General features: G+C 46.4%; 1 protein-coding gene across 1 annotated transcript; it reads left to right on the top strand.

Annotated features, from left to right (window-relative positions):
* Positions 1 to 40,897: 40,897 nt before the first annotated feature.
* Positions 40,898 to 97,231, top strand: PGM1 (phosphoglucomutase 1; the record flags this gene model as incomplete). The annotated part of the gene is given in 12 exon segments (NM_001082316.1): positions 40,898 to 41,563; positions 47,657 to 47,819; positions 48,167 to 48,313; positions 50,553 to 50,678; positions 52,714 to 52,904; positions 54,961 to 55,115; positions 56,499 to 56,614; positions 67,615 to 67,750; positions 70,446 to 70,629; positions 73,583 to 73,717; positions 77,427 to 78,040; positions 97,210 to 97,231. Coding segments are annotated over 11 exon segments (1,701 nt in total). The 3' UTR covers positions 77,517 to 78,040; positions 97,210 to 97,231.
* Positions 97,232 to 102,546: the final 5,315 nt, after the last annotated feature.

Raw genomic sequence — 102,546 nt, 5'->3', positions numbered from 1 at the left:
TCATGTAGTCAGCAGAACCTCAGTTACTTGAGCCACCACTGCTGCCGCCCTGGGTCTGCACTCGCTGGAAGCTGGGGTCAGAGGCTGGATCTGGAAAAAAAAAAAATCCCAACATTCCAGTGTGGCACACCGATGTTCTAACCACTAGGCTAAATGTCCACTCGACTTATCTTTTAATTCCATTTTGCATGAACTTTTTTAAAGAATAAATTAATTTATTTGATAGGCAGAGTTACAGAAAAAGAAGGAGTGACAGAGAAAGAGAGATTCCATCCACTGGTTCACCCCCCCAAAATGGCCACAGTGGCCAGGGATGGGCCAGGCTGAAGCCAGGAGGCAGGAGCTTCATCCAAGTCTCCCATGTGGGTGTAGGGACCCAAGCACTTGGCCCATCTTCTGTTGCTTTATCAGGTACATTAGCAGGGAGCTGGATCGGAAATGGAGCAAACAGGATCGAACCGGTGCCCATGTGGGATGCTGGCATTGTGGGTGGCAGCTTGACCCGTTATGCCCTGTATGAAGTGTCTCACAATTCACCAGTTTCTACCTGCCAACACAGTTTCACTTCAACCACATTATTTCCTTGTATTCATTCACACAGGATCCAGAATGATCTCTTTACATTGCTGTTATGATCACAACATTCCTCTGCTTTAAACACCTTTTGGCATACAGCAACAAGGATGAGTCTTCAAGACATTATGCTAATTGAAATGAGCCAGACACCAAAATGCTTACACAGATCTTATATGGTTCCACTTACACAGGGAACAGATAGGGAAATTCATAGACAGAAAATTACATAGTGGTCTCCAGGGGCAGTGGGGCAGGGAGGAATAGGGAGTTACTGTTCAATGGCTACAGAGTTTCAGTTTGGGGTGATAAAAAAATTCTAGAGATGGATAGTGGTAATGGTTAAAAGTGCTTTAATTGGGAGTGAATGTACTTAATGCCACTGCACACTTATAATGGTCAAGTTTATGCATATTTTACCACAATTCTAGAAAATCCCTTTGGTTGCTCATTATTGCTATGATAAAGATCCCAATACTTACATCAGCTAGAAGGCCTAGTATGGGCAAGCCCATAAATCAACCTCTCAGTTTCTATGTTCCACTTGGCTGGCTGTCGTTTGAGTTCTGCTAACAGATTTCTTGTAATTTCAAGTCTTCCTTCTGAACATGTCCTCTCCTAGAATAGAGTGCCTTCCCTCTCTTTTCACCTGGCCACCTACTACTTACCCTTCCTGCCCTCAGCTCAAAGACCCCTTCCTCCAGGCTGTTGTCCCTGACTCCCTCCAATGACAGCTTCTCCTACTTACACTCTAATAGCACCCATGCTTCTTTGGAGCACCTGCCACAATTATGATTTATTACTTAGTATCTATCTCCAACATCTTGCAAGTTTGGTAAGACCAGGAACCATTTGCCTAATACCTTTTTTTAAAATTTTTTTAAAGATTTATTTATTTGAAAGTCAGAGAGCTGGATCAGAAGTGGAGCAGTTGGGTCTTGAACTGGCGCCCATATGGGATGCTGGCACTTCAGGCCAGGGCATTAACCCTCTGCACCACAGCACCAGCCTGCCTAACACCTTTTTAAAGAGCTCATGCTAATCTTCGCTGTGAGTATAGATGGCAGAAAGTTATTATTGTCCATTTACATACGGAAAAATCGAGGCACAGAAAGGTTAATACACGCACAGTTAAATGAGCCCGGGGTTGGGGGGTGCTGTGGCGCAGTGGGTTAACGCCCTGGCCTGAAGCACCGGCATCCCATATGGGCGCTGGTTCTAGTCTCTGCTGCTCCACTTCCCATCCAGCTCTCTGCTATAATCTGGGATAGCAGTGGAAGATGGTCCAAGTCCTTGGGCCCCTGCACCCAGGTGGGAGACCTGGAAGAAGCTCCTGGTTCCTGGCTTCGGATTGGCGCAGTTCTAGCCATTGCGGCCAATTGGGAGTGAACCATCGGATGGAAGACCTCTCTGCCTCTCCTCTCTCTGTGTAACACCAACTCTCAAGTAAAAAAAAAAAAAAAAAAAAAAAAAAAGAGCTCATGCTTAGTAGAAATTCAGAACAGAGATCTCGATCCTGCAGTTCTAAGAAAATGGAACAAACTTAATGAGCTGTGTCAAAAATAGTCAATTTTTTAAAAAGATTTATTTAGTTTATTTGAAAGGCAGAGTTAGAGAGAGAGAGAGAGAGAATTTTCCATCCACTGGTTTACTCCCCACATGGCTGCAATGACTGGAGTTGGACCCATCCACAGCCAGAAGCCAGGAGCTTCTTTGAGGTCTCTCACTTGTGTGGCAGGGCCCCAAGCACTTGGGACATCATCTGCTTCCTTCCCAGGCACATAAGTGGGAGCTGGATCAGAAGTGGAGCAGCTGGAACTCAAACCTGCACCCATATGGGATGCCAGTGTCACAAGTGGTGACTTTACTCGCTATGCCACACCAACCCCAAAGTCAAATTTTTAAGTTGATTGTGCATACAAAGAACAGTTCACAAAATGGGAGACTTTTGAACAAAAGTGTTAAGATGCCCAGCTCCCAGCAGTTACAGTGCATTTTATAAAGCATAAAGGAGGAAGTATTTTGACCTTCGTAATTAGCTGTTGTTATACATTAACATTCTTTTTAAGGCAAGCAGAGCTGTTTAAGTGATGTGCCTATAGCTGACTGGTTTAATTTTACTGAATCATGCTGACAAGGACATCTTGTGTTTTGTTTATGACTAAAGCTAGTGTTTCAGGACAATCCAGGTGACTTATGTCGACTACGTGGCTACACGTGGTTGGATCTGGGGTATCCAAACTGTGGCCTCCATTTTTATTTATCTTCAACTTTGGGAGCAGATTCTTCCCAGAGCCTCAAGATAAGAGCCTAGCCTGGCCAACATCTTGATTTCAGTCTTGTTAAATACCCTGAACATTGAACCCAGCCAAACCCGCCCAGACTTCTGACCTATAGAAGTATGAAATTATAAATGGGTGTTGTTTCCAGCCAGTGCGTTTGTAGAGCTTTGTTTCATAGTAGTAGAAAAGTACTGCAAGGGGAATAAATAAAGGCATGGTTTCCAAAAGACAAGGGGCAGGGGACTACTTTAGCCTGCCTGCCCCAGGAGCCCAGCCAAAATCAGCAGAATCATCCAGTTAACTCATAAAATCATGAGAAGTAATATTAAGCAGTTGTGTCTTAAGCCACTAAGATAAGGCTGTTTTGTCATGCTGTTCAACCTAGTTATTACAACTTCTGAAGTGAAAAATGTACAAGTCAATTCCTTGTAACTAAAAAGCCCCATCCCACTTTCAAAGATAGTGAAGGCTAGAGAAAGTCTGGGATTTGAGTTGGAGCCCATCACTTCATGAGTTAACATTTACTGATACCTATTTTGAGGTTGATATTTCTAAGATAGTGACTCTAAGCTATATTTTCATTTCGTAGAGTTAGGTAACCTTGATTACATTCACTGTTCTATCCTCAGTTCTCTCATCTATAAAGTGGACTTGACTCTGCCGTTTAAGATTATACTACTCTGTAAACTGTGAACTCTTATGTAAGTATTATAAATCATTACAGAAGCCCAGGATTCAGTTTTCAAATATTTACTACTGAAACTCATTTAATGTGACAGTATCACCACACATTATGTCAGCACAACACATGCAAAATCAACATGTTTGGGGGCCGGCGCTGTGGAGCAGTGGGTTAATCCTCCGCCTGTGGTGCCAGCATTCCATATGGGTTCTGGTTCTAGTCCTGCCTGCTCCTCTTTCAATGCAGCTCTCTGCTATGGCCTGGGAAAGCAGTGGAAGATGCCCAAGTGCTTGGGCCCCTGCACCTTCGTGGGAGACCTGGAAGAAGCTCCTGGCTTTGGATCAGTCCAGCTCTGGCTATTGCAGCCATTTAGGGAATGAACTAGAGGATGGAAGACCTTTCTCTCTGTCTCACCCTCTCACTGTCTGTAACTCTACCTCTCAAATAAATAAATAAATAAAATCTTTTAAAAAAATCAATATGTTTGGTTTCTGAGAGTCAGCGGTCAGCCCTGCTTGATGAAGATACACCAATTAACCACTAAAAGAATCATGATTAAAATCGAATTCAAAGGCTAACCATAAGCTCTGGCTTTGGAATTGGGGAAAGAGAGCTAGTATTATTGAGGCACCAAGCTAGGTGATTTAATTACACCAGTTGATGATGATTTAATTTGGACTGGGGTTGGAACATGGGCCATTTCAAAAAGTATCTCAAGTAATTCTGGGTGTCCGTGACTTAGAACCACAGACACGGAAAATCCTATTAATTCTTGCAGAGATCCTCTAAGGTAGTTTTTTTTTTTTTAATATTTAGTTATTCAAAAGGCAGAGAGGGAGATCAATCTTTCATCTACTGGTTCACTCCTGAAATGGCCACCACAGCCCAGACTGGGGCTGAACCCAGGAACCTAGAGCTCCATCTGGGTCTCCCACATGGACAGCAGGGGACCAAGAAACCTGAGCCATCCTCTGCTGCCTTCCCAGGAACACTGGCAGGGAGCTGGATGTGAAGTGCAGCAGCTGAGACTTAAACCAGCACTGATTATGGGATGCCAGCATTGCAGGTAGCAGCTTAGCTTACTATGCCACAATGCCGGCGCCTAAGTTAGGTTCTATGTGCATTTTATAGCAAAGAAATGGATACACACAGTTGCTAACTTTTCCAAGGTCACACAACTTAGGAAGCCAAGTTGTTTTCCATGTCACCAAAATGACACATTCCTCCTAAAGGAAAAGCTGAAGATCCCATTTACTGCCCTGTTATTCTCCAGGAACCATTTCAGGGCACCTAAGTTCTCGGCAATCTGTTTACTGAATTTCTATCGCCTGGATAATTGGCTTATTTTGATGGTAACCATTCTCAGCCTTTTGCATCGTTCCTACATTTGCATGGCCTAAGTTGTGGGACACTTGTTAAACCTGGTGAAACGGCGGCGATATAGCCGTGAGAGCCTGGTTTTGGAGCCAGACCCACCCGGGTCGGCCTCCTGCACCTTCCTGGCTGAATGGCATCACAAGGCATTTTATTCTTCGAATCTCCGTGTTGTAAGGATCAAACAGGGAAAAGTTAAACCCATACCTTAGTAAGATTGCGAAACATTACATTCAATAAGTCACAGCTACTTACACACCCACCCTCACCAGTGGAAGTCAAGTGTGTGGCTCTTCGCGGACAGCAGTAAGTCCAACTCAACCTTTAGAACGGATTCCCTTTCCCCACTCAAATGTCCTTCCATTTGGGGAGAGAAGGGAAAGAAGGAACCATGAAATGTCTCTGAGGCTACGCTTCTGACTTTCAGAACCAGTTTTCAGAAAGTTATTGCCACACGTTACGCTGGGCAAACCACAGAAAATCATAACCGTCTACTCTTCTTTCCCCCCACCCTGCCTCCCGTCCTCGCTCTAGGAGCAGGTCCCTAGCCCAACCTCTGCCCTTCCATCTAGGGGAGGCGTGGCGGGTTTCTTTTTATAGAGGATTGGCTCACCAAGGGGAGGGTAAACCGGCAGGCTCCACCCACTTCCCCGGGAGGTCTGGAGATGGGCGCACCCCCTTCCCCTCCTGGCTGGACCTGCAGGTAGGTGGGCTGGCGGTGGAGGGAAGGCCCTGTCCCCTGTCTCTTTAAGGGGGAGGGCCGAGCACGGCCGAGAGAGCCGGCGTAGCCCCCACCCGCCTGCACCCTCACCCCAGAGCAGCTGCAGCCCCCGCCGCGGCCGCCCCTCAGTCAGCAGTGTCCGCTCCGGCCCCCGGCAGCCCGTCGCCACCATGGTGAAGATCGTGACCGTGAAGACCAAGGCGTACCCGGACCAGAAGCCGGGCACGAGCGGGCTGCGGAAGCGGGTGAAGGTGTTCCAGAGCAGCACCAACTATGCGGAGAACTTCATCCAGAGTATCATCTCCACCGTGGAGCCGGCGCAGCGGCAGGAGGCCACCCTGGTGGTGGGCGGGGACGGCAGGTTCTACATGAAGGAGGCCATCCAGCTCATCGTGCGCATCGCCGCCGCCAACGGGGTAAGGACGACCGGCCCTGGGCTGCGTGCGCCCAGGGGCGCGTGCGCGACGTGCGCCCGAGGCCGCGCCGCTTCGCCGGCCACCGGCCACTTCCGTGCGCCGCCGCCCAGTCTCCGCCCTAGCGCCTGTGCGCTCGCTCTTCTGCCTCGGGGGGACCCGGCCGAGGTCGCCGGGTCGGGGGAAACGCGGCCACGGGGCCCAGCCGGGCTGCTCGCCTGCCTGCCGGGGGGCGGGGAGAGCCGGGCACCGGGAGCTGTGGTTGACCTTGCGAGGCCCGACCCACCGCGTCTTGCCCCTCCCTCCCTGACAGTCCCCGTGCCCCCTCCTGCTCCTCAGGCTTCTGACATTTCCTTTAACCTTTGCTGCCTCGGAATATGCAGTTACAGCGCCCAGTGCTGTCACCTTAACGGGAAAGGTTAGGCCGTCGCCGGCGTGCCTGAACTGCGCTGCCCGCTGGGTTGCCTGCTATTCTCGGCTGGGACTGGCGCTTCCTTCTGGCTCGGAGCCCGGCGTTCTGGGGGCAAGGGAGAGGGAGCACCCACCCCTGGGGCGTCAGCCCGCAGGTCCTGCCGGGCGAGTGCCAAGCCGCCCTCTCCACCCTCTCGTTGGCGATGGGACCAGGCTCCTGCCCTTGGGTAGGCTGCTTGCCGGGGCGCAGGCTTTTGAAAAATCTGGTGGTTGCCGGGCAGCGCTTTGGATCTGCTCCACTCAGGGGTCTGGAGCTGAATTTTCATGAAAAACAACTTGATACACCAAGGACGTTCTTACGCAAGCAGCCCTGTCAGGTCAGGAAATTAATGCAACACCTTGGTCCCGCCCCCTGGCCCTGGGGCATTAAGCGACTTCACTGGGCAGGCCTATTCAGAGAGGTCAAACTTTAGCATCGATTTTTCAGTAAATTTGGTACACGAAAATACGGATTTGTAAAAGTGGTAAATTGGGGCTGATTATTGATTCCCGTGGTACAATTTCTAAGGAGTTTTAAGGTTTTGTGTTTTTTTTTTTTTGACTTCTGCCCAACTCTTCTGGAACTCAGAGCCTTGAGTAAAATTTTTATTCGTTTTAGTTGTACTTTATCCTATTTTACTAGATAGGACTCTTTTGCCAGGCCCTATGAAGAGCACTTCATTTGGGGTACTCATATCTCTGTAGCGGTGCTGTAAGGTAGATGCAGCTACCATGGGCATTTTCAAGTTGCCAGGAAAAACCTGAGCTCAGACAGGTGGAATAATTTACAATCCTACGGTGGCAGCCCTGAAAATACAATACAAACCCGCCAATCCCAGGAACTTGAGTTCCTTCTGAGAATGAAGGGACCCTTGAATCTACAGTTCTGTTTTCTGGGCTCCACCATCCAAACCGAGCCCTCTCCGTCTGTCCCTGCCTCCGTGCGCTTGATTTTCCAGACAGCCACACGTGCCATGGAGGCAGAACAAACAGTAGCCTTGTCCCAGTAAGTCCCTTCTGCTCCCTGCCACCACCTGTGCTGAGTTTGCATTTCATCCACGCAGAAGTTAGTGAGCCTATACCAGGAACAGAGAATGCGAGAAATAAAAGGATGACTGACAAAATACAGTGGGAGTTTTAGGGTTCCAAATGGAAATTTGTCCCTTCGGGAGTAGGTGTGGGGTTGGAAGGGAAAAGTTAAGACTTAAAAAAGTATTCCTAAAACTTCACGTGTTAGCTATGCCCTGCCGCTCTTTCCTCCTTTTAGTCAATGTTAAGATTCTGTGCATTCTGCATTTCTGATTGTCACCTCTTATCACTCACCACCTCTCTGCAGTCTGTCCCCTGCCTTCTCCGGGTCTCTATTGTAAGTGCTGTTGCCAGAGTTCTTAGTGACTTTCTGGTCGCTAAGGCCAGGGAACACCTTAGGGCTTGTGTTGGCCTTTCTGCTGCCTTTGGCACTGCTGCTTTTGCACGAGTTCGGGAGCTCTTACCCCCCTGCCTCCATCACTCTTCTGATTCTGCTCGCAGTTTTCGAGAGTTCCTTTGTGGATGTTTGCCCTTCCTTCCTACCCCCTGGCTACTGTTTGCTGCTCTTGATTTTATTCCCTCTCTCAACTTGCCTGGTATTTAAATAAGCTGCTCTTCTCCTTTGGGGTGATTCAGTTCCGAGGGCATCTACAGAAGGCTTTCCCAGACAACCTCTGTCCACTGCTCTGCTCTGCCTTTTCATCTCGAATACGTTAATTCCATTCCAGTGAAATTACCTGTTTATGTCATAGTTTCCCCACTAGAGAGTAAGCTGCTCTAAGATCGCGTTTGCATTTCACCTGTGCAGTCTTCCCTTGGTCCATCAGAGATTGGTTCCAGGACCCCATGGATACCAGAATCTAAGGATGTTCCAATCCTGTATATAAAATAGCATAGTATTTACACAGAACCTACATACATACTTTAAATGTGTATATACCTTAAATTATCCTAATTCCCCCATACTGTAAATCATCTCTGGATTACTTATAAAACCTAATATGATGCAAATGTTATATGGATAGTTTTTAGTTTGTTTGTGATTTTATTTTTTCCGAATATTTTCTGTGGTTGGTTGAATCCATGGATGCAGAACCTACAGACACGGAAGGCTGACTGTACCTACAGGACATTGCAGGACCATGTGACATTCCCTGAATGTTTGTCCCAGTGCTGTGGATTGTGAGTCACCTTTGTTTTCCAGGATTTAACTTACAGCTAGTTTATGCGTAGTTACCAGTAAGTTTAGTCTCATCAAACATTTATTATGTGCTTGCTTTGTATCAGATGTTGCATGTGGGATCCAGAATATTCCCACCCACTGAAAAGACATGGCTTATAAGGGATGTAGACAGCATAGTACATGTCAGGCTTTGCAGGGGCAAGAATACTGAGGGCTCAGGGTGGGAGGGGAAGATGAAGAGAGAGGAGGGCTTCCCACAGAGGTGGTAGCTGAGCTGAGTTCAAGGATCCGTTGGAGTTCCCAAGGTAGATTTGTCGGGCAAGGAGAATTCTAGGCAGAAGAAAAAAAATCGTGGGAAATGGGGATTGTTCTCTTGGGCAAGTCATTTAATTTCTGACCCTCCCCCCCCATCTGTAACAGCTGAGAATGAGGATGCCTATCAGAGAGGCTGTTGTGAGGATTAGGGGAACGGACGCTTTGGCGTGACACTTGTGCTGTCTGTTGTCTGCTGGTGTTGGAGCACAGTGAATCCAGCTGGGGCAGATGTTAGCCTCCCAGGGAGTATCAGCACTGTCTCCACCTTCCCCTGGCCCTCAACAGCCAAGAACCCAATGCGATGCAAGTGACAAAACCTAACACAGACTGGTCCGAGCGAAAGAAGAATTTATTGGCCTGTGTTACTGAAAAGTCCAGGAGATGTCCTGCTGACTTGTTAGTTCAAGCTGTTTCTGGGCTCTAAGAGTCATGGTGGCCCCACTGGCCTGTAAGTGGCCAGTGTTAGAAATTGAGGCAGGTTCACACTCATGAGTAAATCAAGGTGTGGATATTTGGAAGGATCATGTATGACCACCCTAAGCAAAATAAAATAAGCACTTTCAGGGGAATTTGTGCATCAGCAGATTTTTCATCAATTCAGAGGGGTTCTTTTGTCGTGGTCCGCTTTGCTATTGCTTTGTAAACCTACAGACCCCTCAATACTTTTAAGTGAATAAAATATAAGCAGACAACTGCAAAGGAAACCATCTATTTTATTAAAATATAATTATGAAAACACTAAAAGACCAAATTTGTGATATAATAAGATACATGCTCTATTGAAAATAACAAGACCTAGTAGAGGGTCTACCCTACTACACTACCATACTTAAGAATTATGAGTATATATAAATGACATTTTGAAATATCCACAATCTCAATATTTTGAGCTAAATGTGATATGAAAATTTCTATGACTTCTAATAATGATAAAGTCTTAGGTAGCAGCAATAAGTAATAGTAATAATTCTAATAATGCTGTTTGTAATAGACAGAAATGCTAAACGCCTGTTAGAGATTAGTGAAATAAAGATTTTGTGTGTTTCGCCGTTCACGTTCAAGGACCCATCTACACGTGGACCTCTTGCAGTGGAGGAGTGTGACATATGCATCCTGTGCTAAACAAGTGATCACTTTTTGTGTCACCTGCAGGACCCAACTAGTGGGGCCTTGAGAATTTGGTCTTTTTTTTTTTTTTTTTTTTTTTTTTGACAGGCAGAGTGGACAGTGAGAGAGAGAGACAGACAGAAAGGTCTTCCATTGTCGTTGGTTCACCCTCCAATGGCCGCCGCGGCCGGTACGCTGTGGCCGGCGCACCGCGCTGATCCGAAGGCAGGAGCCAGGTGCTTCTCCTGGTCTCCCATGGGGTACAGGGCCCAAGCCCTTGGGCCATCCCCACTGTACTCCCCGGCCACAGCAGAGAGCTGGCCTGGAAGAGGAGCAACTGGGACAGAACCCGGTGCCCCGACCGGGACTAGAACCTGGTGTGCTGGCGCCACAAGGCGGAGGGTTAGCCTAGTGAGCCGCGGCGCCGGCCCAAGAACTTGGTCTTACAGCTGAGACACTCCACTATCTCCCGTTTGGAATGAATAACTCTTTCCTGCACTCTGGTTAGGCACCACTGCAGACGCTGGGGAGGGCCATGTTTGTGACCAGTGTACAGCTTTTACTGAAAAGGAAGTGAAGGAGCACCGAGCAGGAGGGCGAGTTCTCAGCGCTGGTAGAGAGTTGGTGTTAGAGGAGATGCTGCTACTCCTCATATGCTTGGGACAGGGATGACTTGGCAGAGAGGCATCCTGGGGTTCTTTTTAATAAGCTGTAACTCCCATGTGTGGAAAACAAAAACAAAAACTTGTTCGTTAATTGTGGTGGGCTTTGGAATGTGCACTCTCCTGTTGCATTAAACCAGCAAGATGAATAAGATATTGTTCACCTTTCATCCACGCAGTTTTTGCGGGGAGAGAAGACACAAGAGATATGTACCTGCACAGAGAACAGAACTAGAGAAAGTGCTGAGTTCAGAGAAGGGAGAGAACATTCTGGATTGTGGAAAGAAGAGGTGGACTGTGTCTTAAAGCGTGGATAGTGTGGGAACAAAAAAGATGAGCCCTCCTCCCCCCTTCCAGAGAGAGGGCAGCAGAGAGAGCCAAGGGAGAAGGAATGGGCAAGACTGGCTTTGAGACCCGGGCACTTGATTGCTAAACATTTAATCTGTTGCACAAAAATTTCAATCAATTTAGGAGTTCTCTTTCTTCTTCTTTTTTTAAGATTTATTTATTCGAAAGTCATAGTTACACAAAGAGAGAAGGAGAGGCAGAGAGAGAGAGAGGTCCTCTAGCCACTGGTTCACTCCCCAGTTGGCCGCAACAGCCGGAGTTGTGCCAATCCGAAGCCAGGAGCCAGGAGCTTCTTCAGGGTTTTCCACGTGGGTGCAGGGGCCCAAGGATTTGGGCCATCTTCTACTGCTTTCCCAGGCTATAGCAGAGAGCTGGATTGAAAGTAGAGCAGCCGAGACTTGAACTGGTGCCCATGTGGGATGCTGGCACTGCAGGTGGCAGCTTTACCAGCTATGCCACAGCACCAGCCCCACTTCTCTTTCTTGGTTTCATTAGTGTTCTTGCTAAAAAAAAAAACAAAAACAAAAAAACAATGCCTTTTTTTTCCTGTTTCTTGACCAAATCTAATGCTCAAGGAACACGAAAGACTAAAAAGAAAAGCATTCTACCCTTTGAAAATAAGGCTTTTTGTAGTAAGCCAAATTAGATAGGTAAGAGCAATACAATGCCTTGGGAAGAGGGATTCAGTGGATAAATTCTTGTGAGCACCTACTATGGCTGTTGCACATATTAGGGATGTAGCAATGAACAGAAAAAAAAGTTTCCACCCTGACAGAGCTGTGGAGAGCTATATGAAGGAGGTAAACTGTGTATGTCATATGAAGAGAAATGCTCTGAAGAAAAACAGAACCCGGTAAAGAGAGAGGGCAGTGGAGGGTGGGCTGCTGTTTTTAGTCCAGTGTTTGGGAAAACCTCTGCTGAACCACGCGAGGAGAGAGACCTGCGTGAAATGAAAGGAGTGAGCCGCACAGACAGAGTTCAGTGTCAACAATAAACACATTCCATCAGTTAACCTAAAATTTTGCTCCAAATAAACAAATGTAGCATACATTTTCATTGTATGAAAGGTCTCAGTCTGCTGTGAAGTTTTTACATATAGTGTATTACAAGTATTATAAGTTTATCTGGCATGATAGAAGTATGATCAGAACTGATCAACCAACAATATTTTTTTTTTTTCTGTCTTGGCCTTGTAGGCTAGGACAAGCTTTTCATCTACTGCTTAAGTTATTTACTTAGGGGCCTGCAAATTAAACTGTAAAAGGTAGATTAGCAAGAAAAAAGCATCTTTATTCCTATATGTGAGAATTCACAGTGTGGGGAGCAATCCGGACTAGACTGAGTTACTGGAATTAAGACTTATTCTATGCATCTGCTCTCCCACAATATGGCGCTGGGAGAGAAGTAAACAGCTTCTGCACAGCTGCCTCCAGTTCAACCAATAAACTGTAGGACTTGCTCCTGATTGGAGGAGAGCAGCGTACTCGGTGTGTGGGCAGCCGAGTTGGGATTGGCAGAGGAGGACTATAAAGGAGGAGAGAGACGGCATGCACCAGGAACATCTAAGGGGAACATCTAAGGGGAACACCTGTGCAGCCCCCGAGAGAGCCGGCCGGCGGTGTGCCGCTCCCCTGCGGAAGTGGGGAATGTGGCCAGGGGGAACTGCCCTTCCACGGAGGTGGAAGGGATAGTAGCCAACCCGGGAAGAACCAGCAGCAAACCCGGGGAGGGCCGAGCAGACGAAAAAACAGCGCAGGGTCCAGTGTCGTTCCTCCACGAAGAGGGGGAGCGACATCACAGAAAAAAAAAATGTGACTGGAGGCAATTAGAATTAGGGCTTATAAACTGCTTCCTAGAGAAAAGGGGAGAGAGAGAAGGGCACTTGCTGGAACACATGACTTTTAGGAGAGAGAAATGGACCCTATGAGAACAGATTGTAGAGATAGGATGGTTTCCATGGCAGTCATCAAGAAGGTATGGTACCAAAAAGCCGTTTTCCTGGGCTGTGAAACTCCTGGGGAGGGAATGTATGACAATTGAGCTCTTTGGAGATGCTCTGCTTCTTTTTTTTTTTTTTTTTTTTTTTTTTTAGATTTGTTTATTTGAAAGTCAGTTACACAGAGAGAGAAGGAGAGGCAGGGGGGCGGGAGCAGGGAGTCTTCCATCCGATGGTTCACTCCCCAGTTGGCTACAATGGCTGGAGCTGCGCCTGTCTGAAGCCAGGAGCCAGGAGCTTCTTCCAGGTCTCCCACATGGGTGCAGGAGCCCAAGGACTTGGGCCATCATCTACTGCCTTCCTAGGCCAGAGCAGAGAGCTGGATCAGAAGTGGAGCAGCTGAGACTCAAACCAGCGCCCATATGGGATGCTGACACTACAGGCTTTACCTGCTACACCACAGTGCCGGCCCCAATGCTCTGCTTTTAAAGTAGGCGAGGGAGTTTGGTAAAATACCTATTCTCAAGTGTCTTCAGTTTAGAATAAGGTTGATGCAACAGTGTTGTAGTTTGCACTCCTTCAGGCCTTAGAAGAGCTTAAGTGAGCTACACTTCTATAAAAAAATGAACAGGAACCTTTGAACTGATCCATTCATTCTCCTCTCAATTCCCTGCAAGCCCAACCCAATACATCCAGTCCTTCTGTTGGCTTGGAAGCTCGCAGTGGAGTCCCAGCTTTAAGAATGGTTCCTGGGCGAGTTCAGTCAGTAATTGAGACCTTATGAAGGCTTCCAGCTGAGAGGATGGCAAAGGCTTTTCTCACCTGGCGTCCCCATAGAGGCGTAGAATCACGAAGGGATGATCCCATGGGCTTGTATGGAAAGGGCGAGAAGGGTGTGCAGATGGATACAAGCGGGGTTTTGTTGGCTATTTTGAACATCTGCTGTTGGAAATCCTCCTTCTCATTGCTTCTCCCAGTCACCGCTGAGCTGAGTTCCTGTGACATGAAAACAGCCCTTGAGTAAACAATGAACTCTGCCAATTAAGTCATGCAGTAGAGATTTAATCATGAATCAAACACTTTGAATATTATTGTTCATATTGAAAACATTTTCTTCCATTTTTCCTCTTCATGAGTTCCTCTAAGATTCTAAAAAGATGAAATATGATGGACAGGTGGTAGTACTAAAATATTTGATTGACTTGTCTAACCTGCTTGTGGAGTTGAAACTAAGACTTGAGTCTTCTGATATTTCATCCTGTTGATCTTTTCCACAAATAAATATATCCCAAAAGCAAGTAGTTCTGGGGTTATAATACCCTGGTTAAAAGTTTAGGTAAACTGAATTGGGCAGTGTTAAATAGGACTGTCAGCATGTTCAGTATACAAGGAGTCCTATAAGGACCCAAACAGAACGATTGGGGGAAATACCAATCTACAATGTGCTGGATCCATATGACCACCCACACCTTACAGAAATCTTTACAGAGTTTTCTTTTTATTTTATTTCTCTTCTCTTTCATGTGTTGTGAACGGCATGCAGGGAAGCTGAGAGCCCGTTTTCCTATAGCATATACCACATGGCTTATTTCAGCAACTAACACAAGAATTTGAATTTGACTGTTTTATGACTGATTTAGCCCCTGGAGCATTTCCCCCCACCCCCTGGCCACTACGTGGTAGGGTTATGTAGTAAGTGGCCAAAAACCTTATAACCAAATATGATTTTCCTGTACTGTACTGCAGTATACTCAAAAGCACTTCTCCCCCCACCACGCAAAGAAACCTTTTATTTAAGGAGTATAGATTTCATAAGTACACCTTTAGGAATGCAATGATTCTTCCCTCCATACCTGCCCTTCCACCCCCTCCCATCTCACCTCCTCCTCCTCTCTCTCCCATTCCCAGTTCCATTCTCTGTTAAGATTCATTTTCAATGAATACACAGAAGACCAATGCTATACTAAGTAAAGATTTCAACAGTTTGCACACACACACACACACACACACACACATACAAACTGTTTGAGAACAAGTTTTACAGTTAATTCTCATAATACAATTCATTACAGACAGAGGTCCTGTATGGGAAGTTAGTGTACAGTGACTCCTGTTGTTAATTTAACAATTAACACTCTTATGTGTGACATCAATGATCACCTGAGGCTCTTGACATGAACTGCCAAGGCTATGGAAACCGTTTGAATCCACAATCTCCATTAGTATTTAGACAAGACCATAAGCAAATTGGAAGTTCTCTCCTCCCTTCAGAGAAAAGTACATCCTTCTTTTATGGCCACTTCTTTCCAGTGGGGTCTCACTCACAGAAATCCTTCATGTAGGACATTATTTTTTGCCACAGTGTTTAGGCTTTTCATGCCTGAAATGCTCTCATGGGAAAAGCACCTCTTTTGCTCAGGGGTGAATTGAAGTGGCTACTACCGTGGCTGGGTCCAGTGAACTTGGTGTAGGAACCATTTGGGGGCCAAATCAACCAGTGTGAGGATCATAAACACTGGCAGGAAGCTCAAAATGAGATCCTCAGCTAAACTATATTGCCTCCTGGGACACACAGGGAAGAAGGAGGTGTGATGGGTTACAGACAAGCAAACCAGCAACTGCTGCAAGGTGCAGACGTCACTATGGGGTGAGGGCTGGGCGGAACAAGGCTGGCTGTAAGAGCAGAAAAGATTCTGATTCTGGCAGAGGGAGTGGGAGAATGATCACTAAACTCAGAGCTGAAGGTGAAGACGAGAGAAGACCGTTCCAGGAGGAACTAGGGGTGAGAGAGGTTGGCATGTTGAAGAGGTAGGTTGGAGATTCCTCTATCCGACCCCCCTTGCTCCCTAAGCTCCATAGTTTTTTTCATACTTTATAGAAGCAATGGCATTAAAATTACACATCATATTTTCTGTTTTCCAAGATACTCTCACATGCATCGCTCCATTTCCTTTCTACAGAAAGCCCTCTGGGTGTCCAGGTTACAAAGTCAGGAGAAGATTGGGAGCTGCCCCATTGAAAACAAAGACCTCTGGGGCTGTTCTCCAAATGCCAGGTTGCCCCTAGGAGTGGCTGAGGACACTGCCAACCTAGATGAAGTTTTACACAGGAAATTTTTGCAATGGGGACATACACAGACCTTGCAACTCTGTATTTGATTGAAATAAAGCCCCCTTACAGAATGACCATGTGACAGAAGAGGCAAATCCCTATCAGAAGCAACTGTTTTCTTTCCTTTAATGATCTATATGAAAATGAAAACTGAGCCAGTAGGATATATAAGGTGTCTTCAAAAAAGTTCATGGAGGGGCCGGTGCTGTGGCATAGCGGGTAAAGCCACCGCCTGCAGTGCTGGCATCCCTTTTGGGCACCAGTTTGAGTCCCGGCTGCTCCATTTCTGATCCAGCTCTTTGCTGTGGCCTAGGAAAGCAGTAGAGGATGGCCTGAGTCCTCGGCCCCCTGCACCCACGTGGGAGACCTAGAAGAAGCTCCTGGCTCCTGGTTTCAGATCAGTACAGCTCCAGCCATTGTGGCCATCTGGGGAGTGATGGAAGACCTTTCTCTCTCTGCCTCTGCCTCTCTGTAACTCTTTCTAATAAAATAAGTAAATCTTTAAAAAAATTCATGGAAAATGTACAGAAAATGTACACTATGGGAAAACTATGCATGGATGTCAAGATTGTTTTTGCCCCAAAGTAAACTTATTTATTAATTTCATTTCCCACAAGCTTTTTGCTGTCCCCTAGGACCAGCTAGTCTTCCTGGGGCTGGCGGGGTGGGGGAAGGTGGGGAGAGGGGAGTAAGTCATTGTTGCTGACTTTACAGGGAGCTCACATTGTGCTGTGGCGTGAGTTCAAGAATTAGAGTTGAAGATGACACTTTAATGTAGTCAAAATCATTTTACACAAAATCCCTTATACAAGTACCACGCCGGAGAACTCTATGTGTAATACAATATGTATGCCTGGGAATACCAGAACAGCACTGGGCACAGCAAGACGCTCATGCTTTAAGAGGCAGGTGGGGAAGAAGTCTGAGCGAGAGCACGTAGTCCTTGAGTGAGATGGTGGCAGAATTGTCCCGGCTACTTAAGTTTCCTCTTCTCCTCTTCGTTTCCCTGTCTGTTATGTGTAAGAATAATTAGATTTATGCAAGCTAAATATTTGTAGGCAGTGACTACCCTGCAAATTCAGCTGCCACTCCGTTAGCCCGTGTGAGAGACTTCTCGTAATTCTGCACGTGCAACTTGGAACCTTAAGCCCTTGTGACTGTCTGTGTGGTTTATATTTGAAAGCTCTGTTAAATTTCCCATTAAGGCTTTATCCTTCTATTGTATCTCAGTTTTGGCTGCTCTGGCAAATGCCACTGTAAGAGACCTCCCAAAGGGAATTCAGTGCATATCATGTAACATATTTTAAGCCAAATATTTCTACAATGATGCTTTTTAAAAAAGATTTATTTATTTATTTGAAAGAGTTACACAGAGAGAGGAGAGGCAGAGAGAGAGGTCTTCCATCTGCTGATTCACTCCCCAGTTGGCCGCAACTGTGCCAATCCAAAGCCAGGAGCCAGGAGCTTCTCCAGGTCTCCCACATGGGTGCAGGGGCCCAAGGACTTGGGCCATCTTTTACTGCTTTCTCTGGCCATAGCAGAGAGCTGGATTGGAAGCGGAGCAGCCAGGTCTGGAACCAGCGTCCATATGGGATGCAGGTGCTTCAGGCCAGGGCGTTAACCTGCTGCGCCACAGTGTCGGCCCCAGTGATGCTGTTTTAATGGGAACTCCAAGCAAGAGTGGGTGAAACCAGAGGACATTTTTCTCCTCTTGTGGCACAGTCTGAGGTAAGCATGTTGGGATTAGTACAACAGGACCATGGGGTGGGGACCCAGATCCTTCAATCTTGTCAATATGCCATCTTAAAGGTATTACACTTGCTCGCCTGGCTGCAAGTAGCTCCCCACCACCACATCCTTGTTTCAGCAGTGGGCATAGGACAAAGATGGGCAGGGTGCTTTCTTCCTTTAAAATCTGGAAGGTGCACACTTGACTCCAATTCACAGTCCACCAGTTAGATCTATCATGCAGGCCACATTTATCTACACATAGGCCTGAACAAAGGTAGACTTCATATTTCGAGGCATGTGGTCAGCTACAAATGGCTGGTTCCATTATGTTAATATAGGGAAGGAAAAGTAGAGAAATCTCTGCTGCTGTCACCCCTTTGACCATGCAAATAACAATGCTTACTGATCTTCCCATCCACGGAATGCATCACTCATTCCCAGGGGTCACATTCCTACAAGTAACCTAGTCTGTGTCCGTGAGCTCTGGGCAGTGCACCCCCTCTCCATCAGACCCATGTGTGGTTCATTGTGGTTCAACACCCAATAAATGTAGAGACAAATTTCAGTCCCCTCTCTCAATTAACTATATATGTACCTACATAAGTATATATATAAAATTGTATACATAACTATATTTAACTATATAATAAGTATTACACACACACACACACACACACACACACGTATGTATAAAGAGCAGCTACCAGCCACAATGGCATTCACATTGTGCTTTGCTGGCAGTGGAGCAGGTGCATAGGAAGTGGTGGCTCCACCCTCCAAGAACTCTCATTCTCTATCTAATGGACATTGGAGAGCAGCCCCAAAAAGCCCTTTTCAGAGCTGCGTAATTTTTGCAATCTGCTGATGAAGGTTAGGAGTAGGGGTCGGGGTTAGAAGGGTGGGGTTTGCTGTTGCTGGCTGGACCTGTTTCTTTCGATCTGTGGTTTCCTCAGAAACTTCTTAGGCTCCTATCCTCTTCTGATCAGTTCCCTGTGTTGGTGAGCAGAGTGAAAGTTCTCATATTGATAGTTTTGAAGCCTGAAAACTTTGACTGCGGTTACTTGGCCTCTGTACTCTGCCCATCTGATTTCACCACTACTGATGGCCAGCTTAGATAGTAGGAAATCCATGCATCTGAGGGGCCCTCAGAAAGTTCATAGAAAATGTGTTTTTATTAAAAACTATGCTGAATTTCAAATCATTTTGCACCAAAACAAATGTGTCCTTTTTAAAAAAGGTCTATCTATCTATTTATTTATTTGAAAGGCAAAGTTACAGAGAGGCAGAAGCAGAGAGAGGGAAGTCTTCCATCTTCTGGTTTACTCTCCAATCCCTGCAATGGTCGCAGCTGGGCCAGTCTGGAGCCAAGAGCTTCTACTGGGTCTCCCATGTGGGTGCAGGAGCCCAAGCACTTGGGCCATCTTCCACTGCTTTCCCAGGCCATTGCAGAGAGCTGGATCGGAAGTGGAGCAGCCAGGACTCTCACTGGTGCCCATATGGGGGTACTGGCACTGCAGGCAGACTTAGCCCACTACACCATAATGCTAGCCCCACAAATGTATCTTAATTCATTTTCTATTTATTTTCATTTTGCTTGAAACAGAGAGAGAGATCGACAGATGGAGAGAGATCTTGCATCCTTCTATCTGATTCACTCCTCAGATGGCTGGGCCAGTCTGAAGCCAGGAGCCTGGACCTCAATCCAGGTCTCCCACGTGGGCAGCAGGGGATAATGAGTACTTGAGTCATTGCTTGCTGCCTCCCAGGATGCACGTTAGCAGGAAACTGGATTGGAAGCAGAATAGCTGGAGGTCAGACCAGGCAATCCCAAGTCACTCCACAATAAGTCATCCCAAATCACAACTTATGCACTGTGCCAAATGCCCACCCTGAAGTTTATCTTTTAAATTCATTTTTTTCTACAGACATTTTGAAGTCCCCTTTTGTTTGGGTATAGAGATAGTCATGATCACAGCTCTGCAAGTCTACAAATAACTGGACTTGGATAACATCATTTGTAGGCTATAGTTAAAGAAAACTTCCTTTAGCAGAGCCATAACCAGCCCTTGCCTGAGCTTCTCTCTAAATCACAGCAACAAGTAGCCAGCCCCACTCATGTTTTAAATTTGGCCACCATTTGCCTAGAGCTGTAGGTTTTGGGTTGGCCAGTTGTCTGTCTTCCAAGCTAGCAGAGGTAAGAATTTTGCCCTTGCAAGGAAAGCATGCCAGGGCCACATGTTCTAGATCCTGTTTTGGTACACAGAGTACTAGCTTTTCTTATTAGTTAAAAATGTAGATTTCGCTGCTGCAATACAGTTTCAAAAAAGATACTGAAAGTAAAAGTGTATAGTGTTCGAACCCTTTTTGTCGTTGACTAGCCCAAGGCTGGTGTGGGACTCCGTTGTGTGAACAGACTCCTGATTCCTTTCTTTCGTTGCTCAGCTTCCTTGAGAGTGTTGACTGTCTCTGTTTTTGGCCAAGATGGCTGACCACTGTCATCCCCTCGTGCCAGCCAACAGGAAGGAGAGGAGGAAAAAGAAAGGTACAAGAGTACACATGTCTATTTCACTCCTGTTCTGATGGCCAAAGCTTAGCTAAGGCCACCTGCTTCTTTTCAGGATGTCTTTTTATTTATTTGTTTATTTTTTTTTGAAAAGAAAGCAGGTCTACCTTTCTTTATTTCAGATTTATTTTTTTTTTAAGCTGCACTTTGAAATTTATATTCATTATTTATTTATTTTAAAGGCAGAGTTACAGAGAAGCAGAAGCGAGGGAGAGAAAGTGGGGGGGAGAGAAATAGAGAGAGAGACCGGGTTGGGGGAGGGGAGGGGTCTTCCATCTGCTGCTTCACTCCCCAAATGGCCACAATGGCCGGAACTGGACCAATCCAAAGCCAGAAGCCAGAAGCTTCGTCGGGTCTCCCATATGAGTACAGGGACCCAAGTACTTTGGCCATCTTCCAGTGTTTTCCCAGGTGTGTTAACAGGGAGCTGGATCAGAAGTGGAGCAGCTGGGACTTGAACCGGCGCCCATATGGGATGCTGGCACTGCAGGCGGTAGCTTTACCCATGTCTTGTGTGAAACTAAACACCGGGGGGTTGTCAAGCTAAATGAAGAGGAGAGTTGATGTTGGGAAACAGTCAACAGTTTCCACTATCCTAAGCATTCCTTCTAAATTTGATGAAAGTCACTCATATGTTTTCACATGGTAGAATTACAGAAAAGAGATAGAACTTAATTCTATACAGGTAACTAAATATGAGAGCTTAGCTGTCATTTATTCCAACCACCACCTTAGGAAGGAGCCAAGGCACAAACATTCCCCTTATGAAATAAACTACTTTATCAAGATAGAATTCGCATGCCATCCAGTTCACCTATTTAAAGTGTATGTACAATTCAGTATTAGTGTATTCACAGAGTGGTACAGCCCTCACTACAGTTGAATGCTACTTCCATAATCCTAAGAGGAGCTCCCTATATTAGCAGTCAATCTCCCTTGCTCCCCTACCGCTTAAGCCGTAAGCAACCAGTCGTCTCCTTTCTGCCTACCTATGAATGGCCCGCTGAGGTTTCCAGTCCAGGGAAGTTCCATTTAGCAACTGGAGCCGCAGAAGCAGGAGAAGCAAAGGGGACGGGTTGGTGACAGGCCGGTGTCTGTGCGCAGTGCCCTGAGCACTGGAGTCGCAGAGCTGAGGCTGCCATCATTCTCAAGGAGCCTCTGGTTGAAAGGGGAAGATGGCCATGTAATAAGCAGCCAGCCGCTCCGAGGTGCAGCAGGAGTCGACCTGTAAGGGAAGCGGTGCCTGTGGGAGCCGCAGGCCAGCCTGGGGTGCAGGTTTGCTGCAGGAGAGGAGTCTGTTTCTCAGCGGACTCCATATGCAAAGCAGAGCTGGCTGCCAAAAAGAGAGAGAGAGTGAACTTTCTCCACAAGAACAGCTTCTTCATTTCCATGAGTAAGCAATCAGATTTCTTTTTTTTACAAACACATTTGAACTTATATATCCAAATTCAGATGGAGCCCTGCCAAATCGCTGCTCTGGGAGCCGCACACACACTCAGCCATGCGTCCAGTGCTCGGAGCGTGGGCAGCCGCCTCCCCGGGAATGGCTTTTCAGCTGGTCGGTTTATGGGTCACCCAGGAAAACCAGTCACATCATTTTAGAGTCATGCCTCATTTTTCACCTAAAATGATGTAACAAGATTTGATCACCCACTTTATTCATTAGACATGGCTCCAGCCAATTTTTGTCTCTTTCCAAAGTTCAAATCTATTCTCAGAGGAAGACGTTTGTTATGACCGAAGACTTTTCAAAGAAAGTGCAGCAGACAGGAACGCAGTCTCTGTCAAGGAATCAGAGGGGTGTCAGAGTTGTTTGAATAAATGTGTTGCTTCCCAGGGTGACAGTTTTGAAGGAGATAACACTAGCTGAGAAGAGTATACTCTGGCATAACTGCTGAAAATGAGTCCCCATGTTTTATACTGTCCAAGCTCACTGCGTTGTAGAGAGACTCTTAGAAGATAGTTCATGGGGCCAACATTGGGGTGCAGTGGGTTAAGCCAGTGCTTCTGAAACTGGCATCCCATATCTGAGCAGCAGGTCAATCCTGACTGCTCTGCTTCTGGTCCAGCTCCCTGCTGTTGCACCTGGAAAAGCAGTGGACCAAGGCCCAAGTGCTTGCCACCCACAGGGGAGACCCAGCCTGGACCAGTCCTGGCTGTTGTGGCCATTTAGGGAATGAGCCAACAGATGGAAGATCCTCTCTCTGTATCTCCCTCTGTGTCTCTCACTCTGCCTTTCAAAAAGTAAATCTTTATTAAAAAAAGAAGAAGAAGAAAAAGAAGAGGGAGAGCCTGGCATTTGCTATCCTTCTGCCATCTACTACAGTGGTGGGGGTACAGTTCTCCTCTTTCACATCTGAGTGTCCTTTGGATAGGCATTTAGAAGCTGTACAGAATGGGACAAACATAGGCAGATAAAACAGGCAGACAAAACAGCCTGGCCCTGGCCTAGGAAGAGCCCTGCCAGCCCCAGAAACCCAGGCATTAAAGCCAGTGCCCACCTGGACTCTGACAGATCTTCTCATGACCACAAAGAAGCCAGAAAATGAGCTGTCATGGCATAACTGGGCGGGGACAGGGGAAGGTCTTCTGCATTACTAATAAAACTGTTTTGTTTCTCCACCTCTATGGGGACTCTGAAAAATGTGTGTTCTGTAGAGCAAGATGAAATATATTGTATACACAAAGATTTTTAAATTAAGCCAATGGGTAACAATATAGGCAGCTGAAATGGAGTCAGATATATAATTGACCTCTGTCATGATAGCCACACCTCCTGTCTAGCCCAGGCCACACAGTGGGCTCCACATTCTTTGTAGTCACATCCACAGAAAAACCCACTTAACACACAGTTCACCAGAGCCAGTTTCCCCGTATGTGAGTTTGGAAGGAGGAGTAGTAACAGCTGCCACGTAGGAGCTGTGTGATGATGGGAACAGAGTTTGGGAAGCACTTACAGTGGCCGAGACCGTAACTGCTCAGTAAACAGGAGATTCTGGTGAGTTTGCTCATGATGGTTTCAAACACTGAGGTCGCTGGAGGACAGAGGGAGGGGACAAGGAGATGGGCCAAGGGGAAGGTCTTCTGTATCTGCCACCACCCTCACTGCCTTCCTGTCCTGGCTGTGTCACGCCATCTTCTCTTGGCTTGGCTCTGTCAGCCACAGGCCCATTGATGTGAGGCCTCCATCTGGTGTGAGTCATGAGCTGGCTCCTTAGATGGCTCAGGGACTGTGGGGCGGTGACCTGGCCCAGGCTGCAGAGGGGAAGCTGCAAACATGTATGGTGGCGCTGCTGTGAACTTCCTGCAACACATGGATGTGGTCATTCCACAAGCATCAGGCACTGTGTGAGGGGGTGGGGGCTACAAAGATGACTAAAACGAAGTCTTTGTTCGCAGTGTGCTCCTGCTAATAGAGGAGGTGGGTACCTCCATGGGTAATTGCAAAAAAAAAAAAAAAAAAAGATGTCAATATTAGCTGATCGGCTTAAACAGCAGACATCTATTTTCCTACATTTCTAGAGACTACAAGTGTAACATCAAGGTGTGAGGAGTACCCTTCTTTGCCTCTTGTGGCTTTTGCTGGCTTCAGGTACTCCTTGGGACTATGGAACTCCAATCTTTGCTTTCATATGCACATGGCATCTCCATGTGTATGTCTTCACCCCTTCTGTTTCTTGTAAGGACACTTATCACTGGGCCACCCACAGTAATATCATCTCAATATCCTTCACTTAATTACTTCTTCAAAACCCTTACCAAACAAGGTCACAATCACAGGTTCTGGGCGGATGTATCTCTTTTAGGGGAAGAGAGGCCACCATTCATCCTACTACAACTAGTGTAAGATGGCGACACAACCCCCCCCCCCCACTCCCACCCCTTGAAGGTGTGGTGAAGACCACAGGAGGCAAGTGCAAAAGGAAGAGCACGAGGGAGGCCTTGGCCGAGGGAGGCGCGAGGTCAGGGGAGAGTACAGCTATTAGCTCATGGAGGAGGCTGGCTGATACTTCTGCTGCCCCGTGCACACGTACAGCAGTGGCAAGGACTGCCAACGAGGTTCTGCAGCTCCATATCCACAGTGCTTCTGCAGACTCCCTCTGCTGTAATGTCAAATGCAAGACAGGCCACTTGCTGGCGACCTGAATTTGACCTAACAACTTTGACTCATCGTGATGGCTTGGAATTGCAGACTTTGGTTCAAACCTCAGCTTTGCCATCTAGTGTGAGACATCATATCCTGTGCTGTACTTACAGTTCCATTTTCTAACCTGTTAAATGGGATTTGTGCTAGAACCCGCTGTTTCAGAGGGCTGAATGAGAACTGAAGGAGTGTGTGTGCAAAGGTTTTGGGGAACGCTAAGGTACAACTCCAACAGGAGTTGTTATGGTTGTTATTGAATTTCCACCATTGCTCAGGACAGTCACCCCACTGGACTAATTTAAGCCTCCTGTCCAAAACAAACCTCTACGTGCAATTTAATCTCACATTTCAAAGTCCATGTGGGAAAGTCTTGGGTGAGCTAAAGTATAACCAGAAAAGTACAGCCTTGCTGTCACTTTGAGGATCTCGGTGGGATATCAAAGTTTAGAATTTTATTGCAATATAACCTTTGGTGTCAGACAGACCTGAGTTTGATTACTGGATATGCTGTTTATTAGCTGTTTAATCAGGGGCCAATTGCTTGAACTTTCTTTTTTAACTCGTTTGCAAAATTACAATAATATGTCACAGAGATGTATTCAGGATTAGCAGGATGACACACAGGAAGTTACTCTGCATAACTAATCTCATGTGCATAGTCACCATTAGCAGGTCGCTCCTCTGGGCATATGGGGGTTTCAGTGGGAATCACAGACATTTAAACTTACTAAGAGTTCCCCAGCCACCTGCCACCTTCTCAGTTTCATTTCTGTCCTTCTCAGGTTTGCCAGTGGCCTGTCAAAATGCCCACAGTTGTTAACCTATAAATCACAGAACAGAAATGTCTTTCTTGGGGCTGGCATTTAGCCTAACAATTAAAATGCCAGGTAAGACTCCTGTGTCCCACATCCACATAACTGGGTTCAATATCTGGCTCCATGCCTGACTCCAGTCTCCTGCCAGTGCAGACCCTGGGAAGCAGCAGGTGATGTCTCATGGGATTGGGCTGCTGATACCCACCTGAGAGACTTGCTTTGAGTTCCCAGCTCCTAGCTTCAGCTCAGCCCAGTCTTGATCGTGGCAGGCATGCAGGGGAGTGAATTGGCAGAAGGAAGCTCACTCTGTCTCTGTCTCTGTCTCTGTCTCTGTCTCGAATAAATAAATAAAACTTGAAAAGAAATGTCTTTCTCACAGAGCACGTGTTAAATGCACAGGGCCTGAGGCAGGAATGGGAACCTGTTCTGCTTAACTTGGGTTTTCAGTACTTGGTCATCAATCTGATACTCAGCTGTTTCATCTCAACACACAGCGGCCAGCCCAAAAGTTAGCAAAGTTGTCCCTGAGTAACTTAAATACTGGTCACAAGGTTTGGTGTTTGCATACAAGGTCTCTTCATCAGAGCTTTAGGATGCTGGTTCAGGTAAGCGGTTGGGTTTGCTTGTTCCAGAAACCACTCCCAAATTAACATTTCCATCCCGCGAATGTTGACTGTTTGGTTTTTCATTGCTCCATACCGTGCTACACATGTGGGGAATGCACAGTGCCTGAGACAGTCTCTGGGCATGGGCACTGGGATTTAGTGCGAGAAGTGCCTCTGTGGGGGTGACTGCGAGCCCGAAGTAAGAGGGGAGTGTTTAGGGCTGGTCAGAGAAGCTTCCTGGGAGATGCATTTGAGCCAAGTCTTGAAGCCTGATGAAAAGGAAGCCAGGGGAAGACAAGACAGGGAGAGCCAAGAAGACATTCTTTGAAGAAGAAGGTGCACAGGTAAAACAAGGAGGAGGCCTCACCTGGACTCCTGCAGTGCTGGGATGGAAGAGGGAGGGCAAAGCAGTGTGCCTGGGGGACTGCCACACAGGTCCCTAATCCCCAAAGTCTACTTACCGGCCAGACTGAATCATCTCAGGACACCGAGGAGAAGGAAGAATCTTGGAGACTTAGGTTAGCCATCTTCACAACCCATTCGTTAGCCCCTCATCTATACTCTTGAGGAACAGTGGTTTTTCTACTGACTACTTGCTGAATTCTTTGTTTAGTGAAGGGTTAATCTTGTGATTGAAAATATGTCATTGTCAAAATTAAAAGGCAGATAAGAAAAGCTGTCCAACCCCACCTTGAAGGTGCAGTGAAGACCAAATGAGGCAAGTGCAAAAGGAAGAGATTGAGGGAGGCCTTGGCCATGGGAAGTGAGGGAGGGTAGGGTGAGAAGTAACATTATGCTCTTAAAACTGTATATATGAAATACTTGAGATTTGTACCTTTTACATGATTTTTTTAAAAAGCCATCTTAGTATTTGTTCAGTAACACATTAAGGCACTATCGGTTGGCTACAACCCTATCTGTCTTTTACTAGCAGGTTGCATGACTTGTAACAGGTCTGCCATGTGGCTAGATGTCTTTCTTAGGGCAAACCTTTCCACCAGGCTTGATAGAGCTGAATCCATGTGTAGAATGAATGATGTACAGTTCACCAACTTAAATCACATGGCTACAGATGCAAAGAGTCACCCAAAGAGTAGATGTCCCCAAAAATAGGTGTCCCGTGTGGCTGTGTTGTCTCAAACAGATCTCACTCTGGCATCTGTTGGAGGGTCTGAAGGGTCTGAAGGGTCTGGGATTCTGTGTCTTCTTGTTCTCTCGTTTATACTCTAACTCCTGCTCCGCACTTCTCTGCCACACTTGTAAGAGCACCATGACGACCCCTGCTTCCTCTCTCTGCCTGCGGTTCTCCAGCGCTCTCCTTGTGTGTGGTACAAGCTTGCAGCCTCAGGCACACATGCTAACCAGCTCTGCTGTCTTCACTGTTGCAATTTCTAGTTCTCTCCCTAATTGCTATTGCACGCATCTCTGAGCTATAGAAGCTACTTTAAAACGCCAGTTCTTGGGGCAGTTGTTGGGTGCAGGGGCTAAGCTGCCAGGTGAGCTCCCAGATTGGAGTGCCTGGGTTCGGGTCTCAGCTCCACTTCCAATTCCAGCTTCCTATGCACCCGTGGAGGCAGCAAGTGTTGACTTAAGTAGTTGGGTCCTTGCTACTCATATGGGAGACCTGGATTGAGTTCCAGCCTCCTGGCTTTGGTTTGGCCCAGCTCCAGCTGCCACAGGCATTTGGGAAGTGAACCAGCAGACGACAGTTCTGTTTCTTTGCCTCTTCCTCTGCCTATCAAATAAGAATATGTGAGTAGGGGCTGAGGTTGTGGCACAGCAGTTTAAGCTAGTCCCTCCAACACCAGCATCCCATATCATAGTGCCAGTTCAAATCTTGCCTGCTCCAATTCCGATCCATCCAGCTCCCTGCTAATGCACCAGAGAAAACAGTAGAGGATGGCCCAAGTGCTTAGGCCCCTGCCACCCACATGGGAGATCTGCATGGCGTTCTAGGCTCCTGACTCTAGCCTGGACCAGTCCTAGCCAGCCATTGTAACCATCTGGAGAGTGAACCAGCAAATGGAAGCTCTCTGACTCTCTCTCTGTCACTCTGCCTTTCAAATTAATAACCTTTTTTTTTTTTTAAAAAAAAAAGAATTTGTAAATTAAAAAATTTAATGCCAGTTCTAAGTCAGAGTGTCCCCCTGCAGATGTCTTGTGCTTTAGGAAATCGTCTGTGAAGAGAGTAATTTCCCAGCTAGGGTTGGCCTCAGGAAGGGAGCTGCTTACTTAGCGACTCCCTGGAATTTTCATCAGAAATCTTTGTCACAGAGGTCGTTAATGCTCTCACTTTAAAAGCTTACTCAAATACTTATTTGTTTGTTTTAAATGACACTATTCTTTTAAAAAAATTATTTTCATTATTTGAAAGGCAGAGACAGAGACAGAGATCTTCCATCTACTAGTTTACTCCCTGTAGCAGTTGAAGCCAGGAGCTAGGAACTCAGTCAAGGTCTCCCATGAAGGTGGCCGGGACCCGAGTACTTCAGGCATCATCTGCTGCTTCCCAGGCTGTGCGTCACTAGGAAGCCAGGTCAGAAGCCAAGTAGCCAGGCCTTGAAGCAGGCACTGTATGGGAGGTGGGTGTCTCATTAGCAACCTAACCTCTGCACCACACGCCTTCTTCTCCTCGGACATGTATTAACAATCTACCATGCGCCAAGCCCCAGTCCAGGTCCGAAGGTTAGAAGTGAGTAGGAGGCAGCCAGACTCTCAACCATCGACTTTGTGTGTATTGCATCACAGCAGCGCTGTGTTACTTAATGTTAGGAACCTCACACATTGGGGCAAGGAGAAGAGGGGTGTGTGTGTGTGGGGGAGTTGTTGGGGCTGAGGGAATGGTCCACCGAAGTGCCTTTGCTCAGAACAGCCCTGCTGCAGAGGGGTCAGATTTCCCTGGAGTTGGGGCTGGTCGTCGTCTTGTGAAGTTACCTGTGCTATGAGCATCCTAGAGATTATTCCGTGAGAGCCCTGGCGTCTCAGATCTGAAATGGAGCTGGCAGCAGGGCCGTGCTCGCGCTCAAGACTCCAGGAAGAACCCTCCTCGCCTCTTCCTGGTTGCTGGTGGTGGCTGGCAATCCCTGGCACAGCGCCTTGGGGCTCTGCTTTGGTTTCCACTTAGATTCTTCCTTGGCTTCTTCTCTATGCCTCGGTCCCCACATCTCCCTCTCCTAATAAGACGTGAGTTATTTGGATTTAGGGCCCACCCTAAGGCAGTATGACGTCACCTTAAATTGATTACATCTATAAAGATCCTATTTTCAAGCAATGTCCCATCCACAGGTACCTGGAGATAGGACTTCAGCACAGCTTTCTTTTTTTTGATGGGGGCAGGCAAAGGTGCATAATTCAACTGTAGCACCTGTGCTCTGTTCACCAGGTGCATGGGGGCTGTAACAGGCACCAGGGTTCATATATGGAGGTACTTCCAAACACTCATGGAAAAATGTACGTTAGAAAAAGCTGTGCATAGATTTCAAAGGTTTCTTTTTTCCTTTTTTTTTTTTTTGGTGTCAAAATAAGCTTATCTTTTTTTTAAAGATTTATTTTATTTACTTGACAGAGTTATAGAGAGGTAGAACCAGAGAGAGAGGCAGGTCTTCCATTCCGCTGGTTCTTTCCCCAGATGACCGCAACATTCAGAGCTGAGCTGATCCAAAGTCAGGAGCCAGGAGCCTCTTCTGGGTCTCCCACGTGGGTGCAGGGGCCCAAGGACTTGGCCCATCTTCCACTGCTTTCCCAGGCCATAGCAGAGAGCTGATCGGAAGAGGAGCAGCCGGGACTCGAACATATGGGATGCCAGAACTGCAGGCTGGGGCCTTAACCTGCTATGCCATAGTGCCAGCCCCCCTAAATAAGCTTATCTTTTAATTCCATTTTTCCACAAACTATTTGAAGTATCCTCATACTTTGCTTGTGGGCCATATTGATTTGGGAGTCACCTGAGATCTCTCTCTTTCTAATTTTCTCCAAGGTCACACAAGCTTGATAATCTAAAGAAGCAAAACAGCCCAATGATGAGAAACACGAGCTTTGGCATCAGACCTGGTGCTGAAGCCTGCCTTCCCAACCTTGAGCAAGTTGTGTAACTTCCCTAAATCTCAGTCTTCTCATCTGTAAAATGGGCAGAGTGCAAGCATGTAATGTTGATAACCTTGCAAAATGATCTGCATGTGATGGTCTGGGATCTCATTTAATCATGTCAACAATTTTGGAGAGATTGATATTTAGACCCTGGGATTTTATGGATGAGGAAATAGAGATTAAATGATTTGCTTCAGGTCAGCAGTACTAAAAAGTATCAAGAATTGATATTCTAACCTGGGTTTCCAGTGTGCTGAATTCCTAAGGCAGACATTTAATCTTTTTCTTTCCTTTTCTTTTCCTTCCCTTCCTTTCCTTTTCTCTTTCTTTTTCACTCTCTTTCTGTCTCTCTCCCCCTCACTTTCTTTCTCTTAGAGAGAGAGAGAGAGAGAGAGAGAGAGAGAGAGAGGGGTTTCATCTGCTGTTTGACTCCTCAAACGCCCCCAGTGTCCAGGGCTCAGCCGTGCTGAATCTGGGAGCTGGGAACTCAATCCAGGTCTCCCGTGTGGGTGGCAGGAACTCAATTACTTGAGCCATCACTGCTGCCTCCCAGGTCTCCATTAGCAGGAAGCTGGAGTCAGGGGGAGCTGTGTATCGAACCCAGATAGCTCTATATGGAACACAAGTGTTTAACCAGCACCTTAACAGTGAGCCCAAATGCCCGCCACAAGCATCTTTTAATAGTCATCAGTCTAGGGGTTCCTAAACTTTCAGTGTTAAAGTCTGACTTTTTATTTCCTAAAGCCTTGCTCTCACTTAACGCCTTAAGGCCCAGAGCGTGTGCCTTGCTGCTGCCCCGTAGGAGCCACTGCTCAGTGGCAGAATTCCTGTACCTGCCTGCTTTTCTTCAGCTCACTGTTTTGAAAGCTTCTGTCTCTTGAGTGATTGCTGTTCACATGGCTGTATATTCTATTAGGAGGCAATGCAGCAGGTGGCGAGGAGTGCGGGTTTGGAGACGGTCTGCCTGGATTCAAAACCCGTGCTCCACAGTTTACCAGCTGTCTGACCTTAGACAGATGACATAACCCCTGCCTCCCCCTGTTTTGTCTTCCCTGAGATCCGGGCTGAGAATCTGGGTGGTGACATCATAAGGTCGTGGTGAAGAGTGAATGAGTTAAGGCTTCTACAGCACCTGAAACACTGCCCAACACATCCTGACCTACTACGATTGTCTCCTACAACAACCTTTAAAGCAGATATCATTGTCCTGTTCTACAAGGAAGAACACTGAGGCCAGAGGGGCTGTGCTCAGCTGGAAGGTGACAAAGCCAGGATTCAGAGCCAGGGCTGAGACCCCTCCCCCAGAACCCCTTTCTAGTTTTGTTCATTCTGACAGCATTTATTGAGTGACTACTGTGTGTGTGGGCATTGTGGTAAGCCCCTTACAAATCTTGCCCTATTTACTCTCAGAACCTTTTCAGGAGAGTTTGAGTCCTCATCTTACTGAAACTCAGCCTCACAAAGATCCCATAGAAAAGAAAGTCCAGTCTTCGTGGTCAGTCTTCCCATTCCTTCACGGCTGAAAGTCCGAGTTTGGCCAGGCCACGGAATCTCTCAGTCATGAGATACACCAAGAATAAGCTCACCGTTCTCGTTCTCTCCCCTTCTTTAAAGCCTGGGAATCCCACCACATTTTAATGATTGGATGGGAGGCCAACCCCTACCTACCACAAAACTCAAGGGGGCCCCTGGCCTTGTGCAGGGCCAGCTCTGGGAGGGGGTCAGTGCCGTGAGCCAATCCACAGCCCCTTTCACTGTGAAGCCGCAGTCGTCTTGGTTGTTTTCTCATTTTCCACCACAAGAGGGAAACAGACAGCCATGAACGATTTGAAAATAAAGCCGTTCTTTTTAACTAAGCATTTTACCAAGGGATTTCCATACACACTGAGCTCCTGGTAACAGGAAATTCTTCCACTAGCTCCAAGGGAATATTCTTAAGGCATCTAAATGAACATTTACTTGATGGTTTTCCAAAAAGGAAATAAAACAGAAGATACATGTGAATATTTGGTAACCATATAAATTGCTATTTTTTATAGACTAAAATGGTTGACTATTGGTGATTTGCAATAAAACAGGAATCTTCTTCATGTGTGTACTCCCCATGCAAGGGGGACCTAAGCCCCTTGTGTCGTCAAGCTGGGGAGACTGTTTTGAGACTCAACCACATGGATTACAGATAGCATTTGGGGAGTGCCTTCCAAGCTTCTGTCTTGCCTTTGAGCACTGATAGCTCCCTCACAACTCCCAGATGAGCACTTATCACTCCATTTTTAATGTTTTGTTCCCTTACATATCTCTCCATCTAGACCAAAAGTTTCCTGGCCCACCTGAGTCTTTGCACAGTGCCTGCTGAAATGAATGCACTAAATTAGCTTATATAGGAAACACTGGGCAGATGCATAGATTGATGGATGGACAGATGGCCAACAGACTGACAGATGTACCCTCTGAGGTAGATGTCCTTTTGTTTTTATTTTGAAATTGTCTTCAGGAGTCTTTTTGAGGATTCTGTGCAGTTCTAAGCCATTTGGCCTTGTACCTTTGCCATAACTTAATGTAACTTAGCCCTTTCTTTAAAGAAAAGTCCCTAACTCTTCCAAAGTGCATATGGCCAATGGCCTGTCCCAGTAACTGGTTTGTGAAACACGGTACACATTTGTAGGACAGTACTGAAAGCTAACATGTGGGGCTCCCAAGGCACTAGACCCAACCAGTGCTAAGCTGTTTACTATTGTTAGCACATAGTATCTCTGTACACCAAACTGATGCAGCAGGTACTCTTCAATCTCTATTTGTAGAAATTTAAAAATTTTTCATTTTATTTGAAAGACAGGGAGAAAGAGGTATACGGAGATCTTCTATCCTCTGGTCGTTCCCCAAAGTCTTACAACAGCTAGGGCTGGGCCAGGCCGAAGCCTGGAACTACATCCAGGTCTCCCAGGGGGGTGGCAGGAATGCAAGTACTTGAACCTTCACTTGCTGCCTCCCAGGGTTTGCATTAGCGGGGAACTAGAGGAGCTTAAGTGCCCTGCCCAAGGCCACTCAGTTAGTAAATGGTACCAAGTCCATCTCCTTTCTGTTGACTGAGAACAGGCTCGAGTTTCCTTCCTTCCTCTTCCGGCTTGTGTGGGACGGTGGGTGGAAGAGATCAGCACAGCAAGCAGGTGCCAGACACTACAGAGCCCCATGCCCTGAACCAATGTGGTGGTTGCAGGGAACAGAGGCCCGGCCACGTTGCAGTGAGCCATCTGAAGGCATGAGGGCGACACCAGGAAGCCAAGGACAAGGTGGGCATCCAGGCCTCCCAGGAGCCTGTGACAGAGGGACCCAGGCAGCTAATCTCTGTCTCTCATCTCTGCTTATCTTAGCATATCTGCTTCATTTTTCCCTCTCTCTCCTGACCCGCTTGTCAATGTAAGTTGGGTTTTTTTGATTGATTTTTTTTTCATTTATAAAGTTCTGTGAACATTCCAAACTTATAAATCAAGTATTTCTTTTCTTTAAAAAGTCTTTGTTGGGCTGATGCTGTGGTGCAGCAGGTTAAACCGCCATCTGCAGCACCACCATCCCACATGGGCTCTGGATCAAGCCCCTGCTGCTCACTTCCAATCCAGCTTCTGCTAATGTGCCTGGGAAAGCTGCGGAGGATGACCCAAGTGCTTAGGCCCCTGAACCCACAAGAGGGACCTGGGTGAAGCTCCAGGCTCTTGGCTTTGACCCAGCCCAGGCATGTGGCCATTTAGGTAGTGAAACAGTAGATGGAAGATTTCTCTCTCTCTCTCTCTCTCTTCTCTACTCCTCTACTCCTATCTGTAGCTTGGCAAAGAAAAAAAAAAAGGAAGAAAAAATAAATAAAAACATTAAAAGTCTTTATCTAGCAAGCACAACATTTGAAGTACCAAGTTGCTTTCATATAATCTAATAACGACAGCAGACACTTGTGTAGAGCCTGCTGACACCCAGCCCTGCTTTAGAATGTTCTACCCACAGTGGGTCCTGCACCCATGGACTCAACCAACTGTGGCTCAAAAATATTTGGTGAAAAAAATATTTGTAGTGAACATGTACAGATTACTTTTCCCTCACCATTTTTCCCTAAATGACACAGTATAACAACTATTTCCACATCATTTTCATTGTATTAGGTATTACAAATAACCTAAAGATGATTTAAAGTATATGGTAGGATATGTGTAGGTTATGTGCAAATATGATATCTGTTTATATGAGGGACTTGAGCACTTGTGGATTTTGGTATCCATGGGGATAGGGGAGGTGTGGGTCCTGGAGCCAATTTCCTGGGGATACTGAGAGACAAGTGCACTACCTGATTCAGTCACGACTATGACAAGTGAGACAGGCAGCTATCATTATCCCCATTCTTACAGATGAGCAAATGGAAGCACGTAGAGATTCAAACGCTTGTCCAAGTTCACACAGCCAGGGACTGGTAGAGCTAGGGGTCAAATCCTATTAGTCTGGCCTTAGAATCTGTTTCCTTAAACACAGTATAAGGTCTGTATCTAATCAGTTAAATTATACATAGAGCACATTCCAAGTGTTCTTGAATGTTTATGATTTTGATAAAGCCCTCTTACCCCCTTTAGCTTAAATTTGTAAGTCTAAATAAGTTACTCAAAATCACATCATAAACTGAAATCCCAAAGCTAGTTGTTAGATAAGCAAATATCCTGAATTTTTTAAATGTACTTAAAATACCAAATATATACAAACTTACTCCAAAAATATTAATACAAGTTGGACATCCCTAATCCCAAGGTCTGAAATCCAAAATGCTGTGAAATCCAAAACTTTTTGCACACCAACATGGCACCCCACATGGGAAATTCCACAGCAGACCTCATGGGATAGGCCTCAGTCAAAACACAGGCACAGTAAAAATAGTGTCTAAAATTACCTTCCAGCTACACGTATAAGGTACATGTGAAGCATAAATGAATTTCATGTTCCAACTTGAGTCTTACCCCTAAGATATCTCATTATGTATATGCAAATATTCAAAAATTCTGAAATAAAAATATTTCTGATCCCAACCATTTCAGATAAGGAATATTCAACCTCTACTCTATGTTTATCTTATTATCTACATTTTATGATGCATACTTCATCATCCCTATACTTAACTCTGTGTTTAAAAATACCCACTTAAAAAAGCATTCTCTCACCCCAAGCAATTAGGAGCTGCCTTTCCAGTTGACTTGAGGTGACATTGTCAGCTGAATGAGGAGCAGCTTGGCCAGCGCTCTGGTCTGGAACCATCCTGGCCCAGAACAGGAGTTCCCATGGGGCGTCTCCAGTGACTTGTGTTCACAACCCATGTTCCCTAATTCTCATGCCTGATGGGTCTGAACCCCTACCTACTTGCGAAGCTCCATCCAACCTATTTTCTGCTCAATACTATTTTGAATTCTTTTCTGGTTCTTGCCATGCCAGAGGGCTATAACTCTTAGATATTTAAATGACCCAGAGTTGGAGCCTGCCTGGATCTCACATATTATCAGCCTGTCAGTAACAATTCTCTGGGCATTCTCATGACAGGAGTCTTCTTGCTGCACAACTCCTGAGGTTCACCTATCTTCCTGCTTCCAGGGCTCGCTGACTAAAACACCTGTGAGCCCCAATTCCAGCTAGGAGTGACCTAGCTTAAGTTAGGTGTCTCCCCTGGTGATCACAGCCTGGAACCGGGTCCTGTAATAGAATCATCCACGTGATGGAAACTAGGAGTCCACTGACAGTTCTGACGGGAGCGAGACTGAGTAGACGGCATTGTGTGAGGGAGGGATCGGAGGAAGGAGTTTGATGAAGGAGTCTCTTCATGTTGGAGGAGGAGAAACCACAGCACCGAGGCTGGTCGGGCACTCACAGTCGCCGTTGTGTCTAGGAGGCCAGCAGCGGGGCAGCACTGGACAAGATCACCCTGAGCAAGATCCTCCCCAGCTAAGGAAGGAAGGCGTCTCACAGCCTTGGCTGTTCTTTTTCCAAGCTTTTCTTTTCCACCGTCACCTGCCGGTAACTTTCCAAAGACATTAGTGTATGTCTTCTTTTCTGCTTAAAAGTCTCCACAGCTCCCCAGTGCCTACAAAATAAACTTGAGCGTGGTTCTCGAAATTCTAGAGTTTTGCCCCAACCGTTCCTGCAGTCTGATCCTGGCCACGGCAGCCTCATGAGCAAATGTGCAGCTCCGTGAATGCACCTCCGGCACAGCACCACGTCCTCCCGCTGTCACGGCTCCTGCTGGTGTGAAGAAGATCGATTCCTAGCTTTCCGTGATTGCTAAAGGCTTGTGTAGACACTTGCTGAGGCAGCCGTCATGAAAACCTTGTGAATCAGCTGTTATCCAACTTTAGAGAGGAGGGAATTGATGCTCAGAGTGGTGGAGGCCACACTGACTGAGAATACCGGGTATTCTCAGAACAGCCCATGGTGCTATCCCCATTGTATAGGTTCAGTTTGCTTAAGTAGCTTGCTCTATTTAGAATCAAGCATTTGAGCCCTGGTTGGGTCTGGCTCCTAAACCTGTGTTCTTTTTCCTTGCTCTGCAGTGCTTGACCTGGGGCTGGCATTTACCACCTGCTTAGTTATGCTGATTGGAAAATGAATGATTGTTTCCCAACCATGTTTTCTCACCACTGGGACAAACACACCAAGTGCTCAGGGGCAGGCACCTGCAGCCATCACCAGCCTAGGGCTTTGGGCTGGGGGAGTCTGATGAACCCTGCTGATATAGCCAGATTTGTAGCTTTCTTTCTTGCGCTTATGTGTAGAGATAGGGTTAGAAAGTTCCATCTGTGGCATTTGCTAAAATAGGAACTCTTGGTGTGAAGAGATGACCCCACTCAAGCTCTGAGTCTGCTCCTCTTATGAGGCCCAAGACACAGTAGTTAGTTGCCCTGTAAAGACTTGTTGATGGAAAGAAAGAAAGGATGCAAAAAGGATTGGCAAGTCTATGGCATCTGCCATGTTCTACTAGGAAGATGTTACTGCTGGTGAGAATGGGAGCTGGAGTCTTTTGCGAGGCTGGGAACGAAGGGGTTCATAACTCTGCCATTGTGAAATTGATAGGACCCAAGACCAGTATGAAAGTTCCTTGTCTGAAGGGAGTAATCCTTAAATCCCCCATATGGTTTAAATGTAATTTGTGTCATTGTGAAGGAGTACTGGCAATGCAGGCGAATTCATTAGGCCAAATTGGGTTCGCTATGCTCGACAGTAACGTTTCTGAAGATGAAGTTCAACCTTTGCTGGAGAGCGGAAACAAATGAGTTTCTTAATGGCTGCCCCACTTAGTCTGAGTGTCTTAGGAAGCTTAATGTTTTTAGTGCCTCTTCTTTTTTACCATACTTCACAGTCCATCTAACTTTGCTGCTTCTGGTAATATTTTTATATGGGGTTGAGCTCTATAGTGCCCAGAAAATTATGACCCGGGCCCATACCTAGAATAGAAGCTTTTCTAAGGCAAGGATTATGTCCTTTTGGCTTTGTTTTGCATATCGACAGTCACCATGCTCTGCATATGTAGTTGCGCAAAACGTTAGCTCCAGCTGCAGCAAGTTTCATTGAGGGCGTGCAGACCACCAGCTGAGAATGGCTGACTTGTGACGTGATGTGCTGGGTGGGGCGAGAAGCTCTGATGGGCGATATTGTGCCCTGGTGCCCCTGAATCACCCTGGGATTTTGAGATCTCATTAAGAAAACTACCATTTACATGCTTGGTTGCTCTTGTTAGCCCAATGAAGAGATTATTGGAATATTTCATAAATCGGATTCTAGTACCAAATGTGTCAAGACCCATGTGTCAGCCTAATTTGCAAGCCTACCTAAAACCAGAGTCAGGAGCCAGTGTGAAGTCTACCAGTTAAGATCCCAGTGTCCCACACCTGAGGGCTAGAAGCAAAGGCCAGCTGCAGCTCTTGACTCCAGCTTCCTGCCAGTGCAGACCCTGAGAGGCAGCCATGATGGGTGAAGGAACTGGGCTCCTGCCACCCAAACCAGTAAGCTGGATTCCATTCCCAGCTCCAACTTCAGCTCCAGCCCAGTCTCGAGCCATCACAGGCATTTGGGGATGAACCAGCGAATGTAACCTCTCCCCCACCTCCATACACTTCTCAAACAAATTATGGAATAAAAGATAAAAACAAACCAGAGACCTCTTGCCACAGAACTTAAATAGTAATTTAAAAATGAATTCCTGATAAGTCAAGAAACAGTGGATATGTAAGTCATTAATAAGGCAAGTTTGCTTTTTAAATTAGTCTCTAGAGAATATTTTTTTTTTTTTTTTTTTTTTTTTTTTGACAGGCAGAGTGGACAGTGAGAGAGAGAGACAGAGAGAGAAAGGTCTTCCTTTTGCCGTTGGTTCACTCTCCAATGGCCGCCGCTGCAGCCGGCGCACCGCGCTGATCCTGGCAGGAGCCAGGAGCCAGGTGCTTTTCCTGGTCTCCCATGGGGTGCAGGGCCCAAGCACCTGGGCCATCCTCCACTGCACTCCCTGGCCATAGCAGAGAGCTGGCCTGGAAGAGGGGCAACCGGGACAGAATCCGGCGCCCCAACCGGGACTAGAACCCGGTGTGCCGGCGCCGCAAGGTGGAGGATTAGCCTATTGAGCCACGGCGCCGGCTATTAGTCTCTAGAGAATATTACTTTTAAAAACTACAGCAAGGATGGGCATTTGACCTAGCAGTTACGATGCTGCTTGGGACACCCACATGCAATACTGGAGTGCCCGGGTTCAAGGTCTGGCTCTGCTCCAAATTTCCAGTTTCGTGCTAATGCACACCCTGGGAGACAGCAGGTGATGGCTCAAGTGGTGGAGTACCTGCCACTGCTGTCGGAGACCTGGATGGAGTTCCAGGCTGCTGGCTTCAGCCTGGTCCAGCCCTGGCTTTTGCCGATATTTAGAAAGTGAACCAGTGGATAAGGGGTCTCTCTTTCTCTCTCTATGCCTTTCTAATAAGTAAAATGAAGAAATTTAAAATTAAAAAACTTAAAATTTAAATTTAAAAATTAAAAATTTTAAAACAAACTGAAAATATCAGATGGGCACTCACTCTCTGTATCTCTGCCTCTCAAGTAAATAATTCTTTAGACTATAAACAGTAGCTGCTATGTGGCCGGCTGGTTTTCAGCTTGATATAGACGTGTCTTGTGAAATGTTTTTGTGTGTATCTAGAGATATTGTTGGCACACAGCTGGCCTCGTGTGTCCTTTGAGGGGACCAGGCTCCTGTGCCTGTGGCCTGTGTTCTGCCTAAGGGCTCATTTGCCCACTTGCTTGGCTGGTCCTGGGCAGAGGAGCCCTGGAAGCCAGTGGTCCTCCTGCCTCAGAGGGGGCACTTGGCTGCTCCCATTGCCTGATGACATTCACAGCTTGCTTGACACATGAGTAGAAAAGTACTCAGATTTTGTTTCTCAAGTGGTGATTAACTTTTCCCTTGAAAACCTTGACTTCTCAGTGCGTGTCCAACTCCCCAAACACACAGTGTGCTCAGTCCTGGTTCACTTCTGAAGCATCCTTCCAAGTTCACCAAACCCTTGACAGTGGAACCCACTCCCAGCTGCTCCCCCACCCCAACTCTAAAAAAAATGTGCTGTAACTGAAGAGAACTGCTTAATTGGCAACTTTGCTGAACCACATAAACAACACACGTGTCTGTATTTAAATACATTATTAATAGCAATCTTAGGGAGGACATAGGATTGGATATTAAATTCAGGTAAAATGTTTTTAAAAGTGTTAGGTTCTTTAAATGCAAAGAACTTCAAGTGCTTTATGCAAATTGTTTTCTTAAGAGTCAGTTCTATTTAAAACTGAGCAAAAAGTTTTAAAGTTGATATCAAGTTCGTAGTACTTTTTTTTTTTTTTTTTTTTTGACAGGCAGAGTTAGACAGTGAGAGAGAGACAGAGAGAAAGGTCTTCCTTCCGTTGGTTCACCCCCCAAATGGCCGCTATGGCCAATGCGCTGCACCAATCCGAAGCCAGGAGCCAGGTGCTTCCTCCTGGTCTCCCATGCGGGTGAAGCACCCAAGCACTTGGGCCATCCTCCACTGCACTCCCGGGCCACAGCAGAGAGCTGGCCTGGAAGAAGAGCAACCAGGACAGAATCTGGCGCCCCAACCGGGACTAGAACCCGGGGTGCCGGCGGCACCACAGGTGGAGGATTAGCCTAGTGAGCCGCAGCACCGGCCTGTAGTACTTTTCTAAATAATAACTTGATCTAACCTCATGTAGTAAGAGAAATCTATCTTTTGCCTCCGCTCTGTTCATATTTTCGAGGCTCTGTAGCCTCCTCCCCACTTTCCCATAAAGTCAAGGGAGTGGCCAGCTTGTTTTATTGATCACTAGGGGCATACACGGGGGTGATCTATTCTTCTAGAACTGTATACTACTATATTAAATCTTTCATGGCCAGTGAATAAACCGGTTCTATTAGTCCGTGTCTTTTCTTCTACCTGGGATTGTATTTGGAAAGAAAAAAAAAAAGTCCCATGAGTAACAAAATGATGGTGATGTCAGGAAACCAGAGGTAACTGAGCTCCCTCCCTTCCATTTTAAGCTTGACCTTTCTCTCACTGGGGAGGCACGGATCGACTTTAGCTGCAGATGGCCTTCCCAGAGACGGATGCCCAGAGAGGCTCCGGTTCCACGGGTGGCTGGCGGAGTGAGAGTCACACCAGGGTGTCTGGTTCGTGATCCTGCTCCGCCTCTGCCCTGGGCTGCAGCGTGGACGCTGGCAGCCACCTGGTGTTTGTAACTGAAGTCTGTTACAGGCAGCAGTCTTTGGAGTGATCTCTACCTTCACGGGGAAATGAGGCAAAAGTAATTGAGGGGTGTTTGGCTGGGCTGCGCTGGCAGGAGTGTCTTCAGGAAAACAACTTTGAAAGGCTGTTGTGTGGGTGGGTGTGCGTGGGCGTGTGGCCCTTCACTTTTTCAAAAGGGCATCAACACCAAGGAATCAACCAAGCCTTCTCATTGTGAGTGACTGTCCTGGCAAAACCTTGGTTTTCATTTACCCAAGAGGACCCTGCTGCAGCTCCAGGTTGGACAGAGCATTTGGGGGACCCTTATCCACTCTCCCGACACGCTCACCGAGCCAAGTGGTGGAAATGAAAGATGAGTGATTCAGATGGATGGATTTCCGGAACATACAGAAAAATGGAACAAGGTCCTCTCCCTCTGTTGACCATTGCAACAGCTCCCTACCATGACCAGAAACCAGGAACGAGCGGATTACGGAAGAAAACCTATTACTTCGAGGACAAACCATGCTATCTGGAGAATTTCATCCAGAGTATCTTCTTTTCCATAGACCTAAAAGATCGCCAGGGATCGTCACTGGTGGTTGGTGGAGATGGGCGGTATTTTAATAAATCGGCAATAGAAACAATATTGCAGATGGCGGCAGCCAATGGGGTTGGTATACGATAAGTATTACTGTGTTCCTGGCTCTCCAAATAACCTCTTAATTTTGCAGAAGTGTACAAATAAGCAAAGCTTTGTCTATGGTTGACACCTCAATTCTACTAACATTCAGTTAAATTGCATTGCAACTTCAGAGATTGTATATTGTTCCAAGGCTCCAGAAATTCCATCAGTCACGTTGGGATACAGGGATACAGGAATGCAGGTTCAGCTTCTTAATGTGTTGTGCTCTGTCCCTGTCGCTCAAAAAACTACCTGTTGCTTTTTAGACATTTAAAGCAGCCTTCAGCTGTTTTATCTTTATCATTCTAACTAGCTCCAAGGGGCACCCCTAGCCTATGTAAGAGGGCTCTAATGAATGGTGGAGAGGGGAGGATTTTGTCTTCTTTCAATGGCTTCCTTGTTGAAGTTCAGTCACTTGTCAAACAGGAAAACAAAAGCCAGGGCAAGCTGTTGTTTATGGATCTTGGTAGTCATGCAGAAATGCTAGGAGCGGATTGGAAAATGTTAGGTGTGAGCTGTTCAAGAGGACCTGGTGCAGGGGGACCTGCTTATAATGACCCCGGGCACAAAGCCGCCCTGTGTGCGGTGAATTTGTGCAGCAGGGTAGTGATAATAACTCCTGTAAGACTATAATATAAGCAGGCTCTGCTAAAGCTCTGCGTCATGAAAAGCCACATTGACTGGATTAAGCAAATCAGGAGAATATTGCACCAGAAAACATTGATCTCGATGATCCACCAGTTTGCACAGCCTGCTGATTACCGGGAGGTGGGCATCCGTTCACTGCTGTTTTGGCTCTGCAAAGTCCTCAGCTGGACCCAAACTATATTTTTAGTGTTTTAGATAACGCGTAGCAGTAATTTGAAGTGCACAGTTCTTCAGTACCTGTAAATTAAAAAAAAAAAAAAGTCTGTTAGATCCTGGTTCTGAATTTTGTGTTGTGGCCAAATGTGTTAGGTGTTCGTTTCAGTCTTAATAACCTGCCAAGCAGGTGTGTTTGCGAAAACCAAATTAAAAAAAAAAAAAAAACTAAAATGTAAAAATGTTTGTCAAACCTTGTGTTTGTGATGAGAATTTGCCTTTGATGCTCACTGAATCTGAATCTGAATGCCTCTCATGTAAAAATTGCTGAAACAGCACTCAAATCTGAAATTATTATGAAGCATACACATTTTTAAGATAAAATGGGACATGCCATAAATTTCCTCTTAAGGAGAGCTGCAGAGGGAATGGTATTAAGATGCTTTTCATCTTTTGAGAGGGAGTGAGTGGAACCTGATTTCTCTGCAGGTATCCTTACCATTGAACGGGTCTGGTGCACTGTCCCCTCTGCTGTGATATATTGAGCTTCATTTCATTTTTGTGTGGAGCTGAAGCATGTGGAAGCGGTGATGGGAATGTATAATTCCGCAGACCCCATAGACTGCCTCAGATTTACTGTCCGCAGGTTTGCTAAATAATACATTTAAGTGGTAATCATTGACTAAATATGGTAAGTGCCTATTTGTTAGAGCTGTGGCACCCCCAGCAATATTTTCAAGGCTTGTCAAGGACATTCCTTATTTAAAAGAGTGTTACATTTAAAGCAGTCATGCTGCCCAGCTGAATTACCTGAAACATTTAGTGGAGCGATAAAGCACCTTAATCTGATAAAACCTGTGAAATCCTAAAGTGTTTGATTTCTTCTTTTCCTAACATATCCTAAATTCCAGCGACTTTAAACACCCCTTTCATGGTGGGCAGGACAGCAGGGAGGAAATCTAGGATAATTATTGCTACAGATTTCCATAAAAGTTACTTCCTCACTTTTGTCAGTGCCCACTGCACCCATGAGCCAGTCCTTGGAGCACTCTGCAGCCTGGAGAGCTAAGTGGAGACCGTTATATTTCTCCCCCACTTGAGGATACTTTTATCTGGTGCGTGTATGAATCCTAGAATATAATTTGTCTCCAGTAGGAGTTTCCCTTTGTTCTTATTTGCATAGCTGTCTGCTTTTACAGGACATTTTAATGCACAAAATGAAACTTTGGTGGGCCCCATTTAGAATATTGATATCTCATTCTGTCCTCAGAGGTGAGTTTAGAAGTGAGAGCAGAACCATGTGTATGATTACTAGTAGGACAAAGAAAATACAGGTTTGTTTTCGTTTTTGTTCTTTTTTTAATGGAACATAGGGAAACAGCAACCCTATTTTCAAATAAAAAGGAAATTTCTAAGTTCACACCTTGCCATGTTTGGCTATTACTTTTCTGGGAGACAATGAAGTACTCATCTTGGTGGCGAGACCTGAGTTATGAGAAGGCAGTAGTGGGAGAAGAGGCAAGCAGGAGAGGCAGGTTCATGATGGGCTCCCAGGGCCAAGCTGAGGCTGTTTCAGGATCTCACAGTGGAGCCAGGACAGGTAAAATGCACACAACATGAAAGCTGTCATATTGAGTATGTGCCATACACAGTTCAGTGTCATTAGTGACATTCCCAGTGTTGTACGACTGTTACCACCGTCCCCAGAACATTTTCATTGTCCCAAACTGAAACCACATACCCCTGGACAGTCACTCCTTATTCCCCTCCCTCCAGCCCCTGGAAACCTCTTTTCTGCTTTCAGTCTCTATGAATTTGCCTATTCTAGGTCCCTCGCAGAAATAGAGTCACAAGATACCTGTCCTTTTGTATCTGGCTTGTTTCACTTAGCGTAATGTTTTCAGGATTCATTCATGATATCACATGTATTAGAACTCTGTTCTACTTTTTTTGGTTTTGTTTTTAGTTTTGGAAAGAACATTGTCTTGTGCATCCTTTCAGTCACATCCATAACCACAGATTGCAATGTCATCTTTAAGTAGTGACCAACTTCAAAAATATTTTTAATTGTGGTAAACACAACATAAAGTGAACTGTATCAGCCATTTTTTAGAAAAAGATCTATTTATTTGAAAGACAGTGTATGTATATGTATGTGTGTGTGTGTGTGTGTATATATATATATAGATAGATAGAGAGAGAGAGAGAGAGAGAGAGAGAGAAATCTTCCAACACTGGTTTACTCCCCCAAATGGCCACAATGGCTAGGGATCATCCAGGCCAAAGTCGGAGACCTGGAACTCCAACCAGATCTCCCATGTGGGTGGTAGGACCCAAGCACTTGGGCCATCCTCTGCTGCTGTTTCAGGCACATTAGCAGGGAGCTGGATTGGAAGCAGAGCATCTGGGATTCCAGTTGGTGCAGTGATTTGGGGTGCTGGCGTCATGGGTGGCAGCTTAACCCACTGTGCCATAACTCCAGCCTCCAACTTAAGCCTTTTGAACATATAGTCCAGCACCGTTAACTGTGTTCACATTGCTGTGCCACAGCTCTTCAGAGCTTTTACACCTTGCCCAGCTGAAACAGTGTGTCTGTTGAACAATCCCCTGCTTCCCCTACCCTGGAGCCCCTGGCAACCACCGTTCTACCTTCTGTTGCTATGGTTCTGGCTACTTTAGGAACTCCATACAGATGAGTCATTTCGTATTTGTCTTTTTGTGACTGGCTTATTTAACTTCGTCTGATGTCCTCAAGGTCCATCCATTGGTAGTGTGTGACAGGCTTCCTTCTTTTTAAAGGTTGCATGATATAAAATTGTATCACAAACATCATTTTGTTTAGCTGTCCATGTATTGATGGACACTGGGTTGTTCTCACCTTTTGGCTATTGCTGTGAACCTGGGTGTTTCAGTGTCTGTTTTGTGTGGCCTTCAGTTCTTTAGATATGTCCCTGGAAGTGGAATTTCTGCATCCTGTGGTGCAAGGAAGGTTTTTGAGCAAAAGGAGGGACACCAAGTTATGGTTGAGAAAAGTGAAGCTGGTGGGCTTGAGTAGACAGGATGGATTCACCTGGGGTAGAGCAAGGGCGGTTTGGGTAGGGGAGAGTCGGGGGAGATGGAATTAGGAGTGCTTACAATGGTTCAGGCACCTTTGGGGGAAGGAAGATACTGGAGCAACATCTCCCTGCATCAGATGGGGCTTTGATAGTCCTGAGGCTGATTCTCCAGAGAGTCTGCCCTGGAAGAGGAGTGCTTTGACCTAATGAGCCTTTTCTTGGACTCAGGAGAGGGAAGCTACCATGCGCTTTTCTCTACTTCTGTCTCTGACTTTCGACTCTTTCCCTGACCCAGGACCATGGCTGGCAGAAGATGTCACCACAGGAATGGTAGAATTAAGGGTGACCTGGGTGCCGTAGTCAAATATTCAGCAGCCTTTCCTTCCACACCAAACACGTACAACATCTTAGTAAAATCTCCTGTGCTTGATGTGCAAGTAGACTTTCCAGATAACCTTACCAGCCACTCTGGCTGATTGAATTGTCACCCTGAGCTCAGACTATTGCTATTCTGGGACTGCCTGGCCATGGGCTTTTACTCTCAATCGCACCCACACCTGGAAACTACTGGCGGGGGTGGGGGTGAGCTGTCACCATTCACATTGTATGGAGCCAGGAGGTTTCAGTGCTTCCCCAGCTCTGGCCACTGACCGGCTGGGTGACCTTGTCACACCATCTGTCCCAGCATCTGCTACATCCATCAGTGCTTCTCCGACAATGCCTGTCATTACTGCTGTGGGGTAGATGCAAGAATGAAGGAATGGGTAGGCTGATGACAACTCTAGACCTTTCTATCTCCACAATGATGGCTGGGAGGAGCAACGTGAGAATGGACCACAAGTCCCGGGGTGGGGAGGGGGCTGGCAAGCCCTCAGCAGCTCAGCAGCAATCCTCAGCGTTGATGTCACACCATCTGCAGGTTCCTCCCATCGGCAAGGGGGCCTAATGACAGCACCTGCCCTGGTGCTGTTTTCTGGGGGAAGCAGGTCAAAAACACATTAGGGCGGTTACTACAATGAAAGCATTTGGAGACCACACATATAAGGGCAAGGAGGTGACTGAAATGAACCAGATGCTTTCTGGGAGGTGGCTATTTGTGGAGGGGTCAAGTTCTCAGTAACCTGTTGCGGGGCGGGGCAACACATCTTAACAGCCCAGAGAAACTTTCCCCAGGGAAACCCAGTGTCTTCTTGGTATCTTCAGCACAAGAAACACATCTGCCATCACCCAGTCATTTCCTCAACCATCTTTATCTTGGGTGGAAAAAAAGGAGTGGCCAGTAGCATCTGAAAGTCATCCTGTCCCTTTCCTCTGGCACAGGGGGAAGTGCAGGAGAAGCACAGACTCCCCAGTCGGTAGGTCGTTCCTTATAGCAATCAGGTGTTTCCAATATGTCAGAGGAACTGACAGCACTTCTCCTTTTCCTCCTGGGGTCAAGTTGAAACATAGAAATCACTGCTGATTTAGCGAAGGAAGATGTAGGAGCTGTGCTGATACTGTCTATGGGAGGGATGGAGAGGTGAGTTAAGAATGCAACCGAAGCCCCCTCCCCCCACCCCGGGCCCTTTCATGTCGCTGGTTCTGAGTGGTGTCTCGGTAGTAACTCCCAGCATTCTTATCTCAGGCCGCCGTACATGCATGTACACCCAGGTACACCGTAACATGCACCGGAAGGTATGTCCTGCTTTGAGGAAACCTACGATAGGAACAGCTCAAGCTTGACGGGAAAGATCATTTTATAAGATGCATTGTGTCATATTGTTGGTATAAAGTTTGCCCTTTCTCCTTTTTGAAAAATTTACTTTACCAAAGCCTCCTCTTTGGGGAGAATACCTGTACCTAGCTAAACCTATATCCTCTCTCCCATTCAGCAAAAAATGGTGGCTTTCTCCCAGCCTTTCAGTGAATCCAAACTACAAGGCAGATCTGAAAAAGCTGTTTTGAATTTGCTGTGTTTTCTTGCTTGAGCCATACAGTACCCCCACAGCACACACTATGCTGTAATTCCCCAGTTCCTGGAACTGTCTGAGGGAAGGGTCTCATTCCACCATGCTGATTCTACTTCAGCCCTGTGAGGGAGACATCCGAGCTGTGGCTGCTGATCCAAGATCCTTTCTGGCCCCATAGAATATTTCTCTGCCCATCTGCCTATTGTTCTGTATTTGTGAGTTGTTGCCCTGGATGTATGGATGTTAAAGGGTGTGTTCTGGGTTTCTCTTCCTAGATTGGGCGCTTGGTTATTGGGCAGAATGGAATCCTCTCCACCCCTGCTGTGTCCTGCATCATCAGAAAAATCAAAGCCATTGGTGGAATCATTCTGACAGCCAGTCACAACCCCGGAGGGCCCAATGGAGATTTTGGAATCAAATTTAATATTTCCAATGGAGGTGAGTTTGCTGTCATTTCTAGGACTGGCAGTTGTATGTTCTTTCAGATAAACCAGTATCTGAAGCCTTGGGAGGCTCGGGTTCTGGCTGTCATCTATTACAAGTGGAGGGACCTTTGCTTCCTTTTGGTGACAGTGCAATGCTTCACACTCTACTATATCCAAATATGAAAAGCCATGCACAAGTCACCACTAACAGAGGGTTTCCTTTTACAATAACCCCGCACTGTGCCTCTTGCCTGATGAGATGCTTCGTGTGCCAGTGAAGAGATACTGTTGAGCTTTGGATTCTTTGTATTTGCAACTGAGCTGCACAAAATCATGCACTGTACGCTGTTTGATTTCCAGGTCCTGCTCCAGAAGCAATAACTGATAAAATTTTCCAAATCAGCAAGACAATTGAAGAATATGCAATTTGCCCTGACCTGAAAGTAGACCTTGGTGTTCTGGGGAAGCAGCAGTTTGACCTGGAAAACAAGTTCAAGCCCTTCACAGGCAGGTTCACTCCATTCCTCTTCCTTCTGTCTACTCCTCCATCTACCTTGAGAAATGTTGTTTCAGGGTTTGAATAAAGTGGGTCTTCAGCTTCAGGAAGGTGGTGGTCCCTAGGCTTTGTGTGCATTAAGCAGTTGGCAGGTCTGGAGTTAGATTTGGAAGTCTAGAGACCTGGGCAGGGGTCAGCTTCCTGGCATTTGGTAAGTCCCTCCTGTACCTGGTAAGGCCCCAGTTTCCATACCTGGACAACCTACAGCCTCTAGTAGAAGACCTGGGAGATTACAGTCACAGCTTACTTTTTTGTTTGTTTGTTTTTAAAGATTGATTTATTTATTTGAAAGGCAGAGTTACAGAGAGGGAGAGACAGAGAGAGGGAGAGAGGAAGAAAGGTCTTTCATCCACTGGTTCACTCCCCAAATGGCCACAACACCTGGAGCTGAGCTGGTTGAAGTCAGGAGCCAGGAGCTCCTTCTGGGTCTGCCACGTGGGTGCAGGCATGCTGGCGTCACATTTGGCAGCTTTACTGGCTATGCCATAAAGCCGCCCCCTCCCTGCCTTTTAAAGATTTATTTATTTATTTGAAAGGCAGAGTTACAGAGAGAGAGGGAGAGACAGAAAGAGGATCACAGCTAACTTTTATGGTGCTCTTCATATGCATTGCAGTATTCCTTATCCCAAGTGCTTGGACCTAGAAGTGTTTCAGATTTTGGAGTTAGTTAGATTTTAGAATATTTGCATAGATCAGATTGGCCACGTGTCCCTTATCTGAATATCTGAAATGCTCCCCGAAGTTTCTGATTTCGGAGCATTTTGGATCTCCGATTTGCAGATTAGGGTGCTCAGTCTGTATTCCACTTTACTCTCTCAATAGCCCTGTGAGGGCCACACTGTCAGGAGTCGCTGCTTACAGATGGGGAAAGAAAGGCAGGGAAAGGTTAAGGCCCAGGCTCCTCAAGCTCACGTGGTCAGGGTGTGCTAAAATCAGGATTCCAGCTGCAATGTGGGTGACTCCCATGCCTGGACTTTGCTTTTTTTTTTTTTTTAAATCTGCCCTAAATTAGTAAAATTAGTCAGACCCTGTGGGCGCTGCCCTGAAACCCCTGCATGGGCAGCTGTGGCTAACATTTCATTCTGGAACGCCAAGGGATTACAATAACTGACAGGATAAATGTCTAGAAATGTGTTCATGTTGATGGTTGGCAGTGGGACTTGCGGTTCTACTTTGCCCTAACATGACTTCTTGCCTCTGGGCTGCGACTTCATGGAGTGCATTTTTTTTTTTTTTAATATGCACAAAGAAAGCTGACAATTGCATCTCAACAAAGGTGCTTTGGTCCATCTTGAAGACAATCTTGGTGGTCAGAAAACCCCACTAGAGAGGTTTCTTAAACTCCTTATATTTTAAAAATATTTGGGGACAGCACTGTGGTGCAGTGGGTTAAAGCCCTGGCCTGTAGTTTTAGCATCTCGTATGGGCACTGGTTCGAGTCCTGGCTGCTCCATTTCCTACCCAGCACCCTGCTAATGCACCTGGAAAAGCAGCAGAGAATGGCCCAAGTCCTTGGGCCCCTGCACCCATGTGGGAAACCCGGAAGAAGCTTCTGGCTCCTGGCTTCAGATGGGCTCAGCTCCAGCCATAGTGGCCATTTGAGGAGTGGATGTTAAGACCTCTATCTCTCTTACTCTGCCTTTCAAATTAATTAATTAAAAAAAAAAGTTCAGAACCCCTTCAAATCAAATAACAAGAACAACAATGCCAAGTTTGCATATTTGTTTTATTGCTTTACAACTCCTATGAAAAGAAATGCATTGAAAAGAATATTTTTCCTGTTTTTTACCATTAAGTCTTGATGACAATGGACCTTGGAAAAGGAAAAGAAGAAAAGTAGGCATTACATTTTGTTATCTACGACACCAGTGTTCCTCTTCGGGGTGACGAATTGGGAAGTACCAGGGCAGCGCAGATAGCAGACGTCCTGCAGGTGTCCCAGCCCTGCTGTGCGCAGAAGTGTCTTACCCTGTGAGGCCTAGACTTTACTCATCTGTAAAATAGGACTGAGAACATGGACCTCTCGGGAAAGCTGTTAGTATTGGATAGGGTAGCATTTTACAGCCCTGGTGTACTGGAGTTACTCAATTCTTGTCCTTTGAAAATAGTTCTTGCAGGGTTACAGCAGTAAAAAATCTTTCTACATATGTTACATGCTGTTCCATCTTTTCATTTCGCTTATTCTCACAGTGGAAATTGTGGATTCAGTGGAAGCTTATGCTACGATGCTGAGAAACATCTTTGATTTCAATGCATTGAAAGAACTGCTCTCTGGGCCAAACCGACTAAAGATCCGTATAGATGCCATGCATGGAGGTATGGGACGATTGGTCCTCCATTCCCTTCTCTCTAAAATAAGAAGTTACTTTCTACTGTGTGTAGCATGAAGCTTTCATAAGTCTTGCCTCAAGTCTCTCTGGGTTGGACAGGTTTTAGAACTATTTTGCATTTGTCTCAGAACAATAATCACACAGATCATAATCTAATTGTATGCAGCAAAAAACAGTAGAGACTGTCCTGGTGAGCAGTGTGAAGGTCGGTGTTCTCACGTGGCAGCCTTGGGCTCGCAGTACCGTGCCACTTGGCTGGGGACTCGTCCCCCCTACCTTGCAGTTTTCCTATGTGGCCCCACGTCTTTCCAAGGGGGTGGGTGTTTGCTAGCTGTAGCAAGCATGCTCCTGAGCCCCGTGCTCCCTCTCACCTGCTCCCGCGTGCTCCTGCTCTTAGAGGACAAGAGCAAGCTGAGGCTAAAACTCAGGAGCGGCAGGATGTGTGCTCCCCGTCTGCTTCCCCGGAGGGTTGTGTGGCCAGGCCAGTAGAGACAGCAGCCGTCCCTGGCACCGGAAAGGCGGGATTTTCTCCCTTGTAGGAGCAGGAGGATTCCTGAACACTGATGCTGGCTATTGTGTTTGTCAGCAATTGAGAATTCTAGGCTCTTTCTGTGACAGGGACTCTCCCGTGGGTGGAAACCACACAAGGTTCAGTAACACTCCTGCTACACTACCAGTTTTGAGTAGCAAGACTTCTCCCGATGCAGTGAAATCTGCCACCTCTGGAACTTCTCCCTGGGTCCTAGCTGGCTCCTGGGAGTCCCACAGAATGGTGGTCCACTTCCTTCTCCATCTGAAAGCCATGCAGTCCCTTTGAAGCCTTCAGCAGGCTTCTGTTGAGTGTCAACTTGATGCAGGAGTGCCTGAGGCACGGGCAGGGACCTGGTAGGTGACTGCATTCAAAGAGCTTGTGATGTTTGGGGCAGGTGGGGTGGGTGTAAAACTAGCCACTGACCGGCTGATGCAATGGGGGTTAGGACTTTAGGTACTCTCTTTGGAGTGTGGAAGAAGGCATGGCTTTTATGAAAATCAAGCTGGGGTCCTTCCCCACTAAGGCAATCACTGTGGCAAAGGCACGAAGGCTTCAAAGGGAATGTCATGTGATAGGGGTGAGGGGAAGCGCAGACCGCCTCAACTGTGAGGCTGGGGCATGGGTCCTGGCTAGGAGAAGCTGATCTTTCTGGCACATCTTCAGCTATCCTGATAACGCCTCCATTTCTATATCCCATAGGCGGGCTGCCTTGACCTTACTCTGATGCGTCAGTTGCCTGCTTCATACATGGCCCTTCCGAGGAGGCACATAACCTGTAGGGTTCCTGCCCTTTGTGGCCTGTAGTGGGTTTGGGGGCCTTCCTGGCTGGAAACCTTTGTGGAGAGAAGAGCTCTTGGTAGTTTTATGAAACGTCACTGTAAATGCATGTGACTATTTTCTCCCGTGGTTTGTTGCTGTTCCTGGTTTTTGTTTGGACTCTTTTCAACCAGTTTGTCAGATAGCTTGATCTAGTGGGAAGAGAAGAGCTCTGAATCCCAGCTCCCACTCCTACTAGCTGCGTGCGTTTAGGCAAATATCATCCTCTCAGAACTTCCCTTTGCTCATGGGAGGCGGTGGGAGTCCTAACATAATTTATAGTGTGTGTGTGCGCCAGGTGCTGTTCTCCGTGCTTCCTATCTATAAACTCCTGTAATCCTCCATCAAGCCTGGCAGGTAGTCACTGTCACCACCCTCGTGTTGCAGATGGGAGAGACCGAGGCACAGCGAGATTAAGTAACTTTCCCCAAGTCGCACAGCCAGTGAGTGGCAGAGCTGGGATTTGAACCCAGACACTCTGATTCCAGAGTCCAGACTGAATCTTTACCCTCAGAGCTTACCTCTCCGCCAGCCTCCGAATGTGTACATTCTCGTTGTTGCTCCAGCTCTTCTATCCAGATGTGCCCACCTCCCCGTCACCCCCCTCAACCCTTCCCTACCCCAACAAGTTCTGTTCTCTGATTCTGCTACTTTGGTTCCCTGCTTTACGTAGTTGTGGGACCGTACGTAAAGAAGATCCTCTGCGAAGAACTCGGTGCCCCTGCAAACTCCGCTGTCAACTGTGTTCCTCTGGAGGACTTCGGGGGCCACCACCCTGACCCCAACCTCACCTACGCAGCTGACCTGGTGGAGACGATGAAGTCTGGAGAGCATGACTTCGGGGCTGCCTTTGATGGAGATGGGGTGGGTACAAGCACATTTAAGCAAACTCTGATACAGGCCAGGCCAGATGGTGCAGATGGGAAATAAAATCGGGCTGTATCCATCAGGCCCTGGGAGCCTGGTGAGCAACTGCCAAGGGTCCCTTATTGTCCCTGAGGCCAGGAAGGAATTTCTAGAAGACTCCATCGAGCAGAAACAGTGAGAGGCATTGAAATGGAACGTGTTCATTTCATTCACATTTGCTAGAAGTGGCCAGGTGATTAGGTTCCAGATAGGATGTAATGACTGGTTCTCCATGAGTTTATTGAGTCATGGATACCTGTCCCGAGGTAGGTTTCTGCTCTCCACCATTTACTCCACCAGTAAATGGCTACTCATTTACTCTCTGGAAAAGCTTTTAGTCCTAAAATATTCCCTTCCAGGGAGGCCAGCATTGTGGTATCGTGGGTGAAGCTGCTGCCTGTAACACTGGCATCCCGTATGGGCACCTGTTCTAGTCCCAGCTACTCCGCTTCCAATCAGGCTCCCTGATAATGCTCCTGGGGAAGCAGTGGAATGTGGCCCTAGTACTTGTTTCCCCTGCACCCATGTGGGAGACCCAGATGAAGCTCTTGGCTCCTGGCTTTGGACTGGCCTAGCGCTGGCCAGTGTGGCCATTTGGGGAGTGAACCAGCAAATGAACTGTCTCTCTTTCTCTCTCTCTCCTTCTCTCTCTCTCTCTCTCTCTCTCTCTCTCTGTAACTCTGCCTTTCAAATAAACAAATAAATCTTAGAAAAAGAAAAAGGCGGGCGCTGCGGCTCACTAGGCTAATCCTCCGCCTGCAGCACAGGCACACCGGGTTCTAGTCCCGGTCGGGGCGCCGGATTCTGTCCCAGTTGCTCCTCTTCCAGGCCAGCTCTCTGCTGTGGCCAGGGAGTGCAGAGGAGGATGGCCCAAGTCCTTGGGCCCTGTACCCGCATGGGAGACCAGGAGAAGCACCTGGCTCCTGGCTTCGGATCAGCGCGGTGCGCCGGCCGCAGCACTCCGGCTGCAGCGGCCATTGGAGGGTGAACCAACAGAAAAAGGAAGACCTTTCTCTCTGTCTCTCTCTCTCACTGTCCACTCTGCCTGTCAAAAAAAAAAAAAAAAAAAAAAAAAAAAGAATATATCCTTTCATTCATTCTCATTAGCTGAGAGATGAAACTATAATTTTATAGCCTATATGGAGCCCATATTGAATCAAAATTTTACTCCTCTATAATTAAGGTTGTTGTTTCTTTTTAAGATTATTTAAACTGGTGACTGTGTAAGAGACAAGAAGAGAGGTGTCTTAGTCAGGTTTGTGCCCCTGGTGTATCACAGATAGCAGGCACTGTGTACCCTTGCTCAGGTGAGGATATGTTTTTGTTATTGATATGCTCTTTGCCAGCAGTGAGAAGCCACAATTTCCTGAAAAACAGTGTTTTCCTTATCAAAGTTTCACGAAGTTAAAGGGGTTCCTAGCAGACCTTGTTTTGCATCTGTGTGATGCAGTGCATGCTGGGAGTTTTTTCCTTATATTCTCCCAGTTACCTGAGTGGAAGCTGTGGGCCAGCCAGGGAGTCAGTGAAGGTGGCAGCATATTTTGTTGGGTCCCAGTACCAAATGGAGGGGTCATGATTTAGAAGCAGATGAAGAAATCTGCCTTTGTTCCTCAAAGGAGCCCTGGTAGACCCACCAAACTGTGTAAACAGCCAAGGTTTCCTCTCTCGTTGCCTTCACTGCTCCCCTCTGGGAGAGAAGTGATTGGTTCCAGAGTGTGGAAAAGGTCTTGGAGGTTAAAGTTAGCTGGCCTCTGGAGGGAGAACACAGTATTTGACTCAAAAGGAGTTTGTGCTTGCACTTTAATTGAAAACAGTTTTAACGCTTTGGTATGGAGGTGCCTTTGACCCAATGGTACTGCACAAATCCGTGAAAAATAAAGCCCAGCATTCAAAGCCCAGTACTCTATGAGTAAGTGTGTCAAGTTTAAATTTTATAAACCCTCCCTGGCAGGTAGTTTGATTTCTTCCCTAGTTTGGTTTAAAAGTCTCCCTTTGCATCTCCCTTCTCCCAAAGGATCGGAACATGATTCTGGGCAAGCATGGGTTCTTTGTGAACCCCTCAGACTCCGTGGCTGTCATTGCTGCCAACATCTTCAGCATTCCATACTTCCAGCAGACCGGGGTCCGCGGCTTTGCACGCAGCATGCCCACCAGTGGTGCCCTGGACAGGTAGGCCTTGCCTTTCCCTCGGCCCTGCCGCCTCAGTTCATCCTGGTGCCCACCATGCCCTTCCCTGTGCCGAGAACACTCTTCCCCTCTTTTCAGCGTAGACATTTGATGCGTGTTGTGTGCTAAGTGGAAGGACGGGTGAAGTTTGTCACGGATTCAGTGCCCCCTCAGTGTTCACTTAGCATCCAGTACTTCCTCCGTACTGATACTTATCATGGAGTTCTGATATCCTATTTGCTTAATACTCTTGCAGAGAAAAAAAGAAAAAGTCTGGATTCTACCTGCCCATGGTGTTCCTAGCACAGAGTAGCTCACACCTACATATAGTTTTTAAAAATGAATCGATGAATGCTATTGCATCAGTGGATGGATGGCAGTTCTGTTTGTGGCCATGTTATCACACATCAGACCTGTCAGGTCCTGGAATATCTTCTGTGTCATGCAAGAGCAGCATAATTACAATGTTTGGGGAAAAAATGGATGATCCACTTGTAGAATTGCCACTAAAATACCTCCTTAATAAAAGTTCATTGTATTTTTATAATTTTCAAAATCATGGATTTGCTCTTTCTCCAATGTTAGAGTCCAAACACAGTGTTGTTCTGTTGGGAGTAAAGCAAGTGTCCTGGAAAGCAGAACTCATCAAAACAGTGAATGAAGCTGACCACCTAACTTCCTGCTGAAAAGGAGAGGAATTAAAAAAAAAAAAAAAAAACTCACCCAAAGATTCTAAATAGTCTAAGGATATATAGGGAGAAGTCAAAGATGTGTTGGAAGGAAAAGGGAGCACTGATGGGAGTGGATGGAGCTGGTACCAATGGGAGACCTCACTGGCTGCTCTCCTTGTGGGGCCTTCTGATAAAAACAAAGGGACATTGACAAGCAGTGAAAGCCTGGGGCCGGCCATCAGGTGTGACCTTGGCATGATCACATAACATTCTTGACCCGTTTTCCTTCTCTCGAAAATGCTGACCTCCCAGACCCAATATTCTATGATTCTGTGATCACCAGTGCATCCGAACCTCATTCTTCTGTTCTCTACAGAAGGGTTATAGAGGCAGTCTACATCCAAAGCAGGTGGATTTAAATCGCCTGCACAGCAGCCCTGTATACTTTGTTACTGTTGCTTCTAAAACATCAAACTCTGTCATCTGAATTAATTCTTCCTTTTTTCCTCCCTACCCACCTCCTCTGTACCCACACAGAATAGCCCATTGTGTGCAAGTTTCCTCTTATGATTTTCCACCAGCCTTAGAATTATGTCTGCCTCTGAGCAGTGCTAAATGGGACCCCTGATTACAATAACGGTCGCTCATTTCCATCCCTCACATGGCCCTGTGCACAGTCCTGCTGTGATGTAACTTTGATTTCATGTCTTTGAAGGGTGGCGAACGCCACAAAGATCGCTTTGTATGAGACCCCAACTGGTTGGAAGTTTTTTGGGAATCTGATGGATGCAAGCAAACTGTCCCTCTGTGGGGAGGAGAGCTTCGGTACTGGTAAGTCGTACTTCTGTGCTAGCATTTTCTACCCTGGAACGCTACCTCTGGTGAAAGCTTAGCCCGCTGAGATAGCATTGAAATAGCAACAGTGGCTGACGTGTCCTAGACCCAGACACAATTTATTTATAACAACCCTGATGCAGTGTGCACATTTGAAAAGCAGTGAGCACAAGCTCGTTCAGCCAGGAGGGCTAATTTTACTCTCAGAGGATCACATCTAGGAGACAGGAAGTTTAGGGGCCTCCTTGGTGGCGTGACCATTGAGTCTGCAGGGATTAAACAGAGTGATAAACATATTTTTCTTCCCTCAGTGGTCAAGGAAACCTTTATAAATGTTTTCATTTGGGGGAAGAAATATGATGGAGCAAGTCAGTTTTTCGTTTTTATTTAAAGGGAGGTTTTAGCATAGCATTAAATCTTTCTCTTTCATAGGCCCAAGTTTTCTGTAGCAACAGTTACAATTTATCAAGGCTAGATGAAGGGAGACCATTAAGGTAGAACTAAGTTGCCAGGTGATCAAGAAATTAAAAACACATCCTTGTGCATGAGGGTATGTGTCTAAATTGCAGTACAGTGAAAAAGTGAAACGGAGTATACTCTGGGGGTGACCCAAGACCCTTAGACACTAGTTCTGTGCTTTCCCTCCGCCTCCATGCCTGTCCAAATATTGACCTGAACTCCTACCTCCTCCACGGCCTTCCCCAGGACCCCGGCGCACCTCCATTAATCTCTCTTTTCTAAACATCTATTCAGGTGTGTGGCCTCTTCCCATGGGTTGGTCTCCTGCCAGGTTGCAAGGTACTTCGATGGCCACATCTCTTCTTCTGTCCTCTCTATCCAATATTTTGAAGTAAAGTAACCAGTCTTCTCGGGCCTTTAAAACTCTACTGCTACTCTTTAGCAAAGAGAAGATCAAAACCAACATCTGTCAGCCTCACAATTCGGTTGCTAGGTTAAATGGAACAGAACAAAGATTTCCTTTCCTTTCCCATAGCTCTGGAGGTAGATGGATAGAGTAAACTGGTAAATTGGAGGCACATATTTATAAAATTCTGAGCGCTTTCATACCCTTGAGACAATAGCAGTATTCTTGGGCAGTGAATTATTACTTACAGAGTTGGAAAGCATTAAGAAAGATGAGTCTTAACTATTCCACTAAGAAGGCAGAGATGGCATCCCAAAGTTCTAGATCTTTGATCAGAGATCATAAGGCCATTGCTTAATCCTTTCTCACTTCATAAAATATGGATAGTGCCATGTTATTCCATGGGACACTACATGGATACCCAATGAACCTGTGAAGTGGTCTTCTCTCATGAAGTTCTTCCCAGCGTTGCCCAGTCTAAGCTTGATATCAGTCATTCTTTATGAATGAAAATGTCTCTGAAGGCAGGCATTGTGGTTAAGCCTTTGTTTTTTTTTTTTTTTTTTTGCCACTTTCCCTATCCCATATTTAATCAGTGTTGAGCCTAGTGAAAAGAGAAAAGTCCAGAATCAGGTTTCCCAGAGTGTGTGGGAGTGTAGAAGAATACTAGTTCCACAAGAAGGTTCTGGGAATCAGCAAAGACTGGGGAACTTGGAGTATACTTCTCTATCTTGCATATTCCCAATGATACTGACCTTTGAAGGTTCTGAAACATTCTGCTTACTATAAGGAATCTTGTTAGTACAGTTTTGTCCAAACATAGTTAACCACAATGTCTTCCTTCTGGTAGTACATCCAGTAACATCTTGTCCCACAGACCCACAAAAGAGATCAGAGCCAGGGCCGAAGCTGTGAAGTAACAGGTTAAGGCACTGCCTGCAATGCCAACATCCCATATGGGCACCAGTTCGAGTCCCGGCTGCTCCACTTCTGATCCAGTCCCCTGCTGATGTGCCTGGGGAAGCAGTGGAGAGGGACCCAAGTTGCACCCAAGTAGGAGACCCAGATGAAGCTCCTGGCTCCTGGCTTTGGCCTGGCCCAGTCCAGGCTATTGCAGTGAACCAGTGGACTAAAGATCTCTCTCTCTCTCTCTCTCTCTCTCTCCTTCTCTCTCTATAACTCTGTGTTTCGAATTAAAGAGAGAGAGAGAGAGAGTGGGAGAGTGAGAGAGCAGAGCCAAGTAGGAGTCTCTGGTTAACTGGAAGGCACAGGCCTGAAGTCAGGACAGCTGCTCCTGTCTTGCATGACAGACCCCTCAAATACTTGAAGCCACTCTCAGTCCTTTTCCTCCACACTGCCCATCCTTGGGCCCTCTGATTATTCATTTCACATTGCTTGCAGCCCAAACACCAACCTCTAGGTGCTTCTGAGTTCTCCAGTGCCCCCTGTTGGAAGGCCATGCTGAAATCTTCTAGGTTAACCGGGCAAGTGAAGGTGGGGTAGGATGATTATATCTAGTGACCTAGTGACCTGGGCACTGTACTTTTCTCTGTATAACTTTTACTTAGGTTAGCTGTTAGGAAGTGTTATGATACAATGTAGTACATGAACAGTTGTGGATTGTTAAACCCTTCAAGCCTTTACCAGGGATCATTGGCCAAGAAAAATCACCCCTGTTGCATTTGTAGAATTGATTTCTTTGCACCAAAATACAAGACTTTATTCTTTGCTAAAATTTGTTATTATTCATTAACCCGTTCAACAAACACCAAGTTTGTCATGGTTATCCATCCATGGTTTTATATCCCCTCCAATATCTTTTATATACAAAGAGAGAGTGCATCATGTAGTAATCCACAAGGTCTTTCTCTGTTTGTAAAAAAAAAATAAATAAGATAAACAGTTTGCTAAAGATAAACAATGTGTTAAAGATAAATGTTTTCAGAACAAGGCTGCAAGCCAGGGCTCTCCAGTGCTGTGAATGAGAGCTGTCGACCTTGTTTAAGTGAACTTTGGCGCTCCGTGTTTACACAGGAGGTGATTCCACCACCACGCCCCTTGCTGGTGACATTTCCAACAGGTCCTTTCGAGAGTTCCTCAGGGTGGCTGTTGGCCATCCTATGAGTTTTGAAATATTTGAATTCTATAGCTTCAGTGCAAGGTGCTTTGTTTCTGTGTTTTTCCTGGCAATAGCAGAGGCACTTTCTGGAACTTTCCAGAGTGGGTCGAGTGGGTCAAGAGTATTGGCTCTCCTGGCAATACATACTTCTCCCTTGTTGAACTCAGTGAATCTGTAATTTTATTATTATTTACAGTTATTTCACTACTATCTATGACTCCACTGTGAGTTCCATGAGGATAGGAATCTTCCCTCTTTCTCCGTTGTATCCTTAGAGCCACACATAGAACCCAGCACAGAATAGGTGCTCACTAAATACTGTTTACTAGATTAGCAAGCCCAGCAGTTATTTGGTATCTTCCACGTAAGCAAATGGAATCCTGCTGCTCGAGAGGGAGGACCTTTAAATGTCACTGGGTGTCCTTTCCTGGCTGGAACCATAAAGGGCCAGGCGCTGCTTTCCTCCTTCGACACCCACCTGTCCTCTCACAGTGGTCTGGGGCTCTTGGGAGGACTCAACACCATTCAGCTCCATAGTCCAGGGCTGGAAACCCCAAGCTCTGTGTGGAAAGAGATGAGTGTCTGCATAAGATGCTTACTTGCAAAGAGGTGCACAAGAGTCTGACTTGAGAAGAACCAGCTCATCAAGTGGAGGAAGGAAGCAGTGCGTTGAAAGAGCAAGCCAAGAATACTGTATTACTAACATTACATGTTAGTCATACATGTAACACATCTTCTTTCATGGTGGAGAAACGACAGCTTTCTCACATGATTTTCATAACCACAGAGGCCAGGACACCTCCCCAGACCTCAGCATTGCAAACTCCAGGGCTAAGAGTGGATTTTTGTGAGAGAGTCAGAACTGGGGTGTGTGTGTATGTGTGTGTGTGTGTGTGTGTGTGTGTGTGCAGAACTAGACAGGTTGAACCTGCTGTGGTCAGCTGATCTCCTGATGCAAAGCTGTTGTCCCTCCTGACTGTGGGTGATGATGCAGGGGCTTGAGTGTCAGTCCTGTCTCACCTTGGACTTGATAGGAAATTGAGAGTGGACTCATTGAATGCCACTGTCCTTAGAGAAATGGGAGGACCAGGAAAGAGGAATGGGAAACATGGTTGAAAATGAACTTGGTGTCACTTGGCAGTATGCCAGTAAGTGATGATCTGATCGGACTAGAGCTTAGCAGTATTTTTTTCCCTGTCCCGTCTTTAAAGGGTGCTAGTGATAATGCATGATGCAGGAGAGATAAGTTAAAGAAATTGCCATTAATATTTTGCAAGTTTCTTATAAAAAGTCCTTCATGTTGCTACTTCTTTGCATCAATAAATTCCTCAAACTTTTAAGCTGAATCCCAGGTACTGGGTAAGCTTTGGAGACATAATGGTGAGAAAGGGCTTCTCATGGAAGGCTCCGTGAGTTTACCTATGGGGAAAAAGTCAGCCGTTGTCCAGTAATTACAGCTATGCACAGTGATAGCAGGGAGGTACCCAGGGCTGCGGGAGTTCTGAACTCAGGAGCACCTGGTCTGGTTTGGTGGTGCAGGGCTCAGTTTTCTATCAGGTTCTCTGCCCATTCCAGCTTACACAGATCTTGAATACAGTATTTCCCTGTAGGTGAAGCTCCCTAGGGAAGGTTGCAGCTTCCTGTATCTGGTGTCCCACACAGAATACCCCAACAGCGCTAGGCTTTGACCCTCCTCGGAACAAACGCAGTTCAGCAGTGCCCTGGGTGTCTGCCTTCCTCGCCTGAATGTGCTCACCCCGGCAGGGCAGGGGACAGGTCTTACTCATGCGAGTGTTTTGTTGTGTGCTTGAATGTGCTGACACCGAGTCATGTTTGTTGAGTGTGGGGTGAAGTTTGTGTTCAGACACAGATCTTGCCCTCAGGCACTCACTACCCTCCTCCAAAGGCACCTTCTGGAAAGGAAACCAAGTCCCACAGGCAGTCTCAAGGTAGTACAGGAGCAATTGCTATGTGGGAACACTCCTGGGGGCTGGAAGGATCTGGAAAATTACTGCAAGGCTCGCCTTCCTTTCCAAGGAAGCCATTTGTACAGTGGGAGGCAAAAGGGATGGGATTGCGAGCAGAGCAGGTCTGCTGAGCTGCCCAGCCAGGAAACCCCAGTGGGACCTGGCCCTTCAGTGTGGGCGGATTCTGCATGAACACTGACTGTGGGCCAGGCTGCCGTGGGTGTACCACTCGGAGCCTAGGGTAGGGTCTGATCACAGGGACTGACAGAAGCACAGAGCAAGGCAAGGAATGCATCCTGGATGAGGGTGGGGTTGAGATGGACATTGACTGCCAATTTCCAGGCAGGGAGAACAGCCTGGGAGCTGGAGGAGAGAGAGGCAGACAGACAGACAGACGCTGAGACTTTCAGAGAACAGTTTTTAGCTGTCACGTCCCTGTCCTCAGGCCTGATACCCACGGAGGTAGAACTGTGGTGGCTCCTGGGAGGCCCATAGCAGTAGATGTAACCTAATTCCTAAACCATTAGCTCTTGGCTCCCCCAGCAAGGGCTGACATTTTTCTTGGCTGAGACCCAGAGTGTGCCCTGACGGAGACGAGTCTGTACTTACCACAAGGTGCTGATTAGGCCCAAGTCGAGTGACAGGTGTTTGAAGATGCTGACGGGGCAGAACGGCGTGTGCTGAGTCTCGGAGCTGGGCCGCAGTGCAGGGACCCGGTGCAGAGCCCAGCACCACCCTTGTCGGGCCAGCATAGGCAGGCCTGGCCACCAGTGTTTCCCCAGTTTCACTATTCAGTGAGCTTGGTCTTTTTTCCTTCTGAAAGAAATGCAAACATGGTGGTCCAAGTAAGTCACATGCATTGTGGGGAAAAAGGAAGGAGAAAAAAATGCTCCGGATTCCCACTGCCCAGAGGGATTATATTCTGCTTTCTTCCCCAATATGTACAGCAAAGGAACATCATTTTTTCAAAGCTTAATAAGGTCAGTGGAAAAATATAAATATTCCCTAAAAGTTTTTTTAATTTCTCCCTTTATTCATAATGGTAGCTTGCATTCATATGGTACTTAACCATCTGTAAACTACTACCCCTACTTGCTTTATCACAGTAATTTCTCGCAATGGTATGAGTTTAGCATAATTCCCATTTTGTAGTCTAGGAGACTGAGGCTCAGAAAAGTGAAGTGACTTGTCCAAATTCAAATAGCTTATCAGGAACAGAGCCTCCAATTCAAGCGTTCTGATTCTTAAAAAGCAAAGCATTTTCCCATGAGCCACAACTGTAAAAACAATAGTTTTGGAGACACACACATGCAGTGTTGCCCTTTTTGGCTAGAAACCTGTCACCATTCATCAGAACACTGAAGGAAATGAAACCTACTCAGCCTTTCTGAGTATTTATTGAATTGCCTAGAGCTTTGGCACATCTAATGTGATTTGTGAAATTAATCAGAATATCCAAAGAGACTGAGGATCATTGTGAGTGGGATAGCATGGTTGTTTATGTTACCATAATATTAGGTATGTGATTTAGTTATCTCCAGTAACTTGGTGAGTGCTGGATGAGATTTTTACTTTTTATTTTAATTTCCACATGAAAGAAAAAAGACAAGTTCCTTACTAGAGCAGAAACACTGCTTCCATGCTTTCCATTTAGCAAAGCAAAGCAAAAAAAAGTACCAGAAGGAAAAAAGAAAAAAATTTGATAAAAAAGGAGGAAAAATGGCCCATGGAGTACCGATAAATAATTCCAAGCTGTGTACTGCTGTCGTGAATTCCCAGTACATCGGGGAAGCTGCCAGAACCTTGCTTCTCAGGAGGAACTGTTGCCAAAACATATCCTCATTTGCAAAAGCTGTAAGAGGCAGGGAGCTAACTTGTTATTACTTAAAATAGCAGTAAAGGCAAATAAGTGTCTTTTATAATAAAACTGGGTAAACAAATCTAAAGTTCGTTATGTAAAGCACTAAAAATATTGCCTACTGTCTCTAGTTTTTGCCAGCATGCAAGTTTTAAGGACTGTTCTAAAAGTGGTGTCTCATAAGAGAGAATACATTTTGAAAGAAAAAGTAGTATATTTTTATGAACCAAAAAGAAAATGTTGCAGTAGTGGATTAGTTGATTGAGACATTTGTTCATGCACTTGCCTGCCATGTTCCCTGTGCTGTGCTAGTCACCAGACTCAGTTACAAGGATAAATAAGAGATGCCTCCAGGAAGCACATGGTTAGTGGGCAGAAAGGCTCATAGCTAGATGAAGGAGGCTCCAGGAGCATGATGCCACCCCAGAGGTTTTGTACAGGCACATTAGCAGGGAGCTGGATTGGAAGAGGAGCACCCAGGACTTGAACCAGCACCCATATGGGGTGCCAGCACTACAGGCAGCGGCTTAACCCTCTAAGCCACAGCGCAACCCCTAATTTTTCTTTTTAAAAACAATGCGGGGCCAGTGATGTGGTGTGGTAGGTTAAGTCTCCCCCAGCTCCCTGCTAATGCACCTAGGGAAGCAGTGGAAGGTGGCCCAAGTAACTGCTTGGGTCCCTGCACCCACGTGGGAGACCCCGAGGAAGCTCCTGCCTCTGGCTTCAGTTCAGCCCAGTTCCGGAACATTGTGGCCATCTGGGGAGTGAGCCAGTGGATGGAAGACCTCTCTCTGTCTCTACCTCTCTCTGTCTGTAACTCTGCCTCTCAAGTAAATAAATGTCTTTTTTAAAAAATGCCAGCTTTTTATTATATTAATTCATTACCTGTATTTATTTCTTGTTGAATTTCTTGTTTATATTCTAGGCTGTTTTTATTTATAGTGAGTTTTTGCTTTTTTCTTATTACTATATAAGAACTATTCCTTTATTGAGTGTTAAACATCTACCTTATGGTTGTAGATGTGTTTATTTTTTAAAGTTTATTGATGGTCTTTGAATTTTATCTGTGGTAGTTTTACTACATAAAATGCTAATTTTTAAATAGACAGATGTATCATTATTTTCTAAGGAATATTTCATTTTTCTTTTTTAATTTATTGTTGTTCTCTTTAACATATTTGTTTATTTTCACTTTTTTTGAAGGCAGAAAGAGATCTTTTACTCGTAAGTTCACTTCCCAAATGCACCAAACAGCTGGGGTCAGGGCTGGGTCAGGTTGGAACCCAGTCCTGGTCTACCACATCGGGGGCAGAGACCAAAGTACCTGAACCTGCTGTCTCCCAGGATGCACGTTAGCTGGAAGCTGGGTCAGAGGTGGAACCAGAATTTGAACCAGGCACTCACTCCAGTATGTGTTGTGGGCATGCCAAGTGCTGTCTTAACCATTGTGCAAAATGCTCACCCAAATACTGAATTTTTTAAAAACTGATTTTATTTATTTGAAAGGCAGAGAGTGAAAGGCAGAGAGACAGAGGCTTTTCATTCACTGGTTCATTCCCCAAATGCCCACAGCAGCCAAAGCTGAGCCACGTCAAAACCAGGAGCTGGGAATTCACTGTAGGTCTTCCTTGTGGGTGCCAGGGACCCTGGTATTCAGGCCATCACCTGCTTCCTCCCCGGATTCACATTAGCAGGAGGCCGGAATTAGGAATGGAGCCAGCACACAAGCCCAGTCACTCCATGTGGAATGTGGGCGTCTTAACTGCTGTGCCAAACCCTGCCCCTCTGTATACTGTGTTTGTATTTATTTATCACCTCCAAGATAGTAAATATATATATATATAGTATTCAAAGGCTTCAAATTGTATAAATCAAGTTTTAATTCATCTGGGATTCTTTCTGGGATAGTGTTTGATAGGAAATAACTAAAGTCTTTCCAAGTTGTTTAACCAGCTATCCAAACATCATTTAGAGATGAATCCATTCTTTCCCCACAACCTTGAAGTGGCACCCTTATCCCAAACTCAAACTTCATATGTGCTTGCATGTTTCTAGGTGTTCTCTTTAGTTTCATTGAGCCAGCAGGCTATTAATTAAATAATTTAATTTAAAATAAAAATTTTAATTTAAAATTTAAAAATTTAATTTATAAATCTTCTAGAAATAATAATAATTATTATTATTTTAAAGATTTCATTTATTTATTTGAGAGGTAGAGTTACAGACAGTGAGAGGGAGAGACAGAGAGAAAGGTCTTCCTTCTGTTGGTTCACTCCCCAAATGGCCACAATTGGCTGGAGCTGTGCTGATCTGAAGCCAGGAGCCAGGTGCTTCTTCTGGGTCTCCCATGTGAGTGCAGGGGCCCAGCACTTGGGCCATCTTCTACTGCTTTCCCAGGCCACAGCAGGGATCTGGATTGGAAGAGGAACAGCTGGGACTAGAACCAGCATCCATATGAGATGCCAGCGCTGCAGGCAGAGGATTAACCTACTGTGCCACGGTGCTGGCCCCTGATAATTTAATTATTTAAACTGTTTCTGTAAGATTTATTTTGATTTATTTTTCTTACATTAATACTTTTTAAACTTTTATTTAATAAATATAAATTTCCAAAGTACAGTTTATGGATTACAATGGCTTTTTCCCCCCATAACTTCCCTCCCACTCGCACCCCTCCCATCTCCCGCTCCCTCTCCCCTTCCATTCACATCAAGATTCATTTTCAATTATCTTTATATACAGAAGATCAATTTAGCATATATTAAGTAAAGATTTCAACAGTTTGCACCCACACAGAAACACAAAGTGTAAAGTACTATTTGAATACTAGTTATAACAACATTAATACTTTTTGATTGCTGTACCATATTCTACTGAATTATTCCACTGACAATTTCATTGGCATTTGCCTTAAATTTCTAAATTGCTTTGACAGTCATCCATTTCTTCTCTGTATGATGTTCTTTACTCAAAATAGGTTGAGTATCCCTTTCCCAAAATGCTTGGGACCACAGCATCTTGAATTTTGGCTTTTTCTAGGTTTTTGAAAATTTGCATACATGCACACACACACACACACACACACACAATGAGGCATCTTGAGGCAGATGCTCAAGTCTAAACACAGAATTCATTATGTTTCACATGCACCTTATATGCTTTTTGTTAAATTAAAATACTTGAGAGAAGCTTCTTGGGGGAAGGAAATGGTTTCTTTCAGCTTGCAGTTTGAGGGTTCACAGTCCAAGACAGGGTGGCCCCATTGGTCTGACATCTGGTGGAGGCTGGCCATGGCAGAACGTGTGCAGAGGAATGGCCACGTGATGAGCCAGGAAGCGGAGAGACTCAAGAAGCAGCCTTGTCGTGAGAGCTGCACACAGAGGACAAGCCCTCGAGGATCTAAAGACCTCCCTCAGGAAACCCAGCTAATCAAGTCTCTAACCTTAATCCAGTCGTCATTAGCAAAATTGGGCCTCAAACTTCTGTGTGAGCTTGGGGAGCTAAATGCTGTTCCAGCCATAGCATCCATATACCCTGAAAATAGTATGACACTACATTTTCAGTGCACCTGCATTTTGACTATGATGTGTCGCTGAAAATCAGATGTGACATTTTCCTGTAGTAGTGTCATGTCCGTGCTCAAGAAATTTCAGATTTGGGAGCATTTTGGATGTTTGGATTAGGGACTCTCAATCTGCATATTATTCCCTCCAGGTACTCAAGTTGCCAGGAAAGTTTTATAACTTACTTAGTGGTTGCTGGATGCTTACTGGGTTCTCCCCCTCCCAAAAAATTTATTTTATTTATTTGAAAGACAGATTGATAGAGAGAGATAGACAGAGACAGAGATAGATCTTCTATCTGCTGGTTCACTGCCCAAATGGCCAAAATCACTGGGTCTGGACCAGGCCAAAGCCAGAAGCCTGGAACTCTGGTCATTGAGGCAAGTGGCAGGGGCCCAAGTACTTGGGCCATCTTCTGCTGCTTTCTCTGGCACACTAACAGGGAGCTGGATGGGAAGTGGAGCAGCCAGGACTTGACCCAGCACTGCCATATGGAATGTGGCTGCTTCAGGTGGTGGCTTAACCTACGGTGCCACACATCGGCCCCTGGATGCTCACTGTTGAGGATGTGCCCAGGTGTTTTGGAGAAGTCATGTTGCTCACAGCGGCTCGCTCTGCCTGCCAGGTTCCGACCACATTCGTGAGAAAGATGGGCTGTGGGCTGTGCTTGCCTGGCTCTCCATTCTGGCCACCCGCAAACAGAGTGTGGAGGACATCCTCAAAGACCACTGGCACAAGTTCGGCCGCAACTTCTTCACCAGGTGAGCTGCAGCCTGGTGAGGCAGAGGTGGGGCGGGGCGGCAGGTGGCTCTCGTGTGCACGAAAAGTCTTTCCTGTGTCAAGTAATAAGAAAGCCCTCATTCATTCAGCCTCTTCCCACAGGGGATTTTAAAAATCATTCAGTTAGGAATGAGACTAAGTTAACTTTGAAGTCAGCCATGAAGAACATGCCTGAAACATTTTACTAACATAATCAAAAAGAATACACACTCTAATAAGTATGTTCAAATATACTCATTGGGTGAACATGATGATTATACTGGATCTGGTTCCTCAAAAATGGGCTAGAATTTGGTTTCTGCCCCTTACTAAATTGGGGAGTCATTTGACATCTCTCTGGGCTCCGTTGTTTCATTGGAGAAATGGGAACAGCGATCTCGCTATTGAGAAGCTCGAATGAAATAGGATTCTGCAAGCATTTTGTAAATTCTGAGTCACCAAGAGTATGGACACCTTGGTTTAAGTTATGGGAACAATTATGAGTAGTTCCCAATCAACATTTCCTACTCATTAAAATAGATCCCCAAAGGCTGTGCGCTGTCAGTACTGCATTCACTGACTGAACAACTCTTCACTGTCTACCTACTCTCTGCCAGGCACCAGGGATTCAGCAGTGAACCAAATGCATAATGACACTTAAGAATTCTTTTCTGTGCATACTTATTTTTTTAAAATATTACATTTTTTTAAACCAGTAATTTTTAAAAATCTTTCCAATACACGTTTCTCCCAGAAATGTAAAATCTAACAAAGTTTTTTCCTGGCCTTTAGAATTTGGACTGTGGAAAGGAAATATTTGCTGGGTAAAATATGTGTCTGTAGGAAATGTGTGGATAGAATTTCTCTGGACCTCAGTTGTCTTTTCTGTAACTGAGTGAGTTTGACTAGAGGACGATGAACTATTGCATTCCAGATGTAATAGTTCATGACCTTTGGATAGTCAGCAAAGGATCCAACCCTGAGCAACCTGGGCTCCTTGATCAGAATCCTTATTAACTTTGGAGAAACGTATTGATCTCTTCTTCCCTCTAGTTATTCTTTTGTGGAAGACAGAAGTGATAACTGACACCTGGTACCACAGTAGCCCTGGGACCCAAGGCAAGAATCACTCTGTAAGAGCAGGCATGAAGTTTCAAGGACCTGCAGTTACACAGAAATAGGACCATGTCTGTTTTTGTGCCATGTGGTATCCCCAGACAGCTATCTCCCAGTAGACCCTGTATAAATGCGTTTCAAATAAAGGACTGAGTTAATCAGTGAACAGTAGCCAGACTGGAATAAGGCTAGGGGAGCTCGTTCAGAGTCCCCATATTAAACTATTTTTAACATATTTTTATTAATTGTCAAATATGACTGCTAAACAAGTATTCTGGATCACATCCTTAAAATCTGCATTTCTAACTAGTTAAGACTCTAGTATACTGTCTTTATGGAACCAAAATGCTAGGTACTTTTGCACGCATTGTCTCATGTTAACCTCCAAGGGGTCATAGATAAGGCACCTGAGATTCTGAGCCAAGGCAGCCAGCTGTGGTCGCACAGGCAGCGATCAGTAGAGGCTGCGTTCATAGCTAGTCCTATGTGAATGCGATGCAAAGCCCCGATTCTTTCCGTTCCACCCCGCAGTACCTAGGATTTGGAAAGCATTTGCCTCGAACACCCAGAGGTCACAGATGTAAAGCACACACACCTGGTTGTAATTTCTTGCTGTTTATCATTTTAACAGGGGGAGAGGGCTGACTTCAAGATTAAGGGGACTGTTTTGTCCTTGAATCATAGAATAATGGAGCCAGAATGGGGGTTGGCCTTAATTCCCCAGTATTTCTCGTGTCTCACAGGTGTCATCTTGCACACGGTGAATTTGCTTCCCTATTGCAAGTAAATATGGATTCTGCTAACTTGAGCCTCTGAAAAATAACTCCCTCCAGAGGGTGCATGCCACTAGGTCAAGAAAAGCCACCTGCTAGAGTCTTCATGTTCATAAGATAGAAGTCAAGAACAATTCTCGGAGGAAAAATAATTGGCATGAAATTTCATTTGCAGTGCACTCTTTTCCCCTGGCCCTTCTGCATCCACACCAGGCCTCCGCTGTCAGGGTGAATCCAAAGCACAGTGGACTTCACTGTACCCGAAAGGCGGGAAGCATCGCATCTGGTCAGCAAAACCTTGGCCTTGCCTTAGGAAGCTCCTGTGGAGACTGGAGCTTTCCTTAGCCAAGGTCGCAGCCGCCTCAGGCAGGTCCCAGGCCAGGAGCCATCCAAGCCGTCATCCTCATCCCAAAGAGGCTCAAGGAGTTTGGAAAAGAAGCAGCTAAGCCACATGGCAGATCTTTGAAGAGCTCTCTGGAGATAATGTTGCTTTTAACTCTGCCTCCTCGGGATGTTAGATAGGATCTCTCCAGCGCCTTTGAAGCACCTTAGAGCTTTATCCCGTAGAAAAGCCGAGACGGGCAGGTTCTGCCATTTCAGAAGCTCCTAACCCTTCCCCGAAATCCTCCAAACCCTCCCTTTCATCCCCGGCCTGTTCAGTCCCCAGTGACTGACAAGCTCATGTGTTTTGCCGACTTCTAAAGTTCCGTGGTTTTGGGGGCGGGCCAAAGAGATGATGAAGAAAGTGCCGCTCGCCCTTGGTATGGGCTGCAGTTAGCCCGCGGGACTCACCCTCTTTTTCTCCCAGGTATGATTATGAGGAGGTGGAAGCTGAGGGCGCCACCAAAATGATGAAGGACTTGGAGGCCCTCATGTTCGATCGCTCCTTCGTGGGGAAGCAGTTCTCAGCGAATGACAAGGTTTACACGGTGGAGAAAGCTGACAACTTTGAGTACCATGACCCGGTGGATGGAAGCGTCTCCAAAAACCAGGTGGGAGCAGATTTCCTTGTCTATAGGAGACAGGCCCCAAGGCTTTGTCTCTGAGGTTTCGAGGTCATTTTTCCTTTGCTGGCTCGTTTTTCTCCAGTAGCTGTTCTCAAAGACTTTTCTTTCTTTCTTTGTTAAATGTAAAAAAAAAAAAAAAAGTGTTTATTTGAGATAGAGAGACGTAGAAAGAGAGAGATCATCGGCTGGTTCATTCCTCACATGCCTGCCACAGCTGGGGCTGGGCCAGACCAAAGCCAGGAGCCACCCCAAAGCCAGGAGCCACCCCAATCCCATGTAGGTAACAGAAATCCATTTACTTAAGCCACTACTGCCTCCCAGGGTCTGCACTAGCAGGAAGTTGGAGTCCCGGACCAGAGTGAGGAACTGGACCTTCTGTGGGTTCTGATGTGAGATGTGATGAGGATGTGGGTGTCTTACTTGCATCTTACCTAGTAGGCTAAATGACTGCCCACAACAGACTTTTCTGCCGAGTTTCATGTGACTGTCACATGCTTTTGGAGGGAACTTTGCCCTGATTCTAAGCAATCCCCTAATGACCTCATTTTGGGACCTTTAGCCTAGACCCATGAGGAATTTTTGACCCTTCCAGAATTATATGCAGTATGCCATGTCAGGTATTTAGGAGCCCTGGAAATTAAAGACGGGAGAACTCTGGCCATAGGTATCAACTCTCTTTTCTCTTGACAGATTATTGCAGAATGACAGCAGGTGTGGCATTGTCATACATATTTCTTTCATGTGTGTTTCCAATTTCTAAAACAGAAGACAAACACAGGCAAGGCCTTCCCAGACTTAGAAGTGTCAACTGCTGTTGTCCACAGTCCATGGGATGCAGCAGTGTGTAGCAGCATCCCACAGTTGAGACTCTGCCCCGTCCTGGATGTGGACAGACCTGTGAAGGTTCCCCTCATTGTGTGCCTGGTGCCCCAGGCAGCAGGCCGGGTCAGCCTTCTTCCAGCCTCTTGTGGAAGGGACTCGTCTCTCGTAAGCTAGGAGCAGAGATAATCAAGAAGGGCACGAAGCCTTCCAGGTTTGCTTTTTCCTGTTAGGTCCAGAATTTTGGCCCAGTCCTTTGGAAGGCATCCAGTCCAACAGGGTTTGCAGAAGATGGCCTGTGCAATTTGTTTTAGAGCCTCTCTCAGGAGAGCAGTGGTGGGAGGGTCTGTGGAACCTGGGCACAGTGACCCACAGGGCCTGGGGTCTCCCTCCTTCAGAATTCTAGCCAAGTGGTTTCTCATCTTTGTGCCTTTTCACCATCTCTGAGAACCTTGAGGCCAGTCTAGATTATTATAAATTATGTCTGAGATGATTAGAACAAAAGAGGCCTGGGGCGGAGCAGGTGAGACCGAGCAGATCAGTGGGAGAACAAAAAGGCCAGGAAAAGGGACCCCCAAGTCTGCGCCGCATCTGACACCTGCTGGGAGAGAACAGGGGAGCAAGGGTGTGTGTGGGAGGGATGCCAGCCCCAGCAGAGGCACTGCTCTCTGTGCTTGGTAAGAAGGCAGCAGCTCCACGTTCTAGAATCAAACCTGAGCACTGGGGCCGGTGTTGGGGTACAGCCAATTAAGCTGCGCGGACGACTCCAGCATTTCGTGTCAGAGTAACAGTTGGAGTCTCAGCTGCTTCGCTTCCATTCCAGTTTCCTGCTGATGCTCCTGGGAAGGCAGCCGATGGATGGGCCCCTGCCACCTACATGGGAAACCAGAATGGAGTTCCTGGCTCCTAGCTTTGGCCTGGCTCATACTATTTGTTGTGGCCATTTGGAGAGTGAGCCAGTGAATAGAAGATCCCTCTTTTTCTGTCCCTCCCTCTCTGTGTGTGTGTCCTTCTGCCTTTCAAATAAATAAATCTTTTTTTTAAAATGCTGAACATTTAGGTAGGAGAGAAAATCTTCCAAAGTAGAGACAACATCTGCAATCAAGAAAAAAGAACTTAGAAGCTTCAGGCTGAAGCTGCAGGGGGAGGAGACTAACTCTAGGGTTTCTAGAAAGCACGAAATGTCAAGTGGAAATGAACTCCGTCCTCTCGGGATGACTGGCTGGGACGTGTATTTTGCGTACTTCACCTGCTGCCTTCACTAATGAACACTAGTGATTGGCACCGTTAAGCACTGAGTAGGGAGGGGTGACAAACAGCAGGTGAGAAGCCACGTCCTTCCTTGCAGTCTTTGGTATTAGGCAAAGTTCATCTTTGCATGAAGAATTTACAGACCCGTAAAGACAGGATCCGCAGGTGGCCAACTCACCCCGCCCTCGTCCCACAGGCTGAGGAGTGAGTACTCAGCCTTTCCTCCTGAACTAGGATCATTGAGGACCAACGGTATTGCCGGGGAGGGAGAGGAGGGGCAGCAGCTGGAGAAGGGTGGCTCGACACCGCCCCACACGGGGCCCCAGGTTGAGGCGGCAGGCGTCAGCAGGAGGCTGGCTGCCCCGGGGGCCTGCTCGGTAGGTCAGGAGTAGCTGCTCTGCCATTGGGCCAGGAGGCTCCCTGACGTCTCTATGAGGCCCTCTACCAGTGTTTTGTAGACGTCTTCCCCACATCTGCCGGAAACCTCTCCCGCCCTGCTTTCAGCTCATTCTGTCCATGTTTTCCTCCATCTAGCAGCTTTGACTTACTTATATATTATCCAATCTGGAACGATGGGTCCATACCTCATGGGGAAGCCTCCTGTTGTCCAGTGTCACTGACATCAGGTCTCCCACATGGCCCTGGAAGTGTTCCTCCCATGTTAGCTAAGCCCCTGTTGCCTAGATGCAGTGAGAGGCGGACAGAGGGCAGACTTGTGAGGCCCAATTGTTGTCATTCATCAAGGATCTAAGCCTCCAGTTGGTCAATATGGGTGAAATTAGGTCTTCAGATAGATGCCTCTTAATTTGCCGGTCTTCAACCTCCCATCTGGCGTGAGGGGAAAGAAATCTCCGCTTATCTTTTCCAGGGCTTGCGGCTCATTTTTGCAGATGGTTCTCGCATCATCTTCCGACTGAGCGGTACCGGGAGTGCGGGAGCCACCATCCGGCTGTACATTGATAGCTATGAGAAGGACAATGCCAAGATCAACCAGGACCCCCAGGTAATGCCCAGGCCCTCTCCCCTGATCAGTTTGTTCTCTCAAAGAGAAGGGTAGGGCTTCTACTGAGTTACCATCACTGATTTCTCAAAGGACCCGCAGGATATGAGCTACGCTTGCTGTCCTCCATGTCTCTCTCAGTAGGGCCTGGCAGCAGTGATAGATAACAACAATCAGAATTAACAACCGTCTGAGCATTTACTATTGTGAGCCCATTCATGAATTAGCTCATTTCATTCTTAAATGAGGTAGACTCTATTCTCCTTACTCCACAGTAAGGAAACTGAGAACAGAAACCTTCAGGAAGAGCTAACACGTTTGCATGCCTGATACCTGGCAGGTTCAGGATAACTCATCAGCCCCTCATCTGCTGTCTGATCTGCCATCAATCATTCATCACTTGGCTTAGTCTGATCACTTGCTGTGGCAGAACACACACTGATTCTAAACTTGGCAGGGACAGAGAGACGCAGTTTCATGCATATTCATGGAAAAGTCTGTGGACTGGAGGCTACACCCAAGGATTCTCCATAAATATATCAGAGTGAGGCCGGGCCCCGGAGCTAAGGGTGGGACAGCCGCCAAAATGGGGAACCCGAGGGAAGGCAGTGATGCACAGGGGAGTTTCCCCAAGTGATGCTCCCCAGCCAGAGCTCCATGGCCAAAAACAGCGTAGGAAGTGTTCCAGTGCACGGCCACTTCTTGGCGATTCACAGCACTGCACCTTAAAGGCTCTGAGGAGACTTCCAGTAAAGACGCCGTTCAGAGAATGTTTGTTAAAGGCCTGAACAAGCATCTTTCCAAAGAAGACATACAAATGGCCACCAGGTATATGAGGAAGGTGGTCAGTATCTCTAATAATCCGGGAAATGCAAACCAAAAACAAATTGAGATATCACCCAATGGTGATGGCTGTTACCAAAAAATCAAAAATAACAACCATTGAGGAAAATGTGAAGACCCTTGCATGCTGTTAGTGAGAATGTAAACTGGTACAGCTATTTTGGAAAACAGTATGGAAGTTTCTCAAAAAATTAAAAATAGAAGTACTATATGATCCAGCCTACCTCTTCTGGATATATGAGTAATCTCAAAGAAGTTCATGGAAAATGTGTGTTATGGAAATGTGTGGGTTTAAAAATTTTTTGCACTATAATAGGGGTATCTTTTAGTTTCATTCTAGTATGAACTTTTTGAATTACCTGTATATATCCAAAGGAACTGACATCAGTATCTCAAAGAGATGTCTGCACTCCCAAGTTTATTGCTGCATTATTCCATGATATAGAACCAACCTAAGTGTCCACTGACAGAAGAATGGGAAATAGTTGTTTGATATTTGGGCGTACGTGTGTTTGTGTGTGTGTATCACAATGAAAAATTATTCCATCTTAAAAAAATAAGGAAATCCTGTCAAATGCCACAACATGGGTGAGCCTGGAGAAAATTTTGTTAAGTGAAATAAGCTAGACACAAAAAGACAAATACTGCATGATCTCACTTACATGTGGCTTCTAAAAACAGTTGGATTCATAGACACAGAGAGGAGAGGGTTAGGGGCTGGGGGAAATGGGGAGAGTTTGGTCCAAGGGTATGAAATTTCAATTAAGTAGGACAAATGAGATCCAGATATCAAATGTATAACATGGGAACTGTAATGAATTATACTGTATTGTATATCTGAAATTTACTAAGGCAGTAGATCTTAAGTGTCCTCACTACCAACATCACAGCAAGAAATGTAAATAGGTGAAGAGACTGATATGTTAATTAGTTTTACTATAATAATTGGTTCTCTATATATGTATGTATATAATCAACACATCATGTTGTATACCTTAAATACAAACAACTATTTTAAAATTAAAACCAACAGCATTTGTCATGCATAGTTTTCCACAAAGCCTTTTTGTTCTAACTCTAACAAACTTCCTATAAAACTCATTTGGAAACCCCTGGCATAATGGTTTTGAGCATAGGTTTCAGAGTTAGAGACATCTTGTTTTAAATTTGGTTGCTGCCACTTATTAACTGTGTATCCTTGGACAAATCCTTTCAATTTTGTGTGTCATGGTTTCCTTGTCTATAAAGTGGCAGACTGATGCCTAAGTCGTAGAGTTGTAGGGATTTAAGGAGACAATGAATGAAAAATGCTTGTGGGTCTGGTGTTGTAGTGTAGCAGATTGAGCCTCTCTCATACCACTGGTATCGCACGTCAGAGCGCAGGTTTGAGTTCTGGCTGACTGCTCCACTTCTGATCCAGCTCCCTACCAGTGTACCTGGGAAAGCAGCGGAAGTTGGCCCAAGTACTTGTGCTCCTGCTACCCCTGTGGGAGACTTAGGTGGAGTTCTGGGCTCCTGGCTTCAGCCTGGATCCGGCCTGGCCATTGTGACCATTTGGAGAATGAAGCAATGGATGGAAGATTGATCTATCTATCTATCTATCTATCTATATCTATATCTCTATATCTCTGTCTTCTCCTCTCCTTATATAATTCTGCCTTTCAAATAAATAAACAAGTAAATAAATAAATCTTTTAAAAAGTGCATAAACCCTAAGGCTGGCAATAGGATAAACTTTTGAGAAAGAGCCACTCTTACAGTTCATTTTTTAGTCTAATTTTTTTTGAAAAATTATGGTAAGAACCATAATATTTACTATCTTAACTTAAGTGTATGGTCGAGTAGACTTTAATTTTATAAAACAAACCCTGCACCACTAAACAACGCTTCCCCATTTCTCCTCCCCCCATTCTCTGGTAACTCCAGTCTATTTCCTGTGTCTATGAAATTGGCAAGACACCCTCTGTAAGTGGCATGGTAGCTTTCTCTTTTTTAATATTTTATTTATTTATTTGAGAGGTAGAGTTAAAGACAGTGAGAAGGAGAGACAGAGAGAAAGGTCTTCCTTCCAGTGGTTCACTCCCCAAATGGCCACAATGTCCGGAGCTGTGCCAATCCAAAGCCAGGAACCAGGAGCTTCTTCCTGGTCTCCCACGCAGGTGCAGGGGCCCAAGGACTTCGGCCATTTTCCAATGCTTTCCCAGGCCATAGCAGAGAGCTGGATTGGAAGAGGAGCAGCCGAGACTAGAACCGGTGCCCATATGGGATGCTGGTGCCTCAGGCAGAGGATTAACCTACTACGCCATGGCTCCGGCCCCAAGCATAATAGCTTTCATTATGGAAAGGGGGAGGTCAGAGAATGCTTGCCTTGTACATGTTTCCTAGGGGCCAGACTCCAGTTTTAATCATTGCCAGATCCCTGTTGTGTTGCTGGCATCCCTAAAACTTAAACCAAAGGCAGTGAAATCTGCTTCCTAGACACTTAGAATATTAACACAAGAGGACAGAAGGGAGGAAATTGTGCTTGGTATAAGGTAGGTACAAAGAATGAATGAAAGATAAGTTTTTCTGACCCATGGACATCAAGAGGTGGTAAATGTCACTCGGGCCTGCTGATGGATTGGACAAGGGGAGTTGGAGAGGAAGGTATCGAGTTGATTGGTAGTTGTTCATTCCATATAACAGACAGCGGTGTGGATTCCATGGAGTTGGGGAGGAAGGACATGTATTTAGTTTTAGCTTGGAGACCTGGGAACAGGCATGCGGACATATGGGTTTAGAGCTCACAGGTGAAGTTAGGGCTGGAGCTATGGATCCATGTTTGTAGAGGAAGTGATAGAAGAGGTTTTTCTCTTTGTGTCTCCCTCAGGTCATGTTGGCTCCCCTCATTTCCATTGCTCTGAAGGTGTCCCAACTCCAAGAAAGGACAGGACGCACTGCACCCACCGTCATCACCTAAGAACACAGACCAGATGATGTACGTCCCTCCGCCCCAAGTCATCTGATTGAAGAGCATGGACGGAAACAAAGTGGATAGGCCCCGACTTTCTGGGATTTGATCTTTACACTAACTGTTGCCAAACAGCACGTTCGTGAGGCACTGCTGGTTGAGATGTCCTTGGGAGCCACGTGGGAAGGAGGGAGGGGCCCCGAGGTTTCTGCTAACGTCAGTCCCTGATCCTGCCCTCCTGCACTGCCCCTGGGTGGGTGCTTGCCTCCTAGCCTCAGGTACCATTACACTGCTGTGGAAGGAGGAGGGTGAGCATCCACGAGAGGCCCCTTTCCATCCTGGGGCTATGCCAGTGCAATGCCAGTGCCAGTTGCTTTCCCCTTCGGGAATCGTTCCCCCATTTACTGTTTACATTTTACCCAACAAAGTGCAACTTCTGGTGCCTTCTCTCCAATCAGTTTTTCCTCAGAGTGAGACGTACTCGTCTAGATTTCTGCCTTGTTTTGCAACATGGTCCCGCTACACAATTATTTTGGGCTATTAAAGCAAAATAAGTTGCTGTTGCTTGCTGTCTTTTTTTTTTTTTTTTTTTTTACTCCTAAACTACAAAGTGCTGGTTTGATTTCAAAAAGATTTCTTCTTGGGGAGGAGGAGGAGATTAGTATGTTTTGTTTTAACGTCCTAGCCAGAAAACAAAATGATCTCTGTGCTAGGTTGCAAAACATTACACTCACGAACTGGAATTTTAAATCCTACCAGGGTTAGCTGAGCCCACACTCTTTCAAAGGTAGACAAGTTAAGCTTGAAATGGTTGACTTGGAATGAGGGAAAGGAAGATGGCTTTCAGGAGATTTAAACGGTAAAGCTGGGACGCCATGATGCCTGTTGAAGGGAAGAGGCAGAACTCCCAGAATCTAAGAGAATTACTAGCATTTGGCTGGAAATCTTGAGCTCACTGGCATCTTATGCATCTTAGAACATCCATAGTCAGTCCATACATATAACACAGTAGTTAAAAGCATAGACTTGAGGACACATGAAGATGCCACTTAGGATGCCCACATCCTGTATCAGAGTGTCTGGGTTTCGGTTCCAGCTCCTTCATTTCTTCCTTTCTTTTTTTAAAGATTTATTTTATTTATATGAAAGGCAGTGTTACAGAGAAAAAGGGAGAGAGATCTTCCATCTTTTGGTTCACTCCCCAAATGGCCACAACAGCTGGGGCTGGGCCAGGCTGAAGTCAGGAGCTAGGAGCTGCATCTGGTTCTCCAACATGGGTGCAGGAGCCCAAGCACTTGGGCCATCTTCTGCTGCTTTCTGAGTACATTAGCAGAGAGCTGGATCAGAAGTGGAGCAGCTGGGACTAGAACTGACACCTTTATGGGATGCCAACATTGTTGGCAATGATTGGCAATGACTTAACCTGCTGTACCACAACACTGGCTCCAGCTCCTCCATTTCTCTTCTTTCTTTCTTCTTCTTTTTTTTTTTAAAGATTTATTTATTTGTTTGAAAGACAGAGTTACATCTGCTGGTTCATTCCCCAAATGGCCGCAACAGCCAGGGCTAAGCCAGGCTGAAGCTAGGAGCCAGGAGCTTCTGGGTCTCCCATGTACATGGCAGGGACCCAAGCACTTGGGCCATTTTTACTGCTTTCCCAATTCCCAGCACATTAGCAGAGAGCTGAATTGGAAGTGGAATAGCCGTGACTCAAACCAGTGCACATATGGAATGTTGGCACTGCAGGCTGCAGTTTTAATCTGCTGAGCCACAGCCCTCGCCCCCTGCCTCTCCATTTGTGATCCAACTTCCTGCTAACATGCATCCTGGGAGGTGGCAGATGACAGCTCAAGTACTCGACTTCCTGCCAGTAACCTGGCCTACTCCTGGCTGTTGTGGGAATTGGAAAAGTGAGCCAGCAGATGGAAGCTCTATCTTTGTCTGTCTGTTGTTTTCTCTGCCTTTTATATAAGATGAATATCAATCAATCAATCAATAAAATTTTTGAAGCATAGACCTGATAACCAACCAACACAAATTTGAATGCTGTGTGGGACCGTGAGTCTCTGAATAGTACTCCCCTCATCTTCAGAATGGGGGTGCGGAGGTACAGACATCATGGTGTAGCAGGTCACCACTGCTTGGGACAGCTGCATCCCATATCAGAGTCCCTGGGACACCGTGTTGCCTGTGCTTCCAATCTACCTTCCTGCTAATGCAGGTGGGAAACAGCAGATGATGGTCCAAGTACTTGGGTTCCTGCCACCCACATGGTAGACTCAGATGGAGTCCCTGGCTCCTGGTTTTAGCCTGTCCCAGCCCTGGCAGTTTCGCCCATTTGGAGAAAGAAGTAGCAGATAGAAGATCTTGATCTCTGTCTCGTGTGTGTGTGTGTGTATGTGTGTAACTGCCTTTCAAATAAAATGGAGATTAGGAACACTTATTCTGCTTTATGGACTTGAATGTTGCTCAACTGTAGAACTGTAAATAAAGCCAATAAGATCTCCATAAATAAATAAAACAAGGATAAAAATACTTGTAACTTTACAGAGTCATTGAGAACAGTGAGTGAGTATGGCTGTAGAAAGCAGTGAGCATCTAGTTCATGGTAAGTTGTCAAAGTAGGAACTGGGATTGTGTTTACAATTTTGCTTCTCGATTGTATAGGATAAACCCAAAGCTATAGTGCTGATATTTGTAATACATTTTATAGTTTTCAAGGCACTTCCACAAAGTCACTTGTCATATGGCAAAAAGGCAGCTCAGCCCTGTAGCTCCCCTTAGCCACTCAGTGTGGACTCCCCATTACAGGTGGCAGGATCTCTACCTAGAGTGAGATTTCCATGTTGCCGGTCAATAAGAGACTCCTACCCGGCAAATGGAACTGAGCTGACCATGATGAAGATTTCATTTGGAACATGAACCCCATGCCTGACACCTCTGTAAGTGCTCCCAGCACTCTCTGAGGTAGCACTGCCCACTTTACAGATGAGGTCCAATTACTCACCCGAGGTGACAGACACCACTGGCAAGCAGTAGGTCCTCCCCGACACTGTAGCTCCAGCCCTCCGGGGTTCACCACTACTTCCCGTTCTGTCTCCTACTGATGGACTACTTCTAAGCTACCTCTAACCAGTGGAAGAAAGATGTGCAGATGCCCTTCATCTTCTTATTAAAGGGGAATCCTGTGTATCTTGGATGCCAAAGACTCTTGGTTTGGTACAATCGTTCTCTCAGGGATTTTGATACCTGAGTGCATCAACCAGCCAGAAAATAGGCATAGGCCCACATTGTGAGATGCATGGGGAGGAAAGGTTGTGTAATACAGAGTTGGTGCCCTCAAGCTGCCTGCAAGATGAGCTGGGAATCACGTCTAGCACAAATAAAAGACTATAGCATGTATGTTATGAGGTGTGTGGGCAGTACTTGCTGTTAGAATCCATATTTCAGCCGGCGCTGCGGCTCACTAGGCTAATCCTCCACCTTGCGGTGCCGGCACACCGGGTTCTAGTCCCGGTCGGGGCACCGGATTCTGTCCCGGTTGCCCCTCTTCCAGGCCAGCTCTCTGCTGTGGCCCGGGAAGGCAGTGGAGGATGGCCCAGGTGCTTGGGCCCTGCACCCCATGGGAGACCAGGAGAAGCACCTGGCTCCTGGCTCCTGCCATCGGATCAGCGCGGTGTGCTGGCCGCAGTGCGCCGGCCGCGGCGGCCATTGGAGGGTGAACCAACGGCAAAGGAAGACCTTTCTCTCTGTCTCTCTCTCTCACTGTCCACTCTGCCTGTCAAAAAAAAAAAAAAAAAAAAAAAAGAATCCATATTTCACGAGCTCCTGTTCTAGTTCAGATGTTGGGCAAGATGCTCTCCAGCAGCCTTCAAATGAGACACTGTTCCCATTTTAGAGTCAAGGCAACTGAAACTCAGCAGAGAGAATCTGCCCCAGGTGCTCAGGTCCATGTGGTCGCATTGGGATTTTGATCCTAAATCTGTTCACTTTCTTGACTCTTTTCTTCCTCCACGTCTGTTGAATCAGCTGCAGACACTCCCAGTTCTGTGGCCCCTGGAATGGCTTCAAATATTTCCTCTTTGTCCCTGATCGTAATCAGCTGCTTTCCCTCACCCCACTCAGCTGCAGCTTGGAGCTAAAAGCTCAGGGGAGGAAGAGGGAGGTGGCTGGAGTCATGGAGAATGGAGGTGGGCATGGCTAGGGGCTACCCTTCCTCCCTCTATGGATGCCAGAGAGCTACCCCAGCACGTGTGCCCACTGTGGGTGTGGGAGACAGAACTCTGAGAGGCTGGGCAGCAGCACACGGCCTGGCTTCCCTGCGTCCCGGGGCTGATGTGGTCTGTGAGTCAGGCATGTTTTCACTGGGGTGTGGCATGAACATCAGGGTGGAACTGTCTGGAACTTCACTTTCTCCTCCGCCTTGACATTCAGCTCTCATGTCTGAGAAGCCATTTCCTGTTCTGGGATGTTCCCTGGGCCCAGAAAACAGCCAGGCTTCCAGAGAAAGCAGAAGCCAACTTCTCTGCAGCGCTGGGGGTGTCATTCCCTGGGCCCTTCAAAGCTAGGCTTTGAAAACTGAGTCCCTCAGCTTTCACTTCCTCAAAGCTCACCCATGGTGCTGTCTGCAGCATTTGATGTTGATTCATTAGAAAGAAGCTGGTCCTGGGGCCGACGCTGTGGTGTAGAAGGTTAATCCTGTGCCTGCGGTGCTGGCATCCCACATGGGCACTGGTTTGAGTCTCAGCTGCTCCACTTCCAATCCAGCCCCCTGCTAATGGCCTGGGAAAGCAATGGAAGATGACCCAAGTGCTTGGGCCCCTGCACCCACATGGGAGACCAAAGGAAGCTTCTGGCTCCTGGCTTCAGATCGGCCCAGCTCTGGCCATTGCAGCCCTTTGAGGAGTGAACCAGTGGGTGGAATACCTCTCTCTCTCTGTGTCTCTCTCCCTTCCTCTGTAACTCTGCCTCTCAAATAAATAAATATATCTTAAGAAAAATAAAGCGGGCCTTGCTGCCTAAGAATCCTCCAGAAAACCAATTGCCCTGTGGGTAAGAGACACCGCAGTGGAGGGAATGTGGTTGGATCCAAAAGCAATGACAGCCTTTGTGCTGGAGTCCCTGGCTTCCAGCCTTCACCGGTGCCCTCTGATCCACTCTCCGTATCACTGGCTAAGTCCGTGCAAGTCCAAAGTCCTCTGTGTAGCCTGCAAGGCCCCCGTGACCTGCCTGTCACCTCATCAGCTTCTCCCCCTCCACTTCCTGTCACTCATCCCATCAGCTTGTCTCCCTCCACTTCCTGTCACTCATCCCACCAGCTTGTCTCCTTCCACTTCCTGCCTTGCATCCCATGCTTCAGCCAAGTAGGACCACCTGCAGTTCCCTGGGATTAACAGGCTCTTGTCTCGAGGCCCTTGCACCTGTTGTCTCTGCCTGAATCTCCTTTCTCTCCCCGCCCACCCCCATATTCCTGCAGCTCCTACTAGTTCCTTGGGACTCAACCTAGACCTCATTTCCTCCAAGAAGCTTTTTCTGAGCCTCCAGTGTCTGGTTTGGGAGCTTTTCATAGTGTTCCTAACGCACCTGGGTTCCCTCTTGCGTGGCCTTTATCACACTCTAGGTTAATCACCTGTGTACCTTCTGTTTCTCCTACTGCACCAGGCAGTGCTGGAGACCAGGGGCTGCCTTTCTCACCAGTGTTTATCCAGGACCTAGGCTTGTGTCTGGCACATGGCAAAAACCTCATTAAATACTTTTGGAATGAGTGAATGAAACCTACTATTTGCATGCAGAGTGTTTCATTATGCTATGACCTTCCTGACCTATGAGGTAGGATTATCTTAATTTTACAGGTGACAAGTGACTTGGCCAACTTTCACACCTAGGGCCTGGCTGACCAAGAACTCTTTCATAAAGCTGTAGAGATTGATGGTGAGGTCACCCAAGGGAGAGGGGGGGATACTAGCCACAGATGGGAGCTACGTATCATGATCACTTGGAATAAAAATTTAGATGTTAGAGAGCATTTTATCTCCCCCTGCTACAAAAACTAACTGGGAGAGGGTACAGTGTGGGCAGAGTTCCGTTGAATACAGAATGTGTTCACTTTTCTTTTGGAGTAGAATCAACAAAGCAGGACCCAAGCCCTGGAGCTCCCCTGAGCAGATTCACAGAAAGGAGCCCATTTGGAGTAAGGTGGCTGCCCTGGCCCTGGGCCTGCCCCGGCAGGCACTCAGCGTGCACTTCCGGAAGGCTGAGGGGACCTTGCTTTCTGCTACTGGAATAAAAACCATGCTCACAAATTGGTGTCCTGCTGCATAAGAAGTGAGGTCACCATCGACAGGACCATGCCTCATGTCTGTCTGTCTGCTCTCTGGGAACTTTTGAGGCCTTTTGTTTGTCTTTCACCAAATGTGAAAAACATGAGGTTGGACTTGTGGCTGGGGGCTGATACCTGTTTTCTAGAAAGCACGCTTTCTGCGACACATGGAGTGCTGCTCCCCACAGGCAGACGGGCGAATTGTGCAATCTACAGCAGCTGCTTCGTGGGGACTGTTGTTTTGGAAACGTTCTGTCTCCACTGGTTTCTGACTTCATTTTTACACCATGATAGGAGGGCTGTTATTATCCAAGACAAAGAAATGGAAACTGTGAGAACTGATGTGGCCTCTGCAGGGTCCCACAATCACGATGAAGCACACACACCACCTCCATCCACCCTTGGGATATTTTTTTCTTTTTCTGGTTAACCATTGCTGTCTGGCAAAGCATTCCCAAATCTAGTGGTGGCAAATATTTGCCTGGTTTTCTCATGCTCACAGGTTCCGTGGGTCAGGAAATCAGGGCAGTGGAGATAGCTTGTCTGCTGTGCGACGTCTGGAGCCTCACCTGGCAATGACTCAGATGGCTGGGGCTGGGGTGGTCTGGATGCGCTCTCACTCTCATAGCTGGGATGACTCCATGTCTGGGTTCTGCACAGACTGTCAAATGTCATACCTACACGTGAGCTCTCCAAGTAGCCTGGGTTTCTCACAGCATGGTGCTGGCTTCCAAGAGCAAGCTTCCCAAGACAGCTAGATGCAAGCTGTGTCCTCCTTTCCTACCTACGTCTGGAAATCCTGCATCATCACTTTGGCCATCTCTAGTCAGTTACAACCAGCTTACTGAGGCCAGCCCAGCTTCGGGCGGGGGTGGGGGGGCTGCACTCCACTTCTTGGTGGAGGAGTCCCAAGGACACATTGTGGAGGTATGTGGGATGTGGGAGATACTGTGGTCATCTCTGGAAAGTACATACACTCCTCAGCTTAGGAAGGGTTTACGAACCAGTAAAGTAATGGAGAAACTCATTGTAAATTGAAAATATCACAAATCAAAGATGCATTTAATACAACTACTAATCATCATAGATTAGCCTAGTCTACCTTAAGCTTGCTCAGAACACTTACATTAGCCTATGTTGGAAACTACTCATCTTTTTTTTTTTTATTTAGTAGATATAAATTTCCAAAGTACAGTTTATGGATTACATTGGCTTCCCCCTCCCCATAATTTCCCTCCCACTTGCACCCCTCCCATCTCCAGCTCCCTCTCCCATTCCGTTCACATCAAGATTCATTTTCAATTATCTTTATATACAGAAGATCGATTCAGTATATATTAAGTAAAGATTTCATCAGTTTGCACCCATGTGGGGAACAGGGTCCGTCTCCTGCAACATGGCGGGGCGCCTGGGAGACAGACAGGTGCTGAGACTGTGGACTGAAACTAGCTCTATGCGTCTGATCTCCCACCATGTGGTGCTGAGAGGGAGTAAACAAATCTTGCACAGCTGCTTCATCAATTGGCTGATTCCTGATCCAACCTCTGATTGGAGGAAGGTGGCGTGCTCAGCGCACGGGCAGCAGAGCACGGATTGGTGGGAGAGGACTATAAAAGGGGGAGAGAGACAACATGCGGGGCCCCATGAGAGAATCGGTTGGAGAGCTCGTTGGTGCCGCTCCTCCGCGGAGGTGGGGGAGCGGCAGCAAATCCGGGAAGGACCGGGGAAAGAATACAGCGTCAGGTGTTGTTCTCCCGCAAGCCCGCGGAGGAGCGACACACCCACACAGAAACACAAAGTGTAAAATACTGTTTCAGTACTAGTTATAGCATTACTTCACATTGGGCAACACATTAAGGACAGATCCCACATGAGAAGTAAGTACACAGTGACTCCTGTTGTTGACTCACCAATTTGACACTCTTGTTTATGGCGTCAGTAATCTCCCTAGGCTCTTGTCATGAGTTGCCAAGGCTATGGAAGCCTTTTGAGTTCGCTGACTTCGATCTTATTCCAACAGGGTCATAGTCAAAGTGGAAGTTCTCTTCTCCCTTCAGAGAAAAGTACCTCCTTCTTTGATGGCCCGTTCTTTCCACTAGGATCTCACTCGCAGAGATCTTTCATTTAGGTCCTCTTTTTTTTTTTTTTTCAGAGTGTCTTGGCTTTCCATGCCTAAAATACTCTCATGGGCTCTTCAGCCAGATCCACATGCCTTAAGGGCTGATTCTGAGGCCAGAGTGCTATTTAGGGCATCTGCCATTCTATGAGTCTGCTGTGTATCCCGCTTCCCATGATGGATCGTTCTCTCCCTTTTTGATTCTATCAGTTAGTATTAGCAGACACTAGTCTTGTTTGTGTGATCCCTTTGACTCTTAGACCTATCAGTGTGATCAATTGTGAATAGAAATTGATCACTTGGACTGGTGAGATGTCATTGGTACATGCAACCTTGATGAGATTGTATTGGAATCCCCTGGCACGTTTCTAACTCCACCATTTGGGGCAAGTCCGATTGAGCATGTCCCAAATTGTACATCTCCTCCCTCTCTTATTCCCACTCTTACATTTAACAGGGATCACTTTTCAGTTAAAATTTAAACACCTAAGAATAATTGTGTGTTAATTACAGAGTTCAACCAATAGTACTAGAACAAAAAAAAATACTAAAAGGGATAAAGTATTACATTGTATTTCAACAGTCAGGACAAGGGCTGATCAAGTCACTGTTTCTCATAGTGTCCATTTCACTTCAACAGGTTTCCCCTTTGGTGCTCGGTTAGTTGTCGCTGATCAGGGAGAACATATGATATTTGTCCCTTTGGGACTGGCTTAATTCACTCAGCATAATGTTTTCCAGATTACTCCATTTTGTTGCAAATGACCGGATTTCATTGTTTTTGACTGCTGTATAGTATTCTATAGAATACATGTCCCATAATTTCTTTATCCAGTCTACTGTTGATGGGCATTTGGGTTGGTTCCAGGTCTTAGCTATTGTGAATTGAGCTGCAATAACCATTAAGGTGCAGAAAGCTTTTTTGTTTGCCAATTTAATTTCCTTTGGGTAAATTCCAAGGAGTGGTATGGCTGGGTTGTATGGTAGGGTTATATTCAGGTTTCTGAGGAATCTCCAGACTGACTTCCATAGTGGCTTAACCAGCTTGCATTCCCTTTTTCCCCACATCCTCTCCAGCATCTATTGTTGGTAGATTTCTGAATGTGAGCCATTCTCACCGGGGTGAGGTGAAACCTCATTGTGGTTTTGATTTGCATTTCCCTGATTGCTAGTGATCTTGAACATTTTTTCATGTGGTCTGTTGGCCATTTGGATTTCCTCTTTTGAAAAATGTCTATTGAGGTCCTTGGACCATCTCTTAAGTGGGTTGTTTGTTTTGATGTTGTGGAGTTTCTTGATTTCTTTGTAGATTCTGGTTATCAACCCTTTATCTGTTGCATAGTTTGCAAATATTTTTTCCCATTCTGTCGGTTGCCTCTTCACTTTCCTGACTGTTTCTCTTGAAGTACAGAAACTTCTCAATCTGATGCAATGCCAAATGTTAATTTTGGCTTTGACTGCCTGTGCTTCTGGGGTCTTTTCCAAGAAGTCTTTGCTGGTACCTATATCTTGCAGGGTTTCTCCAATGCTCTCTAATAATTTGATGGTGTCAGGTTGTAGATTTAAGCCTTTAATCCATGTTGAGTGATGAGCTTTCAATTCATCTCAAGGATCTAGAAAATCTGCAGGAAACTACTCATCTAACTCAGTCGGTTTTATAATCATGAATTGATTATTTCTTGTAATTTGTTGAATACTATAATGAAAGTAAAAAATACATGGTTGTATGGGCCTACTTTTGCATCATTGTAAAGTTGAAAAATTGTCAGCCAACCCATCATACCGAATCTGTTACAGTTCTCAGATTAGTACTCCTCCCTCAACTATTTTCACCACGATCATCCATTTGTCAATGATATAGAAATAGACTTGGGTTAATATCACATTTCTTTGCCCGTGACAGACATAATAAATCAATTGCAGCACTATTTCACTAAGGCCCAATAGGACTCCAGAAATCTCGATAAAATGTACTGGACAAAAAATACTAGGGCTGGTGTTGTGGCGTAGTGGAAAAAGCCACTGCCAATGATAGCAGCAGCCCATATGGGCACTGGTTCACATCCCAGCTGCTCCACTTCCCATCCAGCTCCCTGCTAATGGCCTGGGAAAAACAGCAGAGGACAGTGCAAGTACTTGAGTCCCTGATACCTGTATGGAAGACCCAGATGAAGTTCCTGGCTCAGCCCTGGCTGTTATGGCCATCTGGGGAGTGAACCAGAAGATGGAAGGTCTGTGTGTGTGTGTGTGTGTGTGTATCTATGTGTGTTCTTCTAACTTTGACTTTAAGTAAATAAATCTGTTTTAAAAGGAAATATTAACCCAATGCAGTGGAGATGTGAATAAAAACTATTTGTCATTTCTGAGAAATATTCCTGCCTTATTACTTTGACAAATATTTAATATTTTTTGAGTGCAAAAGCCTATTTAAAAATAGACCATGGGGCAGAAATTTGGCTCAATAATTCAGTTGTTGCTTGGAGCACCTGTATCATTTGGGACACCTGCATCCCATATCGGAGTGCCTGATTCAAGTCCTGCCTACTCCACTTCCAATCCAGCTTCCTGTTAATGTACACTCAAGAGGTAGCAGGTAATGCATCAAGTAACTGGGTTTCTGCCACCCAAGTGGGATTCCTGGGGCTGTGTCAGACTCGTGATGGAGTTCGGGGCTTCTTGCCTATACCTGACTCTGTCTTGGTTATTACAGGTGAACTCTGTGGATGGAAGATCTCTCTTGTGTGCTGTATTTCTGTGTCCCTGTCTGTCTCTCTGCTCCTCAAATAAAATGAAAATAGTTAATTAATTAAATAGACCAGACAATCCGTAAATTGATGAAAAATGTGTGCTAAATACGGAGAAAATTAGTGGTTACTATTCAATGAGATAAATTATAATTGACTTTAGAAATAGCATAAAATATTGATAAAGTAATTTTACGGTTTTTTAAAAAATCACAAGTAAATTTAAAAAGTTGACTCCAGCTTTTTCGATACTTAGGCTCTTTCCGTATGCCAGCTCAGGGCCTGAACTGTGACAGTCCCTCTTGCTGCACAATTCCTAAAACTTACATAATGCTTTTTTCTTTTTACCTTATTTGTTTGAGAGGTAGAGTTAGAGAGAGAGAGAGAGAGAGAGAGAAAGAGAGAGAGACAGGGAAAAAGATCTTCCATCTGCTGGCTCACCCCCTAAATGCCCGTAAGGGCTGGAGCTGTTCCAATCTGAAGCTGGGAGCCAGGAGCTTCTTCCGGGTCTCCCACGTGGGTGCAGGGACCCAAGGACTTGGATCATCTTCTACTGCTTTCCCAGGCCATATGGGATGCCAGCACTTCAGGCAGCGGCTTTACCCGCTACGCCACAGCGCCGCCCCCATAGTGTTTTTGCAAGCACTTCAGCACATATCTCACACTTCAGCTTCACAGACAATAGGTAAGTTTGCAGTAAACATGACATTTCGAAATCATATTCTTTTTCCCAAGTCATGCAAGTCACTACTGGTACTAGTATATTGATCATCTTTTAGGTACCAGGAAGCAATTTATTCACTTTACACTGGATCATTTCATTCTATCACAAACCAAAAGGTGGCTATTTTTTTTGCTTTTTTGTTTTTTTAAAGATTTTTTTATTTTTTATTTTTTTACTTTTTTTAACTTTTGTTTAATGAATATAAATTTCCAAAGTACAGCTTATGGAGTACAATGGCTTCCCCCCCCATAACTTCTACCCGCAACCCTCCCCTTTCCCGCTCCCTCTCCCCTTCCATTGACATCAAGATTCATTTTCAATTCTCTTTATACAAAAGGTGGCTATTATTGGCTCTTTTGTATACATGAGGAAATGGAGTTCTGATATATTAAATAACTTGCTTAAGATCAAAATTAGCAAATGGTAGAAATGGGATTTGAACTCAAGTCAGTTGTGCTCTGAAGTCCAAGTAAAATCTAGAACTACAGACAAGACCTCAGATGCTTCCTTTGGAAAATAAAATTTTATTTAGATCTAATTTTTTTTATATGGTGTTCTTGGCAAGATGATCATGTTTTTGACTGATGATGGGAGACACATTTACAAAGGAGCGGTCAAAGCTAATTTAAAATGGGAGCTGAGTTCAGGGTCCTAAGTGTAACCCATAGATCACCCCTTGCAGGTTGGCCGATTCTGAAGGGCTGTCGCGTCTGCATAGTCTCCCTGCCTTAGACGGGTCCCGGGTGTTCTGCCAGGCAAGTGCTGGCCACCCCAAGGACCAGCAGCTCATTCAAGACCTCTGCCTTCATATTTGTGTGTCTCCATACTCAAGGTAGACTTTATTTTCTCTTATATGTGTTTAACAACTTCCAAGAAATTAAAGATTATCTTCAAGATACCTTTTTTTTTTTTGTGAGTGTGTGTGTGAGGGGCGAGTTCTGACAGCAGTAACCAGGGACTCCCATTCCAGTGCTCACCACAGTCCCTGACCCAGAAGGGGCCCTCAGTGAGTCTGTCAGATCATGAATTCTGCTGTCCTCACTCCCACCCTGCAAGACTGTCCAGGCTTCCAGAGCAAGGGAACAAAGCTCCCCGGCTCCCAGCTTGCTCCTGCCCACACCCCCACTCCCCCTTCCCAGCTGTATCTCCAACCTCAGTCCAGCACTCCACAGTTTCCCAAGTATCCCATACTTTACTGCACCGGCCTGACTTTGCACCTGCTCTTCCCTCTGTTGGAACACTTTCCTCTGCCAAGTCCTGGTGTTCATCCATTCAGTTCCCCTTCTAAGGGAAACTGGCTCCTGCAGGAGGGGCCAAGGTCATGGTTGGTACCACGAGCCACGCTCAGTCCCTAAGCACAGCTAATTGGAATAGAGGTGAGCACCTAACTCAAGGGAACCCAATCCACTGGCTAGCTAGTGCTGCACAACCCAGGACCTACAGCTTGGCGCAGAAAAGTTCAGACTCTCTCTGAGAAGTTTGAAGAAACGCAACGTCCTTGATTTACCAAGCCAGGAGTCAGACCGCTCCTCTAGATGGCAATGACACTTCATACTTTCTTAATGCTTAATACTTCTTACAGATGCTCTCTGGAGAAGAGTGATGTCTTGCATTATAACCCTAGGGTCTAGTTCAATGCCTGAGCTACATTAGGGGATCAGTAGATGTGTAGTGAATCCACAAATGCAGGTGGGGAAAAAAAATTTCACGTTTCTTTATTATCTTAAAGCAATTAAAATCTGTCTCTGAGCCAATTTCACTAGGCCATCAGAATATTTTAAAATTCGAACACTTAACATTATTCATTTAGTGCTCAAATAATAGAGGCAATATGATTTGCCTTCCCATTTGCTATATGAAAAAGAAAAATGCAGAGAGTTTAGGTAATTTGTTCAAGGTCACCTTGGTAGTAAGTAACCGGGCCCGGATAAAACAGGGTCAGGTCAAGTCCTTGCTCCTAACCACTTCTCAGATTTTACCTCTGTCTGGATCAGGAAGTACTGAGAAGGAACGCATGAGATGATTTTCTCACTTACAGCTCCTTTCCACCATACGTTGTCCCTTCCTTTTTCACGTGTCTTCAACACTTATTTCATTCGTATGTAATTTATCCACACTTTTGACGGGCAACTTCTTGTGCTGTAATAATTAGCTCTAACACCTAGTGTGCTTGCCTTCTGCCAGGGACATTCTAGGAAATGTAGAGGAAAATTGATTAAATATAGTTGGAAATGATGTGTTTTGAAATATTAATTTAAGTTGCCATTGGTTTAAGAAGGGATTCTTGTTCGATGCCTGTATGCTTGCCTGCTTTTGAAAACTGTAATTTCTGAGTCAAATGTTCCAGAGAGCAGAGTTGCGTCCCAGGTCGCCCTCATCTGCAAGTCAAGAGCGTCAGTCACAGCGTGGTGTCGGTCCCAGCGCATCCGGGGTTTCTGCAGATCCTGCGCCGTGAAGGATCCCAAAGCCCAAATGGAGTGTTCATCAAAGATGCTTTGAAATGGGGCTGACTCTCGTCAGGCCCTGCTTAGCGACTTGGCATGGCTTTATGGCACTGCAGAGGGAAAGCACACTGGAAAAGTCCACACAATGAGTGAGTTACTTTCTTCTGTGGTCTGAGGGATGATTATTCTCATCCTCATTGTGCTGGTGAGGAAACTGAGGCACGGGGAAGCTGTGCAGCAGGCCAGGGGCAAGTGGCTGTCAGTGGCAGGCAGGCAGGCAGGCAGACTCTAGAGTCTTTAAAAATTGAGACACAACTCACAGAATTCACCCTCTTAAGGTGGACACTCCATTGGTTTGTGGTGGATCCACAAGGTTATGCAACTACCACCACTATCCAATTCCACAACATCTCCCTCGCCTCTGCCTCCCCAGAAAGCCTCGTACGCAGGAGCAGTCACTCCCTGTGCTCCTTCCTCAAGTCCCGGGCAGCCACAAATCTACTTTCTGTCTCAGTGGACCTGCCTGTTCTGGCCACTTTATATTAATGGAATTGTAGACCCTGTGGCCTTTTGTGTCTGTAGAGCGCTATGTTAGCATGAAGCCAAGGCCCCTGACTGTGAGCTCCACCAGTAGGGAGATGGTTCTTTTTATCTTTGTCTTCGTGGTGCTCTGAATTCACAATGAGTTATGAGTCCATGTGTGTAGACATTAAAGGGACTGAGAGTCTGAACTTTGCTGAGTGCTCACTGTCAGCCTAGCATGGGGCCGATTGCTTTGCAGAGGTCGCCTTGTTGTACCCTCCTAACACTCCCATGAGATCAGTACTGTCATGTCCGCATTTTCCAGACAGGAAACATAGGGAAGTGAAATAACTTATTGAACATCCCAGCTAGCAGGTGGAGAAGACAGAACTTGGATTCCTGGCCATGGACTTGAAGCATCACACTTCTAAACTGCATGCAATGGAAAGCCCTTAAACAATGACGTTGAATTGCCTATGTCTACAGTGAGAAAATGGAAGTCCATAAAGCGCTTGTAGCAATTTATTGAGCCCCTACCATGTGCCAACTATTACACCACGTGGGAGTCCACAGAAAAATAAAAATCAAGGTCCTTTAGCCCACAATGAGTTTGCCCTGTATCAGGTCTGTGTACATCAAGAGCTGTAGGAATGGAAGGGTGCAGGCACCTGTGTAGGACACACAGCCCCGGGCCTGAGTTAGCCTTCCTGTCTGCTGCTTGGCAGAGCAGATCCCGTGTGAGAGCTCTTCGGGTTTGTTGTTGCCCTTCCTCAACACCCTGGGGGGCTTCCGGGAAGGGTCCTGGCCTTGGCCTGTCGGCACCTAAGGTGGAGAAGGTGGCCCCGGCAGTGGCTATGAAGGCCTTGCCTTTGTCTCTCAAGAGGGCAAGCGGCTTCCCACTGCAGGGCAGAGTGCAGCTGCCAGCCAGCTCCCTGGGTGTTTCTGGCCTACTCAGGGCTTTGCTCTTCTCACAAAGACGGCTGTGTTGGATCTGTTTTCCCAAGTCAGATAGCTATTTGGTTTCCACATCAGAACTCAGTGCCAGCACTCAGCGTTACCAGCCCCGCCAGCATAGGCCATAGTGTGCAAAGGAATTTGAGTTCCTGGAGCTGGGTCAAAGAATGCACTCCTCCATGCAGGTGGGTGGAGGTCAGGAGAGCCTTTTCACACCTACTGCTAGCTCTTGCCAGATGTGGGCCTGGCAGCAGGTGGGTGCAGGGGCTATGGGCTCAGGGGGAGCCTAGGCTTTTTAAGGCCTTGTCACCTCCAGGAGATGGCACAGGCTGGAACGCAGACCAGCCCAGAGCCTGCTTCCAATTCCCCTGCTCCTCTGTCTGGGTGCAGCATGCAGGGCCAGGACACGCTGGGACCTCACCCACATGGAGTCGTTCCAGGAAGGAGGACCCTAAGGCCAGCCTGAGCTTACATGGTGGAGAGAATTTGTGACTGGGGCAGCCAGAGGCCTCAGAAACAGAGGGCCAGATTAGGCTGAGAGAGAGACAAAGATACAGAGAGACAGGAGACAGAGAGAGAGAAGCTGAACGTCTAAGCCAGAGCAAGGGTGCAAATCTAAGGGCCATGGCTGGCTCTGTTCAGGCTACAGGCTGGAAGTGGAGCCACAGACACAGAAGGTCAGAAACAGGTTGGGAGGGTCACAAATGCCAGGGAGGCTGGAGGCCAGGCAAAGATCCAAGTGGTCCTCGCAGGGCAGAAGAGACATCTGAGTTTGCCAGTGTGGGATTGGGCATAGCCCTGGGGCTCCACTACGGGAACTCCGTGTCTCTAAGTTGGGAGGGGCCTCTAAAATAAAAAAAAAAATAGAGAAGTTCTGGACTTCTTCCAGGTACCCCCAGGAGCTGATGGGACTGGCAGCATGTTCAAGGTAATGTATTAGCTAGAGGATTTCAGGACCCTGCCAGTGGGATGAGTGTTAACCCAGCCCCCTGAAAACACTCATGAGTATAAAATTTCAAAGGCTTTTTTCCATCCAGCACCCAGACAGAGACACAAATACCCCTTGTCATTTCTCCATGGTGATGAGTGTTTTCTTTTTTTCCATATTTCACCATTTGCTAAGTGTCCAGCCATATAAGGGGTCTTCAAAGAGTTCATGGAAAATATATATTATGAACAAGCTCTGCATGGATTTCAAGATTATTTTTGCACCAAAATAAATTTATAATTCCATTTTCCCATGAGCTTTTTCAAGTACCTTGCCGTGGGCAGTGAGCTGCTCAGATCTAAAACCTGTCTCGTTCAGGGCCAAGAGCTCGTCTCTCCAGGCCTCTTGGTTAGCTAAGGGTGAAGGAACTTTCCAAGGCAGCTGCAGTTCAGCTACGCAGGGGGACCTCGGTCTTCCTGCTTCCTCCTTGTCATTGGCCCACGAGGACGTTGCGTGCCCTAGTGCAAGTTTTACTGTGTGTTCCAGTGGGCCTTTGCTATTGTTTGTTGAGCATTTCCGGATAATGTGTGGGTACTGGGAGTTATTTCAGGTTGTCTAGAAGCTTCAGTCCTTTGTACTTCTACTCATGCAACCTCCATTCCAGCCTTATAAGAGCCAGTGTGATTACTTAAAAAGATCTTCTCAGGGTGGGCGTGTGTCACAGTGGTAAGATGCCGCTGGGGAGGCCCACATCTCATAGCAGCGTGCCTGGGTTCAGTCCAGGCTCCACCCCGATTCCAGTTTCCTTGTAATGCAGACCCTGAAGTCAACAGGTGATCGAGTCCCTGCCACCTGTGTGGGAGACCAGGGTGGAGTTCTAGGCTAATGGCTTCAGCCTGGTCTGGCCCAGTTGTTGAGGGCATTTGGGGAGTGAACCAGCAGGTGGGAGATTCCTCTTCTCCTCTCTCTGTCTCTTTCTCTCTCCCTCTGCCTTTCAAATAAATCAAATAACTAAATATGAATTTCTTTTAAAAAGAAGTTACTCAAAAACCATTTCTTTTTAAAATTTTTTTTAAAAATTTATTTGAAAGAGCTACAGTGAAAGGTAGAGCCAGAGAGAGAGAGCGAGGTCTTCCATTCCGCTGGTTCACTCCCCAAATGACCGCAACAACCAGAGCTGAGCCGATCCAAAGCCAGGAGCCAGGAGCTTCTTCCGGGTCTCCTATGCAGGTGCAGGGGCCCAAGGACTTGGCCATCCTCCACTGCTTTCCCAGGCCACAGCAGAGAGCTGGATCGGAAGTGGAGCAGCCAGGACTCAAACTGGCACCCACAGAACCAGCCCCCAAAACCATTTCAATTGAGAACTAAACTATAAAAGACTTCTTAACCAACACCTCAACTAATTAAGTTCTAAGACCATCTTTTAAAAAATGTTTATTTTTAAAAAATGTATTTGAAAGACAGAGTGACAGAGACAGAGGGTCCATCCACTCATTCACTCTGCAAAATGCCTGACAGAGAAAAGGAGAGAAAGAGAGAGAGAGAGAGAGAGAGGGAGAGAGAAATCTTCTATCGCCAATTCATCCCCCAAATGACTGCAACAGCTGGGACTGGGCCAGGCCAAAGTCAGGAGCCCAGAACACCACCCACGTCCCCCATGGGGGTGGCAGGAGCCCAAGTACTTGGGCCAATCTTCTGCTGCTTCCCCAGGGGCATTAGCCAGAAGCTGGATTGGGAGTAGAGCAGCCTGGACTCAACTAGCATTCCAGTATGGGAATGGTAGCATTGCGAGCCTAGGCTTAACCCACTGTGCCACAATGCTGGACCCAAAAATCACCTACTTTTAAAAAAGTTTTGTTTTAATTTCTGGTTTTTCATTTTCACATAACTTTTCAGTGACTTTTCATAGCTTTCTATTCATTATGTTATTGTTTTCTCTCTCTCTCTCTTTTTTTTTTTTTTTTTTAGTATTCCACAATCTTTCCCATTTCTCTTCTATAAGCATCTCTCTTTTTCCTTGGAGGAAACTCCACCCATATTCTATATGGCCCTGGGCTGTCAGTAGTAGTCCCTGACCCTCCTTTCTTTTCCCTTCACTGCCGTTCTAGCCACAGGGGTAGGACCACAGCCCAGGATCGGCCAATCACCATCCCACATCCCTGTGGACAGTGATTTGTCCAATGGGTGGGCATTTGACTCTCAAGTTGGACCAATCACTCCTACCCCCACAGCTCTTCTCCTCTCTTCCAGTGATCCATCAGTACAGAATTTCTTTCCCTTGTTCAAATGTGCTCGGCTCCTTCTTGTCTCTTGCTCACAAATATTGTTTTCCTAAATTGCTTTCCTGGCTTACTCCAACACATTGTCCAGGTGCCCGTTTGTAGACTGTGTCCTTCCCAAGACATCTCTAAGACTGCTGGACTCGTCCAGGGCTCCCCAACCTCCCCTCCTACAGCCCCTTGTGCTTTTCCTCCTAAGTGTCCATCACAGGAATAATCAACACATTCTTTGTTTACAGTGAGACAATTCTTGGTTTATAGTCCATCTTCTCCACTGGACCGTGAGCTCCCTGAAATTAGGGACCATTTGTTCTGATCCTCACTGGGTACTTGGTGCCTAGCACAGTATTTGGCTCAAAATAGGTGCCCAGTCAATATTTGCCAAATTAAAAAAGCATGCATGAGTGAGTGTTTCGCTTGGAAGCCCTTGTGTTTGATCTCCAGGGACTCTGTTGACTAATAAACACTGGCAGCCCTGATTCACAGAGTGAGCGTGGAGGGCTCCCTGGGGAAGCAGACGGTGTCACCAGCCGTCTCATCAGGCTGTCTGAGCCGGGTTTCTGTGTGAGCAGGCCAGAGTGGACCTGGCTCCCGGGAGATGGCAGTGTTGCATAGGTTCTGACTCACCCACCCTCCCAGAATCCCTTCTCTGAGGCCTGGGAGATACCGGGCTGGGCCTTGACCTGTCAAGACACAGAAGATACGTCCATGGCTCTTTGAAAGAGCTGTGAGTGTTCAGGCAGCTGTGAAGCAGCGCCTTTGTTCCCGCGACTGTCCCCAAGCCAAGATAAACACCCCCACCCCACCCCCACCCCCCACTATTGATGGATTTGGTTCCGTCCTCTGCTCGACAAATCTGCTTTCCCAAAAGTGGCTCAAGGCTTCCTCTCAGCCTCTAGGCTTTAAGATGTCCTGGGAGAAAAGTCTCAGGCCCCAGGGCTGGTACCTCCTGGGGCTGTGGAAGTCTCACTACTCATGAGTTCTTTCCCAAATGTAGCTGGTTACTGCGAATGTAAACTCACACAGTTACCCACATGGTGTGCACGTGGACAGTCTCTGTTCATACCATGACTCAGCAGAAGCACCTTACCTGCTCTCAGTAAGAGGGTGGCAATGTCTGCCTCTCAGGTTTGTGCTGTGTGGAGTCAGCAGTGTGGAAGCCCCTGGCACCAAACTGGGAACAGAGTGGTGGCTTAGCAAAAAAAATGCAGATTCTCTTCCCTCCACCCCTCATCCTCCTGTCCCTGCTGCCATCAGCCCAAGGTGAATTCTGTGAGAGAGCATCATCAGCAAGTTCTTAACAGTGAATATCGGAAACAACACCTGCGTCACTCCTCCCAGGCACCTTCCGTCCTCAGTGTGACGATGGGCTTTTGCCAGATTAAAAAGTGTCCCTGGTCATTGGAACACACAACCATCAATTATCCAAGTCCCTGGGCTCCTGCTGCTGCCCTCTATGGGACCCCAGGCCCTCCTGGGAATTCTCAGGTTCACCATGGCCTTGGCTCCTTTTCAGCCTGCTTCCTTCTGTTAGAGCATCTGGGCCGTAGCTCCGGAAGCGTCTGGCCCTGAGGCTGGGGCTCTTATCTCCGACTTCATGAGCCCCCATCCCTGCCATGTCAGAACCCATTAGCGACCACTCTGCTGAGGCTTTGAAGGAGTAGCCGGTTCGTAGAGGGAAGGGCTTGTGCCAAGCCGGGCCAGATGGAGTAAGTAATGAAGGCCCCAGATTAATCTCCCCCGTCTCTTTTTTTCCAATATGAAGGCTCAACCGAGAGCTTGGGAGTCTCAAGACAAATTACACTTGTCAGCCTCAAAGCAGAAATTCCCTTCCAAGCCAGGATGTTTGCGCTTTCTCTTCTCTTTCCTCATCTCCTCCCTCTCCCCTGAAATAGAAAACTGGAGAAAAAATGGGGTGTACATGAAATGTTATGACATCTTTGCATCATTGTAATAATAAGAGTTCCACTGAACATTTACTGTGTACTGAGCAGTGGGCGCAGTCCTCTGTATGCATTCAACTCATTTGTGCCTCATCGTGACCCTACCAGATAGGTACGTACTGGTGTCCCCATTTTGGGGATTAGGAAACCAAGGCTCAGAGAGGATGACTGACTCAAAGTCACACAGTTAGTAAGCTGTAGAGCAAGGATTCATGCCCTGGCTTGTGCTTCTGCAGCCGCTACACCAGTCACTTCCTTCCATCTTTGGAGCTACTAATCTATGACTCAAGTCTTTGCCTAAAGGGCCAAGCCAGTTCTGGAGACAGGGATACAGTGTCCTGCTCTTTCTCATTGTCAGAATCCTCCCTGGAGTCTTCCTCTGAGAGCCACCAGTAAGCATTAGGTTCCAGAAGAGCACAGCCCAAGGAGTATTTCAAGAAACCTTAGCCCTGCATTGGGTGTTCAGCTTAGCGGAATGCCCGGGTTTGACTCCCAGCTCTGGCTTCTAGTGTCAGCTTCCTGCCAGGGCAGGCCCCGGGAGGCAGCAGGTGACTGCTCAAGTAGTTGGGTCTCTGTTACCCTGATGTGGGGACCTTGATTGAGTTCCTGCTTTGTGCTTTGCCCAGCCCCTGCCATTCTAGGTATCTGAGCAGTGAACCAGAGGGGTACTCTGTCTGTTTGCCTTTCTATCTCTCTCTCTTAAATAAAATTAACAAAATTTTTTTTAACAGTAGCCTTTGAAATAGGTGGGGACAAATATCCTGTGACTAAATACATTTGGGAACCACTACATAGAATTGGTTCCTCCCCAGTCATAAGGCATTAGAGCAAGTGAGACGTTCTAAGATGCCTTCATAATGGAGAAATTCAATGGACTTTGGGTTCCCACTGTCTCCCAAATTTTTCGACCCAGTCTGTTTTCCAAGGCACATCTGGGAACAGCCATGGAAGTGAGCTCTTGGAGGACTCTGCCCTAGAGCGTTGCTACATAAAAGGCAAGGAACCCCAGGTGCTCCTGTGCTTGGAGCAGCAAAACAACATTGCCTGGAGCTCACTAGAAATGTGGACTCTCAGCCCACACTCCAGACCCCACTAAACCTCCAAGTCATGTGAAGGCACCTACATCTGAGAAACCCAACTCTAGACTGCAGTGTAACCAAAATAAGGTCAGTAGAGCAGCTGGCTCACTAAGTAGACGTGTGTCATCAGTCACCTATTGTCTTTCAAGCTTTCTTTCTTAGTTGATTTATGAGAGAGAGAGAGAGAGAGTTTCCCCTCTGCCGATTCACTCCCCACATGCTCTCAGCAGCCAGTATTGGGCCAAGCTGAAGCCAGGAGCCAGGGATTCAATCTAGGTCTCCCATGTGGGCGACAGGGACCCAAATACTTGAGCCATTACCTGCTGTTTCCCAAGGTATGCATAGCGGGAGACTGGAATCAAAATGGAGTCAGGCACTCTGATATGGAATGGAACATCCTAGTTGGCAGCTTAACCTGTATGCCCATTGCCTCTCCCAGCCACCCGACCTTGGAATGATGTCAACGCGAATTTTGTATATTTGGAAAACCAAATTAGAGAAGAAGGAACCATTTTTCCTTTTTCCAAGCAGCCCTGATCCCACAAGTAAATATAAACACAGCGTGGAGAATAGAAGGCCGGATTTAAGGAGGATACTGGCGCACCTATCAGTTTTTGATAATTCCTCATTAAGAAGACCTAGCTCAGTGAACTATTTCTTTAAAGATTTGTTTATTTATTTGAAAGTCAGAGTTTCACAGAGAGAGAAGGAGGGAAGAGAGAGAGAGAGAGAGAGAGAGAGAGAGAGAGAGGTCTTCCATCGCTGGTTCATCCCCCAATTGGTTGCAATGGCCGGAGCTGTGCACATCTGAATCCAGGAGCCAGGAGTTTCCTCCAGGTCTCCCACGTGGGTGCAGGGGCTCAAGGACTTGGGCCATCTTCCACTGCTTTCCCAGGCCGTAGCAGAGAGCTGGATGGGAAGTGGAGCAGCCGGGAATTGAACCGGCACCCATATAGGATGCTGACATTGCAGGCAGGGGCCTTACCCGCTATCACAGTGCCAGCCCCTCAATGAACTATTGCTCTCACCTTCATCTCACACATGCTGCCTCAGAACAGAGTTCTTATCATTTTTTAAAATATTTATTTTATTTATTTGCAAGGCAGGGTTACAGAGAAGTAGAGACACCAAGAGAAATCTCCTATCTGCTGGTTCACTCCTCAAGTGGCTGCAAACAGCGAGAGCCTGGCCAATCCGAAGCCAGGAGCCAGGAGCCAGGAGCTTCTTCCAGGTCTCCCATGTGAGTACAGGGTTCCAACACTTGGGCCATCCTCCACTGCTTTCCCAGGCCATAGCAGAGAGCTGGATCAGAAGTGGAGCAGCTGGGACTCAAACCAGTCCCAATATGGGATGCTGGCACAGCAGGCCGGGACTTTAACCCACTGTGCCACAGTGCTGCCTCACTCCTATCATTTTAGTTAAAAGTTTCCAGTCATTTGAGCTGAACCATAGCTGGCAACCGCACCACCCCCCCCATACCCAAAGCCCCTCTCCCCACCTGCCATCCTTCGTTTCCCACTGTTGTCTCCCATTGGACAAAGGCACCTGAGAAATGTTTGCAAGGGTGGTCTATGAGACTCTGAGTGCAGCCGGGGGGGTGGGGTGGATCTGAGAGCCAGCAGGAAAGTGACTGGCAGAAAGCTCTAGTGCCTCTGTAAATGAGGGCACCAAATGGTTTCCTTCCTTGAGGAAGGGGCTGTAGCAAGACACCAAGGGAGTCTGGCAGACAGAAGATGGGAACACTAATAGCAGAGAGGAGCCACCCAGGAAATCCGGGGAACTTATGACCCAGAGTTGCCTGCAATGACGCTTGACTCTTGGCACGGATCCTTCCATGCTTCCAATAGCTCCAGTCATTTCATCGCCCTTAGCATGGAAGCCTATTGCGGGCAGTCTCCACAAGCCATTCAGACCACCTGTCTTGCACCCACATATACCTAACCCCCGTTACTTATTGTTTTCCTGGCTTTCTCAATCCCTTGATTCCAGAGATCCTAGCTCTGAGTACCCACTCCAGGCCACTCCATCAAGGAGAGCTGGGTACTCCTCTTTGGTGTGGCCCAGGCCCTCTCCTGGGGTAGGTCGCAGCCTTCTATTACTCATTTCCCCCAAGGCTGATGCAAATATGCAGCCAAGAGGAGCATACGAAGGGCCAAGACCCTGTGGGAGAATCCACACAACTCTTGGGGAATTTTAACTCTGGGTCTCTCATGGAGACGCAGGCCTTCTGATGGCAGGATGAAGTAACGTGGAATCACTGAGTGGCTACTATATGCTCACTGCTGCATTTGGAATCCTGTAGAAGGTATGCAGGTCAGTGGGCAGGACGTGTCCCTTTTTCTAGGCAATCCTTTCTCAAAGGTCACTGAGAAATTAACTTCCTTCCTTCTAGCCTCTCTCCCTCCCTCTCTCTCTCCCTCCTTCCCTCCCTCCTCACTCCCTCCCTCCCTTCCTTCCTTCCCTTCCTCCCAAATATTCCTCTGTCAGCCAAGGATGCAATGGTGAGCAGAGTAGAACATAGTGTCTTCCCTTTAGGAGCCTCACTTCCATGAGGAAGAAAGGAATGCAGCCATAGTTCAGCGAGAGAGATATAGATACGGAAGCAGAGAGAAGGGGCGTTTAACCAGCCTCAGGAAAGTGGAACAAGGCTGTAAAGAAAGGGGCGGAGGAAGCAATGCCTGGCAGGATCTAGGATACAAGCAAGAGCTGACAGGGCTCAAACAGGGTTGCCAAATACTGCAAAGAAAAATCCGGAATGCCCAGTTACGTTTGCATTTCAGATAAATAACAATTTTTTTAGTGTAGGTTTGTAAGTACTGCATAGGACATGTTTGTATTAAAATATATTCATTATGTGTTAGAAATTTAGACTTAACTGGATGTCCTATATTTTATGTGGCACCCCTAATTAAGAGAGAGAGAAAGGAGTTCCTGACAGAGGAAAAACTTGTTAATTACTTACCAGGAAGCAGGAGGAACACAGCATG

This window comes from Oryctolagus cuniculus, chromosome 7 (genome assembly GCF_051225735.1).
Source record: "Oryctolagus cuniculus isolate XC-2025 breed Fujian yellow rabbit chromosome 7, ASM5122573v1, whole genome shotgun sequence".
In the NCBI taxonomy this organism is placed as follows: domain Eukaryota; kingdom Metazoa; phylum Chordata; class Mammalia; order Lagomorpha; family Leporidae; genus Oryctolagus; species Oryctolagus cuniculus.
This window is presented reverse-complemented; position numbering and strand designations above follow the sequence as displayed.